Consider the following 144,179-nt stretch of genomic DNA (forward strand, 5'->3'; position numbering starts at 1 on the left):
ATTTAAAAATTAAATATTTTAAAAACAAATAACATTTCTCTCACCTAAAATTTATATATATTAATTTACTTTCCTAATTTTATTTTCCCTTATAATAATTACTAATTTAACTCTTATTTCATAATTACTAATTTTTCTTTCTTTCAATTTTTATATATATTAATTTTTTCTTCCAAATTAATATTTTTTTCTATTTTCTTTTATAACTTTAATAATTAATTTATATTTTATTTTCTCTTTATATTATTTAATATATTTTGCAGGGCTCCAATTATTTTTAATGTTTAACTCAATCCAAGCTTTATTAGATACAGAAGTAAGGTAGACGCCGGTTGTGCGAGAAGGTGAGATTGATGCACAGGAGGATGTGGCGTTCATCGTTCATCGCGTCGTCTTCTACTAACCTTCCATGCTGTAACTACATGTATCCTTAAGGTACACATTGATTTTCCTGAGTTTCGATTGATCTTGTATTCCGTTACACTTTTTGGTAGACGACCTACCAGAAAATTGTTCTGTTACAGGACATCGTAGATGGTGAGTGCATTGTCTTCTTCCCCCGATGAGACGACGCTAGCGATGAAGACGACACGGAAGAGGAGAGATGAGAAGAATCGGAGTAGTGACGTGATAGTTGTAGGATACCAAGTGTTCGACGAAATGACAAAGACAGGTTCTTACTTTCTCATCTCCTTTAATAAATAAAACTTTTATATAATTTTCAGAGGAGTGTGCACCTTCCACCATTTTCTCAACTTTTGATTTCTAAAAGTTGTCTAAATAAATTTTATTCTTCGTAATTGCTTAAAGTTTGAGCCAATTTTAATTTTTTTTTTTATAATTGAATCTAGGGTTAATTATGAGATTATATAAAAATTCACCACTTTACTTCCAACTCTAGGCATTGTTTAATTCGATTATGACATAACAATGTTTGTCACAGATTTGCCAGGTTTACTCGAGGGAGCTCACCAAGGTTTTGGTTTAATCCATGAATTTCTTAGTCACATAGAAAGATGTTTTGTTTTAGTAAAATGAAACTATATATTCATTAATGTCATCATACTGTGCTGCTGCTTATTTATAACCATTATGAAAACCAGGTACAAGTTATTGATGGTTCATCTGAACAGCCAGAATACGAATATGATTTAGTTCGACTTGAAATATAATTGTTTATTCCAGAGCTTTCTGAAAAACCATGTTGGGTAGATTATAAATAAATTGATCTTCCAGAAGCATATGAGAAATGGGCATCATTCAAGGAAAATACAGCTTATGAACTCATACTGGCTCAAAGAGAAAACAATATAAATAAAGTTCTTACCCTTTATTTAAAAGAAATCTTAATATCTCTAGAATATTTAAAATCTTATATTAATGTTTAGATACAAAATTGTTTCCCAATATTGCTGAGTCTTTTAGAGTGGGATGTCTGAATTTTTATTGTATCTCAACTAGGGACATCTTTCTATATCTATAAATTTATTAGCAGTTTTTCAGAAGTATATTGTACACGTGTTTATGAATGAACCTATAAACATATTTTTGTTTGTGATGATGATACAAAGCGTAAACTCTTTATTTTTTATGTTAGATTCTTTTTTCATTACTAAACATGAATTGATAATTATATAACTGACCACTTTTTATTTCAGTTACATAGATTCAGAAACATGTTTGGTAGTGGATCATCCAGAAGCACATGAAAAATGGGTATCATTCAAGGAAATTTTGAAGAACGTGGTATTAAATGTTTTTGTATGAGTGTTGTCACGGGAAATGGTACCCTAGAAGTGATATATGCAGCTTATAAACTCATATTGGCTCAAAGAGAAACAATATAAATCAAGGTCTTACCTCTTTTTAAAAGAAATCTTAATGTCTCTAGAATATTTGATGTATCATATTAATGTTTAGATACAAATTTGTTTTCAAATATTACTCTCTTTCAGAGTGGGAGGTTTCAATTTTCATTGTATCTCAGTCAAATACATCTTTTTGTATCCATAAATTTAAAAATGTTTTTCCATAAGTATAATGCAAACGTGTTTATGAATGAACCTATAAACATATGTTTGGTTGTGATGATGATACAAAACATAAACCCTTTATTATTTATGTTGGATTCTCTTTTCATTACTAAACTTGAATTGATAATTATATAACTGACCACTTTTCATTATAGTTGCATAGATTTAGAAAGAAGATTTTGATACAAGAGAGAAAGGTATTAGGGTTAAATATAGTGACGAGAATAAAGTGACAGTTATAATGTAGTTAATTGTGAAGAGTGTGTTATGAAATGATTTTAGTTGTATCATATTTCAGCACGTATTGGAAGTATGTGGAGTATATAAGTCTCTGTCTAAATTTTTGATGTAAAGGAGGTGACACCGTTTTTGTTGGAGAGGTTAAATTTAAGTTTTTCTTCTTCCAACGATTTTGTATCTTCTTAATGATTGAGTTATGAAAACACATTCTGCAGATGGAGATGACATGGAATGACTCTAATGAACGATCTGGACCAGATGGCCTAAATGGAATTAAAATTTTAACTTTCATCTGCACAACATGTAAACATAACTGATCACTTTTCATTACAATTACATAGATTTAAAAAGAAGATTTCAGCACATCTTAGAAGCAGGTGTGTATAGAAGTCTTTGTCTAAACTTGGTGTAATGGAGGGTGACACCGTTTTTGTTGAAGATGTTAAATTTAGCTTATTCCAACGATTTAGTATCTCTTAATAATTGTTATGAACACATTTTGCAGAACCCCACTAAATTTACATTAAAAAATATCATTCTTTAACATTAAAAAGAACAAAACTTATAAAATTAATAAAGAAATTAAAATAGTGTAAGTTCATGTTTATATTTATATAAGATTATTTAGTTCATATAAGTTCGTTTATAAAAAATAAAATATTGTAAATTCATATATGTAAATATATTTTCTTTAATATAAATATATATTATTTTATTATTAATTTTATATAAATATTTTCTTTCATTATATATAAACATATTGAATTGAATATCATATAAAAATTTTATTTATATTTTTTCTCGTACAACCAACGTAGGATATTTTACTAGTAAATATATAAGGTTAATAATACCAAACCATTAAGAAGTTATGAGGATGATAAGAATTTCAGTAATTTAAATTAACTTTTACAAAATTATTAATGAAATCAATTATTTCACAACACCAAATATACCTATAACATCATCATATAATTACACCATAATTTATTTTTGAATAATGATAGGGGGAGCAAAAAATTGTAGCGAATGAGGCAGAATGATGTGGCATTGTACATGTCACCTAATAAATAGGATGCATATCAATTTTTCTCTCTCTTTCATTTTAAATTGTACATGTCACCAAACTGCATTTAATAATTTCTCTCTTAATTCTTTTTTATTTAAATAAATTATTTAATATTTTCAACCTCCACACGGAAAGCCTAACCATGAGACAACACACCATGAACTAGACCCAAGCGCGTTGCGTGTGAAGGGTCAACACGCATAGAGAAAATCAAGCATCACTCATCATAGGTTCGCGTTGGAGGAATGCTTAAAAAGACAAAATCGGCGTCATTTTAGCCCTAGTTGCATTGGCTCATTTGAAAAACTACATAAATCATCTCAATTGTTATTAAACCAAATGAGTTTAATCAAATAAGAAAATGACCCCATGATCATGATTTTTTCCCTACGTTCAATGCCATTTACTAAAAATTGACACCGACACTCAATGTGTTCGAGGTCGTGTTGCTTATTAAAGCTTCATATGACTTTTGTAAATAAGGATAGGAAAAACGGAAAAGAAAGACAACTTCAAAAAAATCCGCCTTGATAGATACATTTTCAAAAGAGATGACAATAGGCTTATCGAGAGACTCTTCGAGACCGGTCGTCGAAAGAATTCTAAACCACTATGAACGTTCAATTCCAATTATTTTTCTTATCTTGCCTAATGCCAAGAGAATGAGAACGCCAAGAGAATGAGAACACTACTAATTCTAAAGAGAATAACATAAATTATTAAATCCTTTTTCAAAAAATATAATATTTAAAATTTACCTCTCAATTTAGTTTGGTGTAATAATCAGGAAATGAACCTAAAATAATTATATAGTCTAGGCCTTGCTTGATTTTGAGTTTAGTTCTAAACAAAATTATATTTTTCTTATCATTTTTATTTATTTATTTTTTTCCTAAAATATTAATATTGAAATTACTATACAATAATTATAAAAATTTACATAAATAACTACTAGAGGACTTTTGTTCTAATTAATTGTATTTGTTTTTTATGTTTTTACTTATTTAGTTATTTTTAATCATGTTTTAATGTTATGTTTTTTTGTTATATACTTAAACAATTTTATATTTTTAATTGGGTAGACACCTAAATTTTTGCTCCGAATTTATAATTTTAAAATAATTTCGAGCCAAATTTTTTTTATTTCTAAAAACTCATTACACAATATCAAAATAAATAATTAGTTTAGGAATCAATATAATTCTAAAATAATTAAAATATAAGGTATCTTCCAATAAAATAAAAAATATACAAAGAAATCAATAAATACATAATAGGTTCAATGAAATATATGCTTATTAATTAATATAAATTATGTTTATATTGCAGGTTGGAATAAAATTTAAAAAAAATGTTGATTGAAGGTATTTTACTTTTTTAAATTAACTCATTTGGTAACCAATATATATGATTTCAACAATTTTCAAATGTGCCCATGCATCTGGGGATAAAATGACACCGATTTTGTATCCTCCAAACACGGCTATGTGATGGTGATTGGTGATGGTTGATCTCTTCTATGTGCATTGACCCTTCACGCGTTGCGCTTGGATCTTGTTTCTACGTGCAGTGGCTTGTGTCTTGTAGCTTGACCTTCTATGTGTGAGTTGGACCCTTTATTTTTCCCTATGTGGGCTAGGTCTCGGTAGTTCACTAGCTACGGTTGTCCGGTGGCCGTACACAGCGGGCTTAGATCATTTTCCTTACGCTCTCATAGACTCTAGTGGCCATAAGCAACGAATTGCGACTAAGAAGTGAAATATCATTAATGTATTTCGTCTACGCTTGTCGTCCCGAGTCTTTCGCGTTAACCTTTCGTCTAGGCTTCCGTTTGGCCTTGCTCATTGCGCGCCTGAGCTAAGCATGGACGGTTTGATTTGGACCAAACGACTTTGGTCGTGTTTGACATTCCATATATATATATATATATATATATATATATATATATATATATATATATATATATATATATATATATATTTACCTACAAACATAACATTTATTTTTCCCTGTTCTATTTATTGATTTATCTGTGTATTTTAGAGTTTTATTTTTATTTTAGAATTTAACTGGTTACAACATTTTCTTAAATAATTATTAAAATTTTCATTGGCCGCTAAATTATTTATTTTGGGATAAATGAATACAAAATTTTCCCTTAATAATTATTTAATTTAGTTTTGGCCATTAAATTAATTATTTGGGATAATTGAATACAAAATGTTATCTAATTAATTATTAAATTTCTTTTTGGCCTTTGAATTAATTACATTAAAATAAATGAATATAACATTTTTGCTAAATATAATATTATTTAATTTATAGGCCTTTGAATTAATTATTTTGAGATAAATGAATATAACATATTTCATAAATAATTATTTAATTTATTTTAAACCCTTTTCGAGTCTTATAATATTTGGAAAATTATTTTAAGGACTCGGAATTATTCGAGAACTTTCTATAAATTTGGTAAACTAATTTTCTTTTAAAACGTTGGGTTCCGGAACTCTTTTGGAATCTCTGCGAGTTAATTATCTTCTCGTCTCAAGCGTTCGAATTCATGACCTCATTAGGACTGATTAAATCAAATTTTAGTGTATACCCGTTCTAAAGCGACAAGATATAAGTGGTTAGTGCATAGATCAAGAGTAAAAATAATTTGACTTTTTGTTAGTGAGGCTCATTTTGTGTATGATTTTTAATTTAATCTCCATGACAACCACCAAGTTATGGTTAGAGTTTTTGATTTCATGTATAGAAGAAGTTTATTGTTTGCCATTTTTGTTGTTATTTTTGTTTTTGTTTTATTTTTTTGAAAAACTTTTTGAAATAATTATTTGAAATAAATATTAAAAAATATATATATTTTTAAATCTAAACAATATAAAAATAATATAAAACGTGTTAGAATACTAATTTTTAAAATATAGAAGATGTGATAATATTTTTTTTATGATAAAATTCTAAAATATCAAAGATAAATAGTATTTAATTACAACCAATGACTCAATTTTCTTTTTTTATCACTTCACTTTACAAGAAAAAGAACTCTACCAACCCTCAACCATATAAAAAAACACACATATAAGATAATCATTATTCATCCTAAGTTTTTACCAAAAAAACTCCAACTTCTCTTAGGAAAAAATAAACAATGAGCACCGAGACCAATTTCAGCGCCAAAATCATGATCAGACCATGCAGAGCCTGTAGATACTTACGAAAGAAATGCCTTGACAATTGCATATTCGCACCTTACTTTGATTCCGATCAAGGAACCGCCAATTTCGCGTCGATTCATAAGATATTCGGAGCAAGCTTACAAAACTTCTAACGAATATTTCGATCGACAAACGGCCCGAGACAGTTAGGACTTTATATTATGAAGCGCATGCTCGTATCCAAGTTCCTATCTATGGTTGTGTATCTCAAATCTTTGGTCTCCAAAATCAGGTACTCATGTATTTAAATATCAATAGTAACATGATTTAACATGAGTTAATTAATCGCATCAATTTAGAAACAAATCAGAACAATAATTAGGTCAAATCTTCTAAAAACAATTGGGTGTAATTATATGGTGATCTTATATGTATGTTTGGTCTTATGAAATAATTGGTTTGGTTAATAATTTTGTAAAAATTAATTTAGATTACTTATTTTCTTATCAACGTTGTTATCAACGTTGTAACGCTGTGAAGGATATATATTTACTTTATTTGTCATTTTGACTTAACTTTTAGATAATATTATAATATTTTGATTTTATATGATTTTTTTATCTTATAGATGTCACTTTCATAAATACATTATTAATTAAAGAAAAACTTTTCACAAAATAAACGTTTCTAAAAAAATTGACGACACGAGAAATTATAACATATTATATTAAATTATGGTAATATCCAAATTTAGGAATGAAGTCATTCTCTTCTAATATAACTTATCTCATATATTATTATTATTATTATTATTATATTATATTTTTTCTGTTCTCTTAATTCATTTTATTGGAAATTTTAATTTTAACAAGCAATGATATTAAGTAAAAATTCTTGTTAATTGGTATAATTTTTATTTTATTTAAAATTTTAATTTTTTAATACTTTTTGTTGATATATATATATAGGTGATCAATCTTCAACGAGAGAATGCGTGGTTGCAAGCCCAAGGAGCCAGGCAGCCGTCACCTCAGCCGTCACCTCAGCAGCCACCTCAGCAACAACCACAGTCTTCTCTGTTCATGTCGGACTACCCATTGGTTGGCGGCGCCACCTATGACATGGCATCTCCTCAGCCGGATTCATGGGCAGCCAATCAGCAGCAGTTCCATGAACAGAACCCATTCACTGGAGCTCCGGTAGGGGCGGCAGTGGGAAAGAGTTTGCTGGGGAGTCACTGATGAGGAATCAACGTTGAAGGAAAAGATCTGCCACAAGCATGCCACCTGACACTAATTGAATCACTTTTTATTTTTAATAATATATGTGACATTTAGCAAATAATTATTACTTTGTTTTCTTTTCCTTACTTTGTTTATTGAATAACCCCACTAAGAAAATTCTATCCTTTATTTATTATTTATCTAAATTTGGAAATTTCATATATTTTGATTCTTCTATGACATTTATAAATTAAAAAAAAGTTGTATCCATATATTTTGAAGCTTTGTTCCTTCCTTTGACAATGGTAGCTTCCATCCTTACCTTTGAGAGCCCTAGGTTCATTATGAATTCTCATTGGTAATTTAGATTTTCCCATGTCTTTGGAATTTGTGACCCATAAGCATTCAAATGAATTCAAACAATACAGATGTGTTATCCACCCAATTAGAACTTGAAAACATATAATTTGATATAAATGGATATTTTTTTTTCAATTATACCAACCCGTCTTTTTCACGATTTTTGTTTACTAAGAAGGTTTTTATAAAATTTGTACTACGCTAGTATTTTTTTTGTTTGATTTTGTTTAGTTGTTAAAAAAATTGTTTAAAACATGTTAAAATATGATAATGTAGAATATCCAACTTGTTTCTTTTACTTTTTGTTTAGTAAGGTTTGTTTGAAATTGGTACAATATTAGTAATTTTTTACATTATTTTGTTTAATTAGTTGATCGAAATTAGTTTTAAATATGTTAAATATTAGTTATTAGATATGGTAAGCAATAAAAATCAACACTTCATTTTATAATATTAAAATAATTATTTTGAATTATTTTAAAATAAATAAGATCAAAATCATTAACCTAATAACCAAAAACTAATTTAAAATAATTAATTATAATTAATTAATGTGTTAATTAATTATATTAATTCATGGTTAAGGCCAAAATAAAAAATAAAATTATTTGGGATAGATATTATACTCATATTATATCAAAATAATTTAAAACAAATTAAAGGATAAAAATAAATAATTCAAATAGAATTTCGTATCCAATTCACCTAAAAGAATTATTTATTTAAATCCTAATAATATTAAAAAAACAAATAAAATAAATTGGTGATTAAAATATTTGCCAAATTTATTTTAATATTTTGTATATTTGAAAAGAATAAAATTAAAGTCAAAAGGGTGAAAGAAAAATCAATTTCAAACAAACCCTTAAGGTTTTAAAATAAAAATAAATGTGTGATCTTATGTGGCCGAAACCAAGAAAATCAGTTGCAGCGCGTCAAGACCATCGGACACTAGTAAAAAAATGACCTTTACCGACAGATATTACCGAAGGTTTTATAAAACTCTCCTAATTGATCATGATAGGAACAAATCTTTCGTTATTGAAAATAGATTCCGAGAGGGGTTTACTAATTATTACTGAAAGTTCTACAAAGAACTTTCGGTTTTGACATTCCCAAAAAATCAAAAAAAATTCTAAGTGTTGGAAGTTGGTTAATTGCAAAGGTTATTTAAAAAACATTCGGTTTTACCTTTCCTGAAATGTGTAAATACAAAGGTTTTTCAATAAACCGTCGGTTTTGACTCATCCCAAAAAATTGAAAAAATATTCTATGTTGGAGAATGATTAATTGCGAAGGTTATTTAAAGAACTTTCGGTTTTACCTTTTCCTGAAATTGTTAATTGCGAAGGTTTATCCTATAAACCTTTAGTTTTGACTCATCCCAAAAAAGACAAAAAAAATTAAATCCCGTGATTCTTATTTCTGAAGGTTTTTTGGAAAACCTTCGGTTTTAAGGAGGGTCAAAACCGAAAGTAATATGAAAACCTTCGATAAATACCTTTATAAATACAAACCTTAACCATTCTCTTTTTCATCCGCCTCTCTCCTTTCTCTCTCTTCCGCGCCGCAGCAGCCTCCGCCGCTTCTCTTTTTCGTCATCTTCGTCTTCTCACGTTCCAAGTTAGATTTATTTGTTTTTTTTTATCTAGATTTAGGCTAGATATCATTTAGATTTAGATTAGTTTTCTCGCGTTAATTATTAGATTTTGATTTGTTATCATTTAGTTTATATTATCTAGATTTAGGCTAGTTTAGATTATTTGTTTGGTAGTTTGATTTAGATTTGTTATTTTTTAGATTAGATTTATGTTAGTTTGTTAAATATATATGATTTTGTTAGATTTTGTTAAATGAATGATATATTTTAGTTATTGTGTTTGATTTAAGTTATATTAGATTTGGATTACGGTTATTTTGTTTGATTAATATATATATATATATATGAAATTCATTAGGATGAGTAAATCATGGAAAAGTATTCGGCGTACACCAGAGAAATTGTCCCGGCCATACCAGAATTTGCTAGCACATAAGGTAGAGGATTGGCTAATGCCCGTTAGCTAAAGCGCTAACGGAACACCATATGCCGACGAAACGCCAATAGACCACTTACGGAATGCGCCCTAGCCTTGAAACTACGTTGTTTCTTCTCGCGACCATCTTCTCCAACGCGACGCCAGAGTGGATAAGAACACTGCCCTTTGATCTTCAAGTCAAAGAGGAACTCCTTCGTTATTTATCAAATTGATTGATTCAAAGCTTGAAATGATCACCCTATGATGGTGATCATTTCCCCTACAAGATTAGGCTTTGTCACTGCCTATTCTGACGACTATAGGCCAAGACCAATCAAAAGCCATAACTTTTGGTTTATTCAGTCCACTTGGCTTCTCCAACCAACATTGGGCAGCTATAAATAACTCTCATGGATCATTCTGAAGTTAAGGAACCAACACACAACTCTCGTATTGAAAAAAAAAATCCGCCATTAAAACTTGAGGCTTTTGATTTTTTTGAATTTTCTATTTGAGACCTCAAAGCTTGGATCTAAGCATCCCGAAATCTTCCTTAAGGATCAAGGAGTGTTCTCCAATCTTTGGTAAGGTTCCAATCACCTTCTAATTCATATTTACAGTTTGAATTTAATTTTTTAGTATTTCAAATTACAGAATCTTGTATGTTTGTTGTTAATGTGATTTTATGGTTGAATATTGATCATAGGATCATTTAGAAACTATCTGCATGTGATAGAATTGAACAATCGATCTAAATAACAAAAACAAAAATTTGAATTTCAAAAAAAAAACGGGTTTGTTTTTCTTAGGTTAATTCTGTTGAACCACTGCCCAGAAAGCTTCACAACATGATTGTAAACATGTTGGGGAAACTAGTAAGATCATGTTTAATCCATCTCGATAATGTTTGATCGAAATCAAAATTTTCAAACAAAAATGAAATTTTGAGTTCTTGAATTAGTCAAAACAAACATGTAGTGTTCTTGTTTTGGTACCACTCAAGTATATGTGATATATGAAACTATTGGATAACTCATTTCACTTTATAACAACTTTAAAATCAAAAACTCAAATTTTGATCACAAACTGTTTTGAACAAATTGATCATCATCCAGGTCGATTGATATCTTAAGAATTAAGATGATGATCAACAAATTCCTGGGAGCTTTGTGAAGCTACATAATCTCTTAGATCAAAGAATCAGAGCTAAGAAAATGAATTTTAAAAATCGGATATTTGTGTTCTTGAGGATCGAGGCTTATTAGCCTAGGACCAAGAATCCTCAGTCCGGACCGAGACCAAGGACCGAGATAATTGACCTAGTATCGAGACCTATGACCAACTTCTTTAGTTAGGACCGAGATCTAGGATTGATGGTCTTTAGTTAGGACCGAGACCTAGAGCCAATGTTATTGAATTATGACCGAAAGTTCTAACATTGAGTTTGAGACTCCCAAATCCTAGGACCGAGAGTTCTAACCTAATGATCGAGACTCATAGATTTAGGACCAAAATATCTAACATTGGGATCGATACTCCCACCCCCTAGATAAATTCACAATAGTAGGGCAAATTGGATATATTTTTAATTCATATGTAACTAAGAACAAATCTCATCTATATTCTATATTATATCTTTCATTTTCGAAAACTTAGACTTGTATCATAACACAAATATCCATTTAGTCGAATATGGTATAAGATGCGTCTTTCGCTGAGCATAACTTTTAAAAAACTTTTCGACATGTAGAAAATGATATATGGGTAAATGCGTTCTAGCTATTTGAAAAGAAAATAGAACAGGATCCGTGGATGTCTGAAATGAATTAAGGCAGATTGGAAGAAAATGGATTTCTTGGAATTTTGAGTCTCGAATAGTATTTCCCTGAAAATATATGTTCAACCGACTAATCTATCGAATCCTTTTTGCGGAGTTGATAAATTATATGCCCTCGAGTTGAATCATAATGACTGACTTCAATTTTGACTCTATCTCCCGGTAGTATCCAGATAAAACTATGTTGGATCTTTCTTAAAACATAACCTAGAATTAGATCTTCATTATCTAAGCGAACCCGGAACAACATTTTGTTCGTTTGGGTTTATATCTAACCTAGATTGTGTACTTTTTATGTTAAGAAATTTAAAATATCACAAATAGTTAATGTTTAATTAGAACATTAATCTCATTTTTCCTTTTTATATCCATCCACTTTACAAGGAAAGGAACTCGACCACCCTCACCAATCTAACAAAACCAATAAATTGAATCATTTTTCATCCTAAATTTTCAACCACAAAAATTCCTTCTCAAGAAAAAAATATAAAAAATGAGCATCAAGGTCAATTCCTGTGCCCGAATCATTATTGGGCCATGCGGACCTGCATATTCTTGCGAAATAGGTGCCTGATTGATTGCATATTTGCTCCTTACTTCGATTCCGATGAAGGAACCGACAATTTCGCGTTTTTTCATAATATTTTTTCGGAGCGAACAATATTCCAAGCTTCTAATGCATATCCAGATCTAAAAACGAAGCGATGTTGTTTTCACTCTGTTGCTCGTTTCCGAGATCCTACCTATTGTTGCATATCTCATATCTATGATCTCTAATATCTATCTACAAGACATAACATGATTTATCATGGATTAATTAATCACAAAAATTATAAACAAATCAAAACAATAATTATGTTAAATCTTCTAAGAATATATTTTGGTGTTGTTACATAGTGTGTTATATATGTTTGGTTGTAGAGAAAAATGGTTTTAAAATTGGTATGAAATGTTTGTTTTTGTATACACTAGTGAAAAATGGGTAAAAAACGAGAGTAAAAACTCTTGGTTTTGACCCTATAACTTTTGGTATAGACCAAATACCGAATGTTTAGGTAACTCTCGCCATCCCTCGGTATTGACTTTTTTGTTAAAAATAATTGGGCATTTACCGAGAGATATCGTAGAGTTTTCAGTTTAGATACCCGAGAGTAAAACCGAGAGTTAATTGGAAAACTTTCGTTTTTTCCATTTAAAGAAAAACCGAAAGTTAATTGTAAAACTTTCGGTTTTTCCCTTTGGATGAAAACCAAAGTTTTCTAATTAACATTCGGTTTTTCCCTTTGAGGTAAACCGAGAGTTAAATAGAAAACTTTCGGTTTTTCCCTTTTGAGTAAAACCGAAAGTTTTCTAATTAACTTTCGGTTTTACTCCAATGCCAAAAACCAAAAGTTAATTATAAAACTTTTGGTTTTACTCAAAAGGGAAAAACCGAAAGTTTTCTAATTAACCCTCAGTTTTACTCCAAAGGGAAAAACCGAAAGTTTTCCAATTAACTCTCGGTTTTCCCTATAAAATGTACAAAATAGGCCGATTGTTTTGCTCGCAACTAGAACCTGTTCAGCCAAACCAATATATCAATAATAAAAGAAATGACACATACATGAAATGATCATTATCATTACAAAATTCGCAACCAAACTAATCATTCGAACAATCTGTTTTAAATTCAAATCGGAACAACCAATTAAAACCTATTTTCAATCGAAATAACCAATCAAAACGTACTAGAATTAGCTTATGGGGGGAGGAGGTGGTGGTTGTTGTTGCCTCATAAACAATTCGATTCTCTCCATTCTTGCATTCATTTCTAACTTCTCCCTCTCCATTCTTGTCACAATTTATTGTTTTTCCGCTTGCATTTCATTAATTGTACGCATTCTTTCTTCATCCCTCTTCTCCAGTTCCTCCAGTTTGAGTGCCATTCTTTGATTCTCTTCATACAATCGCTCATTGTTTCGTTGTGAACTGTTTCTACTTCGACGATCCTCACGAAAGCTTGTGGGTCGGACGCCTGATCCCATTCCGAACACTCCCCCGTGTTTTTGTTGTCCGAATACCCTCTCCGTCAATTCAAAATCAGATATTTCAGGTTCGTTACTAAGAACTTCCTCCATCTCAACCTGCACAATTGAAATAAAGTATCATTTCTATAATAAAAAAACTTGCCATATTCAATTCACTTACAATTTTCTCTTGCACGTGTTCGTCCGGGACGGGGGTTGGGTTTTCTTTTGTCGGTTTTGGGGTACGTGTCTTCTTGAATACTTCAATGACTGACGGTGTCAGTCCCATTTCAAGCGCCTGTTGAAAGAAATGATTTATATAATTAATAACAAAATTTATATTATTAAGTTATTACAAATAACTTACCAACTCTTCTTCAATTTGAGCAAACGGTCTACTTCCCGTATGATGTGGGAATTTGAGTTTCTTCCTGTTAACAATAATTGTACTACTGTTTTTCTGAAATTTAAATAAAAAATGAAGTTAGAATAATTAATATCAACTTTTATTTGAATTATGAAACCGTACCTTAAATTTTTTCGTGAAGAAATGGTTGTGATACACAAACTCCCAATCATCTCGATCGTAGTCTGGTGGAGGATTGGCCAGTACCGCTGCCTCGTCTCCTTACGGACGCGGATATATCCCGTGTTCAAATCCGAGCGCCATCTATCCCATATCTGCTTGGAGTGTTCCAATCCGGACTTTCAATAATTGTCAATAGAACCATTAGTAGCCTCGAACGGATCCTGAAATTAAAAACATTCAAATGTTATAAACAATTATTTAATGATTAATGTATAATTAAGTAACAATTATTACCGTCATAGCAGTCCAAATGTAATCCAATTGGTCAACACTTAATGTCTTCCAATTTAGAAGACGGTGTGAGACGGCTGAGGGATCCCGCACAACCAACCCCACATGTCTAGACCACCGTGTTCTTCCCACGTCAGCACCGCCAGGCCTCCCATCTACCTCTCTAAATGTCAGAGGAATTCTTGTCCCTGTTAGCCTCTTAGATATCACAATATTCTTGTTCTTCCCCCGTCTCTTGCGGGTAGAAGATTCTTCAAAATTATCAAATTCATAATTAGATATGTGAATCAATTCAACCAATAACTAATTGTAAACAAGTTACCTGTCGATGATGGGTCGGGAGGGAACCATGCTCCTCCTCGTCATCCTCCTCGTGAGGCTGCTCGTGACCCTCTTCGTCAGCCTCATCGTTATCCCCCATATAAGCAAACGTACTCTCTATAAACTCTTCAGCCTTAGTAGTATCATTATCCTCGTCTGCGGGGGGAGCAGTAGCTATCGGCTCCACAAGAATAGGTGCTTGATCTCTAGAAGATGATTCTCGGAGCTTTAAGTTTTCTGATTGGGCAAGTAAGTTCTGGTATGGCCTAGACAGTTTGCTGTGTGTTTTCCTCATACTCCACCAAGCTTCTTTAATACCTTTAGACATTCTTAATGCATACCATTAATAAATGAGGGAATAATTGAAATAAAGTAGTAATAAGAATGAATATAAAGTAAAAAACATAAATTTACCTAATTAATTAATCTGAACTATATGTTTGTAAACCGCGGTTTTATTTTTGTCACAATCTTCCAACCGGGTCGGGCTGACATATCAGGGGCGTAGAATACTTGTTTTGCTTGACTCGCCAATATAAATGTCTTGACTTTGGGTTTTCAAAATTCGGTTTACATATATATACTTACGAAGCCATATTTATCCACTTTCACTCCTAGTTCCCCCGAGTGTGTATCAAACCACATACACTTGAATAAAACAACTCGTTTGTGAGAAAAATATTGTACTTCGATTATGACATAGTTTCAGACCCGTTGTACCCTTCAACAACCACCCCACTATTTTGAGTGGTCAAACCTTCGTCGTGTTTTTTTTGTACAGAATTTGTATATGTTTACTTTACACCAAACATACATAGACGAGTACATACTTGGACCTTCTCCTAAGATCTTGAGGTCTCTTGATATGTCGTTAAATTCTGCAAATTGAGCGACCTATAGATATACCGGAAATGTAGTCGTTAAAATAAATATAATGGATATATATGGTTTATAATTTACTCACTCTATGCTTGAAATAGGCGGCAATCGTTTCTCCACGGGACTCGTTGTTATTGCAATACTGCATATAATCTCTGCAAATAGGTCGAATATTAAATAGCATACTCTTTAATGCTAATTAATAACAGCAACATAGAATCTTACATGTAAAAAGGTTCTGCTTCAGGGCAATTTTTCAAAATGTATGAATGAACTGTCACTCGATCGATATAATCCAAGTTGTATATTTTCCGTTAGATAGGTCTTCCAACGATGAAAATATTGAAATGCTCGAGATTTCAGTTTGTGCATTTTCTTGCTCTTCTTCCTCCATATACCTAGCACATAAACTAATACTCTCATTTACAAGATAGCTCTCGCTTATAGAGGCTTCGGGTGGTTATTATTCCGCAAATATCTTTTCATTGTACCCATGTAATGTTCAAACAGATACATCCATCGATACTTAATAGGTCCCCCAAGAAAAGCCTCAAATGACAAGTGAACTGGGAGATGCATCATGATGTCGAATATTGACGGTGGAAAAATCATTTCAACTTTGTAAAGTGTCAATGTAATATCTATGTACAATTGTTCAAAGTCCGCTTGAATCAACTCTTTGAAACACAACAACCGAAAGAACCGAGATAAATTTACTAACGTATCATACACATTATCTGGAAATAATCCACAGGTTACTAAAGGAATAAGATATTCCAACAAAATGTGACAATCATGACTTTTTAATCCCAAAATTTTTTTCTCTTCCAAATTCACACAACCCCCGATATTTGAGCAAAAACCATCAGGCAACTTGAGATCTTTCAAGAACTTACAAAGACGTTTTTTATTATCGGATGTCAAAGTGAAAGGCGCTTCTGGATAATGAACCACTCCTTCATCATTTATAGGATGCAACCATGATTTTATGCCTAAGAGTTGTAAGTCTTTACGGACTTTAGGACCATCTTTAGTCTTTTCTTTCACATTCATTATTGTTCCCAACACGCTATCACAAATATTTTTCTCAATATGCATCACATCCAAATTATGTCTCAATAATAGTGATTTCAATCAGGCAAACAGAAGAAAATGCTAAGTTTGTTCCAATTGTATCCCCGCGTTTCATGATATATCTTGGTTTTCTTGCTCAGATCCGTACTAAGAATTATGTCTTATAGGTCTCGTGCTTGCTCGTAACTTTCTTGTCCCGTTAACAATTTAGGGGGCTCTCTATAATCTGTTCGACCATCAAACGACTATTTATCCCTTCTGTATTTGTGCTTTGGTGGAAGGAAGCGTTTATGACCAATGTAACATTGTTTGGAACCATGAACCAATTGAAGAGATACCGTGTCATTGTTACAATAGGGACAAGCGAATTTACCTTTCGTACTCCAGCCTGATAAATTCGCGTAGGCGGGAAAGTAGTTAATGGTCCACAACAACGCCGCTCGCATGTTAAAGTATTTTGAGGTGTGTGCATCAAACGTTCTCACACCAATTTTCCACAATTCAGTCAACTCGTCGATCAATGGCTGGAGAAATATGTCAATTGCATCTCCTAGACTCTTTGGACCCGGAATTAACATAGATAAAATAAAATCGCTAGAATCCATGAAAGTAGTGGGTGACACATTATAAGGAACTAGAATTACTGGCCAAACATTATTGCATCGCTTGATAAACTCAATATTACGTTTCGAGATTCCGACGCAAAATATTTATAATTTTCATCAAACGTTTTCCAAGTTAAGGAATCAGCGGGATGTCTCAACGTATCACTATCAACTCTTCCTTCCTTATGCCATCTCATCATTGGAGCCGTTTTTGAGGACATGTATAGTCTTTACAGTCTTGGTATTAGAGGGAAATATCTCAACACCTTTTTTGGAATGAATTTCCCATTTTGCTTCCCTCGAACTGCCCCACTTGTTTGGTCGACTTTCTATCTTGAAAGACCGCAAACTTTACAAGAATCTTCATTTTTGTCGTCCTACCAAAATAGCATACAGTTGTTCTTACATGCGTTTATCTTGTCATATTTAAGCCCGATATCAGTAATGAATTTTTTACTGTCGTAGTAGAAGTTTGGCAATTGAGCGTCAATCGGTAATATGTAGTCTTTAAGCAGACGCAGCAACATATCGAACGAAGAATTTGTCTATTGACATACATTCTCTATGTGAATTAGTTTCAGTAGTGCTGATGATTTCGTTATTCGAGCACCTTCATACAATGGCCGTTTGCAATCATCAAGCAATTTATAAAATCTATGCGCATCTTCAACTGGTTCATGGTTGTTCGGGACATCATTAACGTTGGAGAACATATCGTCTATAAAATCGTGCATATAACGTTCTTCATTGACCTCAACATTAACTGTATTATTCATCTCCGGTCTCGCATCGTTGAATTCCGGCACGACATCCTCCGACTGATCATCGTCGTCATCATCATCATCGAAGTCATCGGCATCTTCATCGACATCGTCATTAACCACTTGAGTAGTACATCTATTTTCTCCATGACAATACCAGTACTCATAATGAACATTTATTCCATAAATGATGAGGTGAGTCTTCACTTCGTCTATTTCCATAAACGACGTGTTCAAGCATTTCACGCAAGGACATTTCACTGTTTGTCGGGATGTACTCCTAACAGCAAACTCGAGGAATTTTTCAACACCTTCCTCGTAATCTGCATGATCTCGACGTAAGGTCATCCAATTTTTATCGGGTACTTCCATCTTTATAATAAAATGGAAAACAACCATCATTATTATTTACTTAACTTTGTCTAAATTAATTAGGCTTACATTATTCAACATAATCTAACATTATTTTATTCATACAAATTTCAAACCAATTCTATTCCAACATACACAATTCATTCAAACATATAACAATTCTAACCTAAAATCAAATCTAATTCAAACCAAATCTAATCCAACATAATTTCATTCATACACATTTCAATCCAATATAAACTAAAAACCTAAATCAATAATAATCAATTCATTCAATACATTAATCTAACCAATCAATAATAAATCAAATAGTCATCCAAAAACCTAAATTTAACATAAATTAAACTTAAATCTAACATGAAAATTTAACATAATCTAACATTATTTCATTTATACAAATTTCAAACCAATTTTAATCTAACATACACAATTCATTCACACATATAACAATTCTAACCTAAAATCAAATCTAATTCAAACCAAATCTAATCCAACATAATTTCATTCATACACATTTCAATCCAATCTAAACTAAAAACCTAAATCAATAATAATCAATTCATTCAATACATCAATCTAACCAATCAATAATAAATCAAACATTCAACAATAACTAAATTTAACATAAATTAAACTTAAATCTAACATGAAAATTTAACATAAATCAAACATTAAACTATTAATCAAAAAAACAACAATAACTAACTTTGCAGGAAATTAAAGAGAGACGAAGAAGAGCGACGTCGTAGTAGACCGGACAATAATAAACCTATTAATAAAAAATAAACTATACCAAATCAATCCTAATATAACATAAATCTAACATTAATCACCTATTTCAAACTCAAACTAACAAATTCTAAGAATAATATAAACATAATCTAACAATAATATACACATATTCATCAAAATCAAACTTCAATCAAACTTAAATCATACTTAAATCAATGTTAAATCAACCAAAATCAAACCAAAATCAAACCATAAATCATCCCTACATCAAACCAAATTATCTAACTTCAATCTAACATAAATCCAACAATAGTATAGAACATCTAAACCAAATTCAAACATAATTCATAAAAATGTATTTTAAACTTAACATAAACCCTAAATGAAATCCAATCCAATTCAATTCAAACAAATTCAAACCTACAGCAATTTCATTCAATTAAATTCAATTCAAAATAAAACCTAAATGAATTTAATTCAAAATCAAACCTAAATCAATTAAATTCAAAATAAAAAATTAATCAATTCAATTCTTCAATCAAACCTAAATCAATGTAATTCAATTCAAACATAATTCAAACAAAATATAACCTAAATCAAACAACATATAATCCAATTCAAACTAAACTAATCCAAGAAAATTTAAAAAAAAAAACCTTACCTTTACTAGGCAGCGGCGGAGCGGCGGAGCGGCTGGTCGGCGATGGTAGGGGGAGGCTGCAGGTGGAGTCGTCCGGCAGATGGAGGCTGCGGTAGGTTGGTGAGATCCTCGGTGGCAGGTTGATGCAACGGTAGCGAGATCGGCGGCAGGTTGATGGCGGGTCGGGGGTCTTCAATAGGCAGCAGCGTCGGTGCTCTTCAATAGGCGGCGGCGGCGACGGCGTCGGGGTCTCCAATAGTTGGTCGTCGTCAGCGTGGTCGGATCTGGGAGAGAGGTGGCATGGGAGGATCGGCGGGCTTGGGAGAAAAAGAGGGATCGGGGAGAGAGAGGGGATTGGGGAAAGTAGAGGGTTTTTTATTATAAAATGTCATTACCGAAAGTTTATTTGAAAACTTTCGGTTTTGATGGTTATTTCCGAAAGTTAATGGTATAACTTTCGTATTTACCATTTCACAAATTTTTAAATTAATTGGTTTTTAATCTTCTAATGACTTTGAACAACATAAATTTAACACATTTGATAACCTTAAAACATTACACAATCAATATGATCAAACTTTATACATATTCATGTGATCATCAAAGACAAACATTCATATACACTTCTTTATATAATCAAACACAATCTTAATTTTTAAAAAACAACACACACTTGAATATAATAGTTAGGAGTCTAGATTAGAAGGTGAGAAACCAATTATTTTAACAAATTATGAAGTGGTAAAACTGAAAGTTTATTTGAAAACTTTCGGTTTTGATGGGTATTACCGAAAGTTAATAGTATAACTTTCGGAATTACCAATTCACAAATTGTTAAATTAATTGGTTTTTAATCTTCTAATGAATTTGAACAACATTAATTTAACACATTTGATAACCTTAAAACATTACACAATCCATATGATTAAACTTTATACACATTCATATGATCATCAAACACAAACATACATGTACACTTCATTATATAATCAAACACAATCATAAACATTTTAAAATTAAACACAATCTTAATTTTTTAAAAACAACACACACTTGAATATATTAGTTAGGAGTCTAGATTAAAAGGTGAGAAACCAATTATTTTAACAGATTATGAAGTGGTAAAATCGAAAGTTTATTTGAAAACTTTCGGTTTTGATGGGTATTTGCGAAAGTTTTGAATAAACCTCTCGGTCCTGACCTTAAACAGAATGTTTTTTGGAAGGGTAAAAAACCGAAGGTTCATTTAAAAACCTTCGGTTTTTACCCTTACCAATACTTAGAATTTTTTATGTTTTTTTTAAAACAAGGGTCAAAATCGAAGGTTCATTTTAAAACCTTCGGTTTTTACCCTTACCCATACTTAGAATTTTTTCTATTTTTTTAAAATAAGGGTCAAAACCGAAGGTTCATCTGAAAACCTTCAGTTTTCACCTTACCAATACTTAGAATTTTTTCTGTTTTTTTAAAACAAGGGTCAAAATCGAAAGTTCATTTAAAAACCTTTGGTTTTTACCCTTACCCATACTTAGAATTTTTTCCGTTTTTTTAAAACAAGGGTCAAAACCGAAGGTTCATTTGAAAACCTTCGGTTTTCACCCTTACCCATACTTTGATTTTTTTTTTTTTTTAAAACAAGGTTCAAAACCGAAAGTTCATATGAAAACCTTCGATTTTTACCCGTACCCATACTTAGAATTTTTTTCTTCTCTTTTTAAACAAGGGTCAAAATCGAAGGTTTTCAAATGAACCTTCGATTTTCACACTTACCCATACTTAGAATTTTTTTTATTCTTTTTGTAAACAAAGGTCAAAACCGAAGGTTCATTTGAAAACCTTCTGTTTTGACCCTTCTGATTTTTTTAAACAAAGGTCAAAATCGAAGGTTTTCAAATAAACCTTCGATTTTGAACCTATCCAACACTTAGAATTTAGGTCAAAAAACTAAGCTTTTTCAATAAACCAATTACACTATTTTTTTTGGCAATCTAATAAATGAAGGAAAATAATTCATAAACATCATTAATAAACCAAAACTAAAGGATAATAATAATACTTCATAATTATGATAAGCAAAACACACCAAAATATCATCATTCGTACGTAAAAGATAATACATAATTAATCAAACAAATATAATCTAGAAATTAGTAGATGTGGGGGAGGAGGGGTGGTTGATTCTGCCTCTTCAAAAATTCAATTTGCTTTTCGAGATTCTCCAAATTTTGCGCCATTTCAGCCCTGTCCGCTTTAATTTCTGTAAGAAATTGGCCTCTTTCTGCATCCCTCAATCGAATTTCCTCCATTTCCAGCGTCATTTTTCACACCTCTTCCTCACGTGCCTCAGTTTTTGATGCTGCTAGCAAATTCTGGTATGACCGGGACAATTTCTCTGGTGTACGCCGAATACTCATCCATGACTCACCCATCCTATATACATTTCATATATATATATATATATATATATATCAAACACAATAACCAAAATATATCATTCATTTAACAAAATCTAACAAAATCATATATATTTAACAAACTAATCTAAATCTAATCTAAACAATAACAAATCTAAATCAAACTATCAAAAAAATAATCTAAACTAGCATAAATCTAGATAATATAAACTAAATGATAACAAATCTAAATCAAATAATTAACAAAAACAAAAAAACTAAATGATAATCTAAGAAAAAGAGGAGCGTCGGAGGCGGCTGCGCGGGAGAGAGAGAAAGGAGAGAGGCGAATGAAAAAGAGAAGGGTTAGGGTTTGTATTTATAAAGATATTTACCGAAGGTTTTCAATAAACTTTCGGTTTTGACTAATCTCAAAACCGAAGATTTATTGAAAATCCTTCGGTAATAAGAATCACGGGATTTAATTTTTTTTTGTCTTTTTTGGATGAGTCAAAACCGAAGGTTTATAGAATAAACCTTCGCAATTAACAATTTCAGGAAAAGGTAAAAACGAAAGTTCTTCAAATAACCTTCGCAATTAATCATTCTCCAACTTAGAATATTTTTTCAATTTTTTGGGATGAGTTAATTCCGACGGTTTAATGGAAAACCTTCGTATTTAAACATTTCAGGAAAGATAAAACCGAAAGTTTTTGGAATAACCTTCGCAATTAACCAACTCCCAACACTTAGAATTTTTTTCCATTTTTTGGCAATGTCAAAACCAAGAGTTATTTGCATAACTTTCGGTACTAATAATAAAAACCAAAAGTTTTACACACCTATTGGAATTTATTTTCAATAACGAAAGATTTGTTCCTCTCGGGATCAATTAGGAGAGTTTTATAAAACCTTCGATAATTTTTGTCGGTAAAGATTATTTTTTACCAGTAATACTTGTGAAATAATTGTTTGCTTAATAATTTTAAAAAAAATTAATTAGATTATTTATTATCTTATCATCTTCATTTCTTGATAGTAACGTTACAAATGGATGCCTACAATATTAGTTTGATATTATCTTTAGGATAGGATCTTCTGCTCTCAATTGTTCAAAAGAGAAAAAATAATTATTTAAAAAAGATTTTAATTAATGTTTCTCCTTCAGGTAAAAGAAGGAACATGGAATAATTAATTGGGAGCAAGCAGCCCAAATGTTATCTTTTAACATTTATATGTTTATTTGACTTAACTTCTTTATTAATATTATAATATTTTGATTTTATTTGATTATTTAATCTTATAAACGTTATTTTCAATATATTATTAGTTTAAAAAAACTTTTCTACAAAAGAACATTTCAATAATAAAAGTTAACATTACTTGACAAAATAAATATATTATATTAGATTATGGTAATATAAAAAAGTGATTATATTAGATTATGGTAATATAATAATTCAAATTGAAATCTTCCTCCATTAATATAGCTTCTCTCTTATATATATATATATACAAACATGATATTATTTTTATTTAAACATTAACAAAACATTATATGAATATATTTTATGTACTACTATCTTGTCCCTCATCTTAATTCATTTTATTGGAAAATTTAATTTTAACAAGTAATAATTTTAGTAGAAATTCTTATTAATTAGTATGCTTTTGATTTGATTATATAAGTCATAACTCTTCAATCTGAGCTTTCGACCTTGCAAGCCCATGTAGCCAGTCAGCCGCCACCTCAGCCACAACCGCCGTCTTCTTTGTCCATGTCGGACTTCCCTTTTGCTGGCGCTGCCACCTATGACATGTCACGTCTTCTCATCATCAGAATTCATGGGCAGCCAATCAGCAGCAGTTCCATGATCAGAACCCTTTCGCCGGGCGGTGGGGAAGAGTTTGCTGGGGAGTTACTAATGAGGAATCAACGTGGAAGGAAAAGTTCTGCCCCCAAGCATGCCACCTACACTAATTGAATCACTTTTTATTTTTAATAATATATGTGACATTTAGCAAATAATTATTATCATGACTATGTAGTTTATTTTCTTTTCCTTACTTTATTAAGCAAATTCAATACTTTATTTATTTATGTTTCTAAATTTTAAAATTTCATATATTTGGATTGTTCATGCTATTGTTATGAATCCATATTAACAGTCAAAACTTTTATACCATCTGAATTGAAAAATATATGATATATGTAGGGTATAATATATGATTTATTCAAATAATTCAAAATGTATAATTTAATGGTAGGACTGCAAATGAGTCAAGCTATTCGTGAGCCACTCGCGAGCCGCTCGGTCAAAGCTCGGCTTAAGCTTGACTTTGACCGAGCTTGAGCCGGCTTGTTTAAAATTCGAGTGGAGCTCATATAATGTTTGCTCGATGGTTTGTAGAGCTTTTTCGAGCTTAAGTATATACTATATATTTTTTTATTTATTTAATATTAAAACTCAAATAATATATTTTCCCTCTCTTTCTCTTCAAAACTCATATGAAGGCCCACAATCCATAAGTAAAACCCTAATTTCTAACATATCTACGACTTTTCATCTAACCTAATATTCTTCATCTAATCGCATCTTCTTTCATTCTCATCTAACCTAATTTTCTTCATCTAATCGCCTCTTCTTTCATTCTTCCTTCATTTTCTCTTCCATCTTCATCATTTCTAATCGCCTCTTCTTTCATTCTCCCTTCATTTTATCTTCCATCTTCACCATTTCTTTCATTTTCTCTTCCATATTCACCGTTCTTTCATTCTTAATCTTTTTTTCATTTATTCTTCACAATTTCTTTAGCTCTTAATCTCTTATTCTTTAGTCTTCACATATTTTTCACTCCTCATCTATTCATTTATTTTCTTTTTTTTCGTCTTCACATCGATCTCAGAAGAGGCTTACATGTAATTAAAATTATTTTCACTTTTATGATAACTATTATTTTTGCTTTTTATTTAACTTTGATTTTTTTTACCCTTAAGGAAATCCAACAACTAAGAAAGAAAAAAAAACTATTTTATTGGTGAACTCAATAATAAGGTAAGTCTTTGTTCATCTTTTTTCATGTATTAAAAGAAATTTATGTTTATAAGTTTAATAAATTATATATAATAAAAGTATATTATATATAATATTGAAAGAGATAAAAAAGGATTAATATATTATATATAATAAAAAAAATATTAAAATATAATAATTAGTTTAGTATAAAAAGAAATAAAAATGGTTAATATTTTATTTATAATAAAAGTGTATTAGTTCGAGTTCGAGTTCGAATCGAGTTCGAGCTCGAGTTTGAGCTTGAAAATTAAATTTTTGTTCAAGCTTTCGAATTGAGTCGAGTTTGTTGGTAATATAGTCGAGTCGAACTCGAGCTCAAATTTATAAGCTCGTTCGAGCTCGAGTTCGAGTTGAGCTAATAAATACTTAATCGAGTCGAGCTCGAACTTCAGCAAGTTGGAGCTCGACTCGGCAACAACCCTATTTAATGATTAATCAATTCTTATGATTAATGTATATTTTTTCAAATTTACCAACTTGATTTTGTACGATTTTTTAATAAAATGATTTGTTTGAAATTAGTATTATATTAGTGTTTTTTTACTTAATTTTGTTTAATTAATATTTTAAAATTACTTTAAAACATTTTAAATATGAATTATTAGATTTATGAAATAAGATATTTAGATAATTATGAAATACATCCAATATATAGGATAAGGAGTTGGATTTTAAAATTTTAAATTAGTTATAAGAGCACCATTAAGTTGACTTTTGAGAACCCAACAATAATTGGTCTACGGGACACTCATTCTTAGAAAACCCCAAATTCTAGGCCCAAAATAAAATAAAGTCCAGAAATCATTTTTATTCTGTGTTTCGTCTTTTTCTATGGACCTTAATCCATTTAATAACATATAATAATTATTTATAAGTATTTAGTCTATATAACTTAGACTACATGAGATTTCTTCTCTTTTTCACTATTATTATCAACTAGCATGTAGTCGAGCATTTACACGAGTAATATATAAAAAATCGTAAAAATAATTACGGTAAAAATGTGATATCATTTTTAATTTTATTTTTAATTGTATTAAATTTATGAGTGGGTCAATCCACATTCCGACCCAAATATTCATTTATTCTCACATATATATCTAAATTAATCATATCTCACGACTCGACAATCTAAATACTTTAAAAATTAAACAATATATATATAGCTAGTTACAAAGTTAGACTTATATTGTTAAAATTTTCGCGTTTATCAAATTTGATATTAAATTAAAAATATATAATCTTATTAGTCTAATTGGTTAAATGATTGTATTTATTTTGTTATGTTGCAAGTTAAAATATACATATAACATATTTAATTTATGTTAATTTAATTTTTAAACATTAGTGTAGGCTTTAAGTCCATCCTAAAATTTGATTTTTTTTTTATATATATAACCTTTTGAGAATTCTTTAATATATATAGGTTTGAGTGAGATTACAGTTGTGATTTGAGGGGAGAGGGAGTGATTGATAATATTAGAGTTGGCTTATTTTTTATTTTATTTGAGATTTTTGATAAAATATTTATTTGATTTAGTTTTTACATTCATTAAAATTTTAAAATTAATTAATTATTTTATCCATTAAATAAATGAGAGAGAAAATTTAGAGATTATATTAAATAATATTTTATTATTTCATAAATAAAATAAATGATAAGATAAATAAAATGAAATATAATAAAATATTAAGTTTTTGATAAAATTATAAAATAACTAATATGAAATAGCTTTAGATGTATTCATTATTATTATTTACCTAAGAGTTTGTTTGATTATGATTATTTGAATATATTATTTTTAGGATTTATTTGATATGATTATAAGTATTTTTATAAATTGTTGATATTTTTTATCTCTCAAATTATGTTTATTTATTTTATGTACAATAATAGTTTATAATAAATAATTAATTTATTAAAATAATTAACATAGATGTATCAAGTTACAAACATATTCCATTTTAAAAATAATAAAAGTAATATTATTTTTGTGTGATAATTTTAAAATCACATTAGTGTAAATATTATTATTTTTTCTTAGTCTTACGAAATAATTAAATTTTCTTAAGCCCACCCTAACAATAATTTCTGGGTCCGTCCATATATATATATATATATATATATATATATATATATATTCAAATTAACCATAAATTTCAACCCGGTAATTCGACACTTTTAAAATTAAGCATCATATAGTCAAGTTTACTATTTGATTTTTCATCTCATTTTACAATATTCGAGAAAATAGAAAATTATGTTACTAGAACTATCGAGCTTACTAAACACATTTTCAAGGAAGAAACGAACATGTTGGGTGTTACAAATTCTATGACCATTTAAAATATATATATAATTTAAGTTGGATATTTTTAGAATCCATTGAATAAATTATAATTTTTAATTAGTAAATATAATTTTTTTGTACAGCTTCTCTTTCCGTTAACTTCATATGTGATTACTTTTTTTTAAACATCATTCTATCTATTTTTTTCTTTAAAAATAAATTTTGGTAGCAATATGAGAAGATTATGAAACACAACCTTACACCTTTTTATTTTTATTTATAAAAGATGATAGGATTGGCTTTATCAATAGAGACAGGGGTCTAGCTAAAGATGAAGGCTTATGAAAAACGGTTTGAAAGAAATCCTGTTAGGGATTTAATTCGCTTTCTATTCTACGCAAACTCTTGTAAACACTTGAAACAGATTCAAGGCGGATTTGTTTATTTGGGTTTGAAGCACAAGATGAAATATGAGAAGATGACAGAAATGAAAGAACACAGTAGTTTGTTTATGGATATTCGGAGAAACACTCATACGTCACCCCTTCTTCCAACCACCGGAAGGATTCACTATCAAATGATTCGAATAAAATACAGTTTCCACACACTTATCTCATTATTGAATAGAACACTTTCTGTTCAATTACAAGATGAAGAATATCACTCAGCTAAAGGTGTTTTGATTCTAGATCTCTCTTGATTCACACACAGTACAATCAGAAAGCAGCTTCACAATATGAATATTCAAATGCTTGAAAATATCAGATGATCGAGATTGGAAAATTCGTTAGGCTAACAGTTCTTCTAGTTAAGGCAGATTGTCCGTTGTCCTTAAGATTTGTGAAATACTGAGCAAGAGCTAACGGTCGAATCTTTTAGAATGATACGTGGCACTCTTCCATTGGGAAGCCTCCATTGTACACAGCAGGTTCTGAGCACAAGTATCGTGGCCGTACACCACTAGTAGTGCGCCGAATATTCCATCAGGGATGTACCTGCAAAATAAGTAATATGAGGAAAATTCTCTTACGTGGCATTCGTTGGTTGGATGCATATAGCTGCTGTACTGATCTTCACTAGAAAGTGGAGCAGGAGTAGGGTACAACTATAGCACGTGGGTAGGTGAATGTTAGTTTCAAGCATACTGCTTAATCTGAGCATTAGACGTATTTCAGTTCGACGGATTATGAAAATCAGTGTAATGAAATCAAACATCCTTTTTAAATAACGCAGTCTATTAGACCGCTTGGTCTAATAGAATTAGACTTACGTCTAATTACAATAACCATTAGACTGCACGTCTAACTCCACTGAGTTAGACTGCACGTCAAATTCTGGTTCTACCTCAGACTAATCTGAAGGAGTTAGATTCACGTCTAACTTTCACTTAATTAGACTACACGTCTAATTATCCAATAAACATTAGACTACACGTCTAACTCCACTGAATTAGACTGCACGTCTAATTCTGGTTCTACCTCAGACTTGTCTGAAGGAGTTAGACTTACGTCTAACTTTCATTTAATTAGACTACCCATCTAATCTTTCATTAACCATTAGACTGCACGTCTAACTCCAATGAGTTAGACTGCACATCTAATTCTGGTTCTACCTCAGACTTGTCTGAAGGAGTTAGACTTACGTCTAACTTTCACTTTCTATTAGACTGCACGTCTAACTACACTAAGTTAGACTGCACGTCTAATTCCGTACATATTAGATTATTCGTCTAATTGCAAATATATTAGACTACACGTCTAACTCCCCTGAGTTAGACTGTACGTCTAGTTCCGAATATATTAGTGTTAGGATCTAGGTAGCCGCTGGAGGACCGGGGGTTGGACCGGTTAGCGGTTTTCACTCGAAGGGTGGTGGTTAATCCGGTCAGAGATTAACACCGGGGTTTCAATACTACACAACCTGTCACAAACCCTTGAACTAGGTTCAACCTGTCTGAAGGAGTTAGACTTACGTCTAACTTTCATTTAATTAGACTACCCATCTAATCTTTCATTAACCATTAGACTGCACGTCTAACTCCAATGAGTTAGACTGCACATCTAATTCTGGTTCTACCTCAGACTTGTCTGAAGGAGTTAGACTTACGTCTAACTTTCACTTTCTATTAGACTGCACGTCTAACTACACTAAGTTAGACTGCACGTCTAATTCCGTACATATTAGATTATTCGTCTAATTGCAAATATATTAGACTACACGTCTAACTCCCCTGAGTTAGACTGTACGTCTAGTTCCGAATATATTAGTGTTAGGATCTAGGTAGCCGCTGGAGGACCGGGGGTTGGACCGGTTAGCGGTTTTCACTCGAAGGGTGGTGGTTAATCCGGTCAGAGATTAACACCGGGGTTTCAATACTACACAACCTGTCACAAACCCTTGAACTAGGTTCAAGCGCGGAAGAGGTTTGCTTTCAGATTGAAGCGGCACACTTGTATGATAGGCAGAATCGGTATTGTATAATGGAGCTTTGAGATTTGATGGGTCGACTTCGGTAATCTGGAAATTCGGCTTGGATAGAGTTAAGTCGTTTATAGCGGTACGGATCGGTTAGATAATGAAACCGGCAGACAGTAAATAATAAGATAGATTTTATGGATGTTCGGAGATAAAACTCCTACGGTCACCCCTTCCTCTCGAAACCGCGAGAAGGATATTCACTAAGGAATACAAGTACAATCCGATCGAGACTTATTTCCTGCTCGATAACACTCTTACAATTTACACCTAAATTGTAAAACACACTTTAACTTTAGCACTTGGGCTTTCTTAGAACAACACAGTCTTATCACTTGTAGAATAAATGCTCTTAGAGTTTCTCACTTGTCCCACTGTGTCGCTTGTCCCGTCTTTACTCTTCTTCAACTGCCCCTTTTATATGTGAAATATGCCAACGGTCATATTTCACTGCCTTGAATCTGATTGACTGAGCATAGATGCAGTGATTCAGTGGACAGACAGACCTGCCGTGTGTAAGACAGACCTGCCGGGTTTGTCTTTTACTTGATGTAGGCACTGTCTGTTGGACAGTTGTCTGTACTTGGAAGATCTCCTTTTTGACTTATCCCGAAGTGGAAAGATCCGGCAGGACTGTCTTCTGCAGCCTGCAGTCATTCCTCGGACTAGTATGGATATGGAAGTGTTCAGTCTGTTCCTTTGGTATCATTCTTAGCAGATACCCGAATTGTCTTCTTGTACTGGTCGGCCACTTGACTTAACCTGATCGCTTCCGGTATGGGTGATATAACCGGACTTCTTCCGGTTATTCCTTTGCCTTGTGGCTGATCGGCTGTTTGATGATTCCGGTTTTAAGCTTTGGCCGATCCTTTCTTTGTGCGGTCACGTTCCAAGTATTCTTGGTCGGTTTAGTAGTTTGACCGGTTAGTTTTCTTATTCGGTCCTTTTGTTCATCTGGTCCGGTTCGTTGTTCCTGCATGGAAGGTTTATTTAAGTTAGGTTTATTTGAACCGGTCTAATTTTATCTAACAATTAGACTATCCGTCTAATTACAAGTATATTAGACTATACGTCTAACTCCGTGTATTCATTAGACTTACGTCTAATTCTATACATTCAATAGACTACACGTCTAACTCCGTTGAGTTAGACTGTACGTCTAATTCTATGCATTCATTAGACTACAAGTTTAACTCCGTGTATTCATTAGACTTACGTCTAATTCTATACATTCATTAGACTACACGTCTAACTCCGTTGAGTTAGACTGTATGTCTAATTCTATGCATTCATTAGACTACACGTCTAACTTCGTTGAGTTAGACTGTACGTCTAATTTTATGCATTCATTAGACTACACGTCTAACTCTGATGAGTTAGACTGTACGTCAAATTCTATGCATCTAATGCCAAAATCGGTCTAATGACTCTCATTAGAGCCAAGTCTTATGAAGTATGATTTCGATACACCTGAATAATGACTCATAAGTCATTTCATCATCAAAATCTCAGTGGTTAAATTATTTCAACATTTAGTCAAAATAATTTGACCCAACAAAAGATTTATTTCATTTTATTATAAAAAAATGTACAATTATGAGTCAATATTATGTAAACATAATTAACAAATTTCAAGCAAGCATTCATTCGATTTTATAAAAAAACATTATAAAGCAAAATTATATATTTTTTCAAACTCATAGATGATTGTATATATTTTGTAACAATATTCATAACAACTTGTTTTCTACTTTTTTTTTTCAATTCTTAAAAGAAATTTGATAGTAATTTTGACTAAGTGAGTTTCAAAGCGGCAAGATACAAGTGGGTGGTGCATGGATCGAGAGTAAAAATAATTGAGTTTTTTGTTAGTGAGGTTCTTTTGCGTGTATGATCTTTAGTTTAATCTTCGTGACGAGAGTTGTGATCCAAGTTTTCTATTTCATCTCTAGAGGAAGCTTAAGGGTTGATCGATGTTTTTTGTTTAGATATTTTTATTTTTTCTTTATTTTCGTGAAAATTGAATTTTTTAAACTTGTTTAGAATTAAATTATTAAAATAATTTTTATTTTAATTTTATAAAACTAAATAAAAGATATTATAATATTTTGTAATTAATAAATTAACTAATGGTTGAAATATAGATGATGTGATAATATTTTTATAAAAAAATTCTAAAATATTACAAATAATTAATATTTAATTACAGCCATTAAACTCTATTTTCTTTTTCTATCACTCCACTCTACAATAAAAAGAACTTTATCAACCCTCACCAATCTAACAAAAACTCATATATAAGTTCAATTAATATTCATCCTAAGAGTTTACACAAAAAATCTCTAACTTCTCAAGGAAAAAAATAAACAATGAGCATCAAGGTCAATTCTCGCGCCAGAATCAGGGCATGCGGAGCCTGCAAATTCTTGCGGAAGAAATGCCTCGAGGACTGCATATTTGCACCTTACTTTAATTCCGGTGAAGGAACCGTCAATTTTGCGGTTGTTCATAAGATTTTCGGAGCGAGCAACGTTACAAAGCTTTTAACCAATGTCCCAATACTCAAACGACCCGACACCGTTTTTACTTTAAACTACGAGGCTCATGCTCGTCTACGAGATCCTATTTATGGTTGCATGTCTGAGATGCGCGATCTCCAAAATCAGGTATTTATGTATTTAGATATCGACCTTAACATGGTTTAACATGAATTAATTAATCATGTCAATTAGAAACAAATTAGAACAATAATTAGTTCAAATCTTCTATAAAAGTAAATTATGGTGTAATTATATGGTGATATATTTATATTTGGTCTAATGAAATAATTGATTTTTTTAATAATTTTGTAAAATCTAATTTTAATTATTTAAGTTCTTATCATTGTTATACCATTATGAGAAATGTCTAGGATAATGGTTTGCTATCTTTAACGTTATATATTTCTTTGACGTATCTTTTTGCTAATATTATAATATTTTGATTTTATTTGATTATTTTATTTTATTGATGTCACTTTCATAAATATATTATTAACTAAAGAAAAACTTTTCACAAAAAACTATTTGAAATATTAAAATTCACAAAATAAAAATATATATTATTTTAGCTTATAATATAAATTTTAAGTGAAGTCATCTTCTTCTAAAATATATTTTATTTTAATTTTAGAAATTATGGTTTATTTTTTGAAATAAACTAAATATTATAGTTATTTGTACATTAACACAATTTTATATGGATATATTTTATGTACTATTATTTTGTCACTTCTCTTAATTCATTTTTTTTTTAAATTTAATTTAAACAAGCAATGATATTAGTTTTTAATTTTTTAATACATTTTTGTGGACATGAATTTTATATGTAGGTGATCAATCTACAATCGGAGATTTCGTGCTTGCAAGTCCATGTAGCCAGGCAGCCACCACCTCAGCAACAACCGCCATCTTCTATGTCCATGTCGGACTTCCCTTTTGCTGACGCTGGCATCTATGACATGTCAGTACCTCTCTATGAGTTTGATCCAAATATTAGATCATCTCATCAGCAGGCCAATTCATGGGCAGCAAATATGCAGCAATTCAATGATCATAACACTTTCGCAGCTCCGGTACTGGGCGGAGGGATTGGGGAAGAGTTTGCTAGGGAATTATTGCTGAGGTATCAAAGATCTGCCCCAAGCATGCAACCATGGCCCTAATTAATAATTACTTTTTATAATCCCTTAACTATTAACTATATAGGGTAATTTGGCAAATATTTATTACTGTCCTTGAATGGTAATTTTTTTTCTTTTCCGGATTTTCAGTACTTTCTTCATTTAATAAACAAACTCTGTAATTTATTTATTTATCTAAGTTTAAAATTTTTATATGTTTTCATCATTTACCTGTCATTCTACATTTGAGTTTTGAAAATTTGTATCTATTTGTTTCGATGTTTTGTTCGTTTTCCTTCTTATATTGTTTTATAGGAATACTCATTCATTGGGAATATGAGTTATAAATTAAAATTTAGTGGTTTAAAAAGTTGTACGTATATTTTGAAGCAATAACCTTCCTTTGGCATTGACAGATATTATTATTTTTTTATTTAAAAATTTAACTTTATAAAAGTAAAATAAAATAAAAGATATAATTATAATTTTTTAATTAATAAATTAACTAATGGTTTAAATATAGATGATTTTATTATATTTTTTTTAAAAAAAACTCCCCAAAAAAATTATAAATAATTAATGTTTACTACAACATTAATTTTAATTTTTTTCCTATTACTCCATTTTACAAAAATAAAAACTCTACCAATCCTCATCAATCTAAAAAAACACACTTATAAATTCAATTATTGTTATCCTAAGTTTCCAAAAAAAACTCTCATCTCAAAGAAAAAAATCAATAATGAGCATCAATGTCAATTCTTGTGACAGAATCATTAGCCGGCCTTAAAAAATAATAATGAGCATCAAGGCCAATTCATTGCAAAACAGATGACTGGATGACTTCATATTCACACCTTACTTCGATTCCGATCAAGTAATAGTCAATTTTGCGTCCGTTCACAAGATTTTCGAAGCGAACACTATTTATGAGCTTCTAGCTAATATCCTGATCTAAAAACGAATTGATACCATTTTCACTTTATGCTTGAAGGCTCATGTTTGTCTTTGAGATCCTATATTTGGTTGCACTCCAAAATGGTATGTATATAATTTATCATAAATTAATTAATCCCTAAAACTATAAACAAATCAAAACCATAATTATGTCAAATCTTCTAAAAATATATTTTGGTGTAATTACATTGGGTGTCCCAAGTATTTGAGGAACTATTCAAAAAAAAAATTTGTGGTCACAAAATTAAAATATATTAATACTAATCATAATTTTAACAAAATGTAAAATAATATATAACTAAGATATCTACTTATAAAAAATTCATAATATATATTAAAATATTAATATAATTGTGATAAAAATATATTAATTGATTTATAATATATATTTATTAATTAAATGTTTTTGATAAATTTAAAAAATTTAGAGTCTTTATAAGTGGGGCTATGTAATGCCTTACCCTTTGTAATGCCTGATTACATCATGATATTATTTATATGTATGTTTGGTGTAGAAAAAAAATGGTTTTGAAATTTGTATGAATTCGTGTTGGTTTGGTTTATTTTTGTGAAATAATTGTTTTGTTTGTTTAAATTATTAGTTATCTTCATTTTAATGTATTATATAAATGTCTATATAAATGTCTATATTATCTTTATCCTAGTATGTTTCTTTGACTTAATTTTTAGTTAATATAATAATATTTTGATTTTATTAATTCTTTTATCTACGATGAGATAATCATATTATTAATTAAAGGATTTTTTAAAAAATAATTTTAAAAAAATCACATTAAGAAAAAATAAAAAATATTATATTAGATTATGGTAATATTAGAATACAAAAAGTAAAGTCATCTGACTTTAAGATAGCTTCTCTCTTATATATTTTATTTTTAAAATAAACTAACACAATATTTATATTATTCAACATTAATAAACCCCTTTTTACCATTCATATATTTATACTATTATATATAAACAAGAAACTATATTAGTAGAAATTCTTGTAAAAAAGTATGGTTTTGATTTGATTTAAACTTTTACTACATTTTTGTGGACATAATTTTTTTGGCGTGGTCACCCATGACACGTCGCTTCTTGGAGTTTGATTGATCATATGTGGCATTTATCCGAAAAATTATTACCAAGATCATGACTATGCTAATTTGTTTTTTTTTCTATTTTGTTTATTGAATAAAGTTGTTAAGAAAATTCAATACTTATATGAAAACACATTTGAATAAAGTTGTTTATCTAAGTTTGAAATTTTCATTTATTTTGAATGTATTGTGCCATTGTACCTATAGTGTCACTCCAATAAAATTAATACTATAATTGAATTATTGGTAACACAGGTGGAAAGAAATTAAAAAAATAGTTAGGGTTTTGAAAAGTAATATCGACATGTTTAGAAGTTTTGTGTCTTCTTCTTGCAATGGTAGCTAGTTCTGATAATTTCCTTTAAATTCTAATTTATTGGTAATATGAGCCCACTTTTGAATGATCAAGTACTTTTTCTGAATTATGTCTTTAGTACACAATGAGTTTAAAGGTGAACCTTTGAATTAATTTGAACAATAAAACTTTTATATAGACCATTATAAATTGAAAAAAAAAACATTTAATCTATGTTAGAGGTATGATATAAGATATGTATTCAAATAATTAAATAAATATGATTTATATTCGAAATATATTAATTAATCTTATGATTAATATATGTTTTTACAAATTTATCAACTTAATTCTTACGTTTATTGTTTAATAAAAATATTAGTTTGAAATTGGTATTGTATTTGTGTTATTTGATTTGATTTTGTTTAATTATTTTTTTTTTTTAAAGTTAGCTTAAAACATATTATAATATGAATTATTAGATATATGGAATTATGGGCCAATCTATTTAGGTTTAAAATAAGATAAATTCTCAACGATCATGCCTATTCTTTTTTTTCCTCAGGAGGTATGCACCCGAACGGTGATTGCACCATGTCTACCTGCACCTAATGGAGCCAATATCTAGAAAATGACAATGATTAATAATTTGAAAAGCAGATCTCCCAAATTTATTACTCTCAGTTCTACTATCTTTCTCAAGTTATATAGATGGTCATTAAAATTTTACACATATAGCTAGGGTGAATAGTATTTGGTGGAAGTTTTTGAAATTGTTTCTCAAAGAACGTCTCTATCAAATGCATCCATATATAAAAGAGAGTCTCCATGGATAAGAGATAGGATTAAAAGACACATATGTGTTTATCCAGTATTGTGTAGTTAAATAGAAAGATATGTTGACATATCATTCCAAAATAATTCAATACCTCTATATTGGTCGGTCAACCAGAGATCAATGTGACAGTGATGTATAAATCCTAAGTTATGACTCAAAAATTTGAAAATAATGACAAATGTACGAATTTCTAGAATACTAATTGATCTGGTTTATGTACTCAAACAAGACGTTTTAACAAATAGATTTTTAAAAAAGTCCTCAAATCATAATAGTTTCTTAACAAGATACTCATTGAGGAACTTGTGGCTAATTAGGATCATCCATCAGAACCCTTTGTGAAGAGTTAGAATTTTGTGAGGAAGTAGTAGACATAAGATGAGAGTTTGAAAAGAAAGAAATTGTGGATGAGATTGAAAGTAAGTCATGTCTTAAGATAGGAATATCCACCATACTTGAATCACATTATAGTCAATTTTCTCAACTCGGATGATGTTGACGTTCGTTTTCTGCGGCTAATAAATCTCATAGTTTTGTATCGACGAACCAACATCGATCTTAATTATTTCTTCTACGAAGGCCTAATTTGATTTTGAAACTCTTTGAGTTTCTCTTTCTCTCTTAAATCATTTGCCTAGGTAATTGTCTTTGTCATTCAATGAACGCTCTCTTGTCCATTTTAGAGATATATATTCATCAAAATTAGAGATGAGTGATGATATAGGAATGATACCTCATAATTGTGTTCCATGAGTATCCTCAATTGGACACTACAATGCTCTGTATGTGAGACTTTTAGGTTCCTCGCATATTTAAGAGATGGTATTAATTATGGGTTCAGGGTGAAGACAATTACAAGGTAAGTGGGCTATAGTTATTACCTCACTAGAGTAGTTAGTATTGTCAAAGTGGAGGGGATTATTTGGGGGGTCTTGACATATGAGTGTGGAATTTGATGTTAGTAGGGTTATGGAAGAGTTTGTGGTAAGTTGGGTTGGATTAGGTTGTGTAAATAATGTATCGTGGGAGGGCTTAGAGGATGACAACAGACTTATCGAGAGGAGATCCATTAAAAGGAAGTCCCAAGTTTAGGTGATCCCTTGTTGTTGGAGAAATAGAATAATAATACATGTTTAGAAATCCAGAAATAGACAAGCTACAACAAAGGCCTAACAATAGGCAGCCAATTCAATTGAGCATCAAACAATTAAACAATCAAAGAAACAGAGAGCAAGACACCAAGCTTTTACGTAGACAACCCAAATTAGGTAAAAACTACGGGACACTTCGGCCACTTAAATCATCCACTATATCAAATGGGTATACAATGTTGTTCAATACAAGCCTAGAGGTAATCTAATAAAATTATCAATTAACCTCATCCTAACTTGTCATTCACATACATTATCATCATTACTAAAGATGGCTAATCAAATGGAGAAGAGATAAAAGAAATTAAAAGAAAAACCTAGTACTTTAATGGAGAAATTGTAGTTTCAATGGAGGAAGAGGGAGAGAGAACCAATCAACTTATGTGTTTTTTTTCTTTAATTAAATATTCCTAATGGGCTTTATTAATTTGTCAGGCCCAACTGCCAAATGAGCTGACCCAATAAATATCCCCCGTCAGCGTAACTTTGCGGGCTCCAATAAACCTGATCTCTCCCGACAATCTTTAAACTTGTCCGTATGCAAGGATTTTGTAAATATATCGGCACCATTCTCACTTGTATGAATCTTCTCCAAGTTAAACTGTTTTGCCTCAAGCACATCACGTATCCAATGATATCTCACGTCGATGTGTTTGGATCTCGAATGAAAAGCTGAATTCTTATAGAGATGAATGACACTTTGACTGTCGCAAAACAAAGTGAACTTCTCTTGCTTTTGACCCAACTCTTGTAGGAACTTCTTCATCCATAACACCTCTTTACATGCCTCAGTAGCTGCAATATATTCAGCTTCTGTAGTAGACAAAGCAACACACTTTTGAAACCTTGACTACCATAAAAAAACACCGCCTGCAAAGGTAACCAAAAAACTTGATACGAATTTTCTTGAATCAACATCACTCGCCATATCAGAATCTGTAAAGTCTTCCAAAATAGGAGTATCACTTTCGAAGCATAAACGTGCTTTCGAAGAGCCTCGAAGATATCCAAGAATCCACTTAATAACCAACCAGCTTGACTACCAATTGCGGAGTCATAATGTACATTCTTCATTTCATCTTTCTCTTTCTCACTTGTAGAATATTGTTTAGAACTCAACTTGAAATGGCCTACAAGTGGAACTGAAATCGGTTTTCAATTTTTCATTGCAAACCTCTCAAGTACCTTCTCAATGTAATTCTCCTGTGATAGCCAAAGTGTTCTGTTCTTTCTGTCTTTTGTGATTTACATGCCTAGGATCTGCTTCATTGAACCCAAATTCTTCATCGCAAAAGACTTGTTTAAATCCCTTTTGAGCTTCTCAATTTTCGCAATATCTTGTCCAACAATCATCATATCATCAATATAGAGTACAAGAATAACATAATCATCAATATCGTATCTCTTGATGAAAACACAATGATCAAAAGTAGTCTTACTATACCCATTTGCTTCCATGAAGGAGTCAAATTTTCTGTACCATTGTCTAGACGTTTGTTTGAGCCCATACAAGCTTTTCCTTAATCTGCAGACAAGATCTTCTTTACCTTTAACTTTGAAACCTTCGGGTTGTTCCATATAGATCTCTTCATTCAAGTCACCATGGAGAAATGCAATCTTCATATCTAGTTGTTCAATTTCCAAATCTTGACTAGCAGCCAATGCTAACACAACTCTAATGGATGACCTCTTCACAACCGGTGAGAAGATCTCTTCAAAATCAATCTCTTTTTTCTGTCCAAAGCCCTTCACAACCAGTCTTGCTTTGTATCGAGGTTGTGAGCTATTTTCTTGATGTTTCAACTTGAATATCCACTTGTTTTTCAAAGTCTTTTTTCCTTTCGAAAGTTTCACCAAGTCATAAGTCTCGTTCTCTTGTAAGGAATATATATTTTCTTGTATTGCCACCGACCACTTGTTCTTGTTTAATGAGACAATACTTCTTGATAGGTTTCTGGTTCTCCCTCGTCAGTCAACATCACATACTAATTGGGAGGATACCTACTAGAAGGTTGTCGCTGCCTACTAGATCTTCTAATATGCTGATCATCGGATGGATTTAGAGAACTATCATCACCTTGTCTAGCTTCCTCTGTTGGCTCAACATCAACTAGAGGAGTCTCATCAACCTCAACTTGGGCATTTTCCACATTATTGGGCTGTGATTGTGGTGTACGAATCCATTATCAGTAGGGGTGTTCAACGGTTCCGATTAAGATCGGTTTTGCATATTATTTTACAAACCGATTAATTGACCGTTAATGTTATCGGTTTTACCGGTTCTGGTTCTACCGGTTTTGGTCGGTTCCAGTCGGTTAACCGGGTTTAACTAGGAACCGGTAATTTAATTTTTTAAATTAAGTAATAAATTTATGAAATAATTTTATTTTCTAAATTATTGTTTGCACTTTCCTGTTATACTATTCTCCATCATTTCTTGTCTCTATTATAATATAATATAATATATTATTGTTATAATATATTATATATATTATAATATATTATATTATTATAATATATTTTATTGATATATTTAAGAATATATTATAATATATAATATAATATATTTTATATCTATTTTTTTTGTTAACTTTTTATATATTTCTTGAAAAAATTCAAATTCAAATTCATTATGTGAACTAGTCTTTGACCAACCAAGTATAGACAAATATGATTGAATCTCCTTCTCAACCGATCAAACGAGTAGTTAAATCGGTACGTTATAATAAAATAATTGTTATCTGAATAAATTATTTCAGTTTTTTTATAATTTATTTTTGTAAAATTTTAGAATAATTATAATTTTTTTTAAAAATAATTCTATAAGATTATAATTTAAAATTAAAAAATATTTTTTTATATAGATTATTAAATATTATTTATAAAATAACTAATATAAATTATAAAATATGAAATATATAATTAAATTATTATCGGTTTACTGGTTAAACCATTAGAAAAATAGGTAAACCGAAAACCGAACCGTTTAACCAGTAAAAAACCGGTTGACCGAAACCGCTAAAACTGGTTAACCAATAAACTGTTAAAATGGAACCGGTTAACTATCGGTTCGGTTGGGTTACCAGTTTTCCGGTTTTTATGCACAATCCTAATTATCAAGTAATTCTTTCTCCGTAGACTTCGGCTTTTCTTTTTTCTGAAAGTCTTCAATGGTCTGATCTTCAAAGAATACACACCCTGCTTCTAATGAGTTTCTTGTTAACCAGATCCCAATATCGGTACCCAAATTCTCCGTGGCCATACCCAATAAAGATACATTGTCTCGTCTTGCTATCAATGTTAGCTCTCTCATCTCGAGGAACATGAACAACAACTTTACAACCAAAAACTCTCAAGTGATCATAAGAGACGTCTTTACCTCTCCAAACTCTTTCTGGAATGTCGCTATCTAAAGGACTTGAGGGTGAAAGATTTATCAGATCAACCGCTGTCTTGATATTTCAATGAGCAAAGCTTTTGAAATAGAAATGCTCTGTTTTGAGTGTTGTTCTTCTCATACAGCTCACTCAAAATAGTCCACACTTTATGAGCATTAACCTCAGTAGCCACATGCTGATACACATTATTGTCAACCCATTGCCTGATTTTACCAACTACTTTTCTGTTCAATTTCTTCCAATTTGCATCTGTCATAGCCTCTAGTTTGCCTTTATCACCCAAAATAGTGTCTTCATAATCATAATTACACAATAAATCCTCCATCCGTGACTTCCAGATTGTGTAATTGGTAGCTTTTACTACTCAACGATTCTTCCATTTGAATTATACAAGAATCACCACCAAACGAACTCAGCTCTAATACCACTTGTTGAAGAAATTGAATAATAACACCTGTTTAGCAATCCAGAAATAGACAAGCTACAACAAAGGCCTAACAATTCTTTTTCCCATTCTGTATAATCAAATAGGCCGTCAATTCAATTGAGCATCAAACAATCAAACAATCAAAAAAATAGATAGCAAGACACCAAGATTTTACGTGGAAAACCCAAATCAAGTAAAAACCATGGGACACTTCGGCCACTTAAATCATCCACTATTTCAAATGGGTATACAATGTTGTTCAATACAAGACTAGAGGTAATATAATAAAATTATCCATTAACCTCATCCTAACTTGTAATTCACATACATTATTATCATCACTAAAGATGGCTAACCAAATGGAGAAGAGATAAAATGAAAATAAAAGAAGAACCTACTGCTTCAATGGAGAAATTACTGTTTCAATGGAGGAAGAACTGCTTTAATGGAGGAAGAGGGAGAGAGAACCAATTAACTGCTGTGTTTTTTTCCTTAATTAAATATGCCCTAATGGGCTTTATTAATTTGTCAGGCCCAACTGTCACCCAACACTTGTGTGATAATATTTGATATCTCATTAATTTGATTGTGTGTTTCATTTGATTGAGGCGTAATTATTGGGTATTTATTTCCCTCAAACAACCATATCAGAAGCGTAGAGAATGAGTTCCTTGATACTTATATTTTCAAAAAGGATGACAATAGGCTTATCGAGAGGCTCATCGAGATAGGCTGTCGAAAGATTTCTAGACCACTGTGAACGCATTCATGGACCATACCAATTATTTTTCATATCTTTTTTAAAACTTTAACAGTTGATCACATCATGGTTTAAACATCCACACACAAAACAAGTCACCCAAATACTCGTAGGAGAATTAAAACCAACTATTGGGAATGTTGTTTCATATTTTCCATATTTTTCTTATCATTTTTATTTTATTTTATTTTCGCTAAAGTATTAGTATTGAAAATACTCTACAATAATTATTAAATTTTACATAAATAACTACTAGAAGACTTTTGAGCTAATTAATTGTATTTTTTATTTTTTTTACTTATTTATTTATTTTGAATAATGTTTATTGTTATGTTTTTGTCGTTAATTTTGAAATAATTTTGAGCCAATAATTTTATTTTATTTTTAAAATAATCATTACACAGGAATAAAATAAATAATTAGCTTAGGAATCAATTGAATTCAAAAATAATTAAAATCTAGGTTATATTCAAATAAAAGAAAAAACATTAAAAAAATGAATAAATACATAAATAGGTTAAATGAAATAAATGCTTTTTAATTAATATAATTTATGTTTATTTTGCAGGTTGGAAAAAAATTTTAAAAAAATATTGATCGAAATTGACCGGGGATGGCCGTGTACGGCCACCGGACCAACGTAGCTAGCGAACGACCGGACCCAACCCAAATAGGGGAAATTCAAGGGTCCAACTCACACACAGACAGCCAAGCCATAAGCCAAAGTACGTAGAAACAAGACCCAAGCACGTTGCGTCGTGAGTGAGGACCAACGCGCATAAATGAGATCAAGCATCACCTCTCACCCATCACCTCGCACACTGTGTTTGGAGGAACTCCCAAGAATACAAAATAATGTCATCTTAGCCCTATATATTGCATGGGCTCATTTGAAAAATGGTTGAAATCATATATCATTGGCTACCAAATCATTTAATTTAAGAGGAGAAATGACCCCATGACGCTCAAATCATTTCCTTATGCTCTCATAAATCTTAGTGGCAACGAATTGTGACAAAGAAGTGAAATACCATTAATGACTTTGGTCTACGCTTGGCCTCCTGAACCTTGGACGTTAACCTTATGTCTAGGCTTCCGTTTGGCCTTCCTCTTTGCGCATCTGAGCTACGTGTGGCCTAGTACCGATTTGATTTCAACCAAACGGTTTTGGTCCCGTTTGACCATCTCCTCATCATTTATTCTATATATATTTTTACCTATAAAATAAAGAGGAATGATAAATACAACGAATGGTAAGCGAAAGCAAGGTCATGAATCCTACGTGGCCTTACCAGCTAGGAGAGAGGAAAAATATATAATTCACCAATAGGGCTTCATATTTTCCGGCTGCATTTATTTCTCTTCTCTGACTGCATTTATTTCTCCCCTGAAACTTCTCCATAGTATCGTTTTTAAGGATCTAGATTATTTGTTTTTATAGATCTAGGGTTTAGATTTTACAGATCTAAAGGTTTATGGATTTATTTCAGTTAGTTTTTGTATGATTTATTTCAGAACTGTTTGAACTTTCAGGAAACCAACACTGCCGATGCACCAAACTTGAACAACACAGTAGATGAAGAACTGAACCTAAACAAATCCACCTTTGTTGAACCCGAAAGGTACCCTATTGCCCGATTGATATAAAAAATGTACATTTCAATGTTTCAAAATGACCTGAAACCTACCTTTCTGGACCTGAAATTATGGTTTTGGGACCAAAGAGGGTCATTTCGGGACCATAAAGTTTGGTTTAAGGACCAGAAAGGATGGTTTCTTGTCCCGAAAACATGGTTTAAGGACCTCATTGATTGTTTATGGTTACAAATAGCTGGTAAAGGAACCCATGATGGTTGTTTCAGGACCCGAAAGTGTGTTTTTGGGACACATTATGAATGTTTATTGTCCCGAAACCACTCTTTCTAGACCCATACGGTGCTTTCAAGTCCCGAAATCAATCTTTCAGGTCTTGAAACTACTCTTTCGGGTCCCGAAATTACCTTTCTTGACCCAAAACCACTCCGAAATAGTGCTTTCTTGTCCCGAAAGGGTGGGTTCGGAACAAGAAAGGGTCCCAAAAGGGTGGTTTCGGGACAAGAAATGACCCTTTATTCTTGTCCCGAAACCTTGTTTCTTGTCCCGAAACTGTGTTTCCATTACCGAAATCGTTGTTTCTTATCCCGAAATCATTGTTTCTTGTCCCAAAACCGTTGTTTCTTGTCCCGAAACTGTGTTTCTTGTCCGAAAACCATGTTTCTTATCCCGAAAACGTTGTTTCATGTCTCGAAAGGGTGGTTTCGGGACAAGAAGAGTTGGTTTCGGGATCCAAAAGGATGGTTTCGGTACCCAAAAGGGTGGTTTCGGGACCCAATAGGGTATTTTCGTGATGTATTTTTTACGGTTGCACTTAATTTTTACAGTCACATTCCTACTATTGGAATGACATTTTTCTCCGAAGAAAACTTCTTGAATTCTACACATCATATGCCCACTTAATTGGATTCGGCATTACTAAGTTAGAGAGCAAAAATGTAGGTGGTAAGAGGAAATACTTCAGCATTGGTTGTGCCAAGAGTTTTATGAAAGAATGGAATACCAAAAATAAGTTTCATCAGCCTAGACCAATAACAAAGAATGATTGTAAAGCAAAGATTAATGTTGTTGTTCGAAATGAAGGGGAATATGTGATAACAAGTATTTTTTTTGACGCACAACCATACATTAAACCCTAAGAGGATACGTCATGTTAGATCCAACAAAGTAATATACGGAAATGTAAAGAGAAGATTGGATACAAACGATGGAGCTGGAATAATTGTGGCCAAAACATTTCAATCCCTTGTAGTGAAAGCTGGAGGGTATGAAAATATGTCTTTCGATGAGAGAACATGTAGAAATTACGTTACAGAAGCACAAAGGTTGAGGTTGGGTACTCCCTCATCGTGACTCGAAGTAATATATTTGGGCAGACTCGAAGTTTTTCAATTGATTTATTTGTTTGTTCTGCGTCATATATGGAGATTGAAGGCGTGCTGGAATTTTCATATGTCGCAAGGGAATTTTTCTGAGTTTTTTTGGAGCCACCACTTCAGGTACTTCCTCTTCGAGTACTACCTCATCGTGACCCCCCTCTTTTTGTACCACCACATCAGGTAGTACCTTATTGTGACCGCCCCTCATTGTGACCTCCCTCATCATCACCCCCCTCATCGTGTACCCCGACTTCTGTAGTGGGTTTTCGATCTTTGAAATATTTGTGCATGGCATCCTAAAACATTTATTCTTGTCCATTATTGTGTGTATGATGTGGATGGCGTTGTCAAACAATGGCGTTGTATCCCAGCCGGAACTTAAAGATACCAAATTTTTTCGTGGCTTTGTCAATCATCAATGTACATTTAGCAATCCACTTCAAATTCTCTGTAAAATTCATACTTGTTGCGTTCTCAGGTCCTGCTGTGTTCAGAGGTGTTATCTTCAGAGGTGGTAGTGAATTCATAGGCGGTGAATTAAAAGGTGGTGAATTCATAGGTGTTGACTTCTTCTTAGGTGCTGCCTTTTGAGGCTCAGACACCCCCACTTATGCATCATCGTTCTCCCCCAAATCCATATCTACCTCCTCGTTCTTCCCCCACATCTATATCCACATCCTCGTTCTCCCTCTATCCTGATATGTCTCTTCGTACTCCCCCTCAACCCCATCTATCTCGTCGTTCTAAAGAGTTGGTAGTGGAATGCGTCTAACATCACTTTCACGTCTGAATCCTCCATTTGCCCACTCCGTATATAGCCTAAACTTCAACGTTGTGTCATTCCAACGTGATAGTATAGGAAATCAACGCTCATTAACTCCTCTCAGTTCAGGGTTGCTCACCCTATACACGTAGCACAGCTGAAAAACATACATATGTTAAAATCATTTATTTTTGAAACTAGGGAAATAAATTAGTGATTAGTGATAACTTTCAATAAGGAATGTCTGTGGTCTTTGGAAATGTCGTTTTTCATTACCCTTCCATTTTTCACATGAATTAACTAATCCTTCAAGTACAAATTTGCACCAATTGAACTTTTTGATATTATCAACATCTGAAATTGATTTCAGAATTCTATATACCAGTAATTGAAAAAAATAGATTTGAAGATTATTTAACAATGCATATACCATACATATATGTTGTCATGCAAGTGAAAATAACATAAATGAGATATACCTGGTAACTTGACCCAGGTGATGACACCAGAGAAAGCAGATGACCACGAATAATACAAAGTCTATCTTGAAATTGTTGTCAGCTGCTTTGTTCTCAATCATTTTCATTGGCATATCAGTCACTAAAGGGGCGCCATTAACAGGGTAACACCATCGAGTCCTAAATGCCTTCAACTTATCATCGGTCTCGTTATTCTCGTATTCTACAATGTCCAACTCCCCTCTAGGGAGACCCAATATAATTTGAACATCCTCTTCTACGATTTTCACAAGTTCGCCACTCTCTAGGGTGAATGTACATTTACTATAGTCAAACTGTCTGACTAGATAATGAGAGATCTCCCTAGGGCATTTTGAAAGCGATAATGATAGTAGAGAGCCAAAGCGTATTGACTTCACATCCTCTTTTTGTTCATTAGACAGCAATTGAAGAAGATTGAACAGGCCAAAAGAAGATGTCCTAGTTAAAAATAAGTTATGGGGGCTGCTACTACTTTGGTTGGGGGCTGCTTTGGTTTCTTGGACATTCCTTTTACGTTTATTTGCTCTACAAAAACAAAAGATAAACATTTAAAAACCATGAAGTAGATAATCAAATAAATGAAGCATTTCGGGTCCTGAAACAAAACTTTCGGGTTCCGAAACCATCCATTTCGGTTCCTGAAACTACTAATTTCGGGTCCTGAAACCACACTTTCGAGACCCATAACAACCTAACACAATACAATAAAACTTCCGGGTCTTGAAACACCCATTTCTGGTCCCGAAACCATACTTTTGGGACCCATAATTCAGTCAAACGCAATAGAATCAAACTTTCAGGTCCCGAAACACCCATTTCGGGTCCTGAAACCACACTTTTAGGACCCATAACATCCAAACACAATAAAATCAAACTTTCAGGTCCCAAAACACCCATTTCGGGTCCTGAAACCACACTTTCGGGACCCATAATTTATCCAATCACAATACAATAAAACTTTCGGGTCCTAAAACACTCATTTCGGCTACTGTAAAATTACACTTTCGGGACCCATAATTCAGCCAAACACAATAGAATCAAACTTTCAGATCACAAAACACTCATTTCGGGTCCCGAAACCACACATTCGGGACCCATAATTCATCCAAACACAGTAGAATCAAACTTTCGGGTCCCGAAACACTTATTTCGGGTCCCGAAACCACACTTTCAGGACCCATAATAGCTAAACACAATACAAAGTAAACTTTCGGGTCCCGAAACACCCATTTCGGGCCCCGAAACCAAACTTTCAGGACCCTTAATTCAGCCAAACACAATATAAGCACACTTTCGGGACCCATAATTCAACCAAACACAATATAATCTGATAGGATCGGCTTTATCGATAGAGACGGGTGTCTGGCTAAGGATGACGGCTTATGAAAAACGGTTTGAAAGATATCCTATTAGGGATTTAATTCGCTTTCTATTCTACGCAAACACTTATAAACACTTGAAACAAATTCAAGGCGGAATTGTTTACTTGGGTTTGAAACACAAGATGAAATATGAAAAGATGATAGAAATGAAAGAACACAGCAGTTTGTTTATGGATGTTCGGAGAAACTCTCCTACGTCAAATATAGTTTACACACACTTAGCTCACTATAATATGATTCGAATCAAATACAGTTTACACACACTTAGCTCACTATTGAACATAACACTTTCTGTTTAATTACAAGATGAAGAATATCACTCAGCTAAAGGTGTTTTTGATTCTAGCTCTCTCTTGATTCACACACAGTACAATCAGAAAGAAGCTTCACAGTATGAGTTCAGTAAGCAAGATGATTTAGTGGTTTCTCTCACTGCAAAATCAGATTGCTTGTTCGTTGTGTTAGGCTAATTCGTAAGGTAGATTGTCCGTTGTCCTTGAGATTTGTTAAATACTGAGCAGGAGCTAACGGTCGAATCTTTTAGAATGATACGTGGCACTCTTCCATTGGAAAGCCTCCATTGTACACAACAGGTTCTGAGCACAAGGATTGATGTCGTACATCACTGGTAGTGCGCCGAATATTTCATCAGGGATGTACCAGCAAAACAAGTAATGTGAGGAAAAATCTCTTACGTGGCATTCCTTGGTTGGTTGCATATAGCTTTTGTACTAATCTTCACTAGAAAGTGGAGTAGAAGTAGGGTACAGCTATAGCACGTGGGTAGGTGAAATGTTAGATTCAAGCATACTACTTAAATTAACCATTAAACGTATTTTAGTTAGACGGAGTACAATCAGTCTAATGAAATCACACATCTCCTTTAAATAATAACGTCTATTACACCGCATGGTCTAATAGAATTAAACTTACGTCTAACTGCAATAACCATTAGACGATACGTCTAACTCCATTGAGTTAGACAACACGTCTAATTCCGGTTCTACCTCAGACTTGTCTAAATGAGTTAGACGCACGTCTAACTTTCACTAATTACACCACACGTCTAATTATCCAATAACCATTAGACGGTACGTCTAACTCCACTGAGTTAGACTACACGTCTAATTCCTGTTCTACCTCAGACTTGTCTGAAGGAGTTAGACGCACGTCTAACTTTTACTAATTAGACCACACGTCTAATTATCTAATAACCATTAGACGGTACGTCTAACTCCACTGAGTTAGACTACACGTCTAATTCCTGTTCTACCTCAGACTTGTCTGAAGGAGTTAGACGCACGTCTAACTTTCACTAATTAGACCACACGTCTAATTATCCAATAACCATTAGACGGTACGTCTAACTCCACTGAGTTAGACTACACATCTAATTCCGGTTCTACCTCAGACTTGTCTGAAGGAGTTAGACGCACGTCTAACTTTCACTAATTAGACCACACGTCTAATTATCTAATAACCATTAGACGGTACGTCTAACTCCACTGAGTTAGACTACACGTCTAATTCCGGTTCTACCTCAGACTTGTCTGAAGGAGTTAGACGCACGTCTAACTTTCACTAATTAGACCACACGTCTAATTCCGGACAAATTAAACTATCTGTCTAATTACAAGTCTATTAGACTACACGTCTAACTCCGGTGAGTTAGATGATACATCTAATTTCGAACACATTAGACTTACGTCTAATTCCGTGTATTCATTAGACTTACGTCTAATTCTTTACATTCATTAGACTACACTTCTAATTCCGATGAGTTAGAATGTACGTCTAATTTTATGCATTAGACTTATGTTTAATTCTATGCATTCATTAGACTACACGTCTAACTCCGATGAGTTAGACTGTACGTCTAATTCTATGCATTAGACTTACGTCTAATTCTTTACATTTATTAGACTACACGTCTAACTCCGATGAGTTAGATTGTACGTCTAATTCTATGCATTAGACTTACGTCTAATTCTATGCATTTATTAGACTACACGTCTAACTCCGATGAGTTAGACTATACGTCTAATTCTATGCATTGAATGCCAAAATCGGTCTAATGACCCTCATTAGATCCAAGTCTTATGAAATATTGTTTCAATACACCTGCATCAAAACTCATAAGTTATTTTATCATCAAAATCTCAGTGGTTAAATTATTTCAACCCTTAGTCAAAATAATTTGACCCAACATAATCATACTTTCGGGTCCTGAAAGTGTGGTTTAGGGACCCATAATGCAGCAATACACAATAATAATAGTTTTATATCATTAAAATCATCAAAATCATCAAAATCCCTTATCGTAAAACCCTTACTGATCTTAAAATCATCAAAATGATCTACGTTTCTAAAAGATAATATGTCTTATTTACATTGGAGTCTTTGGAGATCTTGGAATCTTGCATGGCGATGTACCTGGACCACCAGCCTGAAAAGAATAGTACTATGAACCCTAGACCAAGAAGATACACAAAAGAAGACAATATAAATGAAGTGTACATACACGAAGGTAGACCTACCATTTTCAATCGGAAAGACGATGAAGAAAGGAGAAGAAGTCGGGAATGCCGGAGAGCCAAATCGATCGCTAGAGAAGAAGTAAGAAGTCGGGGATAGACGGAAATGAGCAATGAAAGGAAGAAATAGGGGGAAACTAAAACGTTTTAAAATTATTTTTTTGGTTTCTTTCTCCTACCACGTGGCAAGGGCACGTAGGATTCGTGACCTTACTTTTGCTAACCATTCGTTGAGAATATCATTTCTCTAAAATAAATTAGTAACATAATATTTATTTTTGTCTATTCTATTTATTTGTGTATTTTAGAGTTTTATTTTTATTTTAAAATTTAAATGGTCTTAAATTTTTTTTTCAAATAATTATTTAATTTATATAAACCCTTAATTTAATTATTTTGTGATAAATTAATAAACATCTCTCCAAAATAATTATTTAATTTATGTTTTTCCTTTTAAATTAATTATTTTGGGATAAATGAAAACAACATTTTCCTTAAATAATTATTTAATTTTTTTACGGTTAAATTTATTATGAGAAATGGTTAAATTTATTATGAGAAATGATTGAGAAAGGGAATTTGAGAGAGGAAATGACGTTGTGCGATCTAATTAGTCAAAACAATAACAAAATTTCTCTCTTTTCATCCTTTATTATTTTTCCAACCAGTGACACATCATACCGTCCCAAATTTTCTCTCCTCATTAATTATTTTGGGATAAATGAATACAACATTTTCCCTAATAATTATTTAATTTATTTTTGGCCTTTATATTAATTATTTTGGGATAATTGAATACAACATGTTTCCTAAATAATTATTGAATTAATTTTTGGCATTTTGGATTAATTATATTGAAATAAATGAATATAAATATTTTGTTGAATATAATATTTTATAATTTAAAGGCATTTTGATTTAATTATTTAGGATAAATAAATACAATATTTTTCATAAATAATTATTTAATTTATTTTAAACCCCTTTTCCAGTATTATAATATTTCGAAAATTATTTTAAAGACTCGAAATTATTTTAAAAAATTCTATAAATTTGGTAAATTAATTTATTTTAAACGTTGTGTTCCGCAACCCTTTTGAAATCTCCTCGAGTTAAGTATATAATTTGCAGCCACTTTAACCAATTAATTAAGTGAGCAAAACTTCTAATCTCACGGGTTCGAATTCATGACCTCATTAAGACTGATTGCAAATCAAATTTTAGTGTATACTCGTTCTAAAGTGACAAGAAATAAGTGGTTAGTGCATAGATCAAGAGTAAAAATAATTCGACTTTTTTGTAGTAAGGCTCGTTTTGTGTATGATCTTTAGTTTAATCTCCGTGACAACCACCGAGTTGTGGTAGAGTTTTCGATTTCATCTATAGAGGAAGTTTAAAGGTTTTTGATGTTTTTGTTTGGCCATTTTTGTTGTTTTTTTTTGTTTTTGTTTTATTTTGTTGACGAAAGTTTTAGAAATTATTTGAAATAAATTTTAAAATAAATAATTTTTGAAAATTTAAACATTATAAAAATAAAATAAAAAATATTAGAATACTAATGGTTGAAATATAGATTATGTGAAATTTTTATGAAAAAAAATCTAAAATATTAAAGATAAATAGTATTTTATTACAACCATAAAACTTAATTTTCTTTTTCTATTACTTCACTTTACAATTAAAAGAACTCTACCAACCATCACCAATCTAAAAAAACACAGGTATAAGTTCAATCATTATTCATCCCAAGTTTTTACCCAAAAATAACTCAAACTTCTCTTAGAAAAAAATAAACAATGAGCACCGACACCAATTCCAGCGCCATAATCGTTATCAAGCCATGCGGAGCCTGTAGATACTTGCGAAAGAAATGCCTCGACAATTGCATATTCGCACCTTACTTTGATTCCGATAAAGGAACCGCCAATTTCGCATCGATTCATAATATTTTTGGAGCGAGCAACGTTACAAAACTTCTAACGAATATTTCGATCGACAAACGGCCCGATGCAGTTAGGACTTTAAATTATGAAGCTCATGCTCGTCTCCAAGATCCTATATATGGTTGCGTATCTCAAATCTTTGGTCTCCAAAATCAGGTACTTATGGATTTAAATATCAATAGTAACATGATTTAACATGAATTAATTAATCACATCAATTTAGAAACAAATCAGAACAATAATTAGGTCAAATCTTCTAAAAATAATTGGGTGTAATTATATGGTGATCTTATATGTATGTTTGTTCTTCTGAAATAATCGTTTTGCTTAATAATTCTATAAATGTCGTAACGCTGTGAAGGGATATCTACCTTATATGTTTCTTTTGACTTAACTTTGAGCTAATATTATAATATTTTGATTTGATTTGTTTATCTTATAGACGTCACTTTCATAAATATATTAATAATTAAAGAATTTTTTTTACAAATTAAACGTTTTAAAAATAAAAATTGACGTCACGACAAATTACTAAATATTATATTAGTTTTTCAAATTTAAAAAAATAAAGTCATCTTCTTTTAATATATATATATATATATATATATATATATTATTATTATGTACTATTATATGTCTTTGGAAATTTTAATTTTAACCAAGCAATGATATTAGGTAGAAATTCATGTTAATTGGTATGCTTTTTATTTTATTTAAAATTTTAATTTTTTAATACCTTTTTGGACATAGGTGATCAATCTTCAACGAGAGATTGTGTGCTTACAAGCCCAATTAGCCAGGCAGCCGCCAACTCACCAGCCACCTCAGCAACAGCTACAGTCTTCTCTGTCCATGTCGGACTACCCTTTTGGTGGTGGTGCCACCTATGATATGGCACCTCTCTTTGAGTTTGATCCTAATATTGGATCATCTCATCAGCCGGATTCATGGACAGCCGTTCAGCAGCAGTTCCATGATCGGAACCCATTCACCGGAGCTCCGGTGGGCGGCGGTGACGGCGGTGGTGGAGAAGATTTACCGATAAGGAATTATCGTGGAAGGAAAAGATCTGCCCCCAAGCATGCCACCTGTTACTAATTGATCACTTTTTATTTTTAATAATATATGTGAGATTTAAAAAATAATTATTACCGTTCATTATTTATTATTTATCTAAGTTTGGAAATTTCATATATTTTGATTCTTCCATGCCATTTATAAATTAAAACTTAGTGTTTTGAAATTTTGTATCTATATATTTTGAAGCTTTGTTCCTTCTTTTGGCATTAGTAGCTTCAATCTTTACCTTTAGAGAGCCCTCGGTTCATTACGAAGTCTTTGGAATTGGTGACCCATAAGCATTCAAATGAATTCAAACAATCCAAATGTATTATCTACCCAATTAGAACTTGGAAAACATTTTTTTTAAAAATATACCAACAGGTCTTTTTCACGATTTTCATTTACTAAGAAGGTTTGTTTAAAATTGGTACTATGCTAGTATTTTTTTAGTTCTTTAAAATAGTTAGAATATCTAAACAATTATCAAACTTGATTTTTTTCAAAACATACCAACTTGTTTTTATAGGTTTTTTTAGTAAGAAGGTTTGTTTGAAATTGGTACTATATTAGTAATTTTTTACTTGATTTTGTTTAATTAATTGATCGAAATTAGTTTTAATTAGGTTAAATATAAATGATTAGATATTGTAAACACTAAAAATTAACACTTCAATTTATAATATTAAAATAATTATTTTGAATTATTTTTAAATAAATAAGATTAAAATATTTAATCCCATTGCTAAAAATTAATTAAAATCAATTAATTATGATTGTGTTAAATTAATTAAGAGTTAAAAATACAATAAAAATAAAATTATTTAGAACAAATGTTGTACCCATATTATCTCAAAATAATTTTAAAAAAATTATAATACAAAAATAAATAATTTAGAATTAATTTTATATTCAATTCACCTAAAAGAATTATTTATTTAAATCCAAAAAAATATACAAAAATAAAATAAATTGGTAGTTTATTTTTACAATGATTAACAATCTCTTTATTTCTCCCTTCAAACTCAGGAATACAATTTATCAAGAAAAGGTCAAAGCCCTTATCGAATTTGATCTGATGACTTACTTCTTACCATGGCCAATAGTATTGGCCATTTAACCTACTTCCCTTCAACTATTCATGTCATGTTAAAAAAATACTAGATACATTTCAGTATCTTGTATAATATTCATTCCCTAAATTTAATTTGTAAATTTCACTATTATTTTAATATTTTTATATTTAAAATATCAAAATTAAAGCCAAAAAGTGAAAGAAAAATCGATTTCAAATAAACTCTTTAAGGTTTTAAAATAAAAATAAATGTGTAATCCTATGTGGCCAAAACCAAGAAAATCGGTTTCAGCGTGCATCAGGACCATCATATCAGCGCTGGATTTTCATTTTGCATCTAGGAACGCTCCGTGTATGCGGTTATAATCGAGGATAAGCACACACGCGAAGAACTAGAATAACTAACTAAATATTAGCCTTATTAGCCCAAACACCAACGAAACGCCAGGACACGATGGAACGACGTCGTTTTGGCCTTCGATCTTCTTCTTCATCATGACACCGTGAATATAAGCTTCAAGATCCATGTTGATCTTGTGTTTTTGGAACTTAGTCATTGATCCACCAAATAGTTTAAGGACCCTAAAGGGTCATTTCGGGTCCCAAAAGGATGGTTTCTTGTCCCAAAAGCATAGTTTAAGGACCTCATTGATTGTTTATGGTTAAAAATAGTTGGTAAAGGAACCCTTGATGGTTGTTTCGGGACCCTAAAGGGTGTTTTCGGGACACATTATGAATGTTTATTGTCCCGAAACCACTCTTTCTAGACCCATAGGTTGCTTTCAGGTCCTGAAACTAATCTTTCGGGTCATGAAACTACTCTTTCAGGTCTTGAAATCACATTTCTTGACCCGAAACCACTCTGAAATGGTGCTTTTTTGTCCCGAAAGGGTGGTTTCAGGACCCAAAAGGGTGGTTTCGGGACAAGAAAGGGTACTGAAAGGGTGGTTTTGGGACAAGAAATGACCATTTCTTCTTGTCCCGAAACCTTGTTTCTTGTCCCAAAACTGTGTTTCTTTTCCCGAAATCGTTGTTTCTTGTCCCGAAATCGTTGTTTCTTGTCCCGAAATCGTTGTTTCTTGTCCCAAAATCGTTGTTTCTTGTCCCAAAACTGTTGTTTCTTGTCCCGAAACTGTGTTTCTCGTCCCAAAACTGTGTTTCTTATCCCGAAACCATTGTTTCATGTCCCGAAAAGGTGGTTTCGGGAAAAGAAGAGTTAGTTTGAAGACCCAAAAGGATGGTTTTGGGACACGAAAGGGTTGTTTCAGGACCCGATAGGGTATTTTCGGGACGTATTTTTTACGGTTGCACTTAATTTTTGCAGTCACATTCCTACTGTTGGAATGACATTTTCCTCCGAAGAACAACTTCTTGAATTCTACGCATCATATGCCCACTTAACTGGATTCGGCATTACTAAGTTAGAGAGCAAAAATGTAGGTGGTAAGAGGAAATACTTCAGCATTGGTTGTGCCAAGAGTTTTATGAAAGAATCGAATACCAAAAATAAGTTTCATCGGCCTAGACCAATAACAAAGACAGATTGTAAAGCAAAGATTAATGTTGTTGTTCGAAATGAAGGGGAATATGTGATAACAAGTATTTTCTTGAGCAACCATACATTAAACCCTAAGAGGATACGTCATGTTAGATCCTACAAAGTAATATACAGAAATGTAAAGAGAAGATTGGACACAAACGATGAAGCTGGAATAATTGTGGCCAAAATATTTCAATCCCTTGTAGTGAAAACTGGGGGTATGAAAACATGTCTTTCGATGAGAGAACATGTAGAAATTACATTACAGAAGCACGAAGGTTGAGGTTAGGTACTCCCTCATCGTGACCCCCTCTTTTTGTACCACCACATCAGGTATGACTTCATCTCAGTAATCTATTTGGGCAGACTCAAAGTTCTTCGGTTGATTTATTTGCTTGTTCTACGTCATATATGGAGATTGAAGGCGTGCTGAAATTTTCATATGTCGCAAGGGATTTTTTCTGAGATTTTTTGGAGCCACCACTTCAGGTACTTCCTCTTCGGGTACTCCCTCATTGTGACCCCCCTCTTTTTGTACAACAACATCAGGTACTACCTCATTGTGACCCCCCCTCATTGTGACCTCCCTCATCATGACCCCCCTCATTAGGACCCACCTCATTTTGCCCGGCCTCATTGTGACCCCTCATCATCACCCCCTCATCGTGTACCCCGACTTCTATAGTGGGTGTTCAATCTTTGAAGTATTTGTGCATGGCATCCCTAAAACATTTATTCTTGTCCATTGTTGTGTGTATGATGTAGATGGCGTTGTCATACAATGACGTTGTATCCCAGCCGGAAGTTAAAGATACCAAATTTTTTTGTGGCTTTGTCAATCATCAATGTACATTTAAAAATCCACTTCAAATTCTCTATAAAATTCATACTTGTTGCGTTCTCAGGTCCTGCTGTGTTCAGAGGTGTTATCTTCAGTGGTGGTAGTGAATTCATAGGCGATGAATTAAAAGGTGGTGAATTCATAGGTTTTGACTTCTTCTTAGGTGCTGCCTTTTGAGACTTAGACACCCCCACATATGCATCATCGTTCTCCCCCACATCCATATCTACCTCCTCGTTCTCCCCCACATCCATATCCACATCCTCGTTCGCCCCCCTATCCTGATATGTCTCTTCGTACTCCCACTCAACTCCATCTGTGTCCTCGTTCTGAAGAGGTGGTAGTTGAATGCGTCTAACATCGCTTCCACGTCAGAATCCTCCATTTTCCCACACCGTATACAACAACTCCAACGTCGTGTCATTCCAACATGTTATTATAGGAAATCGACGCTAATTAATTCCTCCCAATTTAGGGTTGCTCACTTTATACATGTAGCACAGCTGAAAAACATACATATGTTAAAACCATTTATTTTTGAAACTAGAGAAATAAATTAGTGATTAGTGATAACTTACAATAAGGAATGTATGTGGTCCTTGGAAATGTCGTTTTTCATTACCCTTCAATTTTTCACATGAATTAACTAATCCTTCAAGCAAAAATTTGTACCAATTGAACTTCTTGATATTATCAACATCTGAAATAAATTTCAGAATTCTATACTTGTAAGTGAAAAAAATAGATTTGAAGATTATTTAACAATGCATATACCATACATATATGTTGTCATGCAAGTGAAAATAACAAAAATGAGATATATCTAGTAACTTGACCCAGGTGATCACACTAGAGAAAGCAGTTGACCACAAATAATACAAAGTCTATCTTGAAATTGTTGTCAGCTGCTTTGTTCTCAATCATTTTCATTGGCATATCAGTCACTAAAGGGGCGCCATTAACAAGGTTATCCCATCGAGTCCTAAATGCCTTCAACTTGTCATCGGTCTCGTTATTCTCATATTCTACAATGTCTAGCTCCCCTCTGGGGAGACCCAATATAATTTGAACATCCTCTTTTTCGATTTTCACAAGCTCGCCACTCTCTAGGGTGAATGCACATTTACTATAGTCAAACTGTCTGACTAGATAACGAGAAATCTCCCCGGGGCATTTTGAAAACGATAATGATAGTAGAGAGCCAAAGCCTATTGACTTCACATTCTAATTTTGTTCATTAGAAAGCAATTGAAGAATATTGAAAAGGCCAAAAGAAGATGTCCTAGTTAAAAATAAGTTGTGGGGTTTGCTACTACTTTGGGAGATGCTGCTTTGGGGGTTTCTTTGGTTTCTTGGGCATTCCTTTTACGTTTATTTGCTCTACAAAAAAAAAAGATAAACATTTAAAAACCATGAAGTAGATAATCAAATAAATGAAGCATTTCGGGTCCTGAAATAACACTTTCTGGTCCCGAAACCACCTATTTCGGGTCCTAAAACTACCAATTTTGGGTCCTGAAACCACACTTTCAGGACCCATAACAGGCAAACACAATATAATCAAACTTTCGGGTCCCGAAACACCTATTTCGGATCCCAAAACCACACTTTCGGGACCCATAATTTAGTTAAACGCAATAGAATCAAACTTTCAGGTCCCAAAACACCCATTTCAGGTCCTGAAACCACACTTTTGGGACCCATAATAGCCAAACACAATAAAATCAAACTTTCAGGTCCCAAAACACCCATTTTGGGTCTTGAACCCACACTTTCGGGACCCATAATTCATCAAATCACAATACAATAAAACTTTCGGATCCCGAAACACTCATTTCGGGTCCTGAAACCACACTTTCGGGACCCATAATTCAGCCAAACACAATAGAATCAAACTTTCAGATCCCAAAACACACATTTCTGGTCCCGAAACCACACTTTTAGGACCCATAATTCAGCCAAACACAATAGAATCAAACTTTCGGGTCCCAAAACACTCGTTTTGGGGTCCTGAAACCACACTTTCGGGACCCATAATAGACAAACACAATGCAATTAAACTTTCGGGTCCTGAAACACCCATTTTGGGTCCTGAAACCACACTTTCGGGACCCTTAATTCAGCCAAACACAATATAACCACACTTTCGGGACTCATAATTCAACCAAACACAATATAATCATACTTTCGGGTCCCGAAAGTGTGGTTTAGGGACCCATAATGCAGCAATACACAATAATCATAGTTTTATCATTAAAATCATCAAAATCATCAAAATCCCTAATCGCAAAACCCTAATCGATCTTAAAATCATCAAAATGATCTACGTTTCTAAAAGATAAGATGTCTTATTTACCTTAGAGTCTTTGGAGATCTTTGAATCTTGCATGGTGATGTACCTGGACCACCAGCCTGAAAAGAATAGTAGTATGAACCCAAGACCAAGAAGATACACGAAGGAAGACAATATAAATGAAGTGCACATTGTGATCGATTTTTTTAAAAAAATATTTTTGATCGACTAGTTTGAAAATTTTGGGACACTCTTTAAAAATTTTAGTTTTTGAAAACGTGAGGGGAATTAATTTTAATGTTGAAAAAATTTAAATTTTAAAAACAAGGCTTTATAGACAACTCCATATCTTATCTTCCCGTCGAATCTGGGAGAGATTGGGAGTTTTTTAATGGGAAGTATGTCATAGGCCTTTTTTTTAACTTTTTTGAATATTAATTAACATCACGACTAAAGAGTCGCCACCTAATTTCAAAAATTAGGAATCTAAGAGATGTGAGTTCGGCGTTTGGTTACGTGTGGGAAAGGGTTTTTTAGACGCTATGTCCCACAATGCCCCCAAGGTCTCTACTAATTAATTTTGGCCTTTCTTTAAAACATTCTTACGGTTTATATTTTAGAATTTTCAATTTTAAACATTTAATGGGTTTGCATGAGATAAACAAATGAGCAAAGATAAAAGAAAACGAGAGCAAATAATTCACACATAAAGTTATCCGAAAAATCAAAACTAGGCAAGTTATTAATCAAAAATTAATTGGCCTAAGTCTAGATTAATTTTTAAGAAACTTTAGTGAATTATTTAAAGGTCTAAAATTTTACTATTTTGGGGTTTTTTATTTAAATAAAAAAAATAATAAAAAATAATAAAAAATAATAAAAAATAATAAAAAATAAAATAAAAAAATCCTAAGTCTAAAGAAAATCCTAAGTCTTGGACTAGGTTCAATTTTAATTAGAGTTTAATTTTAAATTTTTTTTCTAACCTAGGATAAAACAAGCCACAAACTCTTAATTAAGCAAAATAAAAAAATGTCAAACAAACAAACCCTAATACTAAAAAAAACAGAAAATAAAATAAAAAATAAATAAATAGATAAATAAACAAATAAATGCAGCTCGGTCCTCCATCCTTGGTCTTCTGATGCTCGGTCCTTGGTCTTCATTCCTCGGTCCTAAGTCCTGGATCCTCAGTCCTGGGTCAGCTTCAAGTTTTCAACATGACCCTATTCTAACTTATTTATGGTGATCCAAATGGATCCCAAATTGCATAAAAAAAAAAAAAATTATTAACATATAAGTATACATTTATATATGTAAAATACTTAAATCTAACCATTCAAAAATATAAAATAAATTAATAAAATTGTATATAAAAAAAAACAGATTTTTTTTTAAATTTTTTTATTTTTTTTTATACTTGCTGTTTTTTTGTTATGAGTCTTTTTAAATGGCCAATTCAAGGGCCGATTTTTGTTTTAAAAAGAAACTTTTGTTTTCTTTTTGGTCAAGGACCTTTTATTTACATTGAAATTTTATCTTATTTTTTTAGTTATGTTTTATTATGTTACATATATACATACAAAATAAAGAAAATGCTACACGCCTATCAAAATAGCAAACTTAAGAGGAATAATGTATGGGATTTGAGTGAAAGATAAAATAAATAAAAAAAACAATTTCTAATTCAAATTAAAATATATAAAAAAAACAAAATTGTGCAAAGAGTCTTACAATGGGGTTGCTTCTTTGCAAAGAGGAATGGAAATTCTAAACAAAAGGCTTATGGCCAACAAAACTAGTTGGAGCTCTTATTTAGATTCTTAAAAGAAAGAGGGCAGATTTTTAGATAAAATGCAGCCCAATAGAGAAGGTAGAAGGTGAAGGGAGATGTCGAGAAGGTTGAAGGTCAACGTCAAGAGTTTAAGAAGCTTTGCTAGGGTATTAAAAAGGATATTTATAGGCAAAGTTATGAAACCCTAGGGTCCAAAGGACCATTTAACACACTTGACTGTTGGGAAAAAAAATTATTTTAAACATTTACAAATGTTTAAAATAATGGATCAATCTCCACTTGACATGTCAATAAATATCAAGTTTTCATCCAATGAGATTTAAGCTTTATTTAATAAATGATGTAATACTTGGTCATTTTAATTTTTAATTAAAAATGACCAAGCCTTCATGCTTCTCTTCAACACACGGCTGAATTATTCTTCCTTTGACAATTTCTTCCTTTATTTTAGCAATCTCTTTTTTCTTTCTTTGACCTAGGATGCTTCTCATGATTGTGTAGACGTCGTTATCTTTTTATTTTTGCACGTTATCTCCTTTACACACCCCTTTATCCTACAAAAAAAATATTTTGTTAAAAACACAAATAAACAATTTTATTTTTAATTATTCTTATTTATAAGGAACAATTCTAATTAAATAAATAAAATGCTGACTAATTTATTCAAGAAATCAAATCTCAAAGTCTAATCTAACTAATCTAACAAACTAATCTAATTGAAAGAAAACAAAATATAACTAACGAAATTTTATAAAAACGTTAATATATTTTTTGTAAAATATTTTTTTTTAATTTTTATTTTTTTATAAATACCCAAGGTAATTAATTAAATAAAACCATGAATATTCTAAGTATAATAACTTCTCTAAGTGTTGTAACATAGACAAATTACTACCTTAACTTTATTAAGAATCCAAAATCAATTATTTTCAAAAACTCAATTCTTCTAAAAATAATCATCTTTAATATAAATCGTGTAATGAGCCCGTGAATGAATTCGAAAAATCTTGTATAGGCTTGGATTTATTAAAAGCATAAACTATAAAATTGGGGGGTAAAAAATGAGTGTCTACAGAATGCCCCTCTTGGACAAAATTTGTAGAAAACACTCGGTTTTAGAAAAATGCATGTCCAAGCTTGAAAATAGGCACTGCGTTTTGAAAACACCCAACTTATAGTTTATTTTGGATCCTTTGAATGAAAAGAGAACAAACCTGACGAGTCTCTCGGGAGACCCGTGTAATTTACCCTTCATTCTTCAAAGTCGGTTTATCATCCACTCGTTGACGATTCACCTTTGTTTAGAATATGCATCGCTCCTAGTTTATCGATCTTGTAGATCGAGCCTGGTGGTTTCGACCATATTTCTACACACCTCGCCTAGTCTTTGGATCGTACATGAGTACACATCTTGACTCAGTTTGTTGATTGTGTTTATTGTTTATTACTCTTTTCATTGAGCAATTTAATAGTCATTTTAATCACAACTATGTTTAGTGATTATGTTTGTCTAGCTTTTCACATGGAGCGAAAAAAATCTTAATGATTATTCTAATCACAACTCTGCTTAGTGATTATTATAGGTTTAAGTATCGCTGGTCAGTTTAGCGAATTACTATATAATCACAACTCTACTTAGTGATTATTATAGATTTAAGTATCGCTGGTCAGTTTAGCGAAATACTATTTAATCACAATTTTGCTTAGTGATTATTATAAATTTAATTGTCGGTGATTAATTTAGAGAAATACTATTTAATTGCGATTCTGCTTAGTGATCATAAAGATTTAAGTATCGCTGGTCAGTTTAGCGAAATACTTTTTAATCACATATCTACTTAGTGATTATTATGAATCTAAGTATCGCTGGTCAATTTAACGAAATACTATTTAATCACAATTCTACTTAGTGATTATATAGATTTAAGTATAGCTGGTCAGTTTAGCGAAATACTTTTTAATCACGATTTTGCTTAGTGATCATATAGATTTAAGTATCGCTGGTCAGTTTAACGAAATACTTTTTAATCACGATTTTGCTTAGTGATTATTATGAATCTAAGTATCGCTGGTCAATTTAGCGAAATACTATTTAATCACAATTCTGATTAGCGATTATTATAGATTTAAGTATCGTTGGTTAGTTTAGCGAAATACTATTTAATCACAATTCTGATTAGTGATTATATATATTTGAGTATCGCTGGTCAGTTTAGCGAAATACTTTTTAATCACAATTCTGATTAGTGATTAATATAGATTTAAGTATTGCTGGTCAGTTTAGCGAAATACTATTTAATCACAACTCTGATTAGTGATTATTATAGATTTAAAGTATTGCTGGTTAGTTTAGCGAAATAATTTTTAATCACAACTCTAATTAGTGATTATTATAGATTTAAAGTATCATTGGTCAGTTAAGCGAAACACTTTTTAATCACAACTCTGTTTAGTGATTTAAGTTTGAAGTTAGACTTCCTTAATTTTCAAAGCACTAGCGTCTTCTTCAACGGTCTTGAAATACTTTCAAGAATCGGTTCTATACGTTTTTCCTTAGAGTGTGTCGAGAGGAAACCACATGTAACCGATGTTCTTCGAGATTCATGTTGTCACTTTTGGGGACTTGTCTTTCGCCGAGACGTTTTGCCCTGAGATTTTCGAGGGATTTGTTCGCTCGAATGCTTAATCTTTCAACCATGCGTCATGAGGTTGAGTCCCGCTTCTCAAATTCGGAGGTCAATGTACTTAAGATTCTATGGACTTGTGCTCTTTTATACTCGGTATATTTAATAGAATCGGTACATTCTTATTCTTGCATTGGCAATTTAGACAAGAGTTTAGATGAACAACAAATGGTGATTTCAATATCTCAACCTCTATAAGTATTTTTTCTATTTTATTCGGCCTCTTTTCTTTATGATCGGGGTGTATCTGATAGATTCAAACACTTTGTTCTTTATTAGCAATTAGATAGAATCTAAATGATCAACAGTATTGTATTTCATATCACAACCAACACAGTCTTTGTTTAATTGATTTTACTTTTCTTGAGGTTTTAGATCTTTGGCACTTGGCCTCCAATTGAGACGAGACATCGCCTTTGTTGATGACATGGTTCCGAGTTTGGGCATTCATCTTTTTATGAGCTCCTTTTTAAATATCAGTAGTTTAAGCTTTCGTTTAGGCTCGAGGTAGATCCATTTGCGAAGCGCTTTACTCGGATTCCACAAGTTACATTAGTTTGTCAAGAGACATCCATTGGGGAGAAACATATTTTCCCGCATCCCTACTTATTTCTTGCACTCGCTCATCAATTCGCTTGGCACTAGAAAAATTTAGGGGTCTATCTTGTTTTTATCTTCCACAAATGCCCCTAGTTTCGACACAAGAGGTTTGATTGTTTTGGATAGATTTGTGATCCCAATTTCTCGTTGGCTTTAACTCTTTGGGGATGTATTTTGTCCTAGCTCAAGATTTGGCTTGCTGGGGATTTGGGACCGTACTTGTGAAAAGTTGCCTACGTATTCTCATAAAAGGAGAAATTCGGTCCGAACGTAGTTCCGAAATTGTATCACGGATAGATCGTGATCCCGCATTTCGTTGAGGAATTTTCTTAAGTTTCTGCTGGAGTTGCAATTGACTTAATCTGGGGAAATTTTCTTAAGTATCTGCTGGAGTGGCAATTGACTTAAGCTGAAAATCTTTTAAGATCCTAATCTGCTAGAGAATAAAGTGTTTAGCCATGTGTTAGGCGTTATATTTACTCATTTAAGCTAACTTTGTGAGGATCTTTCAATCATTTCATTTTTATAAAATGCCCTTAGTGTCGATATAGGGTTTGATTTTCGAAAATGTTTAGGACCGGGCTCATATAAGCTGCCTATGTATCCCATAGCTAGGGGAAGTCATGTCCAACGTAGTTCGATGCACGTTGTTTGTGAAAAATGTTTATTTGAATTCTTGTGAAAACATTGAGATCCTAAGTCGAAAAGAAAAATACTTTAGCTTTGGGCGTTATATTTTCTCAAGTGGGACTCCATGAGGATCTTGTGGTCATTTTTATTTTAATAAAAATGCCCCTAGTGTTGACTAGGAGTTTTTGGTTTGGGAGTCAACTCAGAGTGTGATTAACTCCCTTTTTAATGTATATGAAATGAATGTATGCAATGTGATGTGAAATGAAATGTCTATCAACTTCTTTCGATAATTGATAGTGGTGACCGCACCTTGGATGGGTTGCCTACTTACTCTCGAGAGAGATCAGGTCTCACGTAGTTCACAAGTTGTGAAGTTATGAACTTTGGTTGTATGTGTAATGAATGCACGTGGTATGAAATGTTTATCAATTTCTGTCGATAATTGATAGTGGTGACCGCACCCTGGATGGGCTGCCTACGTACTCTCGAGAGAGATCAGGTCTGACGTAGTTCACAACTTGTGAGTTATGAACTTTGATGTATGTAATGAGCAATGAATGCATGTTATGAGAAATGAAATGTCTATCAACTTCTTTTGATAATTGATAGTGGTGACCGCACCCTAGATGGGTTATCTACATACTCTCGAGAGAGATCAGGTCTGACGTATTTCACAACTTGTTAATTTATGAACTTTAATGTATGGGATTCAAGACACATGCTTTAGACGAAGTATCTTTTGAGCATGTCGACATTGAAGGGTTCTGAGAGTTCTTCTCCGTCCAAGGTGGTCAATCTCGTGGCGCCGCCTGAAAAGACCTTCTTGATGAGGTAGGGTCCTTCCCATGGTGTTTGGAATTTTACTCTACGGTCTAGTATCCGTAAGTTCTTCTTTAGGACTAAATCGACTTCTTGAATGTTCCTAGGTTTCACCTTCCTGTTGATAGCTCTGATCATTCTTCTCTGGTATGCTTGCGTGTGACATAATGCGTCTAACCTCTTGTCTTCTATAAGGGCTAGCTGATTGTACCGTGACTTACACAAATCTTCCTCCCCTACTTGTGTCTCGAGTAAAACTCTTAAAGTAGAAACTTCGATTTTGATAGGTTGCACTACATCCATTTCGTAGACCAATACAAATGGCGTTTCTCCCGTTGACATTCGAATTGTTGTTTTATATCCCCATAAGGCGTATGGAAGCTTCTCGTGCTAATCCTTGTACGTTTGAGTCATATTCTTGATGATAGTGACGATGTTCTTGTTCGTTGCCTCTACTGCGCCGTTCGTTTGAGGACGATAAGGTGAGGATTTATATTGTTCAATCCTGTATTCATCTAGTACTTTGAGTACTTCTCCCCGGAAGTGTCCACTATTGTCTAAGATCAAGGCATGAAGAACTCCATAACGTGCAATGATGTTGTTTCGTATGAACTTGGCAACAAGTGACGACTTGAGAAGCTTGTATGATTGAGCTTCGACCCACTTTGTGAAATAATCGATAGCTACAAGGATGAATTTGCGTCTGTTTGAAGCGTGAGGATAAATTTTGCCAATGATATATGTTCCCCATGGCGAGAATGGCCATGGTGAAGTCTTGTTGTAAAGTAGAGATGTTGGGGTGTGCTTCAAGTTCGCATAAACTTGACATTGATGACACTTCTTAACATATTCTACACATTTCCATGTTCTGCCAGTAATAGCCAAAGCGAAGGATCTTCTTAGCGAGTGTTTATCCGTTCATGTGTGGGCCACATGTTCCTGCGTGTACTTCCTCCATGATCTGTGATGCTTGAGGCTGGCCGATGTATAACATGTTCTGACCGTCAAAGGTGCGTCGGTATAGCTTTCCTGTGAGTAGCACGTAGTTGGTTGCGTATTGGCGTAGAGTTCCCCTCTCTTTCTTTTGGAAGTATGAAGGATATTCTCCATGCTCAACGTACTTTTGTAGAGGTTCAAACCAAGGTTTGGGCGTCACTTCGGTGTTGGCAATCATCCTCTTCTCAAAGTCTCGTTTCTGTTTCTGACGAATCTTCAAAGGCTTGATTTTGATTCCTTTCGGGATTTGCGTCATGGCTGCTAACGTGGCCAAAGCATCTGCGAATCGATTGTGACTTCTCGGAGCATGTGTGAATGTTACATGTTCAAACTTTTCCATTAGAGTCGATAAGTGTTGATGGTAGGGTTTGAGGTTGCCTCCTTTGACTTGTCATTCACCATTATCTTGTGAAATGACTAAGTTTGAGTCTCCTACTACTTCTAGACGTCTCGCTCCTTTTTCATGAGCAATCTTCAAGCCAGAGATACACGCTTCATACTCTGCCTCATTGTTCGTCACTTGATATTCGAGCTTGACTGAGATTGGGTTGTATATTCCCATAGGATCGATGAGTAGTATTCCGATGCCATAGCCTTGTTTTCCTGAAGCTCCATCGAATAATAGCTTCCAGGTTGTAGGGTTAATAGTCATCACTTCGTCGTCTGGGAATGCTAACTCCTCTTCGTCTTCAACTTCGATTGGTTGGTCTGCGAGAAAATCTGCTACAACACTCCTCTTGATTGATTTCTGAATTGTGTACACGATGTCGTACTCTGATATCATCATCATCATCCACTTAGCTAACCTAGGAGACAAAAGCATTTTCTGGAATAAATGACGAATTGGATCGAGTCTTGATACTAACTTGACTGTGTGGGTTTGCATGTAATGCCTTAGCCTCTTAGTGACCCAAGCTAGGGCCCAACACACTTTTCTACTAGCGAGTAATTAAGTTCGTAGTCTGTCATGCGCTTGCTTATGTAGTAGATTGCGACTTCCATCTTTTCCTCGTTTTCTTGGGCTAGTATACTACCCATTGCTCCGTGAATGTTAAGTATAAGATTAGCGGTACGCCTGGTCTTGGTGGCATCAGAATAGGAGGATCCTTGAGGTATCACTTTATCTTCTCGAATGCATTTTGACAAGTGTCATTCTAGACGATTCTTTCATTTTCCTTAAAAGTTTAAACAAAGGATCATATGTCATAGTCAACTTGTTTATGAATCGACTTATATACTAGATCTTTCCTAGAAAGCCTCACACTTCTTTCTCGCTTCATGGAGGTGGCATTGCCGTGATCGCTTTTATCTTGCTCGTATCAACCTCAATTCCTCTTTGCGTGATTAAGAAGCCTAACATCTTTCCTGCTATCACTCCAAATGTGCACTTCTTTGGGTTGAGCCTAAGTTGGAACTTCCTGATGCGTTGTAATAATTTGTCAAGATTTTGGATGTGCCCTTCTCGATCTTTTGATTTGACAATTATATCGTCGACATAGACTTCTATCTACTTGTAGATCATATCGTGAAGAATCATCGTGGCAGCTCGTTGATACGTTGCTCCTGCGTTCTTCAGCCCGAAAGGCATGACTCGATAACAAAATGTTCCGACTTCTGTGATGAACATTGTATTCTCCTTGTCTTCAGGAGCCATCAGTACTTGGTTGTAGCCTGACAATCCATCCATGAATGATAGGAGTTGATGGCCTGCTGCATGATCCACTAGCACGTCGATGTGTGGTAGTGAGATCTGTCTTTAGGGCTTGCTTTGTTGAGATCTCGATAGTCTATACACACTTAGATCTTTCCATCTTTCTTCGCGATTAGAACTACATTGGCGATCCATTTTGGGTAATCTACCACTTTGAGGAATTCTGCATCGTGATGTTTCTGAACTTCCTCTTTGATCTTGTCCACGATGTCTGCTTTCATTCTTCGGAGCTTATGTTCACCGGTTTTGCGTCTTCATAAAGTGGTATGCGGTGTTGGATGATTTTTGGATCAATGCCTGACATATCTTTATAGGACCATGCAAAAACATCTTTGTTTGCTTTTAAAAGTTTAGTCAGATTTTCTCGTTCTAAATCATTTAAACTTTTTCCGATTAAAACAATCTAAGGATCTTCTTCTGTGTTAAGATTTATTTCAATTGTTTCTTCTGCAGTGGATGAATTCTCTTCTTGTTTATCTAGATAATGCCTTATCTGAGGTCATTTTTGATTTAATTGTTTCATTGGAGGACATATAATCAAAAGTTTATTTTTCACTGTTAAAAACATTTTTCAAGGTGCCTAGAGACTCAGAATTATCAAGATAATGTTCTTCATGTGAATAAAATTCAGAAATGATAAATTTTAAGTTCGAATTTTTTTAGCGAATGCATGTTTCGTCATGTACGAATCTTCCTCCTCGTTGTCTGTGATGTCATCAATTGGTTTTAACCTTAGGTACTGGGATGATCTTAGCGTCGATCAGATCTTAAAACTTCTGTTTGAGAGGGAAACAACAATTAGTGGAATGCCCTCTAGTCTAGTGATATCCGCACCACTCATTTGTGAACTTGTCCATTACTTCTCTCCCATGTTCCGATGTTAATGTTTGAATCAAGTTCTTCTGCAACACGTTCCTTAAAGCCTTCGGCAATGACATCCCCAAGTTGTCAAATTTTCTACGAGGTGGAGCAGTAGTGGCACTCTTTACTCGTGATGATTGTTGACTTTGTTTAGGCGAAATGAGTTCTTTTGATGAGTATTTTGTCCTCGAGTTTGACGTGCTTGCATGGCTCTTGTTTTGAATAGACCTTTCTGCAGCTTTCCAACCGTCCATGAATGCCTTGATTACCCTTTCTCTTTCTTCTCGCAAGCTTTTCGGATTAAGGAGTTCGATTGTCGCATAAGTTTCGACTTCTGTTGTGAGGTCTTCAAGTTGTTTCCCCAATTGTATCAGTGTATCACGAAGATCGTCTAGCTTTAGATGAACTGACTCATTGAACCTTCTTGGTGGGTTAGTAAATGTAAATGATGATGAATATGAGTATGTTGTGTTCAAGAGAACAAAGTCAGTTCGAACCCTCTATCAAATAAAACAAGCAATGCGTTGCTCGGATGCACATAATCCCTAACACGCAATAGACGCTCAATTTACCCATTCGCAATGTATAACATGTAGAAAAGGATGAGTAAAATAGAATGAGTTATTTTATTAAAATCCTAAGTGTTATGGATAAAATCACAAACTCAAGTCATAAAATAAAATAAGAAAAGAAAGAAAGCACCCCTCATCCTTTCGTTACAATGTCGCTCATGTATCTTCATAAGGAGATTTACATTTCAAGCATAAAGAAATCTAGTCTAAGTCTTCTAATCTTCAAGTCTTTTCATCTTTCTTGATCGTCTTTGTGTCTCACGCGTCTTTCTTGATTAGATCTTGCGCTTAAAATCTGAGTAGTAAAAACATAAAGAAAGAAAACTAGTTACATTAGATTCTTCTTTTAACTTTTCTAGGTTTCCTCGATTTTACTCCTTTAAAATTATTAGGCTTAGCTTCAAAATTTCGAAATTGTTCACATGTTTCATGGCATTTTAAAAATTTGAATGGATAAACTGAGCGCCTAGAAATATCTATATGCGTACATGTATTTATCATATATAGTAGTCAAGTAAAGGGCTTCGTGACGTGGATTTGTTGCTCGACAGGACGAGACGAGGCAACGACTTGGTAGAATTGGCTTTTTGGATTTTTGTTTTAAAGTTGGAAATGTCTTAAGAGAGAGTTGTTCCATCGACAAGGATACTATCCCAAAAGGGATCTCTCGATGTAAGGGGAGCTTTCAATTGGACATCCCCCTCACCTCTATTTCAAAATCCCTCATTTTCAATAGTAGGGGATATTTGAAAAGAAGAGAGGGTTAATCCGGGATTTTTCCTAGTGTTTTTCTCAACTCTCAAATCACACAAAAAATCCTTCAAGACAAGGGTTGAGGGTGTCATTCACATTGACTACCCTTAGCACATAAAATATAGATGCGTGAGCTTCATCCAACGATGTATACACCCACACACCTTCCCATTGGAGTTCCAAGTCTCATGCAAATAATCAATTAATGTGAACATGGAGTATGAATTAAAGCGTAAGAAAGTTTAAATACTTGGCCAAAATTACTTTCAAGTCAAACGTCGAATGTCCCCAGCAGAGTCGCCAGAAAACTGTGATCGATTTTTTTTAAAAAAATTTTTTGATCGACTAGTTTGAAAATTCTGGGACACTCTATTAAAATTTTATTTTTTAAAAATGTGTGGGGAATTAATTTTAATGTTGAAAAAATTTAAGTTTTAAAAACAAAGTTTTATAGACAACTCCATATCTTACCTTCCCGTCGAATCTGGGAGAGATTGAGAGTTTTTTAATGGGAAGTATGTCATAGGCTTTTTTTTTTAACTTTTTTGAATATTAATTAACCTCACGACTAAAGAGTCGCCACCTAATTTCAAAAATTAGGAATTTAAGAGATGTGAGTTCGGCGTTTGGTTACGTGTGGGAAAGGGTTTTTTAGACGCTATGTCCCACAACGCCCCTAAGGTCTCTACTAATTAATTTTGGCCTTTCTTTAAAACATTCTTACGGTTTACATTTTAGAATTTTCCATTTTAAACATTTAATGGGTTTGCATGAGATAAACAAATGAGCAAAGATAAAAGAAAACGAGAGCAAATAATTCACACATAAAGTTATCCTAAAAATCAAAACTAGGCAAGTTATTAACCAAAAATTAATTGGCCTAAGTCTAGATTAATTTTTAAGAAACTTTAGTGAATTATTTAAAGGTCTAAAATTTTACTATTTTGGGGTTTTTTATTTAAATAAAAAAATAATAAAAAATAAAATAAAATAAAATAAAATAAAAAAGTCCTAAGTCTAAAGAAAATCCTAAGTCTTGGACTAGGTTCAATTTTAATTAGGGTTTAATTTTAAATTTTTTTCTAACCTAGGATAAAGCAAGCCACAAACTCTTAACTAAGCAAAATAAAAAAAATGTCAAACAAACAAATCCTAATACAAAAGAAAACAGAAAATAAAATAAAAAATAAATAAAAACATAAATAAACAAATAAATGCAGCTCGATCCTCCATCCTCAGTCTTCTGATGCTCGGTCCTTGGTCTTCATTCCTCGGTCCTAAGTCTTGGATCCTCAGTCCTGGGTCAGCTTCAGGTTTTCAACATGACCCTATTCTAACTTATTTATGATGATCCAAATGGATCCCAAATTTCATAAAAAATCCAAAAAAAAAAAATTATTAACATATGAGTATACATTTATATATGTAAAATACTTAAATCTAACAATTCAAAAATATAAAATAAATTAATAAAACTGTATATAAAAAAAACATATATTTTTTTTATTTTTTTATTTTTATTTATACTTGCTGTTTTTTGTTATGAGTCTTTTTAAATGGCCAATTCAAGGGCCGATTTTGGTTTTAAAAAGAAACTTTTGTTTTCTTTTTGGTCAAGGACCTTTTATTTACATTGAAATTTTTATCTTATTTTTTTAGTTATGTTTTATTATGTTACATATATACATACAAAATAAAGAAAATGCTACACGCCTATCAAAATAGCAAACTTAAGAGGAATAATGTATGGGATTTGAGTGAAAGATAAAATAAATAAAAAAACAATTTCTAATTCAAATTGAAATATATAAAAAAAAAAAAATTGTGCAAAGAGGCTTACAATGGGGTTGCTTCTTTGCAAAGAGTAATGGAAATTTTAAACAAAAGGCTTATGACCCAACAAAACTAGTTGGAGCTTTTGTTTAGATTCTTGAAAGAAAGATGACAGATTTTTAGATAAAATGCAGCCCAATAGAGAAGGTAGAAGGTGAAGGGAGAGGTCGAAAAGGTTGAAGGTCGAGGTCAAGAGTTCAAGAAACTTTACTAGGGTATTAAGAAAGATATTTATAGGCAAAACTATGAAACCCTAGGGTCCAAAGGACCATTTAACACACTTGAACGTTGGGAAAAAAAACTATTTTAAACATTTACAAATGTTTAAAATAATGGAGCAATCTCCACTTACATGTCTATAAATATCAAGTTTTCATCCAATGAGATTTAAGCTTTATTTAATAAATGATGTAATACTTGGTCATTTTAATTTTTAATTAAAAATGACCAAGCCTTCATGCTTCTCTTCAACACACAGCTGAATTATTCTTCCTTTGACAACTTCTTCCTTTATTTTAGCAATCTCTTTTTTCTTTCTTTAACCTAGGATGTTTTTCATGATTGTGTAGACACCGTTATCTTTTTATTTTTGCACGTTATCCCCTTTACACACCCTTTCATCCTACAAAAAAAGATTTTGTTAAAAATACAAATAAACAATTTTATTTTTAATTATTCCTATTTATAATGAACAATTCTAATTAAATAAATAAAATGATGACTAACTTATTCAAAAAATCAAATCTCAAAGTCTAATCTAACTAATCTAACAAACTAATCTAATCAAAAGAAAACAAAATATAACTAACGAAATTTTATAAAAACGTTAATATATATTTTGTAAAATATATTTTTTTTAATTTTTATTTTTTTATAAATACCCAAGGTAATTAATTAAATAAAACCTTAAATATTCTAAGTATAATAACTTCTCTAAGTGTTGTAACATAGACAAATTACTACCTTAACTTTATTAAGAATCCAAAATCAATTATTTTCAAAAACTCAATTGTTCTAAAAATAATCGTCTTTAATACAAATCGTGCAATGAGCCCGTGAATGAATTCGAAAAATCTTGTATAGGCTCAGATTTATTAAAAGCATAAACTATAAAATTGGGGGGGGGGTAAAAAATGAGTTTCTACACACATACACAAAGGAAGACCTACCATTTTCGATCGGAAGACGATGAAGAAAGGAGAAGAAGTTGGGAATGTCGGAGAGCCAAATCGATCGCCAGAGAAGAATTCAGAAGTTGGGGATAGCCGGAAATGAGCAATGAAAGGAAGAAAGAGGGGGAAACTAAAACGTTTTAAAATTATTTTTTTGGTTTCTCTCTCTTATCCACGTGGCAAGGTCACGTAGGATTCGTGGTCTTACTTTCGCTAACCATTCGTTGAGAATATCATTTCTCTAAAATAAATTAGTAAACATTATAGTTATTTTTGTCTATTCTATTTTATTTTATTCTATTCATTTGTGTATTTTAGAGTTTTATTTTTATTTTAAAATTTAAATGGTCTTAACATTTTTTTCAAATAATTATTTAATTTATATAAACCCTTAATTTAATTATTTTGATATAAATTAATAAACATCTCTCCAAAATAATTATTTAATTTATTTTTTCCTTTTAAATTAATTATTTTGGGATAAATGAGAACAACATTTTCCTTAAATAATTATTTAATTTTTTTTTATGGGTAAATTTATTATGAGAAATAATTGAGAGATGGAATTTGGGAGAGGAAATGATGTGGTGCGATCTAATTGGTCCAAACAATAACAAAATTTCTCTCTTTTCCTCCTTTATTATTTTTCCAACCAGGACACATCATACCCTCCCAAATTTTCTCACTCTATCACTCCTCATTAATTATTTTGACATAAATGAATACAACATTTTCCCTAATAATTATTTAATTTATTTTTGGCCTTTATATTAATTATTTTGGGATAATTGAATACAACATGTTTCCTAAATAATTATTGAATTAATTTTTGGCATTTTGGATTATTTATATTGAAATAAATGAATATAAATTTTTTTGCTGAATATAATATTTTATAATTTAAAGGCCTTTTGAATTAATTATTTAGGATAAATAAATACAATATTTTTCATAAATAATTATTTAATTTATTTTAAACCCCTTTTTGAGTATTATAATATTTCGAAATTATTTTAAAGACTCGAAATTATTTTAAAAAATTCTATAAATTTGGTAAATTAATTTTTTTAAACGTTGTGTTCCGCAACCCTTTTGGAATCTCCTCGAGTTAAGTATATAATTTGCAGCCACTTTAACCAATTAACTAAGTGAGCAAAACTTCTAGTCACACGGGTTCGAATTCATGACCTCATTGATACTGATTGTAAATCAAATTTTAGTGTATACTCGTTCTAAAGTGACAAGAAATAAGTGGTTAGTGCATAGATCAAGAGTAAACATAATTCGACTTTTTTGTAGTAAGGCTCGTTTTGTGTACGATCTTTAGTATAATCTCCGTGATAACAGAGTTGTAGTAGAGTTTTCGATTTCATCTATAGAAGAAGTTTAAAGGTTTTTGATGTTTTTGTTTGGCCATTTTTGTTGTTTTTTTTGTTTTTGTTTTTGTTTTATTTTGTTGACGAAACTTTTAGAAATTATTTGAAATAAATATTAAAATAAATATTTTTTTAAAATTTAAACTTTATAAAAATTAAATAAAAGATATTAGAATACTAATGGTTGAAATATAGATTATGTGAATATTTTTATGAAAAAAATTCTAAGTTCTAAAATATCAAAGATAAATAGTATTTAATTACAACCATAAAACTTAATTTTTTTTTCTATTACTTCACTTTACAATTAAAAGAACTGTATCAACTATCACCAATCTAAAAAAACACACCTATAAGTTCAATCATTATTCATCCTAAGTTTTTACCCAAAAATAACTCAAATTTCTCTTAGAAAAAAATAAACAATGAGAACCGAGACCAATTCCAGCGCCATAATCGTTATCAAGCCATGCGGAGCCTGTAGATACTTGCGAAAGAAATGCCTCGACAATTGCATATTCGCACCTTACTTTGATTCCGATAAAGGAACCGCCAATTTCGCATCGATTCATAATATTTTTGGAGCAAGAAACGTTACAAAACTTCTAACGAATATTCCGATCGACAAACGACCCGATGCAGTTAAGACTTTAAATTATGAAGCTCATGCTCGTCTCCAAGATCCTATACATGGTTGCGTATCTCAAATCTCTGGTCTCCAAAATCAGGTACTTATGCATTTAAATATCAATAGTAACATGAATTAATTAATCACATCAATTTAAAAACAAATCAGAACAATAATTAAGTCAAATCTTCTAAAAATAATTGGGTGTAATTATATGGTGATCTTATATGTATGTTTGTTCTTCTGAAATAATCCTTTTGCTTAATAATTCTACCTTACATGTTTCTTTTGACTTAACTTTTAGCTAATATTATAATATTTTAATTTGATTTGTTTATCTTATTGACGTCACTTTCATAAATATATTAATAATTAAAGAATTTTTTTTTACAAATTAAACGTTTTAAAAATAAAAATTGACGTCACGCCAAATTACCAAATATTATATTAGTTTTGGTAATATTCAAATTTAAAAATAAAGTCATCTTCTTTTAATATATATATATATATATATATATATATATATATATATATATATATATATATATATATATATATTATTATAATTATTATTATTATATGTCTTTGGAAATTTTAATTTTAACCAAGCAATTATATTAGGTAGAAATTCTTGTTAATTGGTATGTTTTTTATTTTATTTAAAATTTTAATTTTTTAATACCTTTGTGGACATAGGTGATCAATCTTCAACGAGAGATTGTGTGCTTACAAGCCCAATTAGCCAGGCAACCGCCACCTCAACAGCCACCTCAGTCTTCTCTGTCCATGTCGAACTACCCTTTTGGTGGTGGTTCCACCTATGACATGGCACCTCTCTTTGAGTTTGATCCTAATATTGGATCATCTCATCAGCCGGATTAGGGCTGAAAATGAGACGAGCTGCTCGTGAGCTGCTCGTGAGCTGCTCGTGAGCTGCTCGCGAGTAGCTCGGTCAAAGCTCGACTCGAGCTCGGTCAAACTCGAGCTTGAGCATGCTCGAGCTCGACTCGTTATATAATCGAGTCGAGTTCGAGTAGTTATATACTCGGTTCGAGTACTCGACGAGCTACTCGAATATATATAATTTATATTAATATATTTTATATTTAATTTATATTTTATATTTTATATATATTTTTTAATTTATATTTTATATTTTATATTTTATATTTTATATTTTATATTTACTTTTTATAATATAAAAAATTGTAATACTTTAATTAAATATAAAATATGAGTATTAAAATATAAAATATAAATTTATACCCTAAATGGCTAAATCCCTAACGGGCACCCTCCCTCTTCATTCTTCTCCAGTTCTCCTCCAAAGTCCAAAATCCCTAACCCTAACCTTTCTCCTCCAAAATCCCTAACCTCTTCCCTAATCTTGAAAAGGGTCGTTTGAAGAAGAGTGAAATTCCTAAAGATTTTTCATGTTTAGATTGGTGGAAAATGAATAGACTACAATATCCAGTGTTATCAAAAATGGCCGCTGATATTTTAGCTATTCCAGTAAGTTCGGTAGCTTCTGAAGCAACATTTAGTGCTGGGACGAGGGTCATTGATTCTTATCGTTCATCACTTTCCCCAGAGACGGTGCAAGTTCTTCTATGTGGAGGAGATTGGCTTCGACATTTGCATGGAGTGAAAAAAATACGAGGGTAAGTGAAATTTAATATTTTTTATTTTACGTTAACATATATTATTATTTGAACATTAATTTAACTATATATTGTTTTTTTCAGAGAGATAAAACTTATCAAGAAATTTGTCTTCCGGAATTCAAATAAGGTGTTATTTTTTAGTTTGGACTTTGGAAGTTTGGATTAAGTAAGTTTGGACTTTGGAATGTTGGGAACTTTGGAGTTTTGATTAAGTAAGTTTGGTTGTTTTATGTTGGACTAATTTAATATATTGTATGTTTGGACTTTGGATTTTAGATATTTTTAGTTAGAATGGTTATGTTTTAAGTTGAATGTTTTAATGTGTAATGTTGTGTGTTCTATTTGATTTTGATGGAATGTTTATATTTTAGGTGAAATGAATAATTCTATATGTTTATTCATTTTGTTGTGATCTTTTGATATATTGAAAGTGTGAAACTATTTAGTTGATATGTTTTAATTTTGTATGCTTCGAGTCGAGTTCGAGCTCGAGCTCGAGCTATAAATCGAACTAATCGAGTCGAGCTCGAGCCGAGCTCTTGAGCTCGGTAAAATTCAAGCTAATCGAGTCGAGTTCGAGTCGAGCTCGAGTACTTGTTTTGAGTTCGAGTTCGAGTTCGAGCTCGAGCTTTAATTTTGATACTCGATCGAGCTCGAGCTCGAGTTCGAGCCGTTGAAATTTTTTCGAGCTCGAGCTCGAGTAGACCTCTACTCAAGCTCGAGCTCGAGTAGACCTCTACTCGAGCTCGACTAGACTCGTTTTCAGCCCTAAACCGGATTCATGGGCAGCCGTTCAGCAGTAGTTCCATGATGGAACCCATTCACCGGAACTCCGGTGGACGGCGTCGATGGGGAAGAATTTGTTGGGCCTTTGGGTCCACCCCAATTAGGCAGTTAATTAAATGAGCAAAACCTAAGAATGCTGCTCATTCTATCACTTCTAGAGAGAGAAGACTTTCTGCAAAGAAGAGAAGAAACAAAGGAGAAGAAACAGAGGATAAGAAACAGAGGAAGAAGAAGAGAAGAAGGCAGTAGATCTCTTACTTTTTCACCTTCAGGTTCCAATTTCTTGTTGTCTTATATCTAGACTAGTGTGAGTCTAAATGAAATTGATTTTCTCTATTTGTATGCCTCAACTTTGGGTTTAAAATTGAGAAGAACATTTGTATCCGTTTCTTGTTTATAGTGAAATTTGCTGGTTGGCCCCGTGGTTTTTTACCCTCTAGGTTGAGAGGGTTTTCCACGTCAATCTGGTGTTGTTTTGTTCTATGCTTGATCTTCTGTTTTAGACTTGGATAACCTGTGCATTTACCCATCTCACATTGCTAGATTACAGTATAAAAGTAATCTTCATTTCAAAATTCCCAACAAGTGGTATCAGAGCTGTTACGTTTATTTTGAAGAGTGCTTTTGTAGGTTGAGATGGAAGGCAATAGCACAATGATCCGGTTCACAAATAATAACTGGAAGATTTGGAAATCCAAGATGGAGGATATCCTTTACAGTAAAGACTTGTATGAGCCGGTTGAAGGAGATAGTGCGAAGCCAAAAGATATGTCTGACGGTGATTGGACAAAATTGAACCGGAAAGCAGTCGGCACAATCAGACAGTGGTTTTATGATAGCGTGTACCACCATGTAGCAAGTTAGAAGAGTGTACATGAGTTGTGGAAGAAGCTGAAGTCATTATATGAGCAGAAAACAGTAGGTAACAAAGCGTTTCTGATTCGAAAGTTAGTAAATCTTTTCAGAGAAAGTGCAGGTGTTACTGAGCATTTAAATGAGTTCCAGAGCTTGATTAATCAATTGTCAGTGATGGAGATGACCTTAGAAGATGAGTTGCAAGCTTTATTGCTCTTGGGATCATTGCCCGACAGTTGGGAGACATTGGTTGTGACAGTCAGTAATGCAGCTCCAAATGGTGTTTCTTACTATGAGTATAGTTACTAGAAGCTTGTTCAATGAGGAGATAAGAAGGAAGTCAACTAATACAAATAGTGCACAGGCCCTTGTCACAGAGAACAGGGGAAGAGCTGAATACCGACAACAATCAAGAGGCCATAGTAAGTCCAGAGGCAGATCAAAATCTAAGGGAAGACAGTGTTATCACTATGGTAAAGAAGGTCACATAAAGAAAAATTGTTGAGCCTGGAAAAGACTTCAGAATGAAGACAAAAATCAGAAAAAAGATGATGAGATCAGAAATACCACAGCCATAGTAACTGCAGATGATGTAATAATTCTTTCTTGTGAAAAAGAACAATATCTACATGTAGAAGGTCACTAAGGAGTTGAGTGGATAGTTAATACAGGTGCTTGCTATCATGCTACACCAAATAAAGAGTTCTTCATGACTTACAAGGCTGGAGATCTTGGAACAGTGAAGATGGGTAATACTAGTCACTCGAGCATTGTGGGTATTGGTGATATTTTTTTTGCAGAGAAAGCTGGGACATCAGTTAACACTGAAAGATGTGCGACATATTCCTGATTTGCGTCTAAACTTGATATTAGGTGATGCATTGGACAAAGATAGATTCAAGCATTACCTTGGTAGTGGAGAATGGAAGCTCAGTAAGGGATCAATGATTGTAGCAAAAGTGAAGTCGTGGAACTCCTTATACAGAACCCATGTAAAGATACTCAAGAATGGGTTGAATGCAGTACAAGCTGAAATCTCTTTAAATCTGTGGCATCAACGTCTCGGCCACATGAGTGAGAAAGGGTTGTGAATTCTGGTGAGGAAGCTTCACATCCCCTCAACCAAAGATGAAGTTTTGGATCTATGCAACTACTGCCCATTTGGTAAGCAACACAGAGTCTCTTTTAGTCAAACATCAGAAAGGAAACATAATGTGCTAGACTTGGTTTATTCTGATGTGTGTGGTCCTTTTGAGGAGGAGTCATTGGGTGGCAATCGATACTTTTTAACATTTATTGATGATGCATCTAGAAAGGTGTGGGTTTATTTCATGAGAACGAAAGACCAGGTATTTAATTACTTTCAAGAGTTCCATGTCATGGTAGAAAGAGAGACAGACAATAAGCTGAAATGTCTTCGCTCTGATAATGGGGGAGAGTATACCTCCAAGGAGTTTAAAGCATATTGTGTAAAATATGGAATTAGACATGTGAAAACAGTGCCTGGAACTCCACAACACAATGGTGTGGCTGAGAGAATGAATCACACCATTGTAGAAAAGGTGAGATGCATGCTGAAGATGACAAAGTTGCCAAAACAGTTTTGGGCAGAAGCAGTTCGCACAGCTTGTTATCTCATAAACAGGTCACCCTCTGTGCCTTTGAAGTTTGAAATACCAGAAAGTGTATGGTCTAAGAAGAATATTTCATACTCGCATCTAAGGGTGTTTGGATGTAAAGCATATGTGCATATTTCAAAGGAGCAAAGATCCAAGTTGGATGATAAAGCAATTCCATGTATTTTCCTTGGGTATGGAAATGAGGAATTTAGGTACAGATTATGGGACCCATAAAAGAAGAGAATTTTTAGATGCAGAGATGTTGTGTTCTTCGAGGGTCAGAATGGGATAAATCCAGAAATCATTGAGAAGTCAGAGAGAGTTGATGAGTTCATAGAACTCATACCAATTCCTTCACATGTACAGTCAACAATAATCGATGAAGATGAACATAATGAAGAAGCCATTGAGGAAACCTCTGATATGAATGGTAGTAATGATGATGAGAATGTTTATGATGTTCCTGAGCAGGGGGAGCAACATCATCAAGAGGAGCCAGAACAACCCCCATTAAGAAGGTCTGAAAGAGAGCATCAACCTTCTAAAAGGTACCCTTCTTCAGAGTATATACTATTGACAGAAGAAGGAGAGCCAAAATATTTTCAGGAGGCACAAGTGCATAAAGACAAAGTTAAGTTGCAGAATGTAATGAAAGATGAGATGAAGTCATTGCAAGAAATGGGCACATATGATCTGGTGGAACTTCCTAAGGGCCGAAAGGCATTGAGAAACAAATGGGTGTTCAAGTTAAAGAGAGATGAAAATGGAGAAATTATGAAGTACAAAGCTCGACTTGTTGTAAAGGGTTTTGGACAGAAACAGGGCATCGACTTTGAGGAGATTTTCTCACTAGTGGTAAAGATGACTTCTATTCGTACAGTGTTAGGTCTAGTAGCTAACTTAGACCTTGATCTTGAGCAACTTGATGTAAAAGCTGCATTTCTTCATGGTAACTTAGAAAAGAGATCTACATGGTGCAACAAGAGGATTTTGAAGTGAAAGAAAAGGAGAACATGGTTTACAAATTGAAGAAGAGTCTATACGGTTTGAAACAAGCTCCTAGACAGTGGTACAAGAAATTTGACTCTTTTATGATGAGTCATGGGTACCAGAGAACCAAGGCAGATCCGTGTGTTTACTTCAAAATATTTTCTAATGGAAAGTTTATGTTGATGATATGTTGATTGTAGGACATGATGCTGAGAAAATAACAATGTTGAAGAAAGAGATGTCCAAGACATTTGATATGAAGGACATGGGTCAAGCACGTCAGATATTGGGAATACATATTACTCGTGACAGAAAGGCTATGAGAATTTGGTTGTCACAAGAGAAGTACATTGAAAGGGTGCTTGAAAGATTCAACATGAAAGGAGCAAAGGAAGTAAGTTGTCCACTTCCTAGCCATTTTAAATTGAGCAAGAAGATGTGTCCATCAACAAAGAAATAAAATGATGAAATGTCAAGTGTTCTATACTCCTCAGCTGTAGGGAGTTTGATGTATGAAATGGTTTGCACTAGGCCAGATATAGGGCATGCAGTCGGTGTGGTAAGTAGGTCCCTCTCTAATCCAGGAAAACAACATTGGGAAGCAGTGAAGTGGATTCTTAGATATCTAAGAGGCACTTCCAATTTGTGTTTGAGTTTTGGAAATAGTGAAGCTGTGTTAGAAGGTTACACAGATGCTGATATGGTTGGAGATCTAGATCACAGAAAATCCACTTCGGGTTTGCAAGGGGAGCCGTGTCATGGAAATCCAAGTTGCAGAAATGTGTGGCTTTATCAACAACAGAAGCAGAATACATTGCAGCAACTGAAGCTGGTAAGGAGTTATTGTGGATGATTTGATTTCTCTTAGAGCTTGGTATGCAACAAGAAGATGTAATTGTTTTCTGTGATAGCCAGAGTGACATAGATTTGAGCAAAAATGCTACATATCATTCCAGAACTAAGCATATTGATGTGAGGTTTCATTGGTTAAGAGATGTAATAGAAAACCAACAGATGAAGCTGAAGAAAATTCACACGGATAAGAACCCATCAGACATGTTTACGAAGATTGTTCCAAAAGACAAACTCGAGCTCTATTGTCGGCTTGTCGGCATGAATACCAAGTGATGACTTGAAGATCGGTGTGCCTCCCTCCGTGGGCTGGAGGGGGAGATTGTTGGGCCTTTGGGTCCAGCCCAATTAGGCAGTTAATTAAATGAGGAAAACCTAAGAATGCTGCTCATTCTATCACTTGTAGAGAGAGAACACTTTCTGCAAAGAAGAGAAGAAACAGAGGAGAAGAAACAAAGGAAGAAGAGGAGAAGAAGACAGTAGATCTCTTACTTTTTCACCTTCAAGTTCCAATTTCTTGTTGTCTTATATCTAGACTAGTTTGAGTCTAAATGAAATTGGTTTTCTCTATTTCTATGCCTCAACTTTGGGTTTAAAGTTGAGAAGAACATTTGTATTCGTTTCTTGTTTATAGTGAAATTTGCTGGTTGGCCCCGTGATTTTTTACCCTCCAGGTTGAGAGGGTTTTCCACGTAAATCTGGTGTTGTTTTGTTCTGTGCTTGATCTTCTGTTTTAGACTTGGATAACCTGTGCATTTACCCATCTCATATTGCTATATTACAGTATAAAAGTAATTTTCATTTCAAAATTCCCAACAGAGTTTGCCGGGAGTTACCGATGAGGAATGAACGTGAAAGGAAAAGATCTGCCCCCCAGCATGCCACCTGTTACTAATTGAATCACTTTTTATTTTTAATAATATGTGAGATTTAACAAATAATTCATGACTATGGTAATTTGTTTTTTTTTCTTTTCCGTACTTTGTTTATTGAATAACCAAATTCAATCCTTTATTTATTATTTATCTAATTTTGGAAATTTCATATATTTTGATTCTTCCATGTCATTTATAAATTAAAACTTAGTGTTTTGAAAACTTGTATCTATATATTTTGAAGCTTTATTTCTTCTTTTGGCAATGGTAGCTTCAATCATTACCTTTAGAGAGCCCTCGGTTCATTACGAAATCTTTGAAATTTGTGACCCATAAGCATTCAAATGAATTCAAACAATCCAAATGTATTATCCAACCAATTAGAACTTGAAAACATTTTTTTTTAAAATATACCAATAGGTCTTTTTCATGATTTTAGTTTACTAAGGAGGTTAGTTTAAAATTGGTACTATGCTAGTATTTTTTTAGTTCTTTTAAAAAAAGTTAGAATATCCAAACAATTATCAAACTTGATTTTTTTTCAAACATACCAACTTGTTTTTATACGATTTTTGTTTAGTAAGAAGGTTTGTTTGAAATTGGTACTATATTAGTAATTTTTTACTTGATTTTGTTTAATTAGTTGATCTAAATTAGTTTTAATTAGGTTAAATATAAATAATTAGATATTGTAAACACTAAAAATTACCACTTTAATTTATAATATTAAAATAATTATTTTGAATTATTTTTAAATAAATAAGATTAAAATATTTAACCCCATTGCTAAAAATCAATTAAAAACAATTAATTATGATTGTGTTAAATTAATTAAGAGTTAAAAATACAATAAAAATAAAATTATTTAGGATAAATGTTGTACCCATATTATCTCAAAATAATTTTAAAAAAATTATAGGACAAAAATAAATAATTTAGAATGAATTTTATATTCAATTCACCTAAAAAAATTATTTATTTAAATCCAAAAAATATAAAATAAAATAAAATAAAATAAAATAAATTGGTAGTTTATTTTTACAATGATTAACAATCTCTTTATTTCTCCCTTCAAACTTAGGAATACATTTTATCAAGAAAAGGTCAAAGCCCTTATCGAATTTGAACGGATTACTTACGTCTTACCATGGCCAGTAGTATCGGCTATTTAACCTACTACCCTTCAACTATTCATGTCATGTTAAAAAATTACTAGATACATTTCAGTATCTTGTATAATATTCTTTCCCTAAATTTAATTTGTAAATTTCACTATTATTTTAATATTTTTTTGTATTTGAAATGATCAAAATTAAAGCCAAAAGTGATCAAGTGAACTCTTTAAGGTTTTAAAATAAAAATAAATGTGTAATCCTATGCGGCCGAAACCAAGAAAATCGGTTGCAGCGTGCGTCAGGACCATCATATCAGCGCTGGATTTTCATTTAGCGTCTAGGAACGCTCCGTGTAGCCGGTTATAATCGAGGAAAAGCACACACGCGAAGAACTAGAATAAATAACTAAATGTTAGCCCTATTAGCCCAAACAACAACGAAACGCCAGGACACACATGAAACGGCGTCGTTTTGGCCTTCGATCTTCTTCTTCATCGTGACACCGTGAATATAAGCTTCAAGATCCGTGTTGATCTTGTATTTTTGGAACTCAGTCATTGATCCACCAAATAAAGTGATTCAATGCTCGGAATGATGACCCTACGATGATGATCATTCCCCCTATAAGAATAGGCTTTGTCACGACCTATTCCGGCGACTACCAGCCAAGAACAGTCAAAAGTCATTATTGGCTTTTGACTGATTCAGGCCTCTATGATTCCCCAACCAACCTAGGATGAGTATAAATATCCTCCTCAAGTCATTCTGAAGTCAACCTACCAACACACATCCCTTAAATCGAATAAAATCAAAATCCGCCATTAAAGCTTCAAAACTTCGGGTTTTTCAAATTTCTGTTTAAGACCTTAAAGCTTAAATATGTGCATTTAGAAAGCTTCTATAAGAATCAATGAGTGTTCTTCAATCCTTGGTAAGATTCCAATTACCTTTTAATTCATATTTACAGTTTGAATTTGAAATTTTTATATTTAAAATTAGAGAAGCTTGTATGCTTTCTGTTCATGTGATTTTATGGTTGAATTGATCATTTAGAAACTATCTGGATGGGATAGAATCGATCAATCGATCTAATAAACAAAAACTTGAATTTGAATTTCAAAAAAAAATTAGTTTGTTGTTCTTGAGTTAATTTTGTTGAATCACAGCCAAGAAAGCATCCCAACATGATTGTAAACATGTTGGGCAACTATTTGGATCATATTTGATTCATCTTAATCATGCTTGATCAAAATCAAAATTTTAAAATAAAATGAAATTTTTTATGTTCTTGAATTGGTCAAAAAAATATCTAGTGTTCTTGTTTTAGTACCAATCAAATATATGTGACATAGGGAAGCTATTTGATAGTTCATTTCACTTCAAAACAATTTTAAAATCAAAAACCTAAAATTTGATCAAAAACTGTTTTGAACAAATTGATCATCATCCAGATCGATTGATACCTTTAGATGATAATCAATGTGTTCATGGGAGATTTGTGAAGCTACTCAAGCTCTCGATCAAAGAATCAGAGATAAAAAAAAAACTAATTTAAAAAATGAGTTCTTGTGTTCTTGAGGACCGAGGCCCGTGAACCTAGGACTGAGAGAACCAAATTAGAATCATCGGTCCGAACCGAGACCAAAGACCGAGAAAATTGACCTAGGATCGATATTCTTGAGTTAGGACCAGGACCTAAGACCGATGTTCTTGAGTTAGGACCGAGACATATGACCGATATTTTTGAGTTATGACCGAGATATATGACCGATGTTCATGAGTTAGGTCTGAGTCCTAGATCCGAGAGTTCTAACCTTATGATCGAGCATCCAAAACTCTAGTATCGAGAGTTCTAACCTTGGGACCGAGACTCCTAAACCTTAGGACCGAGAGTTTTAACTCTAGGATCGAGCCTCCTACACCTAGGACTGAGAGTTCTAACCTTGGGACCAATACTAGAAAATTTCCTGTTTTTTTTAAACAAGGGTCAAAACCGAAGGTTCATTTGAAAACCTTCGATTTTGACCATTCCCAACACTTAGAAAATTTCATGTTTTTTTTAAACAAGGGTCAAAACCGAAGGTTTCAAATAAACCTTCTCCATTAATATAGCTTCTCTCTTATGTATATATATACAAACATGATATTATTTTTATTTAAACATTAACAAAACATTATATGAATATATTTTATGTACTACTATCTTGTCCCTCCTCTTAATTCATTTTGTTGGAAAATTTAATTTTAGTAGAAATTTTTATTAATTAGTATGCTTTTCATTTGATTATATAGGTCATAACTCTTCAATCTGAGCTTTCGACCTTGCAAGCCCATGTAGCCAGTCAGCCGCCTATGACATGTCACGTCTTCTCATATTCAGAATTCATGGGCAGCCAATCAGCAGTAGTTCCATGATCAGAACCCTTTCGCCGGAGCTCCGGTGGCCGCCGGCGGTGGAGAAGAGTTTGCTGGGAGTTACTGATGAGGAATCAACGTGGAAGGAAAAGATCTGCCCCCAAGCATGCCACCTGGCACTAATGAATCACTTTTTTATTTTTAATAATATATTTAACATTTAGCAAATAATTGTGATCATGACTATGTAATTTGTTTTCTTTTCCGTACTTTGTTTACCGAATAACGCTATTAAGCAAATTCAATACTTTATTTATTTATTTTTGTTTTTAAATTTTAAAATTTCATATATTTTAATTGTCCATGCTATTGTTTTGAATTCATATTAACAGTCAAAACTTTTGTACCATCTTAATTGAAAAATATATGATATATAGAGTATAATATATGATTTATTCAAATAATTCTAAATGTATTATTTAATGGTATGACTGCAAATGAGTCAAGCTACTCGTAAGCCGCTCGGTCAAAGCTCGGCTGGAGCTCGATTTTGATCGAGCTCGAGCCGAGCTCGAGTCGGCTCGTTTAAAATTCGAGTCGAGCTCGAGTTCATATAATGTTTGCTCGATGGCTTGTAGAGCTTTTTCGAGCCTAAGTATATAATATATATTTCTTTTTATTTATTTAATATTAAAACTCAAATAATATATTTTTTCCTCTCTTTCTCTTCAAAACCCATACGAAGGCCCACAATTCATAAGTAAAACTCTAATTTCTAACATATCTACGACTCTTCATCTACCCTAATCTTCTTCATCTAATCACCTTTTCTTTCATTCTTCCTTCATTTTCTCTTCCATCTTCACCATTTCTAATCGCATCTTCTTTCATTCTTCATTCATTTTCTCTTCCATCTTCACCATTTCTAATAGCCTTTTCTTTCATTCTTCCTTCATTTTCTCTTCCATCTTCACCATTTCTTTCCTCACTGTTCACCGTTCTTTCACTCTTAATCTTTTTTTCATTTATTCTTCACAATTTCTTTAGCTCTTAATATCTTATTCTTTAGTCTTCACATATTTTTCACTCTTCATCTATTAATTTTTTTCTTTTTTTCGTCTTCACATCAATCTCATTCAGAAGAGACTTACATGTAATTAAAATTATTTACACTTTTATGATAACTATTATTTTTGCTTTTTTATTTAACTTTGATTTTTTTTACCCTTAAGGAAATCCAACAACTAAGAAAGGAAAAAAATTGTTTCATTGGTGAACTCAATAATAAGGTAAGTTTTTGTTCATCTTTTTTTATGTATTAAAAGAAATTTATGCTTATAAGTTTAATAAATTATATATAATAAAACTATATTATATATAATATTGAAAGAGATAAAAAAGGATTAATATATTATATATAAAAAAAAAATATTAAGATATAATAATTAGTTTAGTATAAAAAGAAATAAAAATGGTTAATATTTTATTTATAATAAAAGTGTATTAGTTCGAGTTCGAGTTCGAGTTCGAGTTCGAATCGAGTTCGAGTTCGAGCTCAAGTTTGAGTTTGAAAATTAAATTTTTGTTCAAGCTTTCGAATTGAGTCAAGCTTGTAGGTAATATAGTCGATTTGAACTCGAGCTTAAATTTATAAGTTCGTTCGAGCTCGATTTCAAGTCGAGCTAATAAATACTTAATCGAGTCGAGCTCGAGCTTCAGCAAGTTAGAGCTCGACTCGGCTCATTTGCAGCCCTATTTAATGATTAATCAATTCTTATGATTAATGTATATTTTTTCAAATTTACCAACTTGATTTTGTACGATTTTTTAATAAAATGATTTGTTTGAAATTAGTATTATATTAGTGTTTTTTTACTTAATTTTGTTTAATTAATATTTTAAAATTACTTTAAAACATTTTAAATATGAATTATTAGATTTATGAAATAAGATATTTAGATAATTATGAAATACATCCATTATATAGGATAAGGAGTTGGATTTTAAAATTTTGAATTAGTTATAAGAGCACCATTAAGTTGACTTTTTGAACCCAACAAATAATTGGGCTACGGGACACTCATTCTTACAAAACCCCAAATTCTAGGCCCAAAATAAAATAAAGTCCAGAAATCATTTTAATTATTTGTTTCATCTTTTTTTATGGACCTTAATTCATTTAATAACATATAATAATAAATTATAAGTATTTAGTTGCATATAACTTAGACTACGTGAGATTTCTTTTCTTTTTTATTATTATTATCAACTAACATGTAGTCAGCATTTACACGAGTAATAATATAAAAAATTGTGAAAAAAATTATGGTAAAAATTTGATATCATTTTTAATTTTATTTTTAACCGTATTAAATTTATGAGCGGGTCAACCCACAATCCGACCCAAATATCAATTTATTCTCACATATATATATTCAAATTAACCATAGCTCTCGACTCGACAATCCGAATACTTTAAAAATTAAGCATTATATATTATATATTATTATATATATATATATTAATTATCTAGTTACAAAGTTAAATTTATATTGTTAAAATCTTACGCGTTCATTAAAAATATATAATTTTATTAGCCTAATTGATTAAAGGAGTGTACCTATAACATACCTATAACATAATTAATTTAAGTTTTAAAAGTTTTAAGTTTATAAGCGAGTCAATTCACTATTCGACTCAAATAGTGGGACGGACACACATATATGCTAGCTAGGGTAGGCTTAAGCTCACCCTGGAATTTTGTGATTTTTTTATATATATAACCTATTGAGAATTCTTTAATATATATAGGTTTGAGTGAGATTACAGAGGGGGAGAGGGAGTGATTGATACTAGAGCTTGCTTGATTTTTTTTTTATTTGAGATTTTAGATAAAATATTTATTTGATTTAGTTTTTATCTCCATTAAAATTTTAAAATTAATTAATTATTTTATTCATTAAATAAATAAAAGAGAAAATTTAGAGAATATATTAAATAATATTTTATTATTTCATAAATAAAATAAATGATGAGATAAATAAAGTAAAATATAAGAAAATATTAAGTTTGGGATAAAATTATAAAATACCTAATATCAAATAACTTTAAATGTATTCATTATTATTATTTTTCTAAGAGTGTGTTTGATTATGATAATTTGAATGATATTATTTATAGAATTTATTTATATGATTATGAGTATTTTATAAATTGTGGATATTTTTTATCTCTTAAATTATGTTTATTTATTTTATGTACAATAATAGTTTATAATAAATAATTAATTTATTAAAATAATTTACATAGATGTATCAAGTTACAAATATATTCTATTTTAAAAATAATAAAAGTAATATTATTTTTGTGTGATAATTTTAAAATCACATTAGTTTAAATATTATTACTTTTTTCTTAGTTTTACGAAATAATTAAATTTTTCTAAGCCCAACCTAACAATAATTTATGAGTCCGTCCCTATATATATATATTCAAATTAACCACAATTCTTAACCCGGTAATTCGGTTACTTTTAAAATTAAGCATCATATAATCAAGTTTACTATTTGATTCTTCATCTCATTTTAAAATATTCGAGAAAATAGTAAATTATATGACTAGAACTATCGAGCTTTCTAAACACGTTTTTAAAGAAGAAACGAACCTGTTGGGTGTTACAAATTCTATGACCATTTTAAAAATATATATAATTTAAGTTGTGATTTTTTTTAGTTAGTAAATGTAATTTTTTTAAAGCTTCTCGTTCCGATAACTTCATTTCTAATTACTTTTTCTCAAACATCATTTTATCTATTTTTTTCTTTAAAATAAATTTTGATAGCAATATGAGAAGATTATGAAACATAACCTTACACCTTTTTATTTTTATTTATAAAAGATTTATTTCATTTTATTATAAAAAATGTACAATTATGAGTGAGTATTATTAACAAATTTTAAGCAAACATTCATTCGATTTTATAAAAAAAACATTATAAAGCAAAAATATATATTTTTTCAAACTCAAAGATGATTGTATATATTTTGTAACAATATTTATAATAACTTGTTTTCTACTCTTTTTTTTTCAATTATTAATAGAAATTTGATAGTCATTTTGACTAACGGAGTTTCGAAGAGATACAAGCGGGTAGTGCATGGATCGAGAGTAAAAATAATTGAGTTTTTGTTAGTGAGGTTCTTTTTCGTGTATGATATTTAGTTTAATCTTGGTGACGAGAGTTGTGATCCAAGTTTTCGATTTCATCTCTAGAGGAAGGTTAAGGGTTGATCGATGTTTTTTGTTTAGCTATTTTTGTTTTTTCTTTATTTTTGTGAAAATTGAATTTTTTTAAACTTGTTTTGAATTAAATTATTAAAATATTTTTTATTTTAAATTTTAATTTTATAAAACTAAATAAAAGATATTATAATATTTTGTAATTAATAAATTAACTAATGGTTGAAACATAGATGATGTGATAATATTTTTATAAAAATATCCTAAAATATTATAAATAATTAATATTTAATTGCAACCGTTAAACTCAATTTTCTTTTTCTATCACTCCACTTTACAATAAAAAGAACTCTATCAACCCTCACCCATCTAAAAAAAACCCATATATAAGTTCAATCAATATTCATCCTAAGAGTTTACACAAAAAAAACCTCTAACAACTCAAGGAAAAAAAATGAGCATCAATGCCAATTCTCGCGCCGGAATCAGGGCATGCGGAGCCTGCAAATTCTTGCGAAAGAAATGCCTCGAGGACTGCATATTTGCACCTTACTTTAATTCTGGTGAAGGAACCGTCCATTTTGCAGCTGTTCATAAGATTTTCGGAGCGAGCAACGTTACAAAGCTTTTAACAATTATTCCAATCCACAAACGACTCGACACCATTTCTACGAGGCTCATGCTCGTCTCCGAGATCCTATTTATGGTTGCGTATCTCAGATAAGTGATCTCCAAAATCAGGTACTTATGGATTTAGATATCAATCCTAACATGCTTTAACATGAATTAATTAATCATGTCAATTAGAACAATAATTAGTTCAAATAATAAATTATGGTGTAATTATATAGTGATGTTATATGTATATTTGGTCTCGTGAAATAATTCATTTCCTTAATGATTTTTTAAAAATTAATTTAAATTACTTAACTTCTTATCATCGTCAAAATTAATATTATAACATTTTAATTTTATTTGATTCTTTTATTTTATAGACGTCACTTTCATAAATACATTATTAATTAAATTAATAATGAACAACTTTTTACAAAAGAACCGTTTCAAATATTAAAATACACATTACACGACAAAATAAAAATGATACGATCAGCTTTATCAATAGAGACGGGGTCTGGCTAATGAAGAAGGCTTATGAAAAACGGTTTGATAGAAATTCTGTTAGGGATTAATATCTCTTTCTATTCTACGCAAACTTGTGTAAACACATGAAACAGATTCAAGGCGGAATTGTTTACTTGGGTTTGAAGCACAAGATAAAATATGAAAAGATGACAGAAAATGAAGAACACAACAATTTGTTTATGGATGTTCAGAGAAACTCTCCTACATCACCCCTTCTTCCAACCACCGGAAGGATTCACTATATGATGAGAATCAAATACAGTTTACACACATTAGCTCACTATTGAACAGAACACTTTCTGTTTAATTACAAGAAGATGGAGAATAACACTCAGCTAATGGTGTTTTGATTCTAGCTCTCTCTCGATTCACACACAGTACAATCAGAAAGAAGCTTCACACAATAAGTTTAGCAAGATGATTGAGTAGTCTCTCTCTGCAAGATCAGAATGCTTGTTCGTAAGATTGGTTGAGGCAAAAATCGGGTTGTTCGTCCGGCAGATTGTCCGTTGTCCTTAGGATTGATTAAGTACTGAGCTTGGACTAACGGTCGAATCTTCAAGAATGATACGTGGCACTCTTCCATTGGAAAGCCTCAATTGTACACAGCAGGCTCTAAGCACAAGGATCGTGACTGTACCGAACTGGTAGTGCGCCGAATATTCCATCAGGAATGTACCTGCAAAACGGGTAATGTGAGGAAAATTCTCTTACGTGGATCATGAAGAAGAAAGCTAATGATTGTTTCTACCATCAATAATTTCAAAAGACAGTTCTCAATAAACAGTATTTAATGTTAGCATGAAATAGAACGTTTAATGCTAAGTGTACAAGCAAAAGTTGTCAGAGATATTAGTTATTTCTTGTATATTGAGAGACACGTGTCTTCAATTCTTTTGAGGAATGACTGATTTATTTTTCGGCGGGAAGGAGAACTCAAACAGACATCATTAGAGGACACCTGTCCTAAATGCCAGAAGATGAAGAGTCTAATTACACCAGTAGTTAGACGTTTTATTCTCCTTTTCACATTTTCAACTTCTTTTTGAAAATCGGTCTATTAGACGTGTACGTCTAATTATGCTATAACAGCACGTGAGACACATGTGTCTGATTAGACGTGAGCATCCTCTTGCTCATGACGTAAAAACGTCTAACGTCTATTAGACGTGTCCGTCTAATAGATGCATTCGTCTAACCAAGTAGGTTAAAATAACCAAGACAATGATTTCATATAAGGATGAAACTACTAAGGGAGATGTTCGTCTAAGTAGCTGTGTTTCTCAAACTCTGAATCCTTAGGACAAGTTAAGACCTCAGTCTTTCATATCTGTTCAGTTTCGTTTTGAACAATACGTTCCCCCTTAATTTATGCACATAATTACGTCAATCAAGATCAACAAGACCTAGAATGTTTCTAAAATGAGAGAACTTAGCTTCCGTAGAGGTTTCGTGAAAATATATGCAGTTTGCTGATTTGTAGGAACATGTTCAAGATGGATTTGCTTCTGATTGACATGGTCTCGGATGAAATGATGCCTGATTTCAATATGCTTTGTCCGAGAGTGCAGAACAGGATTATAGGATATTGCTATAGCACTTGTGTTGTCGCAGAAAATTGGAGATTCATCAGCCTCAATCCCATAGTCTCTGAGCTGTTGTTGAATCCACAAAACTTGAGAGCAACAACTACCAGCTGCAAGATACTCTACTTCTGCTGTTGAAGTTGCGACTGATGTTTGTTTCTTGCTGAACCATGTGATTAGACGATCTCAAAGGAACTGGCAAGTTCCACTTGTGCTTTTTCTATCGATTTTGCATACTGCATAATCTGCATCTGAGAAACTAATTAAATTGAAACTGGAATCCTTCGGATACCACAGTCCCACATTTTGAGTTCCCTTCAAATATTTAAGAATACGTTTAGCAGTAGTGAAATGAGAGAGTTTAGGATCAGCCTGAAATCTTCCACAGACGCCAACAGCAAATTGAATGTCTGGCCTGCTAGCAGTTACATATAGTAAGGAACCGATGAGTCCTCTATATGCTGTAACATCTACACTTTGGCCACCTTCATCTTTGTCCAATTTGACTGAAGAGCTCATAAGAGTAGCTGCTGCAGAACAGTTCTCCAAACCAAATTTCTTTAGCAATTCTTTGGTGTTTTTGGCCTGGTTAATGAGAGTTGTATTTTCTAGCTGACGGATCTAAAGCCTAAGGAAGAATGTAAGTTCTCCCACCATGCTCATTTCAAACCTATCCTGCATCATCTTGGCAAATTTCTCACACAGTTTGGGTTAGTTGACCCAAAGATAATGTCATCAACATATATCTGAACAAGTAATATATGGAAATCTGTAGCAAATCTGAATAGGGTTTTATCGACTGTTCCAACAACAAAATCATGATCAAACAGGAAATTAGTTAACGTGTCATACCAAGCTCTAGGAGCTTGTTTCAGACCATACAATGCTTTGTTAAGTCTATAAACATGATTAGGTAAAACATGATCTATGAAACTAGGGGGTTGCTCAACATATACTTCCTCACTTAATTTTCCATTTAAATATGCACTTTTCACATCCATTTGAAAAACTTTAAAATTCTTAAATGATGCATATGATAGGAAGATTCTGATTGCCTCTAGTCTTGCAACCGGTGTAAAAGACTCATCAAAATCAATACCTTCCTCTTGTATGTATTCTTGAGCAACTAAGCGAGCCTTGTTTCTAATGACTAAGCCATCTTCACTAAGCTTGTTTCTAAAAATCCATCTTGTTCCTATAACTGACTTATCAGTTGGTCTAGGAGTAAGATACCACACTTTATTTCTATCAAATTGATTTAACTCCTCTTGCATAGCATTGATCCAATCTGGATCAATTATAGCCTCACCAATTTTCTTTGGTTCAATTTGAGAAATAAATGCAGAATTGGCCATTTCATCCATCAGTTGACGTCTTGTCCTTCGAGGAGAAAAAGGATTTCCAATTATCAGTTCTGGTGGATGATTTCTGTTCCATCTGAAGTTGGAACCAAGGGGGTTTCTCATCTGAACCGGTGACACCTCGACATCCAAACTCTCAACTTCTTTTTGAACAGGAGTTTGTACATCTTGTTGTGCTTCAACCGGATCAGCCACATGATCAGATAGAGCCATCCGCTTGTCCAAGGTTTCTTCTTCTTCACTTATAGACTCAAGACTAGCCGCTTGTAGTTTGTCAGCAAGATCAATGGGTTCTTTGGATTTGCTCTCAACAAGCTCATCAAAAATTACATGAAGGGATTCTTCAACAATCTGTGTTCTTTTATTGTATACTCTGTAAGCCTTGCTTACTGATGAGTATCCCAACATGAATCCCTCATCTGCTTTAGCATCAAAAGCAGACAAATAAACATTTCCATTGTTATGGATAAAACATTTACAACCAAATATCTTAAAGTAAGAAACTGTGGGAATTCTCCCATAATACAATTCATAGGTAGTTTTATCAAAACGTTTGTTGATTATTGACCGGTTTTGAGTATAACAAGCAGTACTAATGGCTTCCGCCCAGAACCTCTGAGGAACATCTGATTCAGCAAGCATAAATCTCGCTGCTTCTTTCAGAGTTCTCATTCTTCTCTCAGCAATGCCGTTTTGATGTGGAGTTCTGGCACTAGACAACTCGTGCCTAATTCCATTCTCCTCAAGATAAGATGATGGGTATCTGTTAGTGAATTCAGTTCCTTGATCACTTCTAATACATGAGATATTTAGAGATTTTTGATTCTGAATGCCTCTAAATATTCTGATCAAATTTTCAGCAGTTTTATCTTTTGATGGTAAAAATGCAACCTATGTAAAACGTGAAAAGTCATCAATAACAATTAAGGCAAATCTCATTCCTCCTACACTTTTTACAGGAATTGGACCAAAAAGATCCATATGTAAAAGTTCTAGGATACGGCTGGATTGTGATTTCCCTTTGCTTTTGAACGATGATCTGCCCTGTTCGCCTAACTGACAAGAAGTGCAAATCTTGTCCTTTGAAAACTGAAGATTGGGTAAACCAATAACTAACTTATTTGAACATATGTTGTTAATGGTTTTAAAATTCAAATGGTTCAAACGTTTATGCCATAACCATTTCTGGTCATTCTTGGCAATCATGCACATAGGGTCAGATGTCTCTTTTTGCCAATTCATTTTATATGAGTTTCCTACTCTACTTCCAGTTAATAAAATGTTTCCATTTTGGTCTTTAACTAAACATGCATGAGTTTGAAAGTCTACTGACAAACCATTATCACATAATTGACCGATACTGATTAGATTATAACACAAGTTGTCAACCAGTAATACGTCATTAATAGTTAGGTTACCATGGATAATCTTACCCTTACCCATGGTCTTACCCTTCTTGTTGTCACCAAATGTGATTTTAGGTCCAGAGCAGTCTGAAATATCAGTGAGAAGCTGTCTGTTTCCAATCATATGCCTAGAACATCCGCTATCAAGATACCATACAGATTCCTCCAGTCCTTCATTTATTTGTACCTTAGATTGGTCATCTGCCCTCAGGCATGTTACAGCTTCATTCTCTTTTTCGGTGGGAGACTCCTCAGTATCACTGTCAGCCCATCTGGATTTGTTCTGACTACAAATGAATGCGTTTTGGTTGTTCTTTACTTGATAGTTCACCCCATGAATCAGGCTGAGCTTATCCCATATTTCCTTTGCAGTGGAACATGACTTAATCTCACAGAACATATTCGTGTTCAGAGATTGGAACAGAATGTTCTTAGCAACATTATCCAGGTTGTTGGTCACCTTATCTTCAGTGGTCCACTCACTTCTTGGCTTTGAAATCTTTATGGGGCCATCGGTGATAACACTCCACATATCATAGTCAATAGCAGCCAAGTGAGCTTGCATTCTTACCATCCACACATCATAGTTGTCCTTTGACAGAAGAGGAATTTCATTGATGCAAGACATACTTTGGATTCTTGAGGCTTGAGAATAGAAACAAGGCTCTGATACCAATTGATAGGATCAGCTTTATCAATAGAGACGGGGGTCTGGCTAATGAAGAAGGCTTATGAAAAACGGTTTGATAGAAATCCTGTTAGGGATTAATATCTCTTTCTATTCTATGCAAACTTGTGTAAACACTTGAAACAGATTCAAGGCGGAATTGTTTACTTGGGTTTGAAGCACAAGATGAAATATGAAAAGATGAATGAAAATGAAGAACACAACAGTTTGTTTATGGATGTTCGGAGAAACTCTACTACGTCACCCCTTTTGCCAACCACCGGAAAGATTCACTACATGATGAGAATCAAAAACAATTTATACACACTTAGCTCATATTGAACAAAACACTTTCTGTTCAATTACAAGAAGATGAAGAATATCACTCAGCTAATGGTGTTTTGATTCTAGCTCTCTCTCTCGATTCACACACAGTACAATCAGAAAGAAGCTTCACAGAATAAGTTTAGCAAGATGATTGAGTAGTCTCTCTCTGCAAGATTAGAATGCTTGTTCGTAAGATTGGTTGAGGCAAAAATCGGGTTGTTCGTCCGGCAGATTGTCAGTTGTCCTTAGGATTGATTAAATATTGAGCAGGGACTAACGGTCGAATCTTCAAGAATGATACGTGGCACTCTTCCATTGGAAAACCTCCATTGTACACAGCAGGCTCTGAGCACAAGGATCGTGGCCGTACCGAATTGGTAGTGCGCCGAATATTACAACAGGGATGTACCTGCAAAACGGGTAATGTGAGGAAAATTCTCTTACGTGGCATTCCTTGATTGGATGCATATAGCTGTTGTACTAATCTTCACTGGAAAGTGGAGCAGGAGTAGGGTACAACTATATCACGTGGGTAGGAGAAATGCTAGATTCAAGCGTACTACTTAAATAGAGCATCAGACGTGTTTCAGTTAGACGGATTTGGGGAAATCACTCTAATGAAATAAGTCAACTCCTTCTAATAAAAAATGTCTATTAGACCGCCTGGTCTAATATAATTAGACTCGCGTCTAATTACAATAACCATTAGACGGTTACGTCTAACTCCATTGAGTTAGACTGCCACGTCTAATTCCGGTTTTACCTCAGACTAATCTGAAGGAGTTAGACTTATGTCTAACTTTCACTAATTAGACAACCCGTCTAATTATTTCATAACCATTAGACCGGCACGTCTAACTCCACTAAGTTAGACTGCCACGTCTAATTCCGGTTCCACCTCAGACTAATCTGAAGGAGTTAGATTTACGTCTAACTTTCACTAATTAGACAACCCGTCTAATTATTACATAACCATTAGACCGGTACATCTAACTCTACTGAGTTAGACTGCCACATCTAATTCAGGTTCTACCTCAGACTAATCTGAAGGAGTTACACTTACATCTAACTTTTACTAATTAGACAATCCGTCTAATTATTACATCTATTAGACTTACACGTCTAACTCCGATGAGTTAGACTGTACGTCTAATTCTATTAGACTTGCGTCTAATTCCGCGTATTCATTAGACTACCCGTCTAATTCTTTACGTCTATTAGACTTATACGTCTAACTCCGATGAGTTAGACTGTACGTCTAATTGTATTAGACTCACGTCTAATTCCGTGTATTCATTAGACTATCCTTCTAATTCTTTACACGTCTATTAGACTTACACGTCTAACTCCGATGAGTTAGGCTGTACGTCTAATTGTATTAAACTCACGTCTAATTCCATTAGACTTACGTCTAATTCCGTGTATTCATTAGACTATCCGTCTAATTCTTTACACATCTATTAAACTTACACGTCTAACTCCGATGAGTTAAGCTGTACGTCTAATTGTATTAGACTCACGTCTAATTCTATTAGACTCACGTCTAATTCACGCGTCTATTAGACTGCACGTCTAACTCCATTGAGTTAGACTGTGCGTCTAATTCTATTAGACTTGCGTCTAATTTTATGCGAATGAAGATCAAAATCGGTCTAATGACCCTCATTAGATCCAAGTCTAATAACATGTTGTTTTAATACACCTGTATCAAAACTCATAAATTATTTCATCATTAAAATATCAGTGGGTAAATTATTTCAACACTTAATCAAAATAATTTGACCCAACAAAAAATATATATATTATATTTAGATTATGGTAATATTTAAATTAAAAAATGAAGTCATCTACTTTTAAAATATATTTACTCCTCTCACAAATATTTTATTTTAATTTTAAAATTATAATTTGTTTTTTGAAATAAACTAATACAGTATTATTGTTATTTAGACATTAATAAAACGTCTATAAGTTTCATTTATATGTATATATTTTAGTACTATTAGCTTGCCTCTTCTCTTAATTAACCAGCAATGATATTTGTATAAATTCTTGTTAATTAGTATGCTTTTTATTTGATTTTAATTTTAAAATTTTTAATACATTTTGGTGGACATGAATTCTATATATAGGTGATCAATCTACAATCGAAGATTTTGTGCTTGCAAGTCCATGTAGCCAGGCAGCCACCACCTCAGCAACAACCGCCATCTTCTCTATCCATGTCGGACTTCCCTCATTGTGACCTCCCTCATCATGACCCCCTCATTGAGACCCACCTCATTTTGTCCGACCTCATTGTGACCCCCTCATCATCACCCCCGTCATCTTGTACCGCGACTTCTGTAGTGGGTGTTCGATCTTTGAAGTATCTGTGCATGGCATCCCTAAAACATTTATTCTTGTCCATTGTTGTGTGTATGACGTGGATGGCGTTGTCATACAATGGCGTTGTATCCCTGCCAAAACTTAAAGATACCAAATTTTTTCGTGGCTTTGTCAATCATCAATGTACATTTAGAAATCCACTTCAAATTCTTTGTAAAGTTCATACTTATTGCGTTCTCATGTCCTGTTGTGTTCAAAGGTGTTATCTTCAGAGGTGGTAGTGAATTCATAGACGATGAATTAAAAGGTGGTGAATTCATAGGTGTTGACTTCTTCTTAGGTGCTGCCTTAGGTGCTGCCTTTTGAGGCTCAGACACCCCCACATATGCATCATCGTTCTCCCCCACATCCATATCTACCTCCTTGTTCTCCCCCACACCCATATCCACATCCTCGTTTGCCCCCCTATCCTGATATGTCTCTTCGTACTCCCCCTTAACCCCATCGGTGTCCTCGTTCTGAAGAGGTGGTAGTGAAATGCGTCTAACATCTCTTCCACGTCCGAATCCTCCATTTGCCCACTCCGTATACAGCCTAAACTTCAACGTCGTGTCATTCCAACATGATAGTATAGGAAATCGATGCTCATTAACTCCTCTCAATTCAGGGTTGCTCACTCTATACACGTAGCACAGCTGAAAAACATACATATGTTAAAACCATTTATTTTTGAAACTAGGGAAATAAATTAGTGATTAGTGATAACTTAAAATAAGGAATGTATGTGGTCCTTGGAAATGTCGTTTTTCATTACCCTTCCATTTTTCACATGAATTAACTAATCCTTCAAGTACAAATTTGCACCAATTGAACTTCTTGATATTATTAACATCTGAAATAGATTTCAGAATTCTATACCTGTAATGAAAAAAATAGATTTGAAGATTATTTAACCATGCATATACCATACATATATGTTGTCATGCAAGTGAAAATAAAAGAAATGAAATATACTTGATAACTTGACCCAGGTGATCACACCAGAGAAAACAACTGACCACAAATAATACAAAGTCTATCTTGAAATTATTCTTAGCTACTTTGTTCTCAATCATTTTCATTGACATATCAGTCACTAAAGGGCGCCATTAACAGGGTTACCCCATCGAGTCCTAAATGCCTTCAACTTGTCATTGTTCTTGTTATTCTCGTATTCTACAATGTCCAGCTCCCCTCTAGGGAGACCCAATATCATCTGAACATCATCTTCTTCGATTTTCACAAGCTCGTCACTCTGTAGAGTGAATGCACATTTACAATAGTCAAACTGTATGACTAGATAACGAGAGATCTCCCCGGGGCATTTTGAAAGCGATAATGATAGTAGAGAGCCAAAGCCTATTGACTTCACAGCCTCTTTTTGTTTATTAGACAGCAATTGAAGAAGATTGAAAAGGTCAAAAGAAGATGTCCTAGTTAAAAATAAGTTGTGGGGGGCTGCTACTACTTTGGGAGCTGCTGCTTTGGGGGCTGCTTTGGTTTCTTGGGCATTCCTTTTACGTTTATTTGCTTACAAAAACAAAAGATAAACATTTAAAAACCATGAAGTAGATAATCAAATAAATAAAGCATTTCGGGTCCTGAAACAACACTTTCGGGTCCTGAAACCACCCATTTCAGGTCCTGAAACTACCCATTTCGGGTCCTGAAACCACACTTTCGGGACCCATAACAGCCAAACACAATACAATCAAACTTTTGGGTCCCGAAACACCCATTTCGGGTCACGAAACCACACTTTCGGGACCCATAATTCAGTCAAACGCAATAGAATCAAACTTTCGGGTCACGAAACACCTATTTCGGGTCCTGAAACCATACTTTTGGGACCCATAACAGCAAAACACAATAAAATCAAACTTTCAGGTCCCAAAACACCCATTTCGGGTCCCGAACCCACACTTTCACGGCCCATAATTCATCCAATCACAATACAATAAAACTTTCGGGTCTTGAAACACACATTTCGGGTCCTGAAACCACACTTTCGGGACCCATAATTCAGCCAAACACAATAGAATTTAACTTTCGGGTCTCGAAACACTCATTTTGGGTCCTGAAACCACACTTTCGGGACCCATAATAGCCAAACACAGTACAATTAAACTTTCGGGTCCTGAAACATCCATTTCGGGTCCCGAAACCACACTTTCGGGTCCCTTAATTCAGCCAAACACAATATAACTACACTTTTGGGACCCATAATTCAACCAAACACAATACAATCATATTTTCGGGTCCCGAAAGTGTAGTTTAGAGACCCATAATACAGCAATACACAATAATCATAGTTTTTTATCATTAAAATCATCAAAATCCCTGATCGCAAAACCCTAACCGATCTTAAAATCATCAAAATGATCTACGTTTATAAAAGATAAGATGTCTTATTACTTAGAGTCTTTGGAGATCTTAGAATCTTGCATGGCGATGTACCTGGACCACTAGCCTGAAAAGAATAGTAGTATGAACCCTATACCAAGAAGATACATGAAGGAAGACAATATAAATGAAGTGCACATATACGAAGGAAGACCTACCATTTTCGATCAGAAGATGATAAAGAAAGGAGAAGAAGTCGGGAATGTCGGAGAGCCAAATCGATCGCCAGAGAAGAAGTCAGAAGTCGGGGATAGCCGGAAATGAGCAAAGAAAGGAAAAAAGAGGGGAAACTAAAACGTTTTAAAATTATTTTTTTGGTTTCTCTCTCCTAGCCACGTAGGATTCGTGGCCTTACATTCGCTAACCATTCGTTGAGAATATCATTTCTCTAAAATAAATTAGTAAACATAATATTTATTTTTGTCTATTCTATTTTATTCTATTCTATTCATTTGTGTATTTTAGAGTTTTATTTTTATTTTAAAATTTAAACGCTCTTAACATTTTTTTTTTCAAATAATTATTTAATTTATATAAACCCTTAATTTAATTATTTTGTGATAAATTAATAAACATCTCTCCAAAATAATTATTTGATTTATGTTTTTCCTTTTAAATTAATTACTTTGGATAAATGAAAACAACATTTTCCTTAAATAATTATTTAATTTTTTTAACGGTTAAATTTATTATGAGAAATGATTAAGAGAGGTAATTTGGGAGAGGAAATGACGTGGTGGTGCGATCTAATTGTTCGAAACAATAACAAAATTTCTCTCTCTTCATCCTTTATTATTTTTCCAACCAGTGACACATCATACCCTCCCAAATTTTCTCACTCTATCACTCCTCATTAATTATTTTGGGATAAATGAATACAACATTTTCCCTAATAATTATTTAATTTATTTTTGGCCTTTATATTAATTATTTTGGGATAATTGAATACAACATGTTTCCTAAATAATTATTGAATAAATTTTTGGCATTTTGGATTAATTATATTGAAATAAATGAATATAAATTTTTTACTGAATATAATATTTTATAATTTAAAGGCCTTTTGAATTAATTATTTAGGATAAATAAATACAATATTTTTTATAAATAATTATTTAATTTATTTTAAACCCTTTTTCGAGTATTATAATATTTCGAAAATTATTTTAAAGACTCGAAATTATTTTAAAAAATTCTATAAATTTGGTAAATTAATTTTTTTTAAACGTTGTGTTCTGCAACCCTTTTGGAATCTCCTCGAGTTAAGTATATAATATACAGCCACTTTAACCAATTAACTAAGTGAGCAAAATTTCTAGTCTCACGGGTTCGAATTCATGACCTCATTTAGACTGATTGTAAATCAAATTTTAGTGTATACTCATTCTAAACTGACTAGAAATAAGTGATTAGTGCATAGATCAAGAGTAAAAATAATTCGACTTTTTTGTAATAAGACTCGTTTTGTGTATGATCTTTAGTTTAATCTCCGTGACAACCACCGAGTTGTGGTAGAGTTTTCGATTTCATCTATACAAGAAGTTTAATGGTTTTTGATGTTTTTGTTTGGCCATTTTTGTTGATGTTTTTGTTTTTGTTTTATTTTTTTGACGAAACTTTTAGAAATTATTTGAAATAAATATTAAAATAAATATTTTTTTAAAATTCAAAGTTTATAAAAATAAAATAAAAGATATTAGAATACTAATGGTTGAAATATAGATTATGTGAATATTTTTATGAAAAAAATTCTAAAATATCAAAGATAAATAGTATTTAATTACAACCATAAAACTTAATTTTCTTTTTCTATTACTTCACTTTACAATTAAAACAACTCTACCAACCATCACCAATCTAAAAAAACACAACTATAAGTTCAATCATTATTCATCCTAAGTTTTTACCCAAAATAACTCAAACTTCTCTTAGAAAAAAATAAACAATGAGCACCGAGACCAATTCCAGCGCCAGAATCGTTATCAAGCCATGCGGAGCCTGTAGATACATGCGAAAGAAATGCCTCGACAATTGCATATTCGCACCTTACTTTGATTCCGATAAAGGAACCGCCAATTTTGCATCGATTCACAATATTTTTGGAGCGAGCAACGTTACAAAACTTCTAACGAATATTCCGATCGACAAACGGCCCGATGCAGTTAGGACTTTAAATTATGAAGCTCATGCTCGTCTCCAAGATCCTATATATGGTTGCGTATCTCAAATCTATAGTCTCCAAAATCAAGTACTTATGCATTTAAATATCCATAGTAACATGATTTAACATGAATTAATTAATCACATCAATTTAGAAACAAATCAGAACAATAATTAGGTCAAATCTTCTAAAAATAATTGGGTGTAATTATATGGTGATCTTATATGTATGTTTGTTCTTCTGAAATAATCATTTTGCTTAATAATTCTATAAATGTCGTAACGCTGTGAAGGGATATCTACCTTATATGTTTCTTTTGACTTAACTTTTAGTTAATATTATAATATTTTGATTTGATTTATTTATATTATAGACGTCACTTTCATAAATATATTAATAATTAAAGAATTTATTTTTACAAATTAAACGTTTAAAAAAAAAAAATTGACGTCATGACAAATTACCAAATATTATATTAGTTTTGATAATATTCAAATTTAAAAATAAAGTCATCTTCTTTTAATATATATATATATATATATTATTATTATTATTATTATTATTATTATGTACTATTATATGTCTTTGGAAATTTTAATTTTAACCAAGCAATGATATTAGGTAGAAATTCTTGTTAATACCATGTTAATTGGTATGCTTTTTATTTTATTTAAAATTTTAATTTTTTAATACCTTTGTGGACATAGGTGATCAATCTTCAACGAGAGATTGTGTGCTTACAAGCCCAATTAGCCAGGCAGCCGCCACCTCAGCAACAGCTACCGTCTTCTTTGTCCATGTCGGACTACCCTTTTGGTGGCGGTGCCACCTATGACATGGCACCTCTCTTTGAGTTTGATCCTAATATTGGATCATCTCATCAGCCGGATTCATGGGCAGCCGTTCAGCAGCAGTTCCATGATCGGAACCCATTCACCGGAGCTCCGGTGGACGGCGTCGATGGGGAAGAGTTTGCTGGGGAGTTACCGATGAGGAATTAACGTGGAAGGAAATGATCTGCCCCAAGCATGCCACCTGTTACTAATTGAATCAATTTTAATTTTTAATAATATATGAGAAATTTAACAAATAATTATTACCGTTCATGACTTTGGTAATTTGTTTTCTTTTCCGTACTTTGTTTATTGAATAACCTAATTCAATCTTTTATTTATTATTTATCTAAGTTGGAAATTTCATATATTTTGATTCTTCCATGTCATTTATAAATTAAAACTTAGTGTTTTAAAAACTTGTATCTATATATTTTGAAGCATTGTTCCTTCTTTTGGCAATGGTAGCTTCAATCCTTACCTTTAGAGAGCCCTCAGTTCATTACAAAGTCTTTGGAATTGGTGACCCATAAGCATTCAAATGAATTCAAACAATCCAAATGTATTATCCACCCAATTAGAACTTGAAAACATTTTTTTTTAAAATATACCGAGTCGTTTTCACAATTTTTGTTTACTAAGAAGGTTTGTTTAAAATTGGTACTATGCTAGTATTTTTTTAGTTCTTTAAAAAAGTTAGAATATCCAAACAATTATCAATCTTGATTTTTTTCAAACATACCAACTTGTTTTTATACAATTTTTGTTTAGTAAGAAGGTTTGTTTGAAATTGGTATTATATTAGTAATTTTTTAATATTTTCTAACTAATATCTTGATAAACAACAAATTGATACCATTTTCACTTTATACTTGGATGCTCATATTTTTGAGATCCTATATATGGTTGCACTCCAAAATGTCCAAAATGGTATGTATATAATTTATTATTAATTAATTAATCACTAAAACTAGAAAAAAATCAAAAACATAATTATATCAAATCTTCTAAAAATATATTTTGGTGTAATTACATGGGGCTTCCCGGAGTATTTGAGGAACTATTCAAAAAAAAAAAAAGAATTTGTGGCCACAAAATTAAAATATATTAATACTAATCATAATTTCAACAAAATATAAAATAAATTTATAATTAAGATATCTACTTATAAAAAATTCATAATATACATAAAAATATTAATATAATTGTGATAAAAATATATTAATATATTTATAATATATATATATATTTATTATTTAATTAAATGTTTTTGATGAATTTGAAAATTTTAAAGTCTTTTATAAGTGGGGCTATGAAATGCCTTACCCTTTGTACTAGCCTGATTACATATTGATATTCTTTATATGTATGTTTGGTGTATGAAAAAATGATTTTGAAATTTGTATAAATTCATGTTGATTTGGTTTATTTTGTAAAATAATGTTTTGTTTACTTAGATTATTGGTTATCTTCATTTCCTGATAATAATGTAGTGTACAATGTCGTATATAAATATTTTGATATTATCTTTAACGTTAATATTTTTCTTTAACTTAACTTTTAGTTAATATAATAATATTTTGATTTTATTAATTCTTTTATCTATGATGAGATAATCATATTATTAATTAAAGAATTTTTTTTATAAAAAACAGTTAAAATTTAAATTTTAGATGAAGACAAAATAAAAAATATTATATTAAATTATGGTAATATTTGAATTCAAAAAATGAAGTCATCCCACTTTAAGAAAGCTTCTCTATTATATATTATATATATTTTTTTTTAAATTATAATTAATTTTTTAAATAAACTAACACAATATTGATATTATTCAACATTAATAAACCCTTTTTATCTTTCATATATTTATAGTATTATATATAAACAAGAAATTATATTAGTAAAAATTCTGGTTAAATAGTATGCTTTTGATTTGATTTAAATTTTTAAGACATTTTTATGGATTTTTTCGCTGCCACTCATGACATGTCACCTCTTGGAGTTTGATCGATTATATGTGGAATTTGGAAAAAAGAAACAATTTCATGACTATGCTAATTTGTTTTCTTTTCCCTAATTTGTTTATTGAATAAAGTTGTTAAGAAAATTCAATACTTATATAAAAACACATTTGAATAAAGTTGTTAATTAAGCTGTTTATCTAAGTTTGAAAATTTCATTTATTTTGATTGTATTGTGCCATTGTACTTGTAGTGTGTCACTCTAATAAAATTAATACTATAATTAAATTATTGGTAACACAAGTGGAAAGAAATTAAAAAATTAGTTAGGGTTTTGAAAAGTAATATCGACATATTTAGATGTTTTGTGCCAAGTTCTTGCAATGCATTTCTCATCATTTCCTTACAAAATTCTAATTTATTGGTAATATTAGCCTACTTTTGAATGATCTCGTGTTTTCTGAATTAGTGTCTTTAGTACACAATGAGTTTAAGAGTGAACTTTTGAATTAATTCGAATAATAAAATATTTATATACACCATTATGAATTAAAAACATTTGATCTATGTTAGAGGTATGATATAAGATATATATTCAAATAATTAAATTAATATGATTTATATTCGAAATATATTAATTAATCTTATGATTAATATATGTTTTTTTTAATTTATCAACTTAATTTTTAAGTTTATTATTTAATAAAAATATTAGTTTGGAATTGGTATTATATTTATATTATTTTATTTGATTTTGTTTAATTAATTATTTTATAATTAACTTAAAAATTTTTAGAATATGAATTATTAGATTATAAAATTATGGACCAATCTATGGTTTAAAATAAGATAAATTCCCAAACATCATTCCTATTATTTCTTTCTTCTTTTCCTATGAACCTTAATCCATTTATAAAATATTATAATCAATTATAAGTATTTAGTTGCATATAAATGTATGATTTCTTCTCTTTTTCACTATTACCAAATTCTTAATTTTAATTTTATATTAAAAGGATAATAACTTTATTTTGAAGATGACTATTTGACTAAAAATCATTTTATAAAAATAAATTATATTACTATAAAAATTATTAAAATTTTAGGATTTTATAAGTATTTTCTGATTTAAACAAACTCTTAAACTAGTCACATTCTTATAATTTTTTATTAAAGAAAAATATTTATTGAAATAAATGAATTAATCTAATTAATCTTATAAATATAATTTCTTTATAATGACATTACTTATTATTATTTTTAATTAATTTTACTTAATTATGTAAAATTTTAAATTATCAATGTATAAAACTTATTAATTATATAATAATAATATATATAGCTAATATTTATTTTAAAGTAAACTTTCACAATTTGAAGTAACTTTTACTTTTACAATTTATCATTTATCAACTATTTTAAGATTTTACGATTATACGAGTTTATAAATAATTTCGATTTTACGATTTTATATAATTTTACGTTTAAAAAAATTATATTTAATAATTAAAAAATAAATTTATTATTTATTCAAATAAATAAATGAATATAATTAATTTTGTAAGTATAACTTTTTTATAATGTTATTTATTTTTTAATTTATTTTATATTTAAATATATAAATGTTTTAAGTTGGCTAAGTATAAAATACTTTATTATATATATAAATAATAATAATATATAATTATTATTTTTTCAAATTAAACTTTTACAATTTAAAGTAAACTCTAGATTTTGCAAGTTTACACTTAACCAAAAATTTTACGTGACCGCATTTATTTGTATTTATAATTACTTGATTAGAACTTTACAAAATAGGATAATCTACATTCAAGTTATCAAACATTAAAATGATTTTTTTTTTAAATTATATTTTTTTTACTAGCCATAATCTAGACTATTAATTCAATTATTTGCTAGGTAGGTTTGAGTTTATGGATTATATCATCTCATGGGATTGTAAGAACATAAGGCCCATTTTTGTTTAAGAAGCTTCATTCTTCATTTTGCCTCCATTGTAACAACTTAACATTAGTTTATTTACCTCTCAATTTAATTTAATTTAATTTAGTGTTATAGTAAATTATAAGAGTAGTGCCTTGTTTGATTCTAAGTTTAATTTTAAACAAAATCATATTTCTCTTATCATTTTATTTGTTTATTTTTTGCTAATATATTAGTATTGAAATTACTTCACAATAGTTATTAAATTTTACATAACGATTTGAGAAATTTTTGAGCTAATTAATTATAATTTTTTATTTTTTTATTTTTTTATTTTGAATCATGTTTTCATGTTATTTTTTTGTCGTTATGGTTAAACGATTTTATATTTTATATTGTATAGAATACTGAATTTTTATCCTTAATTTATAATTTTAAAATAATCTTGAGTCAATATAATTTTTTATTTTAAAATAACTCATTGCACGCGATTAAAATTAAATAATTAATTCGAAAATGATTTCGTATCGGTCGAATTATAAAATAATTAAAATTCAGAAATATTTTCAAATAAAACAAAAACTTTACAATAAATCAATAAATACATAAATAGGATAAATTAAATATATGATTATTAGGATTGTTTTTCCTGTTAAAATAAAATTGAAAAACAATGTTGACTGAACCACGAATGGTGACCATTGTATCCGGAGAATGGTCGCATTCCACCCAAACCTGGGGTCCAACCTCCATACGGAAAGCCAAGCCACAAGCCAACACACATGAATTAGACCCAAGCATGTTGTGTGTGAACGGTCAACACGCATAGAGAAAACCAACCATCACTCATCGCCGTCGCACGTTTGCATTGGAGGAAGGCCTAAAAAGACAAAATGGGCTTCATTTTAGCCCTAGTTGCATGGGCTCATTTGAAAATCTACATAAATAATATCTCAATGGTTAGTGAACCAAATGAGTTTATTCAAATGGGGAAATGACCCCATGATCATGATTTTTTCCCTACGCTCAATGCCATCTACTAAAAATTGAAACTGATACTCCACGTGTTCGAGGTCGTGCTGCCTTTAAAAGCTTCATATGGATTTTGTAAAGGGGAGGAAAACAGAGAAGAAATACAACTCTAAAAAATTTTGGCAATTAAAGCACCTAGAAAGCTTTATTCTATAGTAGGGGTCATTAGAGATTATTCCTAAGCCCACATAGAAACAATGTAAATAATTGAATCATCTCCAATAATCTTGTAGCATTCAAATTTTGGAAAAAATCAATTTCAACACAACATGTGATTCTCGTGTTCTAACTTAACTTATCATAGTTCGATTATGCTTTCTTTAAATTCTACATAACTATTGTAACTTATTTGAGTTGGTTTGATTGATTAAAACAAAATAAAAACGCTCAAATTCTAACCTCCGGTGTATCTGTGTTCCTAATAAAGTTTTATGTTCCTACATTTATTAATTAATCTTACTATTAGCTTTATGTTTTTTTTTTCAAATTTATCAACTTTATTTTTACAGTTTTTAATAAAACGATTTCTTTAAAATTGGCATTATATTGGTGTGTTTGTAATTGATTTTGTATAATTAATTGTTTTAAATTACTTTAAACATTTTGAATATGAATTATTATATATATGGAATAAGATATCCAAACAATATTTAACCGACATATTGTATTATACATTCAATCTGTTGAATATAAGGTCAAGTTCGGATTTAGAAACTTGATTAAACAAAGAGAAGTACTTACAAGTACACTATACTCTAGAATAAACCTAACCAATCATATTCTTATAACACACCAAATAGTCATTCATATTCTTATAATACTACATAATATACCCAAAATAAGATAAAGTTCATCCCAGTCTCCAATAATCATTCATCATTTTTTCTTAACACCTTAATTAGATAAACTCTTAAATTAGTCAAATTCTTAAAATTTTATATTTACGATAGTAAAATTTTATGAATAAATTATATTTATAAATTAAATAAATTATTATTTATTCAAATAAATAAATTAATGTAAATTTAAAAAATATAATTTTTTTTATAACGTTATTTATTTTAAATTATTTTATACTTAATTATATATAATTTTTAAATGATTAACATATAAAATTATTAATTATATACATATAATAATAATAATATATAACTAATTTTTTTAATTCAATTTTTAAGATTTGAAATATCTAGATAATTAGTTCAATAATTTGCTTCGCATGATTGAGTTTATGCCTTTATAGATTAAATCATCTCATGGGCTTTTAAGAACATAAGGCCCGTTGTGTTGTTATTTAAGAAGTTACATTCTTCATTTTGCCTCCAATTTAACAACTTAGCAATAATTAATTTAGCTCTCAATTTTTTTTAATAAATTATCTTTAATTTAGTTAAGAAATTATAATTTTATTACAAAAAAATTTTTTTTCGGTAGTGCTGGAACATACAAGAAAAACGATAGCAGAAAATAGAATTCTTAACATTGTTTTGCTACTCAATTTTCGGGTTCATCAGCATTGTGACAGATGAACTAAACTTTAAAGTAGTGGTGACAAGACATAATTTATTTAATATCCAATGACTTTTTTTGGTACATCAAGAACGAGAGACTACATTTTTGGCGTTTGAATCGAAAATGACATTGTTCCATTGATTGTCCACAACACACCACATCGCTTGATGAATTTCTATGGCCTCACCACAATAGAGTTAAGGCATTTGAAATTATGGCCAAAAGACTATGACATGTTTCCCTATATGCTCCTCAATAATGATTTCGGAAGATGCCTTGAATCTGCCTTCATGCAATAAGCATGAGAGTTGACATTTATATAGTTAGTGTCCGACAGTATCCAACACACGACATTTTTTGGGAAGTTTCAATTGATAAACACCCTCATCATTTCTGTAATTAAAATAGTCTCAAACATCATTCATAATAAGAGAAACTAAATAGTGACCATGTAGCAAGATTTTCTTAGCATAGTAACTGTTACGCCCTAAATTCCTACTTTCATGCACTTAAATCATCGTGATTTCGAAGATAAATGCGGAAACTCTAGGGTGCCTATTTGACATGATCATTGAAAAGGTTGATATAAAAGTAGGTCATACGGTCTTGGTCCCTCCTCCCACACAAATCTTCATCACCATGCTCCACTCCAAATCTTCCTTCACCTAATATGAAATCAGTGCAGCTAGGTTCCTACACCACACAAGCATAGTGATTCTAGAGACCCAACAAGCATTATATAAGAAGAAATTTTAAGACAATGCATTCATGAGAGTTTTTAAGGATATTTCATCAGTCAATCATGTACAGTTTCATACTTGAGCACATATTTGGGACCCTTAGCCCGAAGAGCTGGTCCTCCAAGGTAGGCATCCATTCGTCAATTCCTCTAGCCATATTTTAGGAGCAACGAACCACCAGAGCTCATCCTGGTAACCATCCTCCCATATCTGTCAATTTCTTCATGATTATCTCTTAGATTCCATAGCCCTTAACTTAAAACATTATTCTTTATAAAACCATGGACTTGCAATGAAAACATGCTTTGAAAACCATATGCATCGTTTATATAAAATACATGAATAAATAACACTGTATGGGTTTATAAAACGTATAGAAAAGTACTTGCCAGATAATTCCTTGTTTGCGAAATCATTGGTAAGACCACTCAGTCCTGGGTGCCATCATCCATGATCCTAGATCTCTGTCAGGGCCGTAGATTCCTCCGTCTAGAAAGGATGATTTTGGGACGTGACAAACTACCCCCTTATAAAGAATTTTGTCCTCGAAATTCGATCATAAGGGCAGTACTACTAGTGTGTTTATGAAAATGGTTTCATGAAAAACATTATTTCCAATTATTATGAAAAACGGTTTCATATCATGCAAAACATCATTTTAAAACAATTTACAGACATGAAGGCCTTGGATGTGCATCTGCAGAAGCATGTGTGTGAAAGTACAAAGGTTCGAAACCATTGCTCTAATACCAAATTGTTACGCCCTAAATTCCTACTTTCATGCACCTAAATCAATATGATTTCGAAGATAAATACTGAAACGCTAGGGTGCCTATTTGACATGATCATTGAAAAGGTTGATATAAAATTCGGTCCTACGGTCTCGGTCTCGGTCTCTCCTCCCACACACATCTCCGACATCATGCTCCACTCCAAATCTTTCTTCACCTGATATGAAATTTGTGCGGCTGGGTTCCTACACCATACAAGCATAGTGAGTCTAAAGACCCAACAAACATTATATAAGAAGACATTTTAAGGCATTGCATCCATGAGAGTTTTTAAGGGTATCCTATCAGTCAATCATGTATAGTTTCATACTTGAGCACATATTTGGGTCCCTTAGCCCGGAGAGCTGATCCTTCAGGGTAGGCATCCATTCGTCAATTCCTCTAGCCATATTTTGGGAACATCAGACCACTAGAGCTCATCCTGGTAGCCATCCTCCCGTATCCGTCAATTCCTTCATGATTATTTCGTAGATTCCATATCCCTTAACTTAAAACATCATTCTTTAGAAAACCATGGACTTGCAATGAAAACATGTTTTGAAAACCATATGCATCGTTTATATAAATACATGAATAAATAGTACTGTTTGGGTTTATAAAACATATAGAAAAGTACTTTCCAGATAATTCCTTGTTTGCAGAATCATCGGTCGGACCACTCGGTCCTGGGTGCCATCATCCACGGTCCTAGATCTCTATCAGGGCCGTAGATTCCTCGGTCTAGAAAGACTGATTTTGGGACGTGACAGTTACAATGAGTCTTCAACCGTTTAAAAAAAATAGAAGAACACCTATGATAATAGGGGATGACGAGATTTATTGTCGAAAATAATTCTCAAGAGTAGGGTGAGCATTATAACAAGTTTTCCAAATGAAATTTCTAATTTTTGGTGGACATTCTAAACTCTAAATAGACTTCCAAAGTCTAGGGTGCACTTGAGATGATGATGAAGATGGGGTATTGATCTAGAAGATTTATGACTTTGAGTGCAAAACTAAATCCATAACTCACTTACTACATTCCATTGGAATTATCATTCCATGTTTTTAAAGATCCAACACACTAATTTGGAACATAAGAATACAATCTATGAGTGTTTTACCAAATATTTCATGTAAAATAATTGTATCCCGATGTTTTGAGTGATTAATAACACGACTAAAAAATAAAGGTTCATATGTTATACTCGGGATAAGGTTCCTAGAAATTTTACAATTAAAACACACTACTAATGTTCTTAATGGGTAGCCAATTATCATTCCAAAAAGAAATAGATAATCTATCAATGATTTGTCAATGTTTATTGGCTATGAATAAGTCTCTTCCTAGGAGGATACTAGACAAACACCAAGAGCTACCAATTTTTTTCAATATGTCAATGAACATATTTTTTCCTAGTTAGATTTACACCAAAGAGCTACCAATTTTTTTCAATATGTCAATGAACATATTTTTTCCTGGTTAGATTTACACCAAAATGCAGTGATTTGTGAATGAATCAATTGATTAAATTCTTAGGATGCTTAAAGACATATAAGTAGTGTGCTGGAATCGCTGGACAAAAGACTTAATGAGAATATCTTTCCCAACTTGATTAAGAAGCTAACTTTCTAGCCTACTAATTTTGAAATAACTATATTTTAGTTTTCCTAACAATTCATGTTTTAAAACACCCTGATACAAATGAATACCAAGATACTGACATTGATAATGTGCAATTCTAATATGAAGAACTAAGGGAGGTTTGAGTATGGATAAAAATATTACTTGAGAAGGACATTGAAGATTTATGCATATTAATTTTTTGATTTGATGTAAATGAGGATTTATAAAGTAGGCCAGAAATACACAAAATATTATTTTGAGAAACTTTTACAAAAATAAGAATATCATCTGCAAACATGATTAAACCAATATATGAACAATTATGATTAAGTTTAACTCTCTCAAACAAGTTTTTGTGCTCTACATCCTAGAAAATATTAAAAAGACAGTTAGTCAAAAGATTAAAAAGATATGATGAAAGCGGGTAACATTGTTGCAGTCCTCTTGCAAAACAAAATATGGACAAATATTGTATGATACAATCTTAATACATTACATTAAGGTGTCAACAATTTTGAGGTGAAAACATAATTTAGTTAACATAGCTCTTAGAAAAGCCAATTCTACCCTATCATATGCTTTTTCCATATCAATTTTTATAGTAGAATCAAATTTTCTCTCTTTTTTTATTTTCTTAAAGTTATGGAACATTTATTGGGAGGTGAAAATATTATCTTGGATTTTTCGGTTTTAGTTAATGCTCCTTGTTCTCTACTTCCAATCATTCTTAAAAGATATTATAGTCTATTCACCAAAATCTTTTAGATCGTCTTATAGGCAAAGTTACATAGCCTAATGGGTCTAAATTAATTCACAAACTCAAGAATTGGGATTCTGTGAATCATTATGAATGTTAGTTTCATTTGGTAGAATACCATGAGTAAAGAAATTAAAGTAAACTTTAAAAAGGTTATTTTAATGATTTCCCAACATGATTGAAAAAATAAACCCGAATACCCATCAGGCTCATGGGCTTTTTTACTCTATATTAAATGTGGTAACACAAACCTCCTCCATAGTAATGGGTTGTAAAATGTGGATGTTAATCTCATTAGTTAGGTTAGACAAGTTCAATAGTTGGATTAAAATTTGAGAGTTTTAATTCTCGACCTCACTGATCCCAAAGTTTCTCCTCATTCTTCCTGAGTTGTTTAATCTTTTGTTTCACCTCTTTAATATCATTTCCAAGACCTACAAACCAATCATAATTAAGTAAGTTAGTGAGTTTATTGGTAAGATCATAAATCTGTTTAGAAAATTTCCAAACATAGTGTTATCCCAATTATTTAAGGTTTCGGCAATTCGATGTAACTTAGTGCAAAAAGGTAGACCCTCAGTATCTAGGTCTTACCAATGTACTTTAATCATCTTAATAAATTCTTCATTGTCTAGCCACCAAAAGTCTTTGTGAAGAGTTAGAATTTTGTGAGGAAGTAGTAAACATAAGATATAAGATGAGAGTTTGAAGAGAAAGAAATTGTGGATGAGAGTGAAAGTAAACCATGTATTAATATAGGAATATCCACCGGACTTGAATCACATATAGTCTATTTTTTTGACGTTCGTTTGCTATGGCTAATAAATCTCCTAGTTTGGTATCGACGAACCAACATCTTAATTGTTTCTGTTGGAATTAAGCTAATTCCATTAATAAATAGAAATAAGATTGTGAATAAATAAAATCAAATAAATTTCACACAAATTCAAATGTGAATTAACGGTGAATTTAATCCAAATTATAATTAAATATTAATTATTTAATTAATATTTAATGTCTAATTAGAAAATTAAAGTATAATGTGATAATAAACATTTAACTTTAATTGCCTATCAATTGGCTAACGTTTAGACTCTTCAATTTGCTAGCATTGAATGTCTAACATTGTATTTCAACAATTAACGTATAGGTAACGATGTTAATTAGCTATGGACAAATTAACAAAAGAATGAGCAATATTTATTGCTAATAAACGTTTGGATGGTTTTATTTGAAGGTTTAATTCTCAGCACTATATACCCATTCATTATTTATTTCACATCATTCAATCATCTTATATTTTTCTCACTCTAGAATTCCAAAATCCCTCTTCTTGTTTTTTTAGTATTCTTCGAGTTCTTTGCTCGATATTTCTGTTGAAATCGATATTTCCATTGAAACACGATGATAGTTCAGGTACGTTGATCAAGTTCAACAAGTAGTGATTTTAGTGCATAATCACTACTGGATTTGTTGTACCCTGGGAGACAGCCATCTACGATAAGATCCAGCACAAACGGGAAACGATGGAACTATTTTAAGGGAAATGTGTCTAACACATGCCTCGAATCAACATTTTATCTGGTGATTTCGTTATTTGTAATATTGTATATATTTAATTTATTTGTAACATTATTTTATATATATTTTATGTTATTTCAAGATATTATTTCTAACAGTTTCTTCACGAAAGTCTAATTTGATTTTGAAACTCTTTAAGTTTCTCTTTTTCATTTAAAGCATTTATCTAGGTAATTATATTCGTGAATCAATGCACGCCTCTTGTCCATTTTAGAGATATACATTCATTAAAATTAGAGATGAGGGATGATACAGTAATTGTGGTCCATGAGTATCCTCAATTGGACACTTCAATGCTATATAGTGGTTTTGTTGTATCAATGATATAACTCTGCATTTGATGAAAGTATCCAAATATTGTATGAAATTTTATTCATAAAATTGAGGTTCAATTTACTTAGAATTGTGGTTATGAAGTGATGGTTTTTTAGAGGAGTAGACAAAGTAGGGACATGAATGGTTATTGGGGTAAATGTGAAGTCGTGTTTATCGGCAAGTAAGTCATTTGGACATTCTTTAATGAACATGAGATTTCCTTCAATTGTCGATGGAGAGTTCTTAAGGAATATATCATGAACAACTATGTTTGTAAATCTCATTTTAAATAGATAGTTTGAGAGTTTTATCATAATTGGACTCAGGACCGGCCCGGGGTAAGCCCGTCAATCCCTTGGGCTAGGGCAGCCCATTTCCTATGGCAGTTCATTTAATAAAATGTATAAATATTTAAATAAATTTATGAATATTTTGAACATAAAATGTTGTAGCTTATTGGCTTAACATTAAAACTTAAAATTTTCATTTAATTATGAGTTCAAACCTCACCAGAAACAATTTTTTTTATCAATTTTTAATACTAGACCTAGAGCAATAAAAAAAATATTTTTTTATTTCTATCGGGGGCTAGAGCAGCCCAAAACTCGGGGCCAGCTCTAATTGGACTCTCTTTAGGACGTCAACGACCACCCAAATAGTTTTGTATACAGATTATTTGCGAATAGTTTTCTTTGTCAATACTACTATCTCAGATATGACAACAGGGAAATAGGAACACAATGAATGATTAGAAGTTAGAACGAGTGTGAAAAAAGTAAATTAAATTAGAAATTAGAGCAATAGAAGAAAGAAGAAAAACATGGAAACTATAGAAGAACGAGTAATCACCAAGAGAATATTTGAGTAATAGAAAGTTAAAGAATCATAGTATGATTACTTACCTATCACAAAGATTCAATATTTCCAAATCATTAGATATCATGTCCTGAGAATGTAAGTTGTCTAAGAATATGATATAAGTGATGATAATGGAGTAGTAGTAATGAATTATTAGTATAGAAAAAACTTGTAACTTAGATGCAGGGAAAATCGACTTTGCAGAATCACTCAATTTAGTTTGGTGTAATCAATTAGAAATGAACCTAAAATAATTATATAATCTAGGCCTTGTTTGATTTTGAGTTTAGTTCTAAATAAATCATATTTTTCTTATCATTTTTATTTATTTATTTTTTTGCAAAAATATTAATATTGAAATTACTCTACAATAATTATAAAAATTTACATAAATAACTACTAGAGGACTTTGGAGCTATTTAATTGTATTTTTTTTACTTATTTATTTATTTTGATTCATGTTTTAATGTTAAGTTTTTGTCATTGTATGTTTAAATAATTTTATATTTTTATTGGGTAGACACCCAATTTTTGGATTTTATAATTTTAAAATAATTTCGAGCCAATAATTTTGTTTTAATTCTAAAAGTGAGTTGCACGAGATTAAAATGAATAATTAGTTTAAGAATCGATCTAATTCTAAAATAATTAAAATCTAGGTTATCTTCAAATAAAATCAAAAACATACAAAGAAATTAATAAATACATAATAGGTTCAATGAAATATATGCTTATTAATTAATATAAATTATGTTTATTTTACAGGTTGGAATAAAATTTAATATAATGTTAATCGAAGGTGACCTGCGACCGCCGTGTACAGCCGCCGAACAACCGTAGCTAGCGAACTACCGAGACCCAGCCCAAATAAGGAAAAAACCAAGGTTCCAACTCACACATAGAAGGTCAAGCCACAAGTCTATTGTCACGGGCTCAGTCTTTTCACTGACGATCCGTGCGACATTAGTTACGATCTTCACAAGAACGAGTAACTAGTCAGCCTTACTCGACGTTTAATAGAATTGACACAAGAATTCTAGAGAGAGAAACTCTTACAAAGAATAATATTATATCATTTGAATACATGGTGATTTACAATGTAATACCTCACAGTTATTTATAGGACTAATTCTAGCTATTACATTAATGACACACTAATTTAGGGCATACCTTATAAGTGGCAATTGGTGATGCATTAATTTAGGGATTTCTTATAATTGTCAATCAGTGATGGACTAATCAAGGACATTCCTTTTAAGTGTCAATTAGTGATGCGCTAATTAAGGACATGCCTTTCAACTCTCAATTAGTGATGCGTTAATCAAGCACCTGCCTTCCAGGTAGAATATTCCTTGCATTGGGCTTAATCGGGCTTAAGCCTCCTCCTCTTCTTGGGACAGGAAGATTGGGTCGTGACATACTCCTTAAGCCTCCTATTCTTGGGCCAGGAAGATTGGGTCGTGACACAATGCACGCAAAAACAAAACCTAAGCGCGTTGCGCGTGAAGGGTCAACGCACATAGACGAGATCAACGATCACCAATCACCCTCACACAACCGCGTTTGGAGGATACAAGATCGGTGTCATTTTAGCCCTAGATGCATGGCTCATTTGAAAATTGTTGAAATCATATCTGATTGATTACCAAATTAGTTAATTTAAAAGGGGAAAAGACCTCATTACGCTTAGATCATTTTCCTTACGCTCTCATAGACTCTAGTGGCCATAAACAATGAATTTTGATTAAAAAGTGAAATATGATTAATGGATTTTGTCTACGCTTGGCGTCCCGAGTCTTTGGCGTTAACCTTCCGTCTAGACTTCTGTTTGGCCTTGCTCATTGCGCGCCTAAGCTAAGTGTGGTCTACAGACGAGAGACGGTTTGATTTGGACCAAACAACTTTGGTCTTGTTTGACATTCTTTTCGACATTTAATATATATAAATATAAATTTATTTATTTATTTTTATCTACAAAATAAATTAATAAACCTAACATTTATTTTTGCCTATTATGTTCTATTTAATGATTTATTTGTGTATTTTAGAGTTTTAATTTTATTTTAAAATTTAAATGGCTACAATATTTTTTCTCAAATAATTATTTAATTTATGAATGCTCTTAATTTAATTATTTTTTGATAAATTAATGCAACATTTTCCTAAATAATTATTAAATTTATTTTTGTCGTTTTAAATTAATTATTTTGGGATAAATGAATACAACAAGATATAAGTGATTAATGCTTAGATGAAGAGTTAAAATAATTTGACTTTTTGTTAGTGAGGCTAGTTTTGTGTATGATCTTTAGTTTAATCTCCGTGATAACCACCCAGTTGTGGTTAGAGTTTTTGATTTCATCTATGGAAGAAGTTTTTTTTTTTTGCCATATTTGTTGTTATTTATGTTTTTGTTTTATTTTGTTGACGAAACTTTTTGAAATAATTATTTAAAATAAATATTAAAATATATATTTTTTAAAATCTACTTTATAAAAATAAAATAAAAGATATTAGAATACTAATTTTGAAATATAGATGATGTGATAATAATATTTCATGAAAAAATTCTAAAATATCAAAGATATTTAATATTTAATTACAACCAATGACACAATTTTCTTTTTATATTCCTTCACTTTACAAGAAAAAGAACTCTACCAACCCTCAACAATCTAAAAAAAACACACATATAAGATAATCATTATTCATCCTAAGTTTTTACCTAAAAAATCTCCAACTTCTCTTAGGAAACAATAAACAATGTGCACCGAGACCAATTCCACCGCCAAAATTATTTTTAGACCATGCGGAGCATGTAGATACTTACGAAAGAAATGCCTCGACAATTGCATATTCGCACCTTACTTTGATTCCGTTCAAGGAACCACCAATTTCGCGTCAATTCATAAGATATTCGGAGCAAGTAATGTTATAAAACTTCTAGCGAATATTCCGATCGACAAACGGCCAGAGGCAGTTAGGACTTTAAATTATGAAGCTCATGCTCGTGTCTAAGATCCTATATATGGTTGCGTATCTCAAATCTCTGGTCTCCAAAATCAGGTACTTATGTATTTAAATATCAATAGTAACATGATTTAATCATGAGTTAATTAATCGTATCAATTTAGAAACAAATCAGAACAGGTCAAATCTTCTAAAAACAATTGGGTGTAATTATATGGTGATCTTATATGTATGTTTGGTCTTATGAAATAATTTGTTTGCTTAATTATTTTGTAAAAATTAATTTAGATTACTTATTTTCTTATCAACGTTGTTACGCTGCTGTTAAGATTATCTATCTTATTTGTCATTTTGACTTAATTTTTAGCTAATATTATAATATTTTGATTCAATTTTAATTTTAATATATATATATATATATTAAAATTAAAATTTATATTTAAAATATATCAACACAATATTTATGTTATTAGATATCAATTTTTTTTAATTTGCTTATATATATATATATATATTAAAATTAATATTTATATTTAAAATATAGCAATACAATATTTATGTTATTAGATATTAACAAACAAAAAAAAATTTACCTTGCTTATATATATATATATTTTGTTATGTACTACTATATATGTTGTCGGTTCTCTTAATTCATTTTATTTGAAATTTTAATTTTAACCAGTAATGATGTTAGGTAGAAATTCTTGTTTGTTAAGTGGTATGCTTTTTATTTTATTTAAAACTTTAATTTTTTAATACTTTTTGTGGACATAAATTATATATATACATAGGTGATCAATCTTCAACGAGAGAATGCGTGGTTGCAAGCCCAAGTAGCCAGGCAGCCACCACCTCAGCACCAGCCACAGTATTCTCTGTCCATGTCGGACTACTCTTTGGTTGGTGGTGCAACCTATGACATGGCACCTCTCTTTGAGTTTGATCCAAATATTGGATCATCTCAACAACAAGATTCATGGATAGCCAATCAGCAGCCGTTACCTGATGATCACAACACTTTTGCCGGAGCTCCGGTGTGGGGCGACGGTGGGAAAGAGTTTGCTGGGAGTTACTGATGAGGAATCAACGTGGAAGGAAAAGATCTGCCCCCAAGCATGCCACCTGACACTAATTGAATCACTTTTTATTTTTAATAATATATTTGACATTTAGCAAATAATTGTTATTGTTAATGACTATGATAATTTGTTTTCTTTTCCACACTTTGTTTATTGAATAACCCTATTAAGAAAATTCAACCCTTTATTTATTATTTATCTAATAAGTTTGAAAATTTCATATATTTTAATTATTCCATGACATTTATAAATTAAAATTTAGTGTTGAAAAATTGTATATATATATTTTGAAGCTTTGTTCCTTACTTTTAGAGAGCCCTCGCTTCATTAGGAAGTCTTTGGAATTGGTGACCTATAAGTATTCAAATGAAATCAAACAATACAAATGTATTATCCACCCAATTAGAACTTGAAAACATATAATTTGTTATAAACGTTTTTTTTTTAAATATACCAACAGGTCTTTTTCACGATTTTTGCTTACTAAGAAGGTTTCTTTGAAATTGGTACTATATTAGGAATTTTTTACTTCATTTTATTTAATTAGTTGATCGAAATTTGTTTTAAATATGTTAAATATTAATTATTAGATATTGTAAACACTAAAAATTAACGCTCCAAATTATAATATTAAAATAATTATTTTGAATTTTTTTAAATAAATAAGATCAAAATAATTAACCTCATCGCAAAAAACCAATTTAAAACAATTAATTGTAATTGTGTTAATTAATCAAATTAATTTGGGGTTAAGGACAAAATAAAAAATAAAATTATTTGATATAAATGTTATACCCATATTATTTCAAAATAAGTTTAAAATAATTAAAGAACAAAAATAAATAATTTTGAGTGAATTTTGTATCAAATTCACCTAAAAGAATTATTTATTTAAATCCTAAAAATATAAAAAAAAAATTAATTAAAAAAATTGGAAATTTTTTTTTCATGTTTATTTTAATATTTTGTGTATTTGAAAAGATCAAAACTAAAGCCAAAAGGGTGAAAAAAAATTAATTTGAAACAAACACTTAAGGTTTTGAATAAAAATAAATGTGTGATCCTGTGTGGCCGAAACTAAGAAAAAAATTCAAATTTCAATCACAAATCGAAATACAATAAATCTGGAAGTTTATCAACAACTAGAGAACACTCCTAGGATGTGTCTTGCCCGAAACCTAGATCAAAGCTTTGATCGTCGGAGAGGATTCTACAAAAATACAGTTCTTGCGGAAATTTTGATTCTTGGATTTAGGTTGTAAGATGTTGGGTCAAATTATTTTAATCAAAACAATCAAGAGAATTCTATTATATGCCAACTTTATTTTGATGATGTGTGATTAAAACTTAAATTATGATTAAAACGTAATTATGATTAAATAAACGAAGCTAAGTTTGTCTAATTGTTTATGTGTAGCTACATCAGACTATGCTGAATTAGACGTGAAACATAGTTAGACGTGCAAGTCTAACAGATGCGTAGTTAGACGTGAAAGTCTAACAAATACCTAGTTAGATGTGCAAGTCTAATAGATACGTAGTTAGACGTGCTAGTCTAACAGAAATGTAGTTAGACATGCAAGTCTAACAGATACATAGTTAGACGTGCAAGTCTAATAGATACGTAGTTAGACGTACTAGTCTAACAGAAACGTAGTTAGACGTGCTAGTCTAATAGATATTTAGTTAGATGTGCTATTCTAACAGATACGTAGTTAGATGTGCTAGTCTAACAGATACGTAGTTAGACGTCGCAGTATAACAAATACTTAGTTAGACGTTGCAGTCTAACTCCATTAGACGTGGTAGTCTAATGGGAAACGTAGTTAGACGTTGGCGTCTAACTCCTTTAAATAAGTCTGAAGTGATACGTAGTTAGACGTTGCAATTTAACTCCATTAGACGTGGTAGTCTAATGGGATGTGTAGTTAAACTTTGCAGTCTAACTCCATTAGACTTGGTGGTCTAATAGAACTCGTTGTTAGACGTTGACGTCTAACTCCCTTAGACTTGGCAGTCTAATGGAGCACGTCTAATGCCTCGCTTCAGCAACCGTTTGAAGTCAGCATACGTCATCCCACGATCAACTAGTTGTACGCTAATCCTGCTCCACTCTTTCTGGCAGTCCAGTATGCCAGTTATTTGCATCAAATGAATGAACTCCACGTACGCGGATATTCTTCTCACTATTTGTTTAGTACATGATAGTTCCGAAAGGATATCCGGCACACTACCGTTCAGTACGGCCATGATCCATGAACACAGAGTCTGCTGTACTCTTTTACTATAAGGGCTTTCCAATGGATGCTTTCCACGTGTCCATGAAGAAGATTCAATCATTGGTGCCCTTCTACTACAAATAGATGCTCAAGGACAACGACTGAATCACCAGTTACTTTGCTCATTTTCTACAATCTTACAAGCTTACTCTTGCACTTACTGATATCTATCATCTTCCAAGTTCAAGAGAGAAAGAATAAAAAATTGTCTAGCTGAGTGAATATTGTTCTTAATCTTGTAAGTTGAACAGAGATTGTTCTCTTCAACAGAGTATTTAGCTAGATCGGTAAACTGTATTTGATTCAAAGAAGTATATAGTGAAATCCTTTCGGTTGTTGGAAGAATGGGTGACGTATGAGAGTTTGCTTAGAACATCTATAAACAACTTGTTGTGTTCCTTACCTTCTGTCTTTCATCTCTCATTGGTTCAAAACTTCAAACCTAAACAAGCATTTCCATATTTGAATCGCTTCAAGAGTTTGTAAAGTTTGCAACGAATAGAAAGTGATATTAATCTCTAACATTATTTATATCAATTCGTTTATCCGAAGTTGCTAACATTAGTCAGATCACCGTCTCTATTGGTTACACCGATCCTATTATAAGATGTGATATTTTTTGATATTTTGTTAGAGGGTCACCTAAGGAATATTTATATTAATCTAGGTCGGTTGGGGTGGACGAATTCAATTCCAATTAGATCGTTGGAGTTCTTATCCCTGATTCTTTCTCATTTATGGCAGCCTGGTTCTAAGGAAAGATAAGGTCAATAGGTTTATGGGTAATGATGGAGGAGAGGAGATGTGCACATGGGCAAAAAACGAAATAATATGGATATGTATTGGGGAAGATAGAGCTTATAAAAGAATCGGCGGCGATCGATCGTGATTTCGGCGATTGCCATGTTTGATCGGGAAAGACGAACGAAACAACTTTGTTTCGTTTAATTGAAACATTTTTGTTGCGTTCCATTGGAGATTCGTTAGCGTTGGAGCGTTTGGACTAACGGGCATTAGCGTCCCGTTAGTCAATCTGTTGTGGACCCGGGCGCATGCGCACTTGGCTACAACCGACTACGTAGTCGATTCCTAGGCGCAAGATGAAAATTCAGCGCTGATCCAATGGCCGAGAGTTCTACTGCAACCGTTAAACATAATTTCGGCTACACAGGATTATCAATTTATTTTTTATAAAAAGGTTATTTGAAATCGAATTTTAACCTATTTCTTGCGTTTTTCTTCAAAATAATTCTTTAAAAAATTGGAAACATAATAAAAATTATGTCCATTATTTTTGTTTTTTTGGATATTTTGGGGTATTTATTTAATTATTTTAAGCCAATAATTACACATAATTCGTGTTTAAATCCTAATTAAATAACTTTAACCCCTTCTTAGGTTTAATTTGGATAAAATAAATAAAATATTTTAATCTCAAATTATTTTTGAATTTTTGAATAATTTCCTTAATTAGAGTGTAATTATTATAATAATTAATCCTTAATTTAGTTTTAACTCATTCTTTAAATTATTTTGATTTAAAAAATTTAAAATATTATTTTAAAATTATAAATATTATTATAAATTAGTGTATTTTAATTTTCATGTCACCATGTTCATTAAAAAGCATTAAAAATGAGATTATGAGCCACCTGCTTTCCTACTTCCTCAATCAGCACTTTCCATTTCTTTAGCATTCTTTCTTATTTATCAAAGTATATATGATTCCCATTATATATAATTCCATTTTTTAATGTGCCACATGTAGACAAACCGATAAACGGAAGGACGATCACAAACATAACCATGAATGCTTATGAGTTTCTTGAAAATCAAGAATGAGAGAAAGAGAGATTGACACCCGGTCGTAATCATGATTTCCTGAAGTGATTGTGATTGAGATGCAAATGTAAGTGGTTGATTTGAAAGAGATTATGATATTATGAGCGAGGAATTGAAGAAATAATTGATGAATATGGTTGAGTATAAGTCTTTGATTTATAATTGTTACTATATTATTTGTAATTTGTTATATGGTTTATAGTAGTTAATTAACTACTAAGTGTTGTTAGGAGTAGTTAATTAACTGTGAAGAATTGTTAGAACTATTGTTAAGAGCGGTTAAGTAACTTCTAGAAGTTTTACATAACTGAAAGTACAGGGACCACTTTGTATAAGTATAAATACACTAATAAGAGAAATAAAAGATTATCAGGTTATTTTTTCTCATTTCACTCTTTATCATATCTTTCAGTGCTATTGATTCTTACATCTATTAGTCATCTTGTAAACAAATTCATATTAAATTTGTTCTTGGTATCTTTTGGGTCAAATTAGTTTGACTAACGTTATTTTAATGATGTATTAGTAAAACTTTGATTAAGAATGAAGTTAAGTCGTCTAATTGTTTTTATTCATGTGCATCAAAAATATACTAAATTAGACATGAACTGAAACAAGCATTAGACGTAGTTAGACGTGCAGTCTAATAAATGCGTAGTTAGACGTGCAGTCTAACAGACGCGTAGTTAAACGTGTAGTCTAACAGACGCGTAGTTAGACGTGCAGTCTAACAGACACGTAGTTAGATGTGTAGTCTAACAGACGTAGTTAGACGTGCAGTCTAACAGATACGTAGTTAGACGTGCAGTCTAACATATACGTAATTAGACGTGCAGTCTAATAGATACGTAGTTAGACATGCAGTCTAACAGGCGTAGTTAGACGTGCAGTCTAACTCCATTAGACTTGGTGGTCTAATGGAGTACATTTAATGCCTCACTTCAACAGCTATTTGAAATTAGCATACGTCTACCCACGATCAACTAGTTATACGCTACTCCTGCTCCACTCATTTGTGCAGACTGGTACGCCAGCTATTTGTATCCAATGAATAAACGCCACGTACGCGAATATTCCTCCCACTACTTGTTCAATAAAGGACATTTCCAGAAGAATATCCGGCGCACTACTAGTTCGGTATGGCCACGATCCTTGTGCACAGAGCCTACTATACTCTTGTACTATGGAGGCTTTCAAATGGGCGCTTGCCACGTGTCCATCTAGAAGATTCAACCGTTAGTGTTCTGACTCTATATATAGATCCCCAAAGACAACGATCGAGGTACAAGTTTGTACACGCCTTACAACGAGCTTACCAGCCTTATCTACTATCAATCTCATACTTTTGCACTTACTAATTTGTACATCTTCAAGTTCAAGAGAGAATCAAAATCTGTCTAGATGAGAATTACTCTTAATCATATTGTAAGTTGAACAGAGTCTGTTCTGTTCAACAGTTAGCTAACTAGTAAACTGTATTTCATTCAAAGAATTATATTGAAATTTTTCTGGTGGTTGGAAAAAGGGGTGACGTAGGAGAGTTTGCTACGAATATCCATAAACAACTTACTATGTTCATTACATTCTGTCTTTCCTTCTCTCATTGGTTCGTAGCTTCAAACCTGAGCAAACAGTTCCGCACTTGAATCGCTTCAAGTGTTTGCAAGGGTTTGTGAAGAATAGAAAGAGATATTAATCCCTAACAGGATTTCTATCAAACCGTTTTCTAGAAGTTGTCATCAATAGTTAGACCACCGTCTCTATTAATTATTTTGGGATAAATGAATATAACATATTTCATAAATAATTATTTAATTTATTTTAGACCCCTTTTCGAGTCTTATAATATTTGGAAAATTATTTTAAGGACTCGGAATTATTTGAGAATTTTCTTTAAATTTGGTAAATTAATTTTTTTTAAAAACGTTGGGTTCCACAACTCTTTTGGAATCTCCGCGAGTTAATTATCTTCTCGTCTCACGAGTTCGAACTCATGACCTCATTGACACTGAGTAAATCAGATTTTAGTGTATACCCGTTCTAAAGCGACAAGATATAAGTGGTTAGTGCATAGATAAGAGTAAAAATAATTTGACTTTTTTTTTGTTAGTGAGGCTCATTTTATGCATGATCTTTATTTTAATGTTAGTGACAACAACCAAGTTGTGGTTAGAGTTTTTAATTTCATCTATAGAAAAAGATTTTTGTTTTCCATTTTTGTTGTAATTTTTGTTTTTGTTTTATTTTGTTGAAAAACTTTTTGAAATAATTATTTGAAATAAATATTAAAAAAAATATATATTTTTTAAATCTAAAATTTATAAAAATAAAATTAAAGATGTTAGAATACTAATATTTGAAATATAGAAGATTTGATAATATGTTTTTTATGATAAAATTCTAAAATTTCAAAGATAAATAGTATAAAAACTCCAACTTCTCTTAGAAAAAAATAAACAATGAGCACCGAGACCAATTCCAGCGCCAGAATCATTATCAGACCATGCAGAGCCTGTAGATACTTACGAAAGAAATGTCTCGACAATTGCATATTCGCACCTTACTTTGATTCTGATCAAGGAACTGCCAATTTCGCGTCGATTCATAAGATATTTTGAGCAAGCAACGTTACAAAACTTTTAAAGAATATTCCGATCGACAAACGGCCTGAGGCGGTTAGGACTTTAAATTATGAAGCTCATGCTAGTCTCCAAGATCCTATCTATGGTTGTGTATCTCAAATCTTTGGTCTCTAGAATTAGGTACTTATGTATTTAAATATCAATAGTAACATGATTTAACATGAGTTAATTAATCGCATCAATTTATAAACAAATCAGAACAATAGTTAGGTCAAATCTTCTAAAAACAATTGGGTGTAATTATATGGTGATCTTATATGTATGTTTGGTCTTATGAAATAATTGGTTTGCTTAATTATTTTGTAAAAATTAATTTAGATTACTTATTTTCTTATCAACGTTGTAACGCTGTTAAGGATATCTATCTTATTTGTCATTTTGACTTAACTTTTAGATAATATTATAATATTTTGATTCAATTTGATTTGTTTATCTCATAGACGTCACTTTCATAAATACATTATTAATTAAAGAAAAACTTTTCACAAAATAACGTTTTAAAAATAAAAATTGACGTCTAGATAAATTATCAAATAATATATTAGATTAAGGTAATATCCAAATTTAGGAACGAAGTCATTCTCTTCTAATATAACTTATCTCATATATTATTATTATTATTATTATTATATATCTTGTCTGTTCTCTTAATTCATTTTATTGGAAATTTTAATTTTAACAAGCAATGATATTAGGTAGAAATTCTTGTTAATTGGTATGCTTTTTATTTTATTTAAAATTTTAATTTTTTAATCTTGTTAATGATCTTATATGTATATAGGTGATCAATCTTCAACGAGAGAATGCGTGGTTGCAAGCCCAAGTAGCCAGGCAACCGCCACCTCAACAGCCACCTCAGCAAAAGCCACAGTTTTCTCTGTCCGTGTCAGACTACCCATTGGTTGGCGGCGCCACCTATGACATGGCACCTCTCTTTGAGTTTGATCCTAATATTGGATCATCTCATCAGCAGGATTCATGGGCAGCTAATCAGCAGCAGTGGGGAAGAGTTTGCTGGGATTCAACATGGAAGGAAAAGATCTGCCCAAGCATGCCACCTGGCACTAATTGAATCACTTTTTACTTTTAATAATATATGTGACATTTAGCAAATAGTTATTACTGTTCATGACTATAGTAATTTGTTTTCTTTTCCGTACTTTGTTTATTGAATAATCCTACTAAGAAAATTCTATCATTTATTTATTATTTATCTAAATTTGGAAATTTCATATATTTTGATTCTTCTATGCCATTTATAAATTAAAACTTAGTATTTTGAAAAGTTGTATCTATATATTTTGAAGCTTTGTTTCTTCCTTTGGCAATGGTAGATTCCATCCTTACGTACCTTTGGAGAGCCCTAGGTTCACCAATGCTCATTCATTGGTAATTTAGAACAATGACTTTTGAATAGTTTGTGTTTCTTTGGAATTGCTGACCCATAAGCATTCAAATGAATTCAAACAATCCAAATGTGTAATCCATCCAATTAGAACTTGAAAACATATAATATGATATAAATGGATTTTTTTATTAATTATACCAACTGGTGTTTTTCACGATTTTTATTTATTAAGAAGGTTTGTTTAAAATTGGTACTACAGCAGTATATATATTTTTTGTATGATTTTGTTTAGTTGTTAAAAAAATTGTTTAAAACATGTTAAAATATGATAAGTTAGAATATCCAAACTTTTTTTCAAATATACCAACTTGTTTCTTTTACTTTTTGTTTAGTAAGGTTTGTTTGAACTTGGTACAATATTAGTAATTTTTTACATTATTTTCATTATTTTGTTGAAGAAGTTGATCGAAATTAGTTTTAAATATGTTAAATATTAATTATTAGATATGGTAAGCAATAAAAATCAACACTCCAATTTATAATATTAAAATAATTATATTGAATTATTTTAAAATAAAAAATTAAAATAATTAACCTAATAACCAAAAACTAATTTAAAATAGTTAATTATAATTAATTAATGTGTTAATTAATTAAATTAATTCATGGTTAAGGCCAAAATAAAAAATAAAATTATTTGGGATAGATGTTATACTCATATTATATAAAAATAATTTTAAAAAAATTAAAGGAGAAAAATAAATAATTAAATGGAATTTCGTATCCAATTCACCTAAAAGAATTATTTATTTAAATCCTAAAAATATTAAAAATAAATAAAATAAATTGGTAATTAAATATTTTCTATATTTATTTTAATATTTTGCGTATTTGAAAAGATTAAAATTAAAGTCAAAAGGGTGAAAGAAAACACAATTTCAAACAAACCCTTAAGTTTTTAAAATAAAAATAAATGTGTGATCTTATATGGCCGAAACCAAGAAAATTGGTTGCAGCGCATCAGGACCTCGGATCAGCGTTGAATTTTCGTTCAGCGCCCAGGAATGCTTCGCGTAGCCGGTTGTATTCGAGGAGAAGCGCACACGCGAAGCACTGTAATAACTAAGATGTTAGCATTGTTATCTCAAACGCTAACGGAACGTTCAAACGCTAATGTACCTCCAAGCAAATGTTAGGACACGCATGGAACGACGTCGTTTTGGCCTTTGATCTTCTTCATCATCACGACGTCGTGAATATAAGCTTCAAGATCCGTGCTGATCTTGGATTTTTGGAACTCAGCCATTGGTCCACAAAATGAGGTGATTCAAATCTCGGAATGATCACCCTACGATGGTGATCATCCCCCTACAAGAATAGGCTTTCTCACGGTCTATTCCGGCGACTACAAACCAAGAATAGTCAAACGTCATTAATGACTTTTGGCGAATTTAGGTCACTATGCTTCCCCAACTAACCTAGGATGAATATAAATATCCTCCTAAAGTCATTCCAAAGTTAACCTACCAACACACAACCTTTAAATCGCAAAAAACATCAAAATCTTCCATTAAAGCTTCAAAGTGTCGGATTTTTCGAATTTTTTGTTTAAGGCCTTAAAACTTGAATATGTTTATCCAAAAAGCTTTTATAAGGATCAATGAGTGTTCTTCAATTCTTGGTAAGCTTCCAATCACCATTTAATTCATATTTACAATTTGAATTTGAAATTTTTATATTTCAAATTAGAGAAGTTTGCATGCTTGTTGTTCATGTGATTTTATGTTTGAATATTGATCCTATGATTATTTAGAAATTATCTGAATAGAATAGAATCGATCAAAATAAAAAAATCAGAATTTGAATTTCCAAAATCAAAAAACGGGTCTGCTGTTCTTGGATTATTTCTGTTAAATTATAGCCTAGAAAACTTCCCAACATTATTGTAAACATGTTGGGTAACTATTTGGATCATGTTGGATCCATCCCAATCATGTTTGATGAAAACCAATAATTTAAAATAAAATGAAATTTTTTATGTTCTTGAATTAGTCAAAACGAACATACAGTGTTCTTGTTTTAGTACCAATTAAGTATATGTGATATAGGAAAGCTATTGTATAGTTCATTTCACTTCAAAACAACTTTAAAATTAAAAACCCAAATTTTGATCACAAATTGTTTTGAACAAATTGATCATTATCGAGGTCGATTGATACTTTGAGATGATAATCAATGTGTTCTTGTGAGCTTTGTGAAGCTACCCAAGCTCTTGGATCAAAGAATCAGATCTAAAAAAACTAATTACAAAAATGAGTTCTTGTGTTCTTGAAGAACGAGGCCGGTGAGCCTAGGACTGAGAGAACTGAGCGAGAATCTTCGGTCCGGACCTAGACCAAGGACCGGAAAAATTAACCTAGGAACAATATTCTTGAGTTAGGACAAAAACATATGATTGATGTTCTTGAGTTAGGACGGAGACATTTGACCGATGTTCTCGAGTTATGACCGAGATCTGGATCCGAGAGTTCTAACCTTAAGATAGAGCATCTTAAACCCTATGAATGAGTTTCCTAGACCTATGACTGAGAGTTCTAACATTGGGACCGAGACTCCCAAACCTTATGACCGAGCATTCTAAACCCTAGGACGGAGTTTCCTACACATAGGACCGAGAGTTATAACCCTAGGATCGAGTGTTCTAACCCTAGGAAACGAGCATCCTAGACCTAGGACCGAGAGTTCTAACCTTGGAACCAAGACTCCTAAACCCTAGGACCGAGTTTCCTAAACTCTAGGATCGAGTTTCTTAGACATAGGACTAAGACTTCTAGACCTTAGGACTGAGTATCCCTACACTCCGACCGAGAAACCTATCCCTAGGCTAGTCCAAGACTGATATGTTTTTACTTCTAGACCGATAAATCCCAGCCAATGATCGAGTCCTTAGTACTTCGACCGGGGGTCTCTAGTACTCAGACCGTGAGCTCCCGAGCCCAAATCGAGGGTCTCTGGATCCTGACGAATAAAATCGAACCCAAACCCTAGGATTATTGTCCTAAGGCTTGTTTGGTTATACTTTACAAAATCCAAAATTATTTTTTGTAATTTTGGGACCCAAATACATTTTCCAATAATTCTGAGAGATCGGAAAATGATTTCAAAATATTTTCGGTGTCTCTTAAACAAATATTTTAACCAAGGCTTCGTTTGGTGTTTATTTCTAAACCCTAACATCCTTTAAAATGATTGATATTTTTCAAGTATAATCCTCCTTAGCGATCATCCACAACAGGTACCAACATTTTAATATTATTGTTTCAATATTTCAAATTATGCTAAAACTTATAAGCATGAGTAGAACCGGAAAAATAATCGGTTAACAACTCAACGTTATACAACCTATTTTCAAAAAGTCAAGTTTATAAATTAGAGACCATCCTTTAACGGGTACGTAGGACATAATGCGAATGCTTTTTCCTATGTATCACCAAACTTCGAACCAAACGAAAATCTGGTGCAAAATACGTTGTTAAACGTACACCATTTTTATAAAATCAATTGGCGACTCTGTTTTCAAATAAATAATGTTTTTTAAAATTAATTATTTTTAATTGATTTAAACCGGATTTCATAAAAATAAAATCGTAATTTGATTTATAAAAAATCCCTATATTATTAAAATTTGAATAAAATTAATTATTTTTATAATTAATTTTAAGTTGCCAAGTGCTATTTTAAAACGATGTCTGACACGCAAATCAAGGTTGTAATCGTCGAACCTCTCGTCACTACGGGCTTGCATGTGCAATGTTGCGCTCACGCACGCGCCAATGCCTATTGCGGGATAATTCCGGGGTTACAAATATATAAGATAGATATCCAAACAATTATCAATCTCACAAATAATTCATCAAATAAGTTAGTTATATAGTTGAATGTAGAATTTGGATTGAGTATAATTCTAGATGGATTATGTATCATTATGGAACCAATTAAAGAGGGTTGTCTATATCGGATTGTTACGAGGAGGATTATTCCATAGTGACGACGTGGATGACTCAAAGTTATTAGAAATCAATAATGATCCATAATTTCGATGCGGAAGTATCAATTAAAAGATGAAACCGATTTTAATGACTTGGACAAAACTTATCCATAAAACACACCAAATTTTAGGCCCAAAACAAAAATAAAGTACAACCCATTCTCAAACTATAATTTTTTATAAAATAGAATAATAATTTATTAGTATTTAATTGCATATACTCAAGTCATGTGAATTTTCTTCTATTATTACCAATTTAGACGAAAAGTACATTTTATAAAATAAAAAATTATATTAAGACAGTCCGAAATTACGGGCCCAGACACTATTAAGATAATCCTCAATCATGTCATATCAAAGACTAAAATGAAAATTTTACCAGGTTTCTTTTTTCTTTTTAAATTATAAAAATAAAATTAGTCGTTTACCAGATTCTTAGATCAATTATTTGCTTGGCAGGTTTGAGTTTATGGATTAGATCATCTCATGAGATTTTTAAAAACATATAGGGCCCATTTTGCTTAAGAAGCTTAATTCATCATTTTGCCACAAATCCTAACAACTTAGGATTAGTTTATTTAACTCTCAATTTATTTGGGTGTTATAGTAATTTTATAAGTCTAAGGCCTTGTTTGATTTTGAGTATAGTTCTAAACAAAAATCATCTTTCTCTTATCATTTTTGTAAGCACTAAAAATCAATATTTCAATTTATAATATTAAAATAATTGTTTTGAATTATTTTTAAATAAATAAGATCAAAATAATTAACTCAATCAAAAAAACATATTTAAAACAATTATTTAGGATTAATTATTGTGTTAATTAATCAAATTAATTAAGAGTTAAGACCAAAATTAAAAAATAAAATTATTTGAGGTAAATATTGTACGCATATTATCTCAAAATAATTTTAGATAAATTAAATAACAAAATTAAATATTTTTGATGAATTGTTTTTCCCTTTATTTAAAAGAATTATTTATTTAAATCCTAAAAATATATATTAAATAAATTGGAAAAATATTTGTCATATTTATTTTAATATTTTGTGAATTTAAAAAAATCAAAATTAAAGCTAAAATGGTGAAAGAAAAATCAACTTCAAATAAACCTTTAAGGATTTAATAAAAAAAAATTTGTGATCTTATGTAGCGAAACTACAAATATAATTGAAACGCACGCTAGGATCATTAAATAAGCGCTGGATTTTTATCCAGCGCCCAGGAACGCTCCGCGTAGCCGGTTGTGACTGAGGAGAAGCGTGCACATAAGGTAGAGGATTAGTTAATGCCCATTAGTTAAAGCGCTAACGGAACACCATATACCGACGAAACGCCAATAGAGCGCTGACGGAACGCGCCCTAGCCTCCAAACTACGTTGTTTCCTCTCGCGACCATCTTCTCAAACGCGACGCCAGAGTGGATAAGAACACTCCCCTTTGATCTTCAAGTCAAAGTGGAACTCCTTTGTTAGTTTAACAAATTGATTGATTCAAAGCTTGAAATGATCACCCTATGATGGTGATCATTTCCCCTACAAGAGTAGGCTTTGTCACTGCCTATTCCGACAACTACATGCCAAGACCAATCAAAAGCCATAACTTTTGGTTTATTCAGCCCACTTGGCTTCTCCAACCAACCTTGGGCAGCTATAAATAACTCTCATGGATCATTCTGAAGTTAAGTAACCAACACACAACCCTCATATTGAAAAAAAAAATTCCGCCATTAAAACTTGAGGCTTTCGATTTTTTTGAATTTTCTATTTGAGTCCTCAAAGCTTGGATCTGAGCATCCCGAAAGCTTCCTTAAGGATCAAGGAGTGTTCTCCAATCTTTGGTAAGGTTTCAATCACCTTCTAATTCATATTTACAGTTTGAATTTAAATTTTTAGTATTTTAAATTACAGAATCTTGTATGTTTGTTGTTAATGTGATTTTATGGTTGAATATTAATCATAGGCTCATTTAGAAACTATCTGCATGTGATAGAATCGATCAATCGATCTAAATAACAAAAACAAAAATTTGAATTTCAAAAAAAATACGGGTTTGTTTTTCTTGGGTTAATTCTGTTGAATCACTGCCCAGAAAACTTCACAACATGATTGTAAACATGTTGAGAAACTAATAAGATCATGTTTAATCCATCTCGATAATGTTTGATCAAAATCAAAAATTTCAAACAAAAATAAAATTTTTGAGTTCTTGAATTAGTCAAAACGAACAGGCAGTGTTCTTGTGTTTGGTACCAATCAAGTATATGTGATATAAGGAAACTATTGGATAACTCATTTTACTTTAAAACAACTTTAAAATCAAAAACTCAAATTTTGATCAAACTGTTTTGAACAAATTGATCATCACCCAGGTCGATTGATATCTTAAGAATTAAGATGATGATTAACATATTCCTAGGAGATTTGTGAAGCTACATAATATCTTGGATCAAAGAATTAGAGCTAAAAAATGAATTTTAAAAATCGGATATTTGTGTTCTTGAGGATCGAGGCTTATTAGCCTAGGACCAAGGACCAAGATAATTGACCTAGTGCCGAGACCTATGACCGACTTCTTTAGTTAGGACCGAGACCTAGGACTGATGGTCTTTAGTTAGGACCGAGATGTAGAGCCAATGTTATTGAATTATGACCGAGAGTTCTAACATTGAGACTGAGACTCCCAAACCCTAGGACCGAGAGTTCTAACCCTATGATCGAGACTCATAGATTTAGGACCAAAATATCTAACATTGGGATCGATACTCCCACCCCCTAAATAAATTCACAATAGTAGGGCAAATTGGATATATTTTTAATTCATATATAACTAAGAACAAATCTCATCTATATTCTATATTATATCTTTCATTTTCGAAAACTTAGAATTGTATCATAACACAAATATCTATTTAGTCGAATATGGTATAAGATGTGTCTTTCGCTGAGCATAAGTTATAAAACTTTTAGGCATGTAAAAAATTATATATGGGTAGATGCATTCTAGCTATTTGAAAAGAAAATAGAACAGGATCCCTGGATGTCTGAAATGAATTAAGGCAGCTTGGAAGAAAATGGATTTCTTAGAATTTTGAATCTCGAATAGTATTTCCCTGAAAATATATGTTCAACCGACTAATCTATCCAATCCTTTTTGCGGAGTTGATAAATTATACGCCCTCGAGTTTAATCATAATGACTGACTTCAATTTTGACTCTATCTCCTAGTAGTATCCAGATAAAACTATGTTGGATCTTTCCTAAAACATAACCTAGAATTAGATCTTCATTATTTAAGCGAACCCGGAACAACATTTTGTTCGTTTGGGTTTACATCTAACCTAGATTGTGTACTTTTTATGTAAAGAAACCTAAAATATCACAAATAATTAATGTTTAATTAGAACATTAATCTCATTTTTCCTTTTTATATCGATCCACTTTACAAGGAAAGGAACTCGACCACCCTCACCAATCTAACAAAACTAATAAATTGAATCATTTTTCATCCTAAATTTTAAACCATAACAAATTCCTTCTCAAAAAAAAATATAAAAAATGAGCCTTAAGGTCAATTCCTGTGCCCGAATCATTATTGGGCCTGCACATTCTTGCGAAATAGGTGCCTGATTGACTGCATATTTGCTCCTTACGTCGATTCCGATGAAAGAACCGCCAATTTTGCGTTTGTTCATAATATTTTTCTGAGCGAGGAACATTCCAAGCTTCTAATGCATATCCAGATCTAAAAACGAAACTATGTTGTTTTCACTTTGTTGCTCGTCTCCGAGATCCTACCAATTGTTGCATATCTCATATCTATTATCTCTAATATCTATCTACAAGACATAACATGATTTATCATGGATTAAATAATCACAAAAATTATAAACAAATCAAAACAATAATTATGTTAAAATTTCTAAGAATATATTTTGGTGTTGTTATATAGTGTGTTATATATGTTTGGTTGTAGAGAAAAATAGTTTTAAAATTGGTATAAAATGTTGGTTTTTGTATACTTGTGAAATAATTGTTTGCTTAATAATTTTAAAAAAAATTAATTAGATTACTTATCATCTTCATTTACGTTGCAAATGGATGCCTACAATATTAGTTTGATATTATCTTTAGGATAAAATCTTCTACTCTCAATTGTTCAAAATAGAAAAAATAATTATTTAAAAAAGATATTAATTAATTACTGTTGTTCTCCTTCAGATAAAAGAAGGAACATGGAATAATTAACTGGGAGCAAGCAGCCCAAATGTTATCTTTAACATTTATATGTTTATTTGACTTAACTTCTTTATTAATATTATAATATTTTGATTTTATTTGATTATTTAATCTTATAAACGTTATTTTCAATATATTATTAGTTTAAAAAAAAAAATTCTATAAAAAAACATTTTAATAATAAAAGTTAACGTTATTTGACAAAATAAATATATTATATTAGATTATGGTAATATAAAAAAGTAATTATATTAGATTACGGTAATATAATAGTTCAAATTGAAATCCTACATTAATATAGCTTTTCTCTTATGTGTATATATATATATACAAACATGATATTATTTTTATTTAAACATTAACAAAATATTATATGAATATATTTTATGTACTACTATCTTGTCCCTCCTCTTAAGTCATTTTATTGGAAAATTTAATTTTAACAAGTAATAATTTTGGTAGAAATTTTTTGTTAATTAGTATGCTTTTCATTTGATTATATAGGTCATAACTCTTCAATCTGAGCTTTCGACCTTGCAAGCCCATGTAGCCAGTCAGCCGCCACCTCAGCAACAGCCGCCGTCTTCTTTGTCCATGTCGGACTTCCGTTTTGTTGGCGCTGCCACCTATGACATGTCACGTCTTCTCATCATCAGAATTCATGGGCAGCCAATCAGCAGCAGTTCCATGATCAGAACCCTTTCGCCGGAGCTCCGGTGGCCGGCGACAGTGGGGAAGAATTTGCTGGGGAGTTACTGATGAGGAATCAACCTGGAAGGAAAAGATCTTCCTCAAGCATGTCACCTTGCACTAATTTAATCTCTTTTTATTTTTAATAATATAGGTGACATTTAGCAAATAATTATTATCATGACTAGCAAATAATTATTATCATGACTATATAATTTGTTTTCTTTTCCGTACTTTGTTTACTGAATAACGTTATTAAGGAAATCCAATCCTTTATTTATTTATGTTTCTAAATTTTAAAATTTAGTATATTTTGATTGTCCATACTATTGTTATGAATCCATATTAAATATATGATATATGTAGGGTATAATATATGATTTATTTAAATAATTCAAGATGTATAATTTAATGGATAATCAATTCTTATGATTAATGTATATTTTTTCAAATTTACCAACTTGAATTTGTACGATTTTTTTATAAAATGACTTGTTTGAAATTAGTATTATATTAGTGTTTTTTTTACTTAATTTTGTTTAATTAATATTTTAAAATTACTTAAAAACATTTTAAATATGAATTATTAGATATATAAAATAAGATATTAGGATAATTATGAAATACATCCAATATATAGGATAAGGAGTTGGATTTTAAAATTTTGAATTAGTTATAAGAGAACCATTAAGTTGACTTTTGAGATCCCAACAAATAATTGGGCTACGGGACTCTCATTCTTACAAAATCCCAAATTCTAGGCCCAAAATAAAATAAAGTCCAGAAATCATTTTTATTCTGTGTTACGTCTTTTTCTATGGACCTTAATCCATTATTTAATAACATATAATAATAATTTATAAGTATTTAGTTGTATATAACTTAGATTGTGAGATTTCTTCTTTTTTCACTATTATTATCAACTAGCATGTAGTCGGAGCATTTACACGAGTAATATATAAAAACTCGTGAAAAAAAATTACGGTAAAAATGTGATATCATTTTTAATTTTATTTTTAACTGTATTAAATTTATGAGTGAGTCAACCCATAATCTGACCCAAATATTCATTTATTCTTACATATATATCTAAATTAATCATAGTTCTCGACTCGACAATCTGAATACTTTAAAAATTAAGCAATATATATATATAGCTAGTTATAAAGTTAGACTTATATTATTAAAATGTTCCGCGTTTATCAAATTTAATGTTAAATTAAAAATATATAATCTTATTAGCCTAATTAGTTAAAAGATTATACTTATTTTATTATTTTTTTATGTTGCAAGTTAAAATATACCTATAACATATTTAATTTAATTTTTAAACGGTAAGGTAGGCTTAAGCCCACCCTAGAATTTTGTGATTTCTCTTTAATATATATAAGTTTGAGTGAGATTACAGTTGTGATTTGAGGGGAGAAGGAGTGATTGATAATATTAGAGTTTGCTTGATTTTTTATTTTATTTGAGATTTTTGATAAAATATTTATTTGATTTAGTTTTTACATCCATTAAAATTTTAAAATTAATTAATTATTTTATCCATTAAATAAATGAGAGAGAAAATTTATAGAATATATTAAATAATATTTTATTATTTCATAAATAAAATAAATGATAAGATAAATAAAGTTAAATATAATAAAATATTAAGGTTTGGATAAAATTATAAAATACCTAATATCAAATAGATTTAGATGTATTCATTATTATTATTTTCCTAAGAGTTTGTTTGATTATGATTATTTTAATGATATTATTTTTAAGATTTATTTGATATGATTATGAGTATTTTTATAAATTGTTGATATTTATTATCTCTCAAATAATGTGTATTTATTTTATGTATAATAATAGTTTATAATAAATAATTAATTTATTAAAATAATTAACATAGATGTATCAAGTTACAAACATATTCCATTTTAAAAATAATAAAAGTAATATTATGTTTGTGTGATAATTTTAAAATCACATTAGTGTAAATATTATTATTTTTTTCTTAGTCTTACGAAATAATTAAATTTTCTTAAGCCCATCGTAACAATAATTTCTGGGTCCGTCCATATATATATATATATTCAAATTTACCATAAATTTCAACCTGGTAATTCAATACTTTTAAAATTAAGTATCATATAGTCAAGTTTACTATTTGATTCTTCATCTCATTTTATAATATTCAAGAAAAATAGTAAATTATGTGACTAGAACTATCGAACTTACTAAACACGTTTTCAAAGAAGAAACGAAAATGTTGGTTGTTACAAATTCTATGACCATTTAAAATATATATATAATTTAAGTTGGATTTTTTTAAAATCCATTAAATAAATTATAAATTTTAGTTAGTAAATATAATTTTTTTTGTACAACTTCTCTTTCCGTTAACTTCATATGTGATTACTTTTTCTTAAACATCATTTTATCTATTTTTTTCTTTAAAATAAATTTTGGTAGCAATATGAGAAGATTATGAAACACAACTTTACACCTTTTTATTTTTATTTATAAAAGATTTATTTCATTTTATTATAAAAAAAATGTACAATTATGAGTCAGTATTATGCCAACATAATTAACAAATTCCAAGCAAGCATTCATTTGATTTTATAAAAAAAATATTATAAAACAAAAATATATATTTTTTCAAACTCAAAGATGATTGTATATATTTTGTAACAATATTTATAACAACTTGTTTTCTACTTTTTTTTTTTAATTATTAAAAGAAATTTGATAGTAATTTTGACTAAATGAGTTTCAAAGCGGCAAGATACAAGTGGGTAGTGCATGGATCGAGAGTAAAAATAATTGAGTTTTTGTTAGTAAGGTTCTTTTGCGTGTATGATCTTTAGTTTAATCTTCGTGACGAGAGTTGTGATCCAACTTGTTTAGAATTAAATTATTATTTAAATTTTAACTTTATAAAACTAAATAAAAGATATTATAATATTTTGTAATTAATAAATTAACTAATGGTTGAAATATAGATGATGTGATAATATTTTTATAAAAAAATCCTAAAATATTACAAATAATTAATATTTAATTACAACCATTAAACTCTATTTTCTTTTTCTATCACTCCACTCTACAATAAAAAGAACTCTATCAACCCTCACCAATCTAAAAAACCCATATATAAGTTCAATCAATATTCATCCTAAGAGTTTACACCAAAAAAAAAAACCTCTAACTTCTCAAGGAAAAAAAATAAACAATGAGCATCAAGGCAAATTCTCACACCAGAATCAGGGCATGCAGAGCCTGTAAATTCTTGCGGAAGAAATGCCTCGAGGACTGCATATTCGCACCTTACTTTAATAACGGTGAAGGAACCGTCAATTTTGCGGTTGTTCATAAGATTTTCGGAGCGAGCAACGTTACAAAGCTTTTAACCAATGTCCCAATCCACAAACGACCCGACACCGTTTTTACTTTAAACTACGAGGCTCATGCTCGTCTCCGAGATCCTATTTATGGTTGCATGTCTGAGATCAGTGATCTCCAAAATCAGGTACTTATGTATTTAGATATTGACCCTAACATGGTTTAACATGAATTAATTAGTAATGTCAATTAGAAACAAATTAGAACAATAATTAGTTCAAATCTTCTATAAAAGTAAATTATGGTGTAATTATATGGTGATGTTATATGTAAATTTGGCCTTATGAAATAATTGATTTTCTTAATAATTTTGTAAAATCTAATTTAAATTATTTAAGTTCTTATCATTGTTATACCATTATTAGAAATGTCTAGGACAATGGTTTGCTATCTTTAAGGTTATATATTTCTTTAACGTATCTTTTTGCTAATATTATAATATTTTGGTTTTATTTGATTATTTTATCTTATATACGTCACTTTTATAAATATATTATTAACTAAAAAAACTTTTCACAAAAGAACTATTTCAAATATTAAAATTCACGTCACGACAAAATAAAATATATATTATTTTAGATTATAATATAAATTTTAAGTGAAGTCATCTTCTTCTAAAA

The 144,179-nt window shown here is 31.5% G+C and overlaps 5 protein-coding genes across 5 annotated transcripts in view; all 5 read left to right on the plus strand.

The window, feature by feature from the left end:
- The first annotated feature begins 20,217 nt into the window (after positions 1-20,217).
- On the plus strand, positions 20,218-24,532 carry LOC124943479 (LOB domain-containing protein 30-like). The gene is made up of 2 exons (XM_047483977.1): positions 20,218-20,293; positions 24,237-24,532. The coding sequence occupies exons 1-2, from the start codon at positions 20,218-20,220 to the stop codon at positions 24,530-24,532; spliced, it is 372 nt and encodes a 123-aa protein (XP_047339933.1).
- A 28,395-nt stretch (positions 24,533-52,927) lies between these two features.
- On the plus strand, positions 52,928-54,172 carry LOC124943480 (LOB domain-containing protein 30-like). The gene is made up of 2 exons (XM_047483979.1): positions 52,928-53,230; positions 53,825-54,172. The coding sequence occupies exons 1-2, from the start codon at positions 52,928-52,930 to the stop codon at positions 54,170-54,172; spliced, it is 651 nt and encodes a 216-aa protein (XP_047339935.1).
- Positions 54,173-76,112: 21,940 nt separating this feature from the next.
- On the plus strand, positions 76,113-77,197 carry LOC124943481 (LOB domain-containing protein 30-like). Its single transcript, XM_047483980.1, has 2 exons — positions 76,113-76,415; positions 77,012-77,197. Exons 1-2 carry the CDS (start codon positions 76,113-76,115, stop codon positions 77,195-77,197), a joined length of 489 nt encoding a protein of 162 aa, XP_047339936.1.
- Positions 77,198-104,871: 27,674 nt separating this feature from the next.
- On the plus strand, positions 104,872-106,088 carry LOC124943482 (LOB domain-containing protein 30-like). The gene is made up of 2 exons (XM_047483981.1): positions 104,872-105,174; positions 105,795-106,088. Exons 1-2 carry the CDS (start codon positions 104,872-104,874, stop codon positions 106,086-106,088), a joined length of 597 nt encoding a protein of 198 aa, XP_047339937.1.
- A 37,301-nt stretch (positions 106,089-143,389) lies between these two features.
- Positions 143,390-144,179, plus strand: part of LOC124943483 (LOB domain-containing protein 30-like) — an 8,991-nt gene continuing 8,201 nt past the window's right edge. The window contains exon 1 of the mRNA XM_047483982.1: positions 143,390-143,686. Coding sequence (XP_047339938.1) covers positions 143,390-143,686 — 297 coding nt within the window. The remainder of the gene's footprint in view (positions 143,687-144,179) is intronic.

Source organism: Impatiens glandulifera, chromosome 6, assembly GCF_907164915.1.
Source record: "Impatiens glandulifera chromosome 6, dImpGla2.1, whole genome shotgun sequence".
In the NCBI taxonomy this organism is placed as follows: domain Eukaryota; kingdom Viridiplantae; phylum Streptophyta; class Magnoliopsida; order Ericales; family Balsaminaceae; genus Impatiens; species Impatiens glandulifera.

Bases quoted from the DNA above. Each gene is read 5' to 3' on its own strand.
- LOC124943479 (XM_047483977.1), top strand. From the start codon at position 20,218: ATGGTAGGGGGAGGCTGCAGGTGGAGTCGTCCGGCAGATGGAGGCTGC. The intron at 20,294-24,236 runs GTTGATGCAACG...TGATTATATAAG, and splicing joins GGTGAGATCCTCGGTGGCAG to TCATAACTCTTCAATCTGAG.
- LOC124943482 (XM_047483981.1), top strand. From the start codon at position 104,872: ATGAGCACCGAGACCAATTCCAGCGCCAGAATCGTTATCAAGCCATGC. The intron at 105,175-105,794 runs GTACTTATGCAT...TTGTGGACATAG, and splicing joins TCTATAGTCTCCAAAATCAA to GTGATCAATCTTCAACGAGA.
- LOC124943481 (XM_047483980.1), top strand. From the start codon at position 76,113: ATGAGAACCGAGACCAATTCCAGCGCCATAATCGTTATCAAGCCATGC. The intron at 76,416-77,011 runs GTACTTATGCAT...TTGTGGACATAG, and splicing joins TCTCTGGTCTCCAAAATCAG to GTGATCAATCTTCAACGAGA.
- LOC124943480 (XM_047483979.1), top strand. From the start codon at position 52,928: ATGAGCACCGACACCAATTCCAGCGCCATAATCGTTATCAAGCCATGC. The intron at 53,231-53,824 runs GTACTTATGGAT...TTTTGGACATAG, and splicing joins TCTTTGGTCTCCAAAATCAG to GTGATCAATCTTCAACGAGA.